Here is a 137538-nt window from a genome sequence, read left to right as displayed (position 1 = left end):
TCTAATTCCCCATCCTTATTCTCATTCCCATTGAATTTTTTAATCCGCATCTCCGTCTCATTTTCGGTTAAAGTTTCACCACCACCTCTATACCCGCCCTCGACCCCATACCAGCTCCACCCCAGCCTCGGTCCCGTCCCTAACCCCGATTAACATATATATTTTAAATAAATAAAAAACATAATTTTTCTTATTTTCATATATATACTAAATCTAATTTAGTAATAAATTATTATATGTAAAGGTATATTAGTAATTTCACACTTAATCGGTGCGGGGCGGGACGGGTTTATCCCACTCCCACCCCCGGCGGATTTTCAAAATTTACTCCTATCCTCGTTCCCGTTTACATAAAAGGGTCCCCATCCCCGCTATAAATGGGGCGGGGCGGGTCGGGACAATGCGAGGATCCGACGGAAATAAAAAATTTGCTATCCCTAGTTATGGAGCATTGAAGAAAGAATCGAACGATTTTTCAACAACACAAAAGAATCCATTGCTTTGAATGACTACTTCGATGTTCACCCACTAAAACTTGTATTTTTATTTTTCATTTTTAGACCACACATATATAGGAAAGTGATATATCTTCTTGTGGGGAGAATATTGGGTACCCCAAGGGTACCTCGTCAGCTTGTCCACCTGGTACCCCAATCCAATAAAAACATGACAACTGGCTACCTTTCCACCTCAGCTTCCTACTCAACATGCCATTAACGGAGACGGCGTCAACTTTGTTAAAAAAAAAAATTAGCGTTGACCGGATTGAGGAATCATCTTCACCATCGCCGGCCCCACCAACCAGCAGCCATCGCCGAGCACAAAGCACGTTCTCGGGTAGCCCAGAAATGTCCCTTATGATCTCGCCGAGTTGGCTCACCAACGAGTCTGAGCTAAAGACCCACAAGAATTAAAGATTTTGGAGCGATTGAGAGAGACCCAGATGCGAGAATTGCTTGAATCTGTAACACGGAGTTACGAGCCATACGCCATAGTTTTGAAGGTCAGAGCGCCGCCAGCGCCAGAGAAGATGGCGCTTCGAGCACCGGTCGATTTGGTGATAGTATTAGATGTGAGCGAAGCGTGACGGTAGAGAAATTGCAGATGATGAAACACGCGATGCGATTGATCGTGTCGTCTCTTTCATCCGCCGATCGTCTCTCCATTGTGGCTTTCTCGGCGAACTCCAAGAGGTTGTTACCACTGAAAAGAATGACGGTGAACGGCCTGTCATCGGCGCGTCGAATTGCCGACGCACTTGTGGCAGGCCAAGGCTCGAGTTTCACCGACGCGCTGAAAAAAGCAGCGAAGGTGTTAGAAGACGTTCACGACGGGCCAGTCTCTGCCGGTAAATCGGCGATGGAAAGGCGTCAATCCTCCGTCGTCTGTTCCACGCACTACTCACACCTCAAGATCCCTGTACACGCCTTTGGATTCAGCCAAGGTGACGCGTACGGCGACGCCTTCGCCAAATTATGGTCGGTTTACTGAGCGTCGTGGTGCAGGATTTCCGTCTGCAGCTCGGTTTCGCCTCCGCTCCGGCGAAGATCGCAGCGGTTATTCACACACCAGTCGGCCCCGCGCTCTCGGATCCGGTTGGATCTGGCTCGGTGAGTTATATGCCGAAGAAGATAGGTTTCATAATTTTTTTTTTTTTTAACGAAGTTAACGACGTTCTGTTAGTGGCATGTTGAGTATGAAGCTGATGTGGAAAGTTAGCCAATTGTCATGTTTTTATTGGATTGGGATACCAGGTGGAACAAGCTGACGGGGTACCCTTGGGGTACCCAATATTCTCTCCTTGTTGTGGGGCACTATAGAAACGATCGAACGATTTTTCAACACAAAAGATTCCATTGCTTTGAAGGACAATGTCTTCAATACGTCAGTATGTTGAAAGAACAAAAAAATGGTGTGCAACCACACTTTTGTGTGTGGGCGTACTGTTGCCATCTGATATAAGGCCATGGCGTAGACACCATGGCTGTTGGGATTTATATGCACTGGCATAGCAAATTCCTATCTAGATTAAAGTGACATATGTTCCTGACATATTTGAAATATTTATGATTTATATAATTGGTGAATTTAATGTATTATGTTTCGATTCACTATGAAATTGATAGTGTCCCTGTGATTACAAGATATATTTATATATATGTATGTGATGGCAATCAATGCATGATATATACATAGTAATTATAAATTGTTCATAGTCGGTAATTATGGATGGACTCATAATTAATTAAGACTTGAACTGAATCCGCGTTAGGTTGAGATATATTGCGAGAGCCGTCGTATGCAATTGCTCCCTAGCACCGTCATAGCATTTGACCTTAAGTATGAGAAAATTATAGACTCTTTTATTAATTAATAATTACTTTGATTTGTTCGGCGGATTCTTCGGAATCCTTAGACCGACACTTTGGGTAGTTATGTAATTAATAGTTAGAGGGTTATATTTTCAATATTTGCATCATTGCTACTTGTATTTATTTTGTATTGATTATGGTTGATCACAAAGTAAATTCGAAGGCCTTCGTATGTTTTTAGACAAAATGATTTATTATATATTTATTTATTAAATTATTATTTTTTGTCAAACAAATGTTTTATTGTGATCAAGCCAGAAATAATCAAAGGTACCAAAATAAATATATTAATTAAGTAGTCGGATTGATGGCATTATTTATCCGATAACTAATTATGCATAGAGGGGTCAAAGTGCAATATTTACTTAGTGGTTATTTATTATTTAATTGGAGTTCAATTAATTTCTTTTAGTGGAGTAGAAATTAATTTATGAATTAATTGAATTGGGTCCATGGACCGGGCCAATTATTAATTCATTGTAGCCAATAAAATAATAGGCCCAATGGATTCTCACTCATAGCCCGACTTGATATTGGAATCATATTAGATTTGAGACATGTGAATTAGAGATTGAGAAGGATTAGTTGTTTCCTTTTCTTTACCTTTATGTTACCTATAAATATACATGGTCTATGTATATTTTAGGGGTGATTTTTAGTAGAAGGAAAAAGGAATATATATTTTCTCTCTCTAGAAAATTAGGGTTTATGTTTACATCTAATGGAGGCTCCCACAAGCCTAGTTTTCCAAGGTCATTCATGGAGGCTTATGAGTGATTCCTAAAGGCAAAACAATTACCAAGAAGATGGAGATCCATGGAAAAGGTGTCTAGCAAAAGGGATCTACAATAAGTGAGAACGTTCACTTTAGAGGAGAGATCTAAGGTTTACTCAAACCTTGATGTAAGTATTCAATCTTTTAATTGAATGATACATCATGTTTTATTCTTGCATAAAACTTATCTCTATGTGATGAATCAAGATCTATGAATTTAAATCCCTCGAAAAGTTTTTAAAACTAGCACGTTTCCTAACAGTGGAATCAGAGCATGGTTTGATTCATTACTAGAGATCATGTTTTTATCAAAATCATCATCATGGATCCAAATTATATATATATATTGATGTATGATTTAATATATTGATACATGATGATATATGTATAATTGTGAATGGATGATGATGTGTGTTTGGGCCATGGATGAAGCTTTTAGGTTAATTGAATGTAATTTTATCTTTGGATGACTATAATTAAGGCTTTGATTTAGCCGTTTGAAAGTTCAATGATGTAATTTAATTTTTTCATTGTATTTCAAATTGTAAATATTTTTAAAGCCATGTAATATTCATCAAAGGTTGCTATGAAGATTCAAGAAGGTCCAAGAGGGTTAAATTATGCTTCAGTAATTTTCTAGAATTTTTCCAGAATTTTTCGGATTTTTTCTGGAATTTTTTGGGCTTAATTTAATTTTCTAGAATTTTTAAAATTATTTTTCTGGATTTTTGGCGTTTTTCCGGTGACCGGAAAGTTACCGACGGCGAGATCAACACTGGAAGTTAGGAGGATGATCCGGTGCAACGCGCTTCACATGCGCGTGCACCATCAGCCCTTGGATCTTCATCAGAGGCTGGAAGGTATCAAGTGTAACGCAGCTTATGAAGCCCCAATGCACCGCCAACCAATGGGCGTGTGATTCTCACGCGCCGGATCAAATCAGTTTCATCAAGCTGGCGCGTGAGGAACACGCGCCAGCATGTTTTGGTTGATCAACGCGCGTGGCAGCGCGTGAGGCGCGTGCCACGCGCCTGCTTCTCTTTCCTGCGCGTAGCAGCGCGTGAAGGCGCGTGCCACGCGCCTAAACCTATCCCTAGCGCGTGCAAGCGCGTGGGGTTGAGCTACAGCTCCTCCAGGCGCGTGCAAGCGCGTGTGGGGTCTTCCGGGCGCGTTCCAAGCGTCGTTTTGCTTCACCTAGCGCGTACCAGCTCTCTGCAGGTGTTTACAAGCCGTTGGTGGACGCCCGTACAACAAGAATAGTATTTAAATGTTAAAAGCTGAATCCATTGGTCATTTAAATTGTTTCTGTCTGTTATTTATTTATTTAACCGATGCATGGAATAATTAATTGTTTATTATTATTATTCATGCATTGGATCCATGATATTTAATTAAATGACTTGATTTATATTAATTAAATTATGAAAATTAATTGGATTTGATTACTAATTAATTTGAGAGCACTTATTAGGAAACGAAAAATTATTTTTGTAAATTATTTTTAAAGTGTGCTTCAAATTAAATATTAGTGAATCATTTAAAGTCCAAATATTTTCTAAAGTTAATTGGATTAAAATCAAGACGTTTAGCATGCATCATATCATGTATTTGAATAAAATGAAAACCCTAATTATGAATGATTAAAAAATTGAGTGGGAGCGGGGATTTTTATACATTACCCCATGGCCTTCATTATTAAAACTATTGTAATTAGATCTTCAAAAATAAGGCCCCACGCATTATTTGAAGAGTCTTAATATTACAAAAATGGTTGTCTCATAAAAATAAATATATTAAATTTTCATTGTAATTAGATCTTTAAAAATAAGGCCCAACGCATGATTTAAAGAGTCTAAATTATAATGACAAGATCTTTAATGTTTTATTTTTCATTAGAGTATTAATAATGTTATACACTCAACCTAAAATCAATAATGTTAGCTCCCCAATGGAGTGGTCTACATTATGTGATTTTAGAAAGGCTAAACATAATCGGGAATCATTTCATATAGATAGACAATGCATTGTCTTAAGAGATATGGAGATGATGGGATTTGCCCGCCAATAGCAATAATGAACTTCGCCAACCGAATAAGTTATTGGTGTATTGGTTATCCGATTTTTCATGCAGTGGTTAAGGGACCCACATACTAGTTTAATGGAAGTGCTCACCTAATAGTAGATGAATCTCAACAATAGTAATAATGAACTCCTCCAACAGGATAAGTTATTGACATATTGATTGGTTGATTTATTTTGCTACAGAGTTTAGGGACCCGCATTAATTAAAAGGGATTGTTCACCAATAATGATAATAATCTCTTGTTCAATTGAGATTTATTATATTATGTGTTAACAAACTCATTTTAATTTTAAATATGCATGACAGTATTAATAATTCACCTTGCATATTGTATGAATGTATTTATATTCAGATTAATTATGTCTAATCCAGTTTATCTGCTTGCTTACATATTCAATGTAACTGGATCTCATTAATTTGACTGAGAAAGGAGCTTAGATATTTTATTCATAACGTAAGGGTACAAAATATATTTAATACTCCTATACCTAATTCATTTACTTTAAGATACTTAATGAGATGTTTTAGTGAGATTAGATAGACAGTATGCCAAAGTACTATGTCAGACTTGAATAGCATCAAGATAGCCTAAGGAACTCCAGTATGAAATCGAATTTTGGAAAATGATTGTTTATTATTTAAAATTAGCTGGAGATCAATAGGGTTGACTTGGGTGGTAAGTTTCAAGTTGACATGATTATTGCCTTGTTACCAAACTCGTTCGACTCTGTTAGAGTGAACTAAATAAGGAATCAGTTTGAGTTCACACTCGCTGATATTCTTATAGAATTAGTAACAGATGAAGGGATAATCAAAAGTATGGACGTTCCTATCAATCTAACCTAGTCTATACCATTTTCTTCTAGGTCCAAGTGGACGGGCAAAGCAAAGAAGAAGGATGATAATAGGACTAGGCTAGCACAAAACATGAGTATCCAAAAGGTTAAAGGGAATAAGGCAGTATATGTTGAGGGCAAAGAAAACTGTTTCTTTTGTCGCTAACTAAGACACTAAAGGACAAACTGTCTAAGCAATGACGTGGCATAGGAAAATATATATTTAATCATTGAGCCATGTTATATGGTTGTATCTATTAATTCCTGATGAATAGATTCGGAGCCACTAAACATGTTTGCAATTCTTTGCAAGGATTTCAAGAATCCAGAAGCCTCGATGATATGGAATATATTTGTACTTGACCTGATGTCAAGGTTGTAGCTAAGTCAGTGGGAGTATTACATCTGAAATTAGAGAGTATGAGGATATTAGTATTAGAGAATTATCTTTATGCACAGTGGTTAGACGCAATCTCATTCTTATTTCACTTTTGGTTTATAAAAACTGTGTTGTTATTTTTTAAAACTGGTTTTATAAAATTGAATAGATATGCGATTGCTTCTGGTGCATTGAAAGATGGTTAATATACTATAATCACAAACTCTTAAGATTTGTAGGATGTAAAAACTAATGTTGCATCTTCTAGATTGAATGTTAAGAGAAAAATTGTTATTCCTGACTCATTGTATTTTTTAATGTCTATTTTTGGGTTGTAATCAATCAAAATGAGATTCAAAGATTGGTCAAAGAAGGTTAATTACCTAGTGAGGCAGAGGAGTCTAAACCAAACTTGTGAACCCTGTTTTGAATGATAGATAAATAGACATAAAGGACAATTGGAGTCGGTACACACTGACACGTGTGGTTTTATGAACATCCAAGCAAGATTACTCACGTTTTGGATAAGTTTATCTGATGCAACACAAGTCTTAAACTCTTGGTATATTCTGAGAAGGTCAAAACTGATGTGGAGCATAGATTAGGTAAACTTATCAAGACACTTCGATCTGATCGAGGATATGAGTATTTCTTGGGATAGTGCAAAGACTATATGGTCAATGAGGGTGTTGTGTACCAGTTTTCCGCAATTGACGCTCAATGGATTGAGGTGTCAAATAGGAATAACAGAATTTCCGTTTAACATGGTTAGATCTATGAACAATTATGCTACATTATCTCTTTCATTTAAGAGTTTAGCATTAATGACATTGATGCGCATTATGAACTGCATTCCATCTTAGTCTGTCTCAAGGATACCATTGAGCTGTGTTTTTGACTAAATCTTAGTTTGAATCACATGCGCATATGGGGTAGTCTTGCATATGTGCGCTTGATATAGACAAGTAAGTTGAAAACAGATCATACGCATGATAGATTTGATAGCTACTCTAAAATGTCACTAGGAATGATTATTTTATGATCTCAATGATAAAAGTTGATTGTTTACACTCACTGTTTATCTATAGGAGAATCATATTATGAATCACATACCTAGTAGCATAGTGTTAGAGAATATGGTAAGAGTACCAGATGTACCACATATGAACACACTTTGTATAGAGATTTAGAATTATAGATGAATTCCCTATTGATGCGTCAGCATCATCTAGTATACAGATTCCTTCATCGGTACATTGATGTAGTGGGAGGATAATTATCCAATCCAACATAATCATATTTTTAGGTGAGACCGTTATGGACATCCCTGTTAAACATGAGTTGGACCCAGTAAGCTACACGGAAGCGTGAACCGATATGGATACAGATCGTTTTGGCGAGTTACTATGAAATCAGAGTTGGAATCTATGTATTCTAATAAATTTTGGGATCTTGTAGATCTTTCTAGTAGGGTGATACCTATGGAAGGCAAGTTAATCTACAAAAAGATACCAGAAGATTTCTTAGTGAATAAATCATGAGTGTACAAGGGAATGTCATTATTTTTCTTAATTCTATATATTGATGACATCCTACTCATTTATAATGACGTGGAAGTTTTGTCATCAATAAAAAGGTAGTTGTTCAATTACTTTTAAATGAAGGATTTTCAAGATGTAAGCTATATTCCTAGGATCAAGTTTTTGCAAGATCAGGTTAAAAGGAAAATAGGCTTATCTTAATAATCCTACATTGATAAAGTTTTGACCAGGTTTGGTATGCATAACTCAAAGAATGAGTTCTTACTTTATTGATATGGATTGCTCTATCTAGTAATTAGTTTTCCAAGACTAGCAGAGGAGATTGAGCAAATGAGACTGGAACTATATGCTTTGGCATATGGGAGTCTCATATATGCCATAGTCTATACCAAACAGGACATCCGCTACATTGTAGGGATAGTCAGTAGATATCAGTCTAATTCTGGACTTGATAACTGGTCTGTTGTGAAAAATATCATTAAGTACCTAAGGAGAACCAATGATATCATACTCATTTATGGATGTGATGATATGGTCCTAGTCAGGTATGCTAGTTCTGATTTTCAATCAGAAGTAGATACTATGAGGTTCATGACTTAGTGTATCTTCATTTAATGGAAGGGAAATCAGTTAGTAGAATGTTAAGCAGATTTCAACTGCTGACTCAAATCTGCAGGTGGAATACATTGCAACCTTAAAGGCGGCAAAATAAGCCTATTGGTTTGATCTCACTGATTTAGAGGTTGTGGAGCATATTAGCCTGACTATCGAGCTATATTGCGATAATAGTGCAGAAGTAGTCCAAACCAATGACCCAAGGTTCCATAAATGAACAAAATACACTGATAGGAAGTATCATGTTCTACATGATATTGTCCGGCAGGAAAATGTACTTGTGGCTAGAACATTGCATTGGAACACAACTTTGTTGATCCATTAACAAAGGTGTCATCGATCAATAGTTTTGATCAACACCTGGATAAAATTGGAGTTAGATGCAATTTGAATTGGCTATGAGGGCAAGTGGGAGCTGTTGGGATTTATATGCCCTGGCATAGCAAATTCCTATCTAGATTAAAGTGACATATGTTCCTGACATATCTGAAATATTTATGATTTATATAATTGGTGAATTTAATGTATTATGTTTCGATTCACTATGAAATTGATAGTGTCCCTGTGATTACAAGAAATATTTATATATATGTATGTGATGGCAATCAATGCATGATATATACATAGTAATTATAAATTGTTCATAGTCGGTAATTATGGATGGACTCATAATTAATTAAGACTTGAACTGGATCCGCGTTAGGTTGAGATATATTGCGAGAGCCGTCGTATGCAATTGCTCCCTAGCACCGTCATAGCATTTGACCTTAAGCATGAGAAAATTATAGACTCTTTTATTAATTACTAATTACTTTGATTTGTTCGGCGGATTCTTCGGAATCCTTAGACCGACACTTTGGGTAGTTATGTAATTAATAGTTAGAGGGTTATATTTTCAATATTTGCATCATTGCTACTTGTATTTATTTTGTATTGATTATGGTTGATCACAAAGTAAATTCGAAGGCCTTCGTATGTTTTTAGACAAAATGATTTATTATATATTTATTTATTAAATTATTATTTTTTGTCAAACAAATGTTTTATTGTGATCAAGTCAGAAATAATCAAAGGTACCAAAATAAATATATTAATTAAGTAGTCGGATTGATGGCATTATTTATCCGATAACTAATTATGCATAGAGGGGTCAAAGTGCAATATTGACTTAGTGGTTATTTATTATTTAATTGGAGTTCAATTAATTTCTTTTAGTGGAGTAGAAATTAATTTATGAATTAATTGAATTGGGTCCATGGACCGGGCCAATTATTAATTCATTGTAGCCAATAAAATAATAGGCCCAATGGATTCTCACTCATAGCCCAACTTGATATTGGAATCATATTAGATTTGAGACATGTGAATTAGAGATTGAGAAGGATTAGTTGTTTCCTTTTCTTTACCTTTATGTTACCTATAAATATACATGGTTTATGTATATTTTAGGGGTGATTTTTAGTAGAAGAAAAAAGGAATATATATTTTCTCTCTCTAGAAAATTAGGGTTTATGTTCTCATCTAATGGAGGCTCCCACAAGCCTAATTTTCCAAGGTCATTCATGGAGGCTTATGAGTGATTCCTAAAGGCAAAACAATTACCAAGAAGATGGAGATTCATGGAAAAGGTGTCTAGCAAAAGGGATCTATAATAAGTGAGAACGTTCACTTTAGAGGAGAGATCTAAGGTTTACTCAAACCTTGATGTAAGTATTCAATCTTTTAATTGAATGATACATCATGTTTTATTTTTGCATAAAATTTGTCTCTATGTGATGAATCAAGATCTATGAATTTAAATCCCTCGAAAAGTTTTTAAAACTAGCACGTTTCCCAACAATGGCATCATTGACAATGACTTCTGGGAAAAGGAGAAATATAATGCATCGACTTAATAGTTCTCACATTTCATTTAGACCATGTTCTCAGTTATTGTATCGCTCACAGCCGCGATATAACGAAATCAGACAAATATAAGTGTAAATTAATCTATTCATAAATGTATATAATGATTTCGAATCCTTGAAAAAAGGTTACAAACGAGCCAATACGTCACGTATCAGTCGATACTTATAAACCATGATGTAGACCTAATAGATATATAGCTGCAGATTAGTCCTGGTGGAATTTTAGCAGAAACATGCACCATCTATTGGCAGTTATCTGAGTTTTCAGCAGCCATGATAAAAAAGAACAATACTTTCAATTATTATTATTATTGTTATATGAAAGGTAAGACATTCAATTGTTAGATTAGAAGATCACATAAATAACAAATATGAGATCAAATAATAAGAATAATAATAATAATATTTTGAAAAATAGAATTAAAGAAATTACTTAGAGACATATATTCATCTCTGTCCGGTCATCAAATTCCTTTGTCAAATCGTCTCGGAATCACTAACGTATCCCTAGGCCCTTTTATAGGGATATATGCATGTGAGGCATATGTGCTGTACTCGTAGGCCGTTTTGGAGGGGTAACCTAAGAAATTTCAAGTTATCTTTTCACCAATTGTTTTTTTTTTTTTTTTTTTTTTTTTTTTTTTTTTTTTTTTTTTTTTTTTTATGACATAAAACAAAGAACTAATAAACTTAAAAACAATTTAGTAGATTTTATAAAAGTAAATATATGTATAATTTTCATACACGTTCCAACATAGAGTACATCTTTCGGTCTTCTCTCAGATGATCACATTAAAGGGTCCAACATTCTCATGGTATATTGGTATGGTTAGCTCCACACTTTATAAGATAATTTTCCCTCTCTTTCTTTATCTAACTTTTCTCTCATTTTTCACCTTAATTTCCTTTTTAATTTTATCTCTATGGCACTAATATTATACGGTAGGTACAATTAAAATTATAACCAGAAAAAAAAAAAAAAAAAAAAAGCGCTTTAAAAGAAAATATGGGTGGCTGTGGACACCTTTAAATGGTGACCCCATGAAGATAAGGACACGAAATTATTGAATTGAAAGGCCTTGCACTTGTGCAACAAAATGAGAGAGCTATTGGTTGCGTGTTGTGGGGCCCTTTCCTGACTTTATTACTCTTGTGCCTAAGGCGGTGCTGCAACTACGCTATCAAGGTCTAAATTTTATTGTGTTGCAGCCTTTTCTTGTCCACATTGTTCTACCGTGTGTGGCTATGATATGCTTCTTATATGGATGGAGATGGAATCAAATGTTCTAGATCACTTTTAAGGTTTGACATTAACTTCGAAGGAAAATATTCAATTCATCTGTTGACGGACGGTATTTCTAGTCAGTCCTTTTTGACTCCGTTAGTTTTGCTTAGCCCATGTGCACCGTCCTCTTCAAATTTTAACCCTTTAAAAATATCACATTAACTTTTTTCAAAAAATTTAACAGTTTTCGCTCTCCAAAAACATACACTCCATCAGACTCTCCTAATTTTCGCTCTCCAAAAAAAATAATAATAAAAAATTAAAATTAAATTTTTTTTTTTTAAAAACTTTTCCTAAACGGCTATATTTTTAACGGTTATATTTGTAACAGTTATATTTAACTTTTTCTAAAAGCTTTTTGAATTTATTTTTGGCCCAAATAATTTTTTTTTTTAAGAATTACAAAATAAGGATTAAAAATAATGAATTGGAATAAGAAAATAAGAATTATAATTTAAAGCCAAAAAAAAAAAAAAAAAAAAACAAATTTTAAGGGAAAAAAAAAAAAAAACCCAATTTTTTTTTCGATAAATAGTGCCTAAACAATATATTTTTTATTTAATGAATTTTATTTTAATTTTTTTTTTCCCTAAAAGGAGCTAAAAATAACCTATTTTTAGGTTTTAAAAATATATATATATATATGTAAGGCATTGTTTGGCGCACTGTGCATAAGTGGGATAATAAGACAAAATAGTGGTAGCCCAAAACGGCGCCGTTTTGAAGCAAGAAAAAAATAATAAAAAAAAAATACAACGATCGCGGGCTGGCTCACTGATTACCGCGAGCCCTCCCGCGATCACTAATGGGCCCCATTTGTTTTAGCTAGCCCGTTGAAGGGCCTATAGTGTTTTTGCTCGTTGGATTTGGGCTACAGCTAGCCTGCTGCAGATGGCCTTATGAGTGGTGCTTCTCTCACAATTACTGACACTTTTTAGACTTTCTTTGTTGTCATGGCTGAGATCTTGACATAAGTGTTGGTTTAGTTTTGCTAACTTTTTGTTTTTGGGTTATATGTGTGCTTATTGTTTAGTTTGTGATGTTTATTCCTTGTCTGTAGATGTCGTATGACTTTGACAGTTATTTTTGCCAGGTTAATATATATATATATATATATATATATATAATGAGAGAGCTAGCTCTGATGATACATCTTATATGTAGGATTTGCATATCTATATCTATAAGTAAATAGAGCAGTGAAAGAGAAATAGAAGAACACCGAACTTGCCACGTCGTACTCATTACGCGTGAAATAATTACTTATCATCTATTGTACTTTATCTCCCCACTTTCCCTTTCTCACTCTATCTCTTTGTTTCTCTCTTGTCTCTTGATTTGGATCATATAGTTGTTCGTTTACTTCATCAATTCTTCTCACCTTTTGTAATACCCCTAATTTTAAAAAGGATAGTCTCGGCATTTTCAACATATTTATTGTATTGCCTTTTAAATTATTTTATTATCTTTATCGCATTTTTATTTAATTGGTTATTTGAAATTTGAATTAAATTGTTTTATGTGATTATTTGGTTTAATTGTTGTTTACCTATGTGTCATGTGTTTTAAATTGAATTACGTGTTTTTAATTATTTAATTGGGTTTTTAATTGGAATTAATTAGTTAAGCGGATTTAATTATTTAATTGTTTTTTTTATTTAATGCTGTGTTAAGTTACAGTTAACTTTGGGGTTGGAAATTTCACGTTTAGGTAAGCCGTAACAAAGGTAGTTTCATGGGCCGACTAGGTTTAGAATTAGGGCTCTGTCTCTGATTAAACACGGATTAGGGTTTATGTTTTACGCCTATATATATATGGTTACTCTGTATCAAGGGTGGGAAAAAAAAACCCTATTCACGTACCAAAGATACAGAGAGAGAAACAGAGAGCAGTTGTGGGGAAAACAGAGTGAGGCTTAAGAGGAAGTGTACAGAGAGGACCAAGGAGGTATTAGGAGGCTAGACAGTGTTGCAGTGATTACCGGACGTTGGGAAGACGGCGACAAGTTTTGAGTCCAAAACTACAGGCAAGTTCTTTTCTTCCTCCTTCCCGTTGGCCTGTGTTCTGTGCACCTAGACATACTCTAGGGTTCTAATGGATCAATAATTGAATTAAGCATGTTTTTATATGTCAATTTAACCTTCTCTTTGCCTTGAATGAATTCGGTGATGGTTTTTTTAAGTTCATTAGAGTAGTTGTTTTCCTAAGCATGATTTGTCTGTGGAACTTGTAGTTTTTGTTTTTGATTTCAACTGTTGTAAACACTCCATGGGGATTATATTGGACATAGTTAGGACCCTTGGGAACAGTCTAAAACTAAATAAAATGGATGAGAAGCGGCCGGCGTTGAAGAAGAAGGTCGCAGAAGTCACAGACTGACAGACGGCTCTCAGAGAGGGAGAGAGCCGACTCCATGGAAGAGGGAGCCGGCTCCCCCCTAGTGTAGAGCCGGCTCTAGGAAGTGTAGAGCCGGCTCTACCCAAGTAGAGCAGGCTCCAATAAAAATTGGAGCCGGCTCCCCTTTTGTTCATAACCTGTTCTCGCTCAGTTTGCTTCCAAAAGGTGTTTAATGCACTGTTTGAAGCTGTTGTGTGTGGGAACTGTTTAAAAAAAATATTGGGACTTGCCATAGTGATTAAGAAGTTAACTTTGGGTATTAAGAGGTCTTTTAATTGATTAAAGTTTTCCTCTAAATTAACGGAACAAACTGTATAAAATTTTATGCACATTGTACACGATTAAGGGATGGAAGAAGACTTAATTGCTCAAGCTTATTTTTGAGCTTTCCAATGGGATCTAATATGTTTATAAATTATTCTAAATACATTATAGGGTCATTGATGTATTGAAGTTGACCTATGCATGCTTTGGAGGCTAATTGTTGAAATAGTAAATACTTTCTGCAATGATATGGATTATCGTTTGGATTTTTAATTGCTAGAACATCAAATATCTTCCTGCAATTATTTGGATAATGTTTTGGAATGTAATTTACTAAATTATGATTTCTATATTGTAATTGGCACTGATATAGAGGATTATATGCACCGGTATGGGACGATGGCATACTAGGGATGGTTTAGTTTCAAAACGCTAAGACCTAACCTAATGGATTAATGGAATGGATTGAAAGATATCGAATCCTAATTGTGGCTAAGTCAGATCAACTCTAACCAAGTTAGATGACTTCCTGGATTAACGGATGGTAGTTACGTCATATCAACTGAATAAGTTGAGTGACCAACTCGTTGGTTTATTGTAGATCAGTTTAATAAATAGTTGAACTGCTTACCCTGGATTTGGACGGATTTTATATATATGTTTATGGTACCACGAGTTGAGCTTGAGTCTCAGACTTGTTGGTTAGGGTGCGTATATGCAGTGGATGCGTAGCTGGTTATAATAGGTTGAGGTGTACCCTGTTAGGTCTAAGTACTCATTCCCACCTTTGGGTGCGTATTCGCATGTTCCCTTCTATTCAGGTTGAGACCCCTATTATAAACTAGTGAATGTCCCTTAGTGTGGATATATTTATACGTATGGACTAGATAGATATTGTGAGGTGTCTACGGTGTATCTGCGTATCGGGTCACTGTATGGATTGCAGTTAGATTAGAACTTGCTCGTGGGTCTGACCCACTCTTTTATTATTCTTTTCAGGTACAGGACGGTTCCAGCCTTAGAGCTTGATCGTGCTTGTCGAGGACAGTCTCACTTTCATCTAATTACGTAGGACTTCTCTCGATGTTTCTAGTATTATCTATTTTCAGTTTCATTCTTAGTTGAACTTTTAGTTAGGGGTCCATCAGTGGATTCCCAAGTTGTAACTTTGAAGTTTTGGAGGATTGGAGTTTTAATTTTCAGTTATACACGGAGGATTTTATAATTAATGTTTCTTTCAGTTTTATTCTATCTTTATTGTTCTTTTTGTCATCTGTGTTCGTTTTAAAATACTTTAATTGTTTGATATTCCCTCGGGTTTGGGCCTGGGCTTGATCAACCCATGTCTCGGATCCGAGGGGTATCTCAGTTGGTATCAGAGCACTCCAGGTTCAGGTGTCTCTAGGACATTTCGTATTAAGACTTCCGCGTAGCGTTTTTTTTATAGAGCTCATGTTTAGGATTCGTTGAATTCTTTTACGGTTCGTTTAAACTCGTACTGATGTCTGTCTTTCTATGTTAACAGCATGGTTAACACTGGAAGAGGACAGAACATGAACAGTCGACAGAGGAGAACGGCACATAGACAGCAGGAACGTCTGCAACGTCGGCAAATGGAAGAAGAGCAGCAAATGCCAGGGTTTCAGGAGGAGCAGGAGGAAGTTCAATAGACTCAGGGTCGGGACAGAGATTCAGAGATTCCTCCACACCTCAATGACCTTGTTGCTCGGGCTATAGAGGCTGGGGTAACAGCTGCACTCCAGAACCAACCACAGGTTCAGCAGGCACCTGTACCAGCACCAGTAGTTCAGACGGATTCTTGGGGAAAGGCTAGGAGCTCTTTCACAAAGGGGAGTCCACCTGTATTCTCAGGCTCAACCGATGCGAGAGCAGCTCACCAGTGGAAACAAGACATTGAGCGTCATCTTCGTTTGGTTCAGTGCACGGAGGTTCAGAAGCAGATGCTTGCTACTTTCAAGTTAGTTGGGGATGCACTACAGTGGTGGGAGTCAGTTACCACCCCAGAGGAGAGGATGACATTGACTTATGATGAGTTCAGTGCTCGCTTTGAGGAGAAATATTTTCCCTATGCAGTCAGGGCAGCTATGAAGACCGAGTTTCTAAGTCTGCAGCAGGGAAACATGACAGTGGCAGAGTATGAGCAGCAGTTCACACGCTTGTCTCTCTTTGCACCGGAGGAGGTGGATATAGAGGAGAAGAAGCGCAACAGTTTTGTCAAGGGACTGATGTGGTCTATGAAGAGAGCAATTACAGGTAGTCCAGCCTATATTACCTATGCTCAGGTGGTAGACGCCGCGCTACAACAGTATCAGTTGACTGTGGACATCAGACAGGCTCGTGGTGAGAAGCGGGGTGATAAAGACTCTACTAATCAGTCAGCTGAAAAGGGGAACGGCAATGGTCACCGGCAGAATGACAAAGGCAAGTTCCAAGGGCAACAGCCTTGGAAAAAGCACAAGGGTGTTTCAGATGCTCACCGGAATGGGGCACCTATTCAGAGGCAACAGAATGGGGGACCACAGGCAGGACAGGGTCAGCCACAGGCTAACCGACAGAGGAGGCCATTTGGTACTTTCCAGGGTAGTTGTTACACTTGTGGAGAGTATGGTCATACCACAAGGCAGTGTCCTAAAGCAGGATAGGGACAGGGACAGAGACAGTATGTGCAGCAGGGATAGAGGGCGCCAGTGCCTCTACCAGCTCCACAGGTTCCACGGATTCAGGGACAGACACATCTGGCTTTACCGGCACCGCCGCAGACTCAGAGACAGGCACCACAGCAGTTGCATTATGGCAGGGTGTATAACCCCAAGCCACAGGATGTTCAGGCACCTCAGACTATTGAGGGTAAGTTTCCTATTCATGGTTTACCTAGACGTGTTTTATTTGATACGGGTGCTACACACTCATTTGTAGCTAGGACTTTTGTTGCTTTATCTGGGATGAGGACGAGGGTATGCACTAGACCTCAGGGTATTTCTACACCATTGGGTGATACAGCTATTATACATGAGAGTGATGGGCCTGTGACACTAGATATTGGCAGACTCGGGTTTCTAGCCAATCTACTGGTCCTGGACATGCACACTTATGATGTGATACTTGGGATGGATTGGTTGTCTCACTACCATGCCCAAGTTGATTGTTTTGATAGATCTATTATTTTTACCATACCTGGTCAGGATATGTACGTAGTAGCTATGCCACGTTCTAAAGGAGGCGGTAGCACCTATTTGTTCCATGTGGAGGAGGAAAAGGATGAGGGGATTACTGTGTCATTGGATAACATACCAATTGTACAGGATTTCCCGGATGTATTTCAGGAGATTCCAGGGTTGCCACCTAGTCGCGAGATTGATTTTGTGATAGACTTAGCTCCAGGCACTGTGCTTATTGCTAGGGCACCCTATAGAATGGCACCGGTAGAAATGAGAGAGCTGAGGGATCAAATTCAGCAGTTACTCAGCCAGGGTTTTATTCGTAGGAGTACATCACCTTGGGGAGCACCGGTTCTGTTTGTGAAGAAGAATGATGGTTCGCTTCGTCTGTGTATAGATTACAGGGAGTTAAACAAGGTTACGATTCGTAACAAGTATCCTTTGCCCAGGATTGATGACTTGTTTGATCTGTTAAGGGGAGCCACATACTTCTCCAAGATTGATCTGCGTTCTGGGTATCATCAGCTGAGGGTTAGGGAGCAGGATGTTCCTAAGACAGCGTTTCTCACGAGATATGGTTCTTATGAGTTTCGTGTTATGCCGTTTGGGACGACTAATGCACCAGCAGTGTTCATGGACTTAATGAATAGAGTCTTCCGGGCTTATTTGGATCAGTTTGTTATTGTCTTTATTGATGACATCTTGATCTATTCTCGGTCGGAGGACGATCATGCTAGACATCTTCGCATAGTCTTGCAGACGCTTCGTGAGCACCAGTTATATGCCAAGTTCGAGAAGTGTGAATTTTGGCAGCGGGAGGTGAAATTTCTGGGTCACGTGGTGTCAGAAAAGGGGATAGCAGTGGATCCGGCCAAGGTTTCAGCGGTGGTTGAGTGGGGACAGCCTACATCACCTACCGAGATTCGGAGTTTTCTCGGCCTGGCAGGATATTACAGGAGATTCATCCAAGGGTTCTCTAAGATAGCAGGACCACTCACTCATCTGACCAAGAAGGGTGTGCAGTTTGTGTGGGATGAACACTGTCAGCGAGCTTTTGATGAGCTGAAAAGGAAGCTGACTTCTGCACCAGTTCTGGCTACTCCGCAGAGCGGGATAGAGTATCTCGTTTACATGGATGCATCGTTGCAGGGTCTTGGATGTGTATTGATGCAGGAGAAGCGACCGATTTCTTATGGATCTCGGAAACTTAAGCCTCATAAGCTTAATTATCCAACACATGATTTGGAATTGGCAGCAGTAGTCTTTGCCTTGCGTATTTGGAGGCATTATCTGTTGGGTGAGTCCTTCAGATTATTCAGTGATCACAAGAGTTTGCAATACTTGTTCACTCAGCGGGAGCTGAATATGAGACAGCGCAGATGGTTGGAGTTTGTAAAAGACTATCATTTTTCTATACAGTACCATCCAGGGAAAGCGAATGTGGTGGCGGATGCACTCAGTCGCCGACCTGTTGGTAGTCTTTCTGCTCTATTCACTACTGAGTGGAATGCTTTGAAGAATGTAGATGAGTTGTCAGATGCTTTTATGGCTTGCATGGTAGTTACACCTTCCATCATTCGCAAGGTTTTACAAGCACAACTCACTGATCAGCAATATGTCGACAAGGTCATAGAGATAGCTTCCGGAGAGGTTCCATTCTACTATGTTGGGGCTGATGGAGGTTTAAGGTACAAGGGACGGCTAGTGGTACCTTATGCTGATAATTTGAGGAAGGATGTGATGACTGAGACTCATCACTCTGAGTTCTCTGTTCATCTAGGAGGCGATAAGATGTATCAAGATATGAAGCGGCAGTTTTGGTGGGCAGGTATGAAGAGGGACATTGCTCTTTTTGTTTCTCAGTGTAGTACTTGTCAGATGGTTAAGATTGATCATCAGAGGCCACCAGGAGCTCTACAGTCACTACCAATTCCGGAGTGAAAATGGGAGAGCATATCTATGGATTTTGTGGAAGGGTTGCCAAATTCTTTCAAGGGGCATAATTCCATATGGGTCATTGTGGATAGGTTGACCAAGTCAGCTCATTTCTTGCCTATTTGCACTGACTACACTTCGGAACAGTTGGCGAGGCTTTACATTTCAGAGATTGTGAAGCTACATGGCATTCCATTGTCTATTATATCGGACAGGGATTCGAGCTTTGTATCTGGATTTTGGAAGAGTTTTCAGCAGGCTTTAGGTACGGAGTTATACCTTAGTACTGCTTATCATCCTCAGACTGACGGACAGACTGAGAGGGTGAATCAGATTATGGAAGATATGCTTCGGTCGTGTGTTCTGGATTTCAAGGGCCACTGGGAGGACTATTTGCCACTTGTGGAGTTTGCTTATAACAATAGTTTCTAGAAGACTATTGGGATGGCACCTTTTGAGGCGTTATACGGTCGACCGTGTCGATCACCTGTTTGTTGGATGGAGGTTGGAGAGAATCGATTCTTAGGTCTTGAGTTCATCAAGGATACCTCTGAAAAGATTGCTCTTATTCGAGATCGCATGCGTACTGCCCAAAGTAGGCAGAAGAGCTATGCTGATCGTCGCACTCGTGCTTTGGAGTTTCAGGTTGGGGATCAGGTTCTTCTTAAAGTATCTCCTATGAAGGGTGTTATGCGCTTTGGGAAGAAAGGGAAGTTGTCTCCGCGGTTTGTCGGTCCATTCATGATTACGGATCGGGTTGGAGCTGTTGCTTATCGGTTGGCACTGCCGGATAATTTGGATCGCGTACACAACGTATTCCATGTGTCCATGTTGCGGAAATTTCTGCGCGATGAGGATCGGTATCAGCATATTGATGTTGGGGAGATTGAGTTGCAGCTGGATGCAACTTATTTGGAGCCACCATGTCGTATTGTTGACCGTCGGGATCAAATCCTTCGCAATAAGGTTATCCCTTTGGTTCGTGTGCAGTGGAGTCATCACAATGAGGCTGAGTCCACTTGGGAACGGGAGGATGTCATTCGCTCGCAGTTTTCTGAAATATTGGAAGAAGGTCAGAGCGAATTCCGAGGACGGAATTCCTTTTGTTAGGGGGGAAGAATGTGATACCCCTAATTTTAAAAAGGATAATCTCGGCATTTTCAACATATTTATTGTATTGCCTTTTAATTTATTTTATTATCTTTATCGCATTTTTATTTAATTGGTTATTTGAAATTTGAATTAAATTGTTTTATGTGATTATTTGGTTTAATTGTTGTTTACCTATGTGTCATGTGTTTTAAATTGAATTACGTGTTTTTAATTATTTAATTGGGTTTTTAATTGGAATTAATTAGTTAAGCGGATTTAATTATTTAATTGTTTTTTTTATTTAATGCTGTGTTAAGTTACAGTTAACTTTGGGGTTGGAAATTTCACGTTTAGGTTAGCCGTAACAAAGGTAGTTTCATGGGCCGACTAGGTTTAGAATTAGGGCTCTGTCTCTGATTAAACACGGATTAGGGTTTATGTTTTACACCTATATATATATGGTTACTCTGCCCTAATCCGTGTTTAATCAGAGACAGAGCCCTAATTCACGTACCAAAGATACAGAGAGAGAAACAAAGAGCAGTTGTGGGGAAAACAGAGTGAGGCTTAAGAGGAAGTGTACAGAGAGGACCAAGGAGGTATTAGGAGGCTAGACAGTGTTGCAGTGGTTATCGGACGTTGGGAAGACGGCGACAAGTTTTGAGTCCAAAACTACAGGCAAGTTCTTTTCTTCCTCCTTCCCGTTGGCCTGTGTTCTGCGCACCTAGACATACTCTAGGGTTCTAATGGATCAATAATTGAATTAAGCATGTTTTTATATGTCAATTTAACCTTCTCTTTGCCTTGAATGAATTCGGTGATGGTTTTTTTAAGTTCATTAGAGTAGTTGTTTTCCTAAGCATGATTTGTCTGTGGAACTTGTAGTTTTTGTTTTTGATTTCAACTGTTGTAAACACTCCATGGGGATTATATTGGACATAGTTAGGACCCTTGGGAACAGTCTAAAACTAAATAAAACGGATGGGAAGCGGCCGGCGTTGAAGAAGAAGGTTGCAGAAGTCACAGACGGACAGACGGCTCTTAGAGAGGGAGAGAGCCGGCTCCATGGAGGAGGGAGCCGGCTCCCCCCTAGTGTAGAGCCGGCTCTAGGAAGTGTAGAGCCGGCTCTACCCAAGTAGAGCAGGCTCCAATAAAAATTGGAGCCGGCTCCCCTTTTGTTCATAACCTGTTCTCGCTCAGTTTGCTTCCAGAAGGTGTTTAATGCACTGTTTGAAGCTGTTGTGTGTGGGAACTGTTTAAAAAAAAATATTGGGACTTGCCATAGTGATTAAGAAGTTAACTTTGGGTATTAAGAGGTCTTTTAATTGATTAAAGTTTACCTCTAAATTAACGGAACAAACTGTATAAAATTTTATGCACATTGTACATGATTAAGGGATGGAAGAAGACTTAATTGCTCAAGCTTATTTTTGAGCTTTCCAATGGGATCTAATATGTTTATAAATTGTTCTAAATACATTATAGGGTCATTGATGTATTGAAGTTGACCTATGCATGCTTTGGAGGCTAATTGTTGAAATAGTAAATACTTTCTGCAATGATATGGATTATCGTTTGGATTTTTAATTGCTAGAACATCAAATATCTTCCTGCAATTATTTGGATAATGTTTTGGAATGTAATTTACTAAATTATGATTTCTATATTATAATTGGCATTGATATGGAGGATTATATGCACCGGTATAGGACGGTGGCATACTAGGGATGATTTAGTTTCAAAACGCTAAGACATAACCTAATGGATTAATGGAATGGATTGAAAGATATCGAATCCTAATTGTGGCTAAGTCAGATCAACTGTAACCAAGTTGGATGACTTCCTGGATTAACGGATGGTAGTTACGTCATATCAACTGAATAAGTTGAGTGACCAACTCGTTGGTTTATTGTAGATCAGTTTAATAAATAGTTGAACTGCTTACCCTGGATTTGGACGGATTTTATATATATGTTTATGGTACCACGAGTTGAGCTTGAGTCTCAGACTTGTTGGTTAGGGTGCGTATATGCAGTGGATGCGTAGCTGGTTGTAATAGGTTGAGGTGTACCCTGTTAGGTCTAGGTACTCATGCCCACCTTTAGGTGCGTATTCGCATGTTGCCTTCTATTCAGGTTGAGACCCCTATTATAAACTAGTGAATGTCCCTTAGTGTGGATATATTTATACGTATGGACTAGATAGATATTGTGAGGTGTCTACGGTGTATCTGCGTATCGGGTCACTGTATGGATTGTAGTTAGATTAGAACTTGCTCGTGGGTCTGACCCATTCCTTTATTATTCTTTTCAGGTACAGGACGGTTCCAGCCTTAGAGCTTGATCGTGCTTGTCGAGGACAGTCTCACTTTCATCTGATTACGTAGGACTTCTCTCGATGTTTCTAGTATTATCTATTTTCAGTTTCATTCTTAGTTGAACTTTTAGTTAGGGGTCCATCAGTGGATTCCCAAGTTGTAACTTTGAAGTTTTGGAGGATTGGAGTTTCAATTTTCAGTTATACATGGAGGATTTTATAATTAATGTTTCTTTCAGTTTTATTCTATCTTTATTGTTCTTTTTGTCATCTGTGTTCGTTTTAAAATACTTTAATTGTTTGATATTCCCTCGGGTTTGGGCCTGGGCCTGATCAACCTGTGTCTCGGATCCGAGGGGTATCACACCTTTCCTCTCTCTCTCTCAAAATCTGAGTTTCCATAACAAGAAACATTTATTCTCGTACAAAATGAAAATATACTTGAAAAAAAAAAAAAAAAAAACACCTAACCAAGAGAAGAGAAATGGATGAATCTTCTTAAAATTTTCGGATACAAAATCCAAAATTTCCATATCTTCCGTTGCGCTCATCTTTGTAAGGTAGGTTTAACGTTGTAAATCCATATTCGTGATGAAAAGGCATTCACCCATGCTCTTACGCAACATTCTTTCATCCCAACAGCTCTGAATTGTGTCTAATGCCTTTAGAGCAGTTAGACAACTTCCCTAGCGTAGGGCACCACAAGCAAAGTCGTTCCTTCCATGAAAGCTAGCCCTTTACGGAATTAATGTTCCATCTTCAGGTACAACTGTAATCCTTTGTTTTTTTTGTACAAAAATCCTTCGCTGCTTATGTAAGCCAATTTTTATTTATTTATTTTTTTTATAATTATTTTTTTTTTGCATGTTGTTTTGGAAGAAATTTTAATGGTTTTATATTTTTAACCTTCAATTTTGAGAAAATAAAAAATAAAACCGTAATAGAACCAGAATTTAGAGAGGGAAGAGCCGAGAAGGGAAGCTAGAAAAGAGGAGAGAGAAAGGAAGAGTAATTGAGGAGAGAATAACCTGATGTGGATAAGTCACGTTAGATTCAGCCTATGATTTGGGTATTCGGTTCGATTCTTGTATCATTTACCATGTATATATAATGTGGTCCTCTACATGCAGACAGGAGTCCACGTGACAGGGCAGGCAAGGTCCAAAGGGGTTTTATAATTCGAAAGGTTATCTTAAGAAAAGAGGTGACTTGTAGGAGAACCTTTTTAATAAAAGTTGTATATCATTAGGTCATCTGCAATGGGCTCTTGATAGCCCATTTTAGGCGAGCCAATCCACTAAAGGCCCTACAGCAGCCTAGCTAAACCTGATGGGGCCCATTAGCAATTGCGAGCTGGCTCACGGTATTCAGCAAGCTGGCCTGCGATTGCTGAATTTTATTTTTATTTTTTTTTATTTTTGCGTCAAAACGACGCCGTTTTTGGTGCAGCTTTTTGTCTTATTCCAGCAGCTCCTTCCATAGGTTATTTTGTCCTCTTTTCTTAAAATAAAAAATATATTGTATAGGCACTATTTGTCAAAAATAAATTTTATTTGGGCCAAAAATAAATTAAAAAAGCTTGTTTTTTTTTGTTTTTTCTCCTAAAAATTTATTTTTTTAAAAAAAAAAATTTTTGCTTTAAATTTTAAATGTGTATCACAAATAATGCATTTGGCCATTTAAAAATATAGCCGTTACGAATATAGCCGTTTAAAAAAATAAATAAATAAAAATATTAATTAATTTTAATTTTTTATTATTATTTTTTTTGGAGAGCGAAAATTCGGAGAGTCTGATGGAGTGTATGTTTTTGAAGAGCGAAAACTATTGACGTGACTTTTAAAATTACTGACATGGCTCTTGAAAAAATTGATATGACGTTCTTAGAGTGTCAAAATTCAAATAGGCTGGTGCAGATGAGATTAGGCGATTTTTTTTTAGGCGATTTTTTTTATCAGTTTTTAGACCCCACAACACATAAATGAGAAAGTGATGTATCTTATCTTGTTGTGTGGGACACTACATGAAAGGTCATGGGATTTTTGAACCACGCACAAGGAATCAATTTGTCGAAAGGGAAAGTTCTTCGTTAGGTCAGTTGTGGGGGGCCCTAGCTTGTTGTTGCCATCCTATATAGTATGTAAGGCCTCTGCGTGGACACGATGACATCAGTGATAATGCATGGCTCACGAAAATGAAAAATGATAGCCTAAATTACTAGCCAAAAAAAAAAAAAAATTTCGCTAGTTGATGGATAACTCCATCAAAATAATTATTTGCAATATTAAAATTATATTTTTACGCGTAACTAATATGTGGTGTGACAAAAAATTTCCTATTAGAGCACTGATCAAATCATTCAAATGAAAGTTTTTTTTCTATTAGAAACCCTACATAAGAAGTAAGGATGGCAAAATGGGTCACAACCGATCAATCCATTCATATTCGTTCATTTTTTAATGATTTTAGATGAACCATATTTAAAGTTGGTCAAAAATAAGTTAGATAATTTTTAACTATTAATTTGAGGGTCAAGATGAGTTAAATATGAGTAACTATGTTCAACTCATATTTCACCCATCCCATAATAGACACACAACACAAATTTATTCTCTATTGCACTCACCCCATTTCTCTCTCTCTAAATTTGTCTCTTATCGATCAATCACATCTCTCCCTACATTTTTCTCTCTAGAAATTTCTTGTCTTTCCTTCACTTCTCCCTCTAAAAAGAGTCGATAAATATTACTGAGTTTGAGATTTTTATTATTATTATTATTCATTTATATAAATGTATATATAAATACGTATGTGTATCTTTATATTTCTGTTATAAAAAAATAGTAATACATTATTATGATACGAGTGATGCACATGAATTTTCACTGTTTAATTTGAAAATTTTCTCTTTTTGACAAATTATGTCTCTATAAAATGTCGATTATTGGGATATGTACGTACATATATTTTGACTAAATAATAATAATAATATTTATGTAAGGCGTGATCATATGCATATGGTCTCTGTTTGTTTGTATTTTGGCCCTGTCAATTGTTCAATGGCTTGGACAGGGCATTTGCTTTCGACTTGGACATTTTTAAATCATTTGTTTCTCTTCTACTTTAATACAAATTTTACCATCAGAAAGAATATATATATACATACGAGTTGAAAGTTGAAATTTCATAAAATAATATAAAAGTACAATTTTTTTAAAAAAATATTGAAGAATATATATGTGCTAAATGAATTTTGTAAACTTATTAATTACCTTCAACCCATAACAATTAAAATAATTTTTTTCCTAATTTTTAGTAAAACCAGATTGAACTAATAATAAAATGTATTTTTTTTTATTTAAAAAAAAAAGAAAGAATAAAAGGATGAAAATGGGTGGATCTTACGAGTTGACCCAACCCATATTTAACCCATTGCAAAAGGGTTGAATATGATGAACTACAACCTATTTTTAACCCCTTCATATTTTTAACCATGTTCAAACCCGACCCAACCAACCCGGTTTGCCTCCCCTAATAAGAAGACAAGCAATGACCTAATTGTATACAGATGATCATTATGAATACATCAGTACCATCACTAGCAGACGTCTATCATTATTTGAGAGCATTATCCGATGAATTCAATTATTTGAGTGGATATATTCTCTTCTTAGTACTGTACATTTGTACAAAATTAAAAATGGTGCCTGGCGCTGCTAAAGTGGGGCAGTAGGATGAATCATCCAATGCACTGTGATGAAGAATGAAGCTCCCAAGGAGCTACTAAACTAAATAATAGAGAGAGGGATTGAACTCGGGGAGAAGCGGAATTCCCTCAAGCCAAGTTCCATAGACTTTGAACGTCTAATTTTTCTCTAATTTTAATTTCATGACATTAATTTCATGCAGCTCAATATAGCATCAAAATATTTTAAAACTTACCATATAAACGATAAAAAGGTTTCATCACTTGTAATGATGAGTGTTATCAACGTCAAATGAAAGGATCGCATGTTCAAACCTCCAAATAACTCAAAATAATATCAAGATAATGACAAAATCTACCGAATAAAGTAGAAGAAGTAATACACTTAAAATGATAGATAACTAATAACGTTAATAAAGCTGTCCAGTCACATTTTAAGTCAAATAATTAAGTTTGTTGAAGGTCATGTGATGATCCTAAACGTTAAACCTCTTGTAATGATGAGTGCTATCAACGTTAAATGAAAGGATCGCATGTTCAAATCTCCAAATAACTTCAAATAATATCAAGATAATGACAAAATCTACCTAATTAAGTAGAAGAAGTAATACACTTGAAATGATAGATAACTAATAACGTTAATAAAACTGTCTAGTCACATTTTAAGTCAAATAATTAAGTTTGTTGAAGGTCATGGGATGTTCCTAAACATTAAATATCTTGTAATGGTAAGTGTTATCAACGTCAAATGAAAGGATCGCATGTTCGATCAAACCTCCAAATAATTCAAAATAATATCAAGATAATGACAAAATCTACGTAATAAAGTGGAAGAAGTAATACACTTAAAATGATAGGTAACTAATAACGTTAATAAAGCTGTCCAGTCACATTTTAAGTCAAATAATTAAGTTTGTTGAAGGTCATGTGATGTTCCTAAACATTAAACCTCTTGTAATGATGAGTGTTATCAACGTCAAATCAAAGGATCGCATGTTCAAACCTCCAAATAACTCCAAATAATATCAAGATAATGACAAAATTTACCTAATTAAGTAGAAGAAGTAGTACACTTGAAATGATAGATAACTAATAACGTTAATAAAACTGTCTAGTCACATTTTAAGTCAAATAATTAAGTTTGTTGAAGGTCATGTGATGTTCCTAAACATTAAATCTCTTGTAATGATAAGTGTTATCAACGTCAAATGAAAGGATCGCATGTTCAAACCTCCAAATAACTCAAAATAATATCAAGATAATGTCAAAATCTACCTAATAAAGTAGAAGAAGTAATACACTTAAAATGATAGATAACTAATTAATAACGTTAATAAAGCTGTCTAGTCACATTTTAAGTCAAATAATTAAGTTTGTTGAAGGTCATGTGATGTTCCTAAACATTAAACCTCTTGTAATGATGAGTGTTATCAGCGTCAATTGAAAGGATTGCATGTTCAAACCTCAAAATAACTCCAAATAATATCAAGATAATGACAAAATCTACCTAACTAAGTAGAATAAGTAATACACTTGAAATGATAGATAACTAATAACGTTAATAAAACTGTCTAGTCACATTTTAAATCAAATAATTAAGTTTGTTGAAGGTCATGGGATGTTCCTAAATACTAAATATCTTGTAATGATAAGTGTTGTCAATGTCAAATGAAAGGATCGCATGTTCAAACCTCCAAATAACTCAAAATAATTTCAAGATAATGACAAAAATCTACCTAATAAAGTAGAAAAAGTAATACACTTAAAATGATTGATAACTAATAACGTTAATAGAGCTGTTCAATCACATTTTAAGTCAAATAATTAAGTTTGTTGAAGGTCGTGTGATGTTCCTAAACATTAAACACTTAAAATGATTGATAACTAATAACGTTAATAGAGCTGTTCAATCACATTTTAAGTCAAATAATTAAGTTTGTTGAAGGTCGTGTGATGTTCCTAAACATTAAACACATGTAAGATAGAAGTCAATTGTAAGAGTTCCAAGGAAGAATGTTAAGCAGTGCAGTCACCATCAAAATACTCTTGCGACCTTTTTTTTTTTTAATAGTAGTTGAATGAGAAGTTTTTAAAAAAGATACTCTTGCTCCTTTACTTGCGTATTCGCACACGATACACGTGCAAATAAGATCTTGATCAATATCATAATAATATTTCAAATGAACACTTCCAAACGCGTAAAGCATGTGACATGTGCCAAACTATTCTAAAAATTTTATAAATAAACGCTAAGATTGACTAAACTATATATATTTATGGTGAAAAATTCGTTGGTTGATTTTCTATTTGCATGTACAGGTAGTATAGCAATAATATTCCAAATAAAACTCCCAAACGCATAAAGTATGTTACGCATGTAACATGTACGAAACTATCCTAAAATTTTTATAAATAAAACGCTACGTTTGATTAAACTATCTCTTTGGTGAAAACTCATGATTTTGTTTCTATATACATGTGCAGATAGCACTGCTAACAGTGAGAAAACTTTACTAAGAACCACTGTGCCATTATTCTAGTTGGTAAAACTTCTTCTCCCTCAAAAATGCGAATCACATAATAGGCGTGCGTCTTTGAATCATAGTCATGAAATTTCAAGGAGGTCAACTTGATACAAGTGGAGACTGAAATAAAAAATTAGTAATCCTTTTAATGCTTTATAGTATTAATTAGTCAGAATTTAAAAGAAGATAGAAAAGAGATAATTACAAGTTTAAAAGAACAAGAAAAGAGTGCTGGAAAAGAGAAGTTATTGAAGTAGGATTTACTTCCAAATTCTACTTTAAGAAATGGAGTTTTTACTAGTTGTGCCCTAGAGAGAGGTATGCGTCTCTTTTTCGTGTAGTTTGGTGGTTTGTTGGTTAATAAAATTAGTTCAGGAAAGAAAAAAAAAAATAAAGAAAAAAAGTGGAATGTACTCAATTAATAAAATGTGTACTCTAAATTTAATACATATTTTTTGGGTCCGGTAAAATAACTTGTACAAATTCCTGCAAGTCAGAGAAATATAATGGTGTTGACTTCAATAGTTAGCGGAAGAGTTGTCCTATGATTCCTATCTCAAGATAAATTAGGTTGAAAGTAGAACGCAAATATTTGCTTGGTTCAGTTTTTTTAGAACAACTTTTAACTAATTGATAATTAAAAATTAAAAAACTGTATAAAAATTTGCTTGTCGGACAGTTTTTTATTAATGTTTTTTGAACATTTAGTTAAGGAAAAGACTGTTTTTATAAAACTATATTTTATAGTTTTCTGAATTATTCGGTGTCAAATCTATCTCAAGGGCGCGCTCTCCCCATGCAACGGCTTGGATCCCGGTTTTGGTTGATTTAATTGTTTTATATTTTGTTGTTGTGGGGAAACTACAGTAAGGTTTGGTTTGAAGACAAGGTCTACAATAATAGTTCAGTACCACTGTGTTGAAAGGACAAAAGCACCAATGTGACCTAAATGGTGCGCACCACGTTTGTGTGGGGACCTTTCAGCAACCTGTTTGGCCAGGTTTAATGGTTGGTCCAGTCGTATTGAGATGGGATTGTTTGTTCCTTGTTAGGATGGTTGTGTCCATTAGCTCGCTGTATCGTCTGTAGTGTTCTTGTTGGTTGGGTAGATGCCGTATGGCTTTTCTTATTGTCAGGACCAAAAAAAAAAAAAAAAAAAAAGCAGACACCATGAAAGCAGTGGCAACCAACCACCTGCACCATCAATTGGTTGCTAACCTTTAATATGGTGTCGGTGTCCCGGTGTTCAGATCCTTACAATCAGCATCACAGAGGATTCGAACTCTTTAATATGAGTTTCATGAAAAGTGACACGATGATGAACACCAATAATGTTACTAATAAATATGTCGACTAAAAAAAAAAAATCAAATATGCTAGTTCGGGGGTAATGGTACTCTTAGATCCCATGCTCTTGCTTAAAACTTGGAAGATGTCTTTCCTATTTCAGGAATTTTTTTTTTTTTTTTGGAATGAGACAAGCACAAACACAATCACATAAGCACACAAAGAATGCAAGATTTTGTACGTTTAATCAGTGTGTCTAATCCATCTACGAGAAGGTAGTCAACAATCCACTATAAAATGAATTGCAAGGTGTTAAAAAATGAGGAATTACTTCCCAGAAATAATTAAATCCTATATTTGCCCCCCGAAAAAAAAAAAAAAAGAGGAGGAATTATAGGCCAGTGCAAGATCTCTCGAATCATTCAAATCACTACTCTTCTGCCTCTGATCATACAGATGGACTCCAGTCTCCATTATTTGAGAGGATAATCAGATGAACCCAATAATTTGAGTGGAGCTGCTGCTTAGTACTGTACATCAGTACTTGTTAAAACCGGTGCCATACATTGGCAAAGTTTAACAGCATATGAATCATCCAATGCACTGTGATGAAGAATGAAGCTCCCAATGAGCTAATAAACTAAATGGTGGAGAAAGAGGGATTGAACTCTGAGAGAAGCAAAATTACTTCAAGCTATGTTCAATAGAATTTGAACAACTCATTATTATTATTTTTATTATTTTTATTTTTTTTCAATTTCAATTTCAGGGAACCAAATCCATGCTGCCCAACATAGCATCCAAATATTTTGATGGCTTTCTATTGGGTAACAAAGTTTTTATCTCCTGCATTTGATAAAGGTTTTCAACAAACAGATAAGTCAAATGAAAGGATGTTCAAACCTCCAAATAAAATCAAGATAATGACAGAATCTACCTAATTAAGTAGTAAAAGTAATATATATATTTCATACTTCAGATTAAATTTTAAGCCGTCTTCAAAGAATACCAGTTGCAGCCACATACATCTGAACACCTCTTCTTTCTTTCCTTCTCTCGTTTTTTTTTTTTCCTTTAGCTAAAGAGACATTTAAACACCTGATCAAACATCTAGTTTAGAGTAAGCATCGTAAGTCAGCAAGGCAATCAAGCACAAGGTCAACTGTGTCAATAAAGCTGTTTAGAATAAAACAATAAATTAATAATAGGTAAACCTAGAAGTAGAATAAGTTTGTTGAAGCTCGTGAAGTTCCCAAACATTAAACAGGTGAGATAATTAAAGGCATTTGTAAGAGTTCAAGGAAGAATGATAACTATTTAAACAATGAGGAATTATGGAAAAACACGACTAAGGCACAGAAATGAAAAGAAACCACAAACAACAAGGGCTAAATGCGCTTCTCCTATATCACCTACTTGCGCAATGCAAAATTATAATTGATTACATATTCAAAATGCCAAATAGGAAGAACAAAAATGACAATATCGCATGCAAAACTACAATGTTAAGTAGGCAGTCACCATCAAAAAACTCTTCCTACAATAATACATACCCACACAAAACACACGAAAATAGAATCTTGACAAAGGCTAATAGTATCCCAAATGAACAGTCCCAATTAAATGTGTAAAGCATGTGAGTTTTGTATCTAAAAGTACTGAAGAACTTCACCAAGTATTTATTCTATATATAAGGTTCTACGTCTGGGTACATTTCTAAGTCACCAACCTCCACACAAAACATCTCAGCAGTTCACAACTTGGAAACATTGTCAATGGCACTCCCTCATTTCATGTCTATTTCTACCAACATTCCTACAAACATCGACCCACAAACCGGCAACACCAGACTCCCTCACACTGCAACTATGCCTACCACCCAGAAATGGAACATGTCCCAAGCCCTCACCTTGAATTCTAACCCCTCAACACAACAAAACCTTAAAACTGAATACGCCAACTTTACAGTTGAGTGCTGCATGTGAAATTTGAGTTCTAGTTTCTTGATTTCTTGTATATGTTTCAACAGCTGACACTAACACTTTCGCAGGATGAGCTTCACATCAAACATGCAAAAAAACTGAACGAAGTTAAGCATTCATTCAGCAAAGTAGGAGAAGATCCATTAGAAGGTTTGGCCATGATTGATGCCGTCCAGCGCCTAGGCATTGACTACCACTTCCACGAGAAGATTGATGAAGTCCTACAAAGGCATTATACTAAAATTAACACTCATACTTGTGTAGATAACTACGACGACCTTTATGAGGTTTCACTTCGTTTCAGACTACTGAGACAAGAAGGTTACTATGTGACTGCAGGTGAAGTATTTTCTTTTCCTGTTACCCAAATTTGATTATGATTTTTGAGTTATCAACCAACAATTTGGGCTTCGATCGAACAGGTGTGTTTAACAAATTCAAGGGCAAGGACGGGATGTTCAAAGAAAAACTGAAACAAGACATCAAGGGATTGATGGGTTTATATGAGGCCTCGCAGCTAAGAATAGAACAGGAAGATGTACTTGATGATGCTGCAAACTTTAGCAGCCACATTCTTTCTTCATGGGTGAAACATCTTGATCATCATCATCAAGGTAGAAATATTATTAGGAGTACATTAACGAATCCCTATCACAAGAGCTTGGCAAGGTTCATGGTGAAAAACTTTATCAAAGATTTCAATGGCATTAATGGTCAGGGAAATGTCCTGCAAGAACTGGCAGAAATGGATTTCAAGTTGGTTCAATCCATACACCAACGGGAAATCCTTCAAGTTTCCCAGTGAGTCTGTATTACGACTTAGGACTTAGTTTTGTTGTTATATCATTGAGATTTACGTCTCTCTAAGTTGTTATATATTTGAGATTTATGTCTCTCTAATGTGCATCTTTGTCAACTTAGATGGTGGGACAACCTAGGCTTGGCAAAGGAGTTAAAGTTTGCCAGAGACCAACCACTTAAATGGCACATGTGGTCCATGGCCATCCTCACAAATTCCAGCTTCTCGGAACAAAGGAGCGAGCTCACAAAACCCATTTCTCTAATTTACATAATAGATGACATATTTGATGTTCATGGAACGCTCGATGAACTCACTCTCTTCACCGAAGCTGTCAACAGGTATGCGTCAAGGAAAGAGTTTTTATGATGTTTTAAAAAATTCTTACATATTTGTTAGCTAGATCTATGGATCGCTTCTTATTAACAATTTGTGTGTGAACATAATAATTGTATGATTTACGTACATGCAGATGGGACATTGCTGCTCTTGAGCATCTCCCTGACTGCATGAAGATAAGCTTCAAGGCTCTTTATGACACCACTAACGAAATTGGCTACAAGATCTACAAAAAGCATGGAAGAAACCCCACAGAATCCCTACGAAAGGCGGTGTGTTAATAATCCTGCAATCTGAATAAATGCTACAATTATGTATCAGCTAACATAACAATATTATATGAATGTTGCAGTGGGCCACTTTGTGCAATGCATTTCTAGTAGAAGCAAAATGGTTTGCTTCTGGACACTCACCCAAGGCAGAGGAGTACTTGAAGAATGGGGTTGTTAGTTCAGGGGTGCATGTGGTTCTAGTCCACGTCTTCTTTCTCTTGGGTCATGGCTTAACCAATGAAAGTGCAAATCTTGTAAATGATATTCCAGAGCTTATGCATTCTGTGGCAACAATTCTTCGTCTTTGGGATGACTTGGGAAGTGCCAAGGTAATCATGTAGTATTTCACTAGCTACCACACAAGTTTTTGGGGATACAAAATTTTGTCTAATTTATTACTAGGCAACTTAGAAAGGTCAATAATGTCTTCCTAAGTTATTACTTCTTAGCATTATTCAACTACCAAAAGGCTGAGAAAGGTATACTTTGACGCGCAATTATTCTGTTATCCACCAGTGATTGCTGTTGGTGGGTACCATCAAAAGTGATGGCTCAATTGCCATGGGTCCTGCTGGTCTTTCAAGGAAAAGTTTGATATAGACGCTATATACCCTACAGATTTCCAATAAAGAAGTGAGAAAAGAGAATATATATATATATATATTCTAACCTATATAATAATTGGGTCGCTTAGAGATGCTTCAGTCTAGTTCACTATTCAAATGCTCGTTTTAATTTACTCCTAATCTCGAATTGGATAAACTTGTAGGATGAGAATCAAGAAGGGCATGATGGGTCATATGTAGAGTACTACATGAAGGAACACCAAGGCTGTTCGGTTGAACTTGCACAGCAACATGTTCATAACATGATTTCGGATGCTTGGAAACGCCTCAACAAGGAGTGCCTCCATCCAAATACGTTTCCAGCATCTTTCAAGATTGCTACTTTAAATGTTGCAAGGATGGTTCCTTTGATGTACAGTTATGATAACAATCATCACCTTACAGACCTTGAGGAACAAGTCAAGCAAATGCTCTATGGCTCTGTTTCCTTATAAATCTCCTAAGATATCAAAAAGAATAATGTTTGACGTTTAGAGTCAGATGTAGAATCAGCTTTTTCCTGCAAACAGTACTACAGCTCTTGTAATATATAACCCTTTTTTCTTATTTATGGTCATACTAGTAAAATTCATGTACTTTATAGTTTTATAATTTGAAGATGTGATATTAATGGAAAGTGAGAGTCTATTTTTCTCCCCAAAACTAAGGTTGTGAAACCTCCATTATAAACTAAGAATCATAGATTCATAGTCATGAGATTCCAAGCTGGGTCAGCTTGATACAAGTAGAAGCTTTAGAATTAGGAGGCCTTTTAATGCTTTACATGTTAATTAGTCAGAATTTAAAAGAAGAAGAAAATATAATAACAAGAAAAAGAAAAAAAGAAAAAAAAAAGGGGGGGGGGGGGGGGGGGGAGTACATGCCATCAAAGTACTCTTTGTACATTATTACATATCCGCACACGACACACACGCACAAATAAAATCTTGACCAATACTGCAATAATATTCCAAATGAACACTCCCAAACGCGTAAAGCATGTACGAAACAATCCTAAAAAATTTATGAAAAGACCGCTAAGTTTGATTAAATTTGGTGAAAAACTCGTGGGTTTTGTTTCTATATGCATGTGCAGATAGTACTGGTGACGGTGTGAAAAACTCATGGGTTTTGATACTTCTGATTAAATTTTATGGCATGTTCAGAGAATACCAGTTGGAGCCAAATATTATCTAAACACCTCTTCTTTCTTTATGTATGTTCTTTTTCTTTTTCTTTTTTCCCCCCTTTTGCTACAAAGACATTTAAACAGCTGATCAAACAAACTAGTTTAGAGTATGCCTCAAAAGTCAGCAAGACAATCAAGCACGAGGATAACTGCGTCAATTAAGATGTCCAGTCACATTTTGAAGGTTTTAGAATCAAATAATAAATTAAAAATGGGTAAACATAGAAGTAGAATAAGTTTGTAGAAGCTCAAGTGATGTTCCTAAAAATTAAACACTTGTGATTAAAGTCATTTGTAAGAGTTCAAGGAAGAATGATAATGATTTAAAGAATGAGAAATTTTGGAAAAGCAAAAGTAAGAAGCCACAAATTACAAGGGCTAAAAGTGCTTATCCTATTTCACCTACTTGAATAATGAAAAACAATATTAATTAGGAAAAACAAAAATGACAATACCACATAAAAAAATCACAATGTTAGACCACATCTACACAACAATGAATGTAAAAATGCATTCTATGTTTATTTAATTGAAAGTGCCACTCCAAGTAGGGACAAAATATCAAATTTTATGCTCCAAATTGCATTCATAAGCTCAGCAACAATATCAAAGTATAAGTAAGATCAAACAAGAACAGAGAATGAGTAAGACTGCTCTTTTGTATCTGCTGGCACTTTTAGTTTGTAATTTGACTTCCCTAACTCCAAAAGCTCTTTTGCTTCGTCAAGCTTTTTTTTCTTTTTTTCTGACTCTTTAGCCAGTCCATCTACCACACACTGCAGTTTTGCCGATTTAACAAGAAAACGCTGATGAAAGGCCTCCTTGCACAACTCAAGAGCAAAATCAAAATCACCCTCGTCGCAAGCAAGGAATAAAAGCATCGTGATTGTTGCCCGATCAGGGGCACAATCATTTTTTGCTATTTCGCAGTACCACCTCTTAGCTTCTTCCAAATTCTTACTAACCCAAAATCCTTTAATCAGAGCATTAAAGCTATAAATATCTGGTTTCACTCCCTTCCTCCTCATTTCTTCGAACACCTCAACAGCTTCAGAAATTCTATTATCAGCAACCAACCCACGCAACTTTGGATTGTAACTTCTCGCATTGGGAACAACATTCTTTTCTTCCATTTGTGCCAATACCTTCTCAGTATCAGAAATCCGATTATTCCTACAAAATGCATCCAAAAGCGTATTGAATGTGATCAAATCAGGCCCAATCCCATTCTTCTCCATCTCTTCTATCACAGAACGCGCAGCATCAAACGAGCCCATCTGGCAAAAAGCTTTAACAACCGTGTTATACGAAACGGTGTCCGGCTGAATCGACAACTTCTCCGGCAACTCACGAAAAAGCTGGCCAATCTTATCGAAATTTTTCGAATTGACATAAGCTCCGAGGAGGGCATTGAACGACACGACTGTGCGGTCGCATTTCAAGTGCGGCATTTCGTCGAACAACTTGTGGGCATGCTCGAACATGCCGTACTTCCCATACAGAGACATTATTCGTACAGTGAAGCGCTCATTGGTGATATTCTTGTACCTTTTTTGGTGCTCGAGGATGTCTTCGATGTAAGACAACTTTCCAGCATTGAAGAGGCGGCGTACGGTGGCTTTGTAGCTGGAGGCGCGGTTGCGGAAGTGCTCGGAGTCGGACGACTTCTTGAAATTCTCGACGATGTCTAAGAGATTTTTGGTCTTCGGAGTTTTGGGTAAGGGATTCTTGGTCTTCGGAGTTTTTGGCAAGGAGGAGGTGCTGGTTGTGGCGGGGAAGAGTCCGTTAAGACGGCGGTAGACGGAAGAAGACATTGCCTTTTTTCTTTTTTCCGAATTCTGGAAGGGAAATGTAGGGTACAGTACAAATTTAGAATTACAGTGAATTTATAAGGAAAGTACGATAAAAACTTGGTTGCACCGACTGTTCGTATAATAGTTGGCGGGTGTAATTAAATTTTTCTCAAAAAAAAATTTCAAAAATCATTTTAAATTATTGTTTTTATTTTTAACCGAGATAATCGACTTTTAAAAATTAAACAAGTTTTAACCCTTTATAATTTGTTTTTATATATGTTGTCAATTTATTAAATATGAATTGTCAATCTTGATTTTCTCTAAATGTTTTAGTTTGTTCTCTAAAATTGTAATATTATTTCTCCAATTAAAAACATTTGATTAATTTTCTTAGATTTCTTTTTTCTTTAAAATATACTAATAATTTTGCTCTTAGAATTATAAAAATCTAATTTAGAACAAACAATTAAATATGTTAAAATAGTTTTTTAAAAAAAAAAATTGTATAAAAATCCAGTTCCTAGATAGAAGTTATAATTTAAAACGTCAATTCTAATTTGAGGAGTAAATTTTTAAAGGTATGACTTGGTGGTGGTTTGTGTATATGCACCGCTTACCTAATTGAATTATGGGTAAAGTGCAATAAACCCCCCTCAATTATACCTTAAGTGCAAATAACCCCCCTCAATTACAAATAACCCCCCTCAACTATGGTATTGGTGCAGTCTTAGGACAGAGAAGGTTTTTCCAGTCATCTCCTATCACCGGAAATTGGAAAAGTCTATTTTACCCCTCTCATAAAAAGGATGCCACTTCACAATAAAAATGCCACCGTTTCCTTCAGCTACTTAAATGAAATTCTTCATTTTCTTTCTTTCTTTTTAACGAGAAATTATTGCCCAACTCCTCCAATTTAATCTTCTGATCCTCAACACCATCACCATCGAGAGAATTATTTGCGCAATCGAGAGAAGAAAGTAGAGATCGAGAAGAGTTACCTTAGTCAGGTAACGAGTAATTGTGAGTATCCAAAACAGCAGAACCGCAATTGCCTGAACCCTGCGATGATGCAGGCCCAGAAATTTGGTTGTTGCGAATTTCAGAGTCGGGTGAGGGGTAATCCAAAACCCTAGCAGCGGCGACGGCGGCATTCAAGCACTTATTGTCGGATTCATGCAAAGATTCGCGATTGAATCCACCGGATTCCGGTGATGGAACGTTCAAGAACCTAGAAACATCGGAGCAGTGATCCTGAGACAAACTTGACGACTGAGAATTAGAAAGATTGAAGGTGGGATCGGCAGAAATTGGATGGCCAGGATTGAGGGTAGCGGAGTGATTATTGGAACCCTAGGAAAGGCGTGGCCAGAAAGGGTGGAGATATCCGGCTGTGACCTGGTATATCCCATGGACGGCGATCGTCCTCCATAGCTTGCTGGGTCGCTACAGTAGCGACCCCATCCTCCAACATGTAGCAACCCAAAGGTCGCTACCATCCACGGCGAGAACCAGGTCACAAAAACGACCTGGTCATATTCTTTCACGGTGACACAAAAATCACTATGGTGTTCCGATCAAGGCTGTCGCCGAAGTTCATGGTGTAGACGTCGTTCTCAGTTTGGTGTAGAGATGAAGCTCTGCCTTTTGGTCTTCAATGGAGATAGAGAAGAGAGAGAAAATTGGGTGAAGAGGAATTACGGATAAGGGTTAAATGGTCATTTAATTTAAATATGGTACTCAGGGACTCAATTTAATAACCAAAAAATTTGCCGGTGGTCGGATTGGGTAAATTGCCACCAAACCCCCAAGTTGAGGGGGGGTAAATGCAACTTTAGAAATTCAAGGGGGTTTTGTGCTCATTGGGGTATAATTGAAGGGGGTTTGTTGCACTTTACCCTTGAATTATGATATTCAAGGAGACTTAGTTTGGTTTATTAATAAAATTGAACGAATTGTTATGTACAGTGGGACTAATTTGATTTATTTTTGAATGAATTAGTTAATCGAATTATGTAATTCAGGAAGACTAATTTGATTACATTGCGATATTCAAGGCGACTAATTTGATTTATTTATCAAAGTGAATTAATTACAAATAGTTGTTTTTCATTTCGAATACTAATAACAAGGCATATAACCTATTTACGAGAGGTGGATGATAGGGTGATTTTGGGTAAGATTTGCAGTGGGTTGCTGTAACGGGTGAACACATATTTATTTATTCAAAAGTTTAAGCTATTAAGTAATGTTGCATAATCACTTATTGTATCCGTTCACTTTTTCATCTAAATCTGTCTTGAAAAGCTCCCCTTGTTACGTACAGAGATAAGTGATGCAATTTTTTTTTCTTTTCTTTTAGAAGTTAAAGCAATTACTCACACACCTTACTTCTACCCAGGTTCGAACTCTGACCTCCCTTTTTGGAAAGGAAGGGGTGATCATAAGATGGACTCCATTATTTGAGTGGATTTGCTTCTTAGTACAAAACAAAACAGATAGGTCTAACGAAGGGATGTTCAAACTTCCAAATGAAATGAAGGTAATGACAGCATCTACCTAATTAAGTAGCAGAAGAAATATAAAAGATCAAACAAGAACAGAGAATCGGTAGCAACTACTCTTTTGGGTCTGTTGGCACTTTTAGTTCGTAAGCTGACTTTCCTAACTCCACAAGCTCTTTCGCTTCTTCAAGCTTTGACTCTTTAGCCAATCCATCTACCACAAGTTGCATTTTTACCGGATCGAAAAGGATTCGCTGCTGAATGGCCTCCTTGCACAACTCAAGAGCAAAATCAAAATCACCCTCGACGCAAGCAAGGGGTAAATGCATGGTAAGTGTTGCTCGACCAGGTGCACAATCATTTTTTGCTATTTGCACGTACCATTTCTTAGCTTCTTCCAAATTCTTATCATTACAAAATCCTTTAATCAAAGCATTAAAACTATAAGTATTCTGGTTTCACACCCTTCCTCCCCATTTCTTCAATCACCTCAACAGCTTCCGAAATTCTATAATCAGCAACCAATCCACGCAACTTTGGATTGCAACTTCTGGCATCCAGAACCACATTCTTATCTTTCATCAATGCCCACAACTTCTCAGCATCAGAAAGCCCATTATTCCGGTAAAATGCGTCCAAAAGCGTATTGAATGTGATCAAATTAGCCCCAATCCCATTCTTCTCCATCTCCTCCATCATCAAGCGAACCCATATGGCAAAAAAGCTTTAATAATATGCAACCCTGTCCGGCTGAATCGACAATTTCTTCGGCAACTCACGGAAAATCTCGCGAATCTTATCAAATTTCTTCGAATTGACACAGGCCGCAAGCAGGGCATTGAATGATATGACCGTTCGGTCGCAGTTCAAGTGTGGCATTTCGTCGAACAACTTGCGGGCATTCTCAAACATGCCGTACTTTCCATACAGAGAGACGAGTCGTACAGTGAAGCGCTCCTTGGTGAGATATCCTTGTACCTTTTTTGGTGCTTGAGGATGTCTTCGATGTACGACAACGTTCCGGACTTGGCTAGGTGGCGGACGGTGGTTTCGTAGGCGATGTAGCTGCTGCGGAAGCGCTCGGAGTCGGAGGACTTCTTGAATTTCTCGACAATGTCTGAGAAATTTTTGGTCTCTGGGGTTTTGAGTAACGAAGAGGTGCAGGTTTTGGGTAAGGAGGAGAAGGAGGCGGTGGTTTTGGGTATTTTGGCAGGGAAGAGTTCGTACAACGGCGGTAGAGGGAAGAAGACATTTTCGAAAGCAAATGTGCTACTACAAATTGAGGTTCACAGTGAATAATACACCAAATTTGTTGCAAATTATATAGTTTTTGCTTTTTAATTTTGCAAGATCAAAGATGGTAGACTTTTAAATATTATAAATAGAGAAAATTACCAACAAGTCTTATCTTTTGCTTTTAATGACTAATAAGTCTTACGGAGTATTAATTTTAAAAAAATTATTAAGTCTTATCTTTTGATAAACATATTGTCAATTTATTAAATATTTAATGTTAATCTTGATTTTCTCTAAATGGTTTAGTTTGTTCTCCAAAATGGTAATATTATTTTTCAAATGAAAAGCATTTGAATAATTTTCTTATATTTCTTTTTTCTTTAAAATATACTAGTTATTTGGCTGTTAAAATTATAAGAATCTATCTTAGAAAAAGCTTAAACATGTTTAAATAGTTAAAAAAAAACAAATTACTCCTAAAAAAAAAGTTAAAAAAATGAGAGTTTTAAGTTTAAAATGACCTTATTCAAAATACTTCTGAAGTCATAAGAATGTTTTAATGTATAAAGTTAGAAACTTTAATAAAAAAATGATAGTTTTGAGTTTAAAATGACCATATTCAAAATACATTTGAAGTCATGTTTAAATAGTTAAACAAAGGTAAATTAGTTTTAAAACCAATTCTTACAAAAATAAATAATAATTCAAAATGTCATTGTTAATTTAAGAAGCATGTAAATGAAAATTTGAGAGGGTCGCAAGCTACGTGGAACAAATATTCAAAAGTAGGACTTAGTAGTAGTTTGAGCCTCACATTGGAACATTAGTGTGTGTGGAGTGTGTGCATAGAAATATTTTAATGTTTATGTTATATTTATGTCATTGTATTACTAATTAATCAATTAAATAAATATTGATACGTAGAGATAAAATGTACTAAATAAAATTTTTTTTTCTTATGTGACAAAATTTAAATTTTTTATAACAACAATGACTTGGTATAACGGGAGAAACTTTTCTCGTACCTGTGTTGCTTAGATAACCATAAAACTTTTTTACTTCTATTGAAAAAATAAAAAATAAAAAAAAAAATAAATATTGATTTTTAGTTAGGTGATCCACATATAGGCCTATATGGCCAGTCTGGGCCATTTATAAGGCCTGATTAAATTTGGGCTGGCTTGTGTGAAAATTTGTAATTCAATTACTAGAAGTACAAGAAGTATTTCTGCCCTAACAGCTTCAGCTTTCCTCACTTATCTGTACTTTCCACTCAACAAAACTATCGCAGAAACATGCAAACAAACTAGAAATTTGTACTTGGCTTCTTCAGCCTAATGCACTATGTGCCTTTCATTAACGATCGAGATTCAATGCACATGCACCATAACTTACATGTATGGCAACAATTGAACTGAATCTGTCATGATAGAAATGAGCTTCCCAACCAACTCGGATCATCTCCTGTGCACTGAACGGTCTAGTGCACATGATATAGTGGGGCCCACTCTCTCTCAAGAGTGATCTCCACCGTCGCTAAATGCATTGGAGAGGATTCAAATTTCCTTCCAACACCAAACGAAAAATATATAAAAAAAGGTGTGATTATTACAAGAATTGTAAGGATGCCCAACAAACTATAACAAGAAGATTCCCAGCCAATGAAATGTTACTCTTGTGAGGAGCTGTTTTATAACCAAATCAAGTCCATAAACTTCGAATAGTGCAGAAGCCTCTCTTCTAACTAAGCTGCATTCCTGTGACCAAATTACCCCCATCTCCCTCCCTCTCTCTCTCTCTCTCTCTCATCAACAATAACCATTAATCTGCACAATATGGAGTCCCTGGACTTCTCTTTGGATGATTTAAGCATAGGTGAAGAAAGAAACAGTGAGAGAAATATAAATTGGAGGGGGCAGGTTGGTGATGACACTGTAGTATATAAATCCAAGAACCTCTTAGCTGAGAGGAGGCGGCGCCACAAACTCAAAGCTAGACTCCTTGAGCTGCGCGGATTAGTCCCAAACATCACAAATGCAATTACCCGAAAACCAATTATACATTAATTCTCCAAGATTTTGCTTTTCAGTCAATAATAATATCATATGCTGCTATTCATTAGTTTCTAACTTTGAAGTATTTCTTGTGTGGTTTTAGATGAACAGAGCAACCATTATTGTGGACGCAATAACTTACATTCAGAAGCTGCAGAAGGATGTGAGAGATCTTGGCGACCAACTTCTTGAAATGGAGGCGATCCTCGAGGAGGAATCAAAAGCCTGGAAAACTGAAGGAATTGGTGCTGCAGAAGAGATGAAGAAATGGGGGATAAAGGTTACCTTGTTTTTAATTAATTCATACAATTTACATTCACACACACACACACACACACAATTCTAGTCTTTAAACATATATGTCTCATGATTTAGTTAATTTGTTCATTGCAAATAGAAATTTTTTTTTTTTTTTTTTTTTTTTTTTTTTTTTTTTTTTTTTTCAGACAGAGATTACAGTAAATCACATTGATGCCGATAACCTTTGGATGAAGATAATCCTCGAGAAGAAAAGAGGTGCATGCACTAAATTGATGGAGGCCATGAGTGTTGTTGGCTTTGAATTCACTGACACCAGTGTTACCACCTCGAAAGGAGCATACCTCATCACTTCCTGCTTGGTGGTAAGATGGAAAGAACAAACATTTGGCATTACTTTTCTACTTTCTAGTAATACTTTATAGGAATGATACAATATATGTCCTCTATACCACCACACACACACACAAAAACCCTCACTTTTGAATGGAAGTACAGCAAGAACTATACTTTTTCCTGTTCAAGTAGACCAAAATTGTACCATCACATTCTTGTTCCCATGCACTCTTTTAACTTCCCAAATTAAAAGAAGTCTTTTTAACTATCAAGTTTTAGATATTAATAATAATACTTGATTGAAAAGTTTTCTAGAAGCTGAAAATTAGAATTATGATTTCAGGGAATTCGCGGTAGAATGCTAGCAGCTGATCAGGTCAGAGAGTTGTTGATGGATATCATTAGAAGCATATAAGGCAACCGGAAGAGAAAGGGATTGATCATCGACCAGTTTACAACAATTTTAAGAATATGGTGTTTGATTTTAATAATTGACTTAATTTGCTATTTATGATTTACATCTGGAATATTGCTATTAGTCTAGGTATTTAGAGGCTGCAATTGAATTATTGACTATATTTGTCTGTAGATGCCATTATATTTAAAAGATGCAGGATATGCAATTTACTGATACTGATATACAGTTTTTAAGAAAGCAATGCATGATATAGTTCATATACCATCTTTGGCTGAAGTTCAAGATTGATAATTCTCTAGGAGTATATTCCCCTTGCTCTGTTACTCATGTAAACACAATGCTGTCCGCTTTAGCCCTCTAGCTCGGATGATATGATCTCTCTTCCCAAAGGGGAGGCTAAGAGTTTGTGCTCCATTAGGGGCATATTGTGAGTAATGGGTGCATGTTTGCTTTAAGTCTTTAACTTTCCCGGGAAAACAAAGGACAGAAAAAAAGAAAGAAAGAAAAAGAAGGCAGTATGATGTCATATGATAGATACAAAGACAAGGATTCACCCACCTTTGGTCTGCTTAAAGCTTGAAAATAACAAGTCTCTGGGCCCAGCGGTGCTATTCATAATGTTGCTATAGAAGCATAGCCTGATATTACATACATTAATACAAATTATACAACTGGATCAAGAAATCTAACCAAACAATTAACTAGTCCAAATTGTGTTGCTAGTACACCTATAGATTGGTGTATCTTTTTCTTGCCTTCAACTTGGCCCAACTGTCTACTCCTTTAACCTTTTGTTTTCTGTTTTTCACTTTTCTTGTGCTCCTCGCAAAGTGTTTTAAGTAAATGAATCGTGTAATATTGACGTTAAGAATAAAAGCAACTTTATTTAGTCTACGTTAAAGCATAGATTAGTACAAATTAAAGGCTAATACTTGCTAGAGTATAGGATAGAACAGTGATTGCTTTGTCATTCACTGAGTAGACATTGGATTTGTACCCTTTTGCTCTCATTGTCACAAATTTCTACCAACAAAACAAAGAATTTCATTAGATGCACTGAATATCATATGATCATTTTAACTAGGGGCAAATGATATTTCTGGGCTCAATATGGAGTTCATATAAAGATTTAATTGCTCAAATTATGCAGGGCAATGTATCGAAAAATGCTTTGTTTTATAGTATTAAACACGAAGGAGCATTTTCGAGTGATCATCATCGATTTTTGTATGCTTTTCTTAGTCATTGTCATCAAGCTAATCCTTATACAGTTGTTCGATATTCTAATGCAGCTCAGTATATAGTCATATTTAGATCAATCACTAGACTTGCAAAGATTTAAACAATATGTGAAGCAATTGCTTTATTAACTAATCAGTCAGGCTTTTACCTGCAAACAGAGGCTCAAATAACACAAACACTAATTATCTAGATACATAAACAAGCAATTTGCTAGCAAGGTCAATTATTATAATCTTCAAAAATCAAGAAATGCTGCAGCAATGAACTCTCTTCACTCTTAACCTGCCCAATCAAAGGTTCTTCCTGGTAGTGTCTTTCATAACCATAGCTAACATCACCATAGTTACTTCCCCTCCCATTTCTCCATTCACCATTCGAGTATGCACCTCCGAAAACATAATCTGCAGCACCATTCCACAGGCTTTCCTTTCTTTCTCCATCTCCAATTTCTCGACTACCATACCTCTTCCGGTCCTCCCAATATAAACAAGGCCAGTAGCCAAATAAACTCTCACAAAGGTCCAAGGCATCCGAGCCGTACCCATATGGAGCTTGAGGCACTTGATTATCATATCCACATCCATAACAATTATCTTCACTTCTCCTATTTCCAACCCCATAATCATAGCCAGACCAAGGATAATTGTCATCACAAACATACCCCTCTTTTTCTTCACTCAATTTTGAGTCCAAAATCTTCTCATTTTGACCTTCATCACCATTGTCAAGGCCACCAAAGGCCTTGTGCTCTTCTTCAATACCCGTGCTTGGTTTGCTTCCATTAGGAGGCTTCGCCAAGACCTCACCGGCATCATTTTTACCATTAAGGCCATTAGCCTCTGGTTTGCTTCCATTAGGAGGCTTCGCCAAGACCTCACCGGTATCATTTTTACCATTAAGGCCATTAGCCTCTGGTTTGCTTCCATTAGGAGGCTTTGCCAAGACCTCACCGGAATCTTTTTTGCCGTTAAGGCCATTAGCCCCTAAAGCTGAACGAGGATAACATATTTCATCCGAGTGAGGAAGGGATTTCCCATAAGTTAGAGCAATATCATAACCACCATCATAAGGGGTAGGATCATATTCCTCATAATCAGTGTCAACGCGCTCCAAAGTAGAGTTAGAGACAAGGTATTGTGTTTGAGAATAAAAATAACTAGTGGCGCTAGGAGTTGGGTTATATTCCAAGAATTTGGGTTCACTGAAATTGTAGGCACAATAATTATTAACATGTGATTGAGTTTGAAAAGGATCATAAGCACCACGATGATGATCAATTGGTTCATATTCAATGAATTTGGAATCACTAAATTCATAATCAGAGTAAGAGATTGAGCTTGGAGTTGGATTATACTCGAGAAATTTGGGCTCACTGAAATTGTAGGTACAATAATTAACTTGTGATTGAGTTAGAAAAGGATCATAAACACCATGATGATGATCAGTTGGTTCATGCTCAATGAATTTGGAATCACTAAAATCATAGTCATTGTAGGATATTGAGTCTAGAATTGGAACAATATCATAACCATTATTAGTATTATAAGGGGTACAATGGTACTCACCTGCATCACCATAGTAAGAGTTGGAGCCATAGAAAGCCATTAGACGTCAATCAAATCTTCACAAGTCTCTGAAGAAGAACAAGTTTTTGGTTAGAGATGTTTGGTAGGTAAGAAAATTATTTGATAAACAGAAAAACAGACAACCGGATATGACCCAATCGTATTATTCTTTTAATAATGACACCACAACCACTTGATTCTTATCCAACTGGGAAAAGGTTCATATATCACTTTAGTGATGAAGATTAGAGAGAAAAACGTGGAAGAATTAGTTGGAGTGATGTAACTTTCAGAATTTGTTGTTAGAAAGTAAAATTTCTGCAAAAGTAATAAAAAAAGACAAGGTGTGTGGGCCTTTGGCTCATAGTCTATGAGGGGACGAATTGTCACACCCACACCCACACCCACATAATTGAAGACAGTCTACTTTTTCAAGTACTTAATAAGTTGTAGAAGTTTATTTTAATCTCTCCTTTCTCATTAATTCCAAATGGGTTAAAAAAGGAGGGTTATTGAAAAAGAATCCTAAGAAGCTTTAATTAAATCTTTGTATCAATAATTATGTATGTTTATCTTGTATCTGAATCTTTTATTATTACAGTTGGACTCTCGTTCACCGCAATACAACACTCGTACGTGTTGTCATGCACAAGATCCGAACTCGTTATCTAATGATAATTTAAGAGCAACTATGGAAAAGAAGTGAAACTGGAGATCATATGAGAAAATTGGGTATTTTGATCATGTGGTTGCCCATGTTTTTGGCTACCTAGGTGCTAGATCTCAGTTGGGTATCTCTATTTTAGAGAATATACCCTCTTAGCCTAGTTGGAGCCTCTGATTGTAATACTTTTGATTGATTTAAAATATTTCAGTCCTTTGCTTAGGAAAAAAGGAAGAAAAAATTGTCAGTTTATTACTGTTGCTAGTGGACTCTCATGTGATGTCTAATCGACTGGACCATTTCAATACTTAAATCCAACACCCAGTGTTTGGTAGGAAAATGTCATTCACTATTTACCAAAAGTCTACAAGGGAAGTAAAATATATCTATCACTCTACTCAATTTTTTTATTTTTTACTATTTATCTGTAGTCTTTGAACTGGTAAAGTGATCATATATATATATATTACTTACATCCGAGCTGGTTCAAACTCCTCTCTCCTTTTCGAGTTATAATATCGACTAATTGGTTTAACATCTGCAGTTTTTATCATTCTAAATCAACCCAACTTTGTAAACTAATTGAGCAGACCGATTTGAAATTGTATGCACTACTATGATTATTGACATCTAATTGAAATCTAAGAAAGAGCTTAGTCCATTGAAATCAAATTACCTTACCATTTAAAAAAGTGCCAGGTACTTTTAGCCTGTCTGTAAACATGGACCAGTTTGACGTTATATGTTGTCCATGGCATTAAATAATATGGCTGTAGTTCTGAATTTCTGCAATAATTGGACAACAAATGAACTACTGCCTATTACTGATCCAGGAAAAATAAATAAATAAAATAAAATCTAAACTATTTGATCCCACTCTCACTCAAATTCAAAGCCCAAACTATAGAATTTTAACCCCGCTCACAAATAAAACCCAATTCTATTATGACTCACATTCAAAGCCCAGACAAAACCCAGAGGCACAAACTAGTGAACTCCTTACCCCAGTGATCGGATGCAATTAAAGAAATTAATTCTTAATGGGGATTAATGAGAGAGATCACTTATGTAGAGTGAGAAAGTAGGTAAGGATTACAAGCAACATTGCTACATCACCTTTAATTTTTTTTTTTATTAAGTAAATTAACCATTAGTTCTCTTTAATCACTGCTTTATTGAGAATGTCATATCAGACACCAATATTTATAATATATTCTGTCTTATTTATTTAAATAAAGATATATTGTCTGTCAGACTGTCACAAAACACGAAACTCATTGTTGATTATCTCATTAAAATAACAAAAAAAAACTTATCTCTTTATTTTCTTGAACGATTTGAGTTCAATTGAAAATATTACAGTAACAGATGGTCGCATGGATTTGAGGTCCTACTGTGACACGTAAGGAAGAAATGTGAGATCTTGTAAAACCAGCTCCGATTAATGTAGAATCGTGTGTGTTTAGACTATAGGTCATAACGAAATGAACTAATTACAGGTTTGGTAGTGTGATTCGACTAATACATGTGCTGGAGCCCATATTTATAGTTCTAGGTAGAAATGGCAATTTGCTCCGCGGGACAAGTACTCACCCCACGCCGTGCCCGGTTATAGCAATTTTGGGGGCCATTTTTAACTTATCTGAGGGTGCAGATTTTTATTAATGAAAACCCGTGAGGGTTCGGGTTCGGGTTCGGGTTCGGAACCGGGGCCGGGGCCAGGGCCAGGGCTGGGGCGGGGGAGATTGTCCCACCCATTTAGGTAGGTAAATTATTAAATTATTTTTATTTTATTAATATATATAACTAGGTCTAGAAACTCTAGATCACATTCACTTAATTTCTCAACCGTTGTATTGAGTGACAAAGCCCTAAGAACGCATATATCCTTAAATTTTATGTTAAATTATTGATTTCTCATGTTTTATGAATTTTTTTCAAAAAGTTATATAATTGTATTAAGGAATATAAATTAAAAAGGAGTAGAAGTTCTGAAACTAAACATGGTAGAGCAGGTGTCCACGGGGCTAAAAAAGTTAAACGGGGGCGGGGATGGGTGGAAAGGCCCCCGTTTAGGCAATTTTGGGTCCCGACAGGGCATGAGTAGGTATGGACGGAAGTTTCTAATCGGTTGTGGAGACAAGGGCTAGGGCGGGTATGTATGTACACCCATCCAAAACTGCCTCCGTTACTATCGATCCCTAGTCCTAGGTTTTCCGAGCACTACCCAAAGCTCCTCGAAGGGACCTAGTCCTTGCTGAGTGTCTAGGGCCATAGGTAATGATTTTTAAGGGACAAATCACTCTTTTGACATCAAGAATATATTTAATGTGCCTAGTACACTGTGCATCGGGTCATAACAACTATTCATATATGCGTGTGTTGTGCACGTGCTCGCGCATGCATGACACAAACGACAGTAATGTGCCCAGTGCACGATATACCGGGCACATTGAACATCTTTTCCTTCCGGTCACGCTTTTGGTGGGGTAGCGTGCTAATTAGTTTTAAATGCAAATACTAAATGCATTGAGCTGGGCAACATGAACGGAATCTTTAGCAGAGCATCATTAATGGTGCATATTGTAATATGCTAGGGTTTTATTTTAGAATCATAGTGTAGCTCTCATCCGACGTGACTTTAGGATTTATCTTGGATTTAAAACTTTATATTATTTTTAGGTTTGATGAGCATGGATGATTTAAGAGTCCGTTTACTTTTATCTTCTTAAATCATGTGGGTGCTAGCAGGAGCTATCCACATTTGTCATTTTCCATTTTTATAAGCCCAAAGCTTCAAAGCATAAAGAAAAGGTAAAAGACAGCGAATAGATAAGCACAAGGACACACAACAATACATCAGATAAGCAATAATCTTTGATCGTTACTTTATTCGATCGTCCATAAATGATACAGGAAACTTTGGATGGCCAAGCGAATTGGGGGGCATAAAGGTAATAAGTAAGGTGTAGTGATGATCGGTCTTGCTCAGTTTTACACCAAAATATGCAAAACCCTCCTCAGTTATCAATCAGTGGAACCATCTTGATGGATTCAACTTCTCAAATGACGGGTAGCAGCCTCTCATCGCCGGCAACAACCGATTGCAACAACACATCACTGTCAGTATATATGAAGATGTGTTTATGGCCATATAAATATATGTTGCTGTATACAAAATTTACAAAGTAGAAAAATATATAGATATATTGCACAAAATCTAATTTAAGACCTCCACAACAACGAAAGTGTTTGATATATTGTCCTTATTTTCATTGTAATCATTCCATAATCAATTTGGAGAGTCATTTTTATTGTTCAATCTTTTTGTTCTTATATTTCTATTAGTAGTGGCGGAGCTGATAGCAATTATCATCATCAAATGCTACAAGGGGATATGAATTCAAGATTGAATTATAATCAAACAGCGATAGATGATCCAATTCGCAACTCACAAAACTCTCCATTTGACAAGCCGATCAATCCCTCTAAATTCTCTCTCTTGTTGGAGCCTTCAATGCCGAAAACAGAAAAACCTCCTTCAATGCCGAAAAGAGAGAAACCCAACCTCACTGCAAAGGTAAATTAATATGGTGATTCGATCGTAGTATATAATAAAGTTCATATATAATATATAGCTATATGGCTAGGGTTTTTTGACTGAATTTTTCAACATGTTCAATTTTTTCCAGCGTGCTGTTCAATACTCGAGTAGAGTGGTCAGCGAACCGGCACTTAAAAGACCACAGATCGAAAATCCATCACCATTTCCAACTTTGAAGGTCGATCAAACTTTCAACATGAGCCTCAAGTTTTTTCCTTGTAATAGATATTATCTTTTGTTTGAAGAAATGGACTAGAACTTCTAGCTTTGTTGTCAGGTCCCAAAAGTGAAGCTAGGAGACCGAATTACTGCTCTCCAGCAATTGGTTTCACCGTTTGGAAGGGTGAGAACTGAAATCAGAAAATTATATAAAATTCTATTTGTTTTCTAAAAAAATCAACCAAAAAAACAGTTTGTTTGATTGGTTTTTATATTTATCTGAAAACACAGCTAGTTCACAAGTAGCAACTATTTTTAAAAAATTGAACCAAATATATTTTAAAATTTTTAATTTCCTTCCACTTTATGCCAAGAGAACTTTCCTTTGTCAGCTCTTTGAACTTGGGTTAATTTCAACAATTTAATTGTTTCTGCAGACTGATACTGCATCGGTTCTCTCGGAAACTATAGCTTACATCAAGTTTCTCCATGAACATGTCCATGTATGTTCCATTGTCATTTTCTTGCTACAACATTTCACACCTGAACACTAAAAATGAAACCCTAAAGTAGAAATCAGATTTATATATTATCAAAGTTAAAGTGGCTTATATGTGTGCTTCAGCTTTTAAGTACTCCATATACGAGAAGTGGAGCTCCCATTCAACACCAACAGGTACAAATTTTAAATTTTTTTTTTTTTTTCTTTTTTTCTCTCCAGGCAATGGTTCTTTTCTTGATTCAATATGCTAAATTTCAACCACAAGAAGGATATATAAGTATTCTTCATATACGTATAGATTTACATACGTGTTGAATAATTTAATTAACTCATCCTGCAGACTGCTGATAAATTGAAGCTCAACTCAGAAGCGCCTAAACAAGACTTGAGAAGCAGAGGACTTTGCCTCGTGCCAATATCGAGCACTTTCCGACCAATGCTCCCACCAGTTGTTAGCAAGACAACAGCTGATTTCTTGACACCTGCGTTTGGAGGAACAATCAGGTAGAGAAGAGAAATTGAGAAAAGCTGAAGTACTTTAATTTTCTCTTAAAAGTAGTACAATTAATATAAATCACACACAAATTAATTGGCTGTGATCATTTGAGTTTAGAAACAACAGAATTTTAGAAAGCTTGGAATGCACATTGCTGTGTTGTACAAATGTTGAACAAAAGCAACACAAAGAAAAGGAAATTAAAGAGAAAGAAAAATGATTGACCCTGGAAAGAGGAAATGATTTTGGCTACAAAAGAAATTTAATTGGTAAATTAGTTTAATGCGCATTATTTAAGTTTTCAAATTTACTAAAGTTTTCATTCTATTTTGGGCTTTGAAGAATGCAAATGGGCTCTTCAAGCACAAATGCTGCCATGCTAGAAAACCTGAGATGTAGGCCGCAGACATGCAATTGTGGATTGAAAACCGCGATAAAAATCACAGAATCTGAAGACGACTACGACAACAACAAAGGAAAATTGCATTATGGTTGTCCAAACCAACGATGCATTTACTCGAATTGGTGCAAATCCACACCTCTCGACGAAATTGCATCCACATCCTCAACAACCCAGCAAACAGCTAACCAAACTCAAAACAAGGCTAAGGGGCAAATATTGGTTGAGTTGGACATGTTTTCTAAGTTGAGGTCACAAAATGCGTATTTTAGTGAAAGGCTTCAGGCGTTTAAAGCAGCTCATAGACTAATGAAGATGGCTGTCTTTGCTACAATGGTGCTATACACTCTTGCTATTATTGCAAGTGTAACAGGTTTGATTGCTAAGTGATGCACTGTAATAATGGTTTTGGAGCATTTGGCTTTATCAATGATACTCCCTCCGTCCCAATGTAAGTGTCATTTATGGGGAGTAGTAATTTTTAAGAGCCTGAAAAATTATAATATTGTCCTTTTAAGTTTAAAATATTGAAGTTTGAAATTTAAACTCAAATGACATTTTTGAAATGATGTAAAATATATTGTTTAAAAAAAAAAAATGGATACTTATTTTGGAACAAATAAAAAAAAATGATACTTATTTTGGGACAGAAGGAGTATATATATATATATATTGGTACTTGCTGTGTAATGCTATCAATGTACTAAGTATTTTTATGGTTGTTTTTGAACTTTTAATGTAATGCTATCAATGTAGTTTGTTTCGTTGACTACAGTAACCCTGTTCCATATATCCTAAAACTATGCATTTTTTATCAATGAAATTGTTCTCCGTGATCTATTGTTGACTGTAGTTTGACTATAAATTGCTTATCAATGAAATGCAATTGCATTTTTTGCACAAATCCCAAAATTAGGTCCCAAAACTTGACTTATTATGGTCCTTTAAGTATTCATCCCACATTAATTACACTGAGTTTCCTGGTCAGAAGAGTTGTCGATTTATTAAAGGTGTGAAACGGCAATTATGCCTTTTGTACTTTTTTTTGTTTTTAATGAAAGATATTTGTTTTTTTAAACTTTTAAAGGGTAAAATTGAATTTTAAATAAATTTGAAGCTTTACATAAGCCGACGGATGAATGTATGATATAGGAGGTCAATGTTACTCTGTACAGAACCAAAAAAAAAAAAAAAAAAAAATATATATATATATATATAGATGGTCGATGTAATTTATTCTAATTTAATAAGATTTAACCCAAATAAATAAAGCCCGTTAAACTAGTTACTCACATTCATTGCCCAATCCAAACACCTAAATTTAGTTTCAACTCTTCGCAAATACTCCCTCCGAGTCTCTATTTAGTTGTCCAACTCGTAAAATGTGAATTACAATTTATGAGCTGAGCAACTAAATGGAGACTCGGAGGGAGTAAAACCCAACACCCAAAGCCTATATATATTCCATATAAAAGTATGAACCTCCTAATCATTTCTCTCTCTTTTTTTGGTCCAATTAAGAAACAAGCCCAAGCAAGCAACAGTGGCCCAATGAAGAAACAAGCCCAAAACCTTTGCAGTGTATCTCTACTCTGCGGTGCATTGAAACGGTTATGATGAACCAATCAGGTGAGATTCGCAAGTTAATTCGCACTTTAAATTTGAAATTGAAAAAATTTAGTTACCTCGCCAAACATAAAGTCAAATGGACCCCTTAATTAAAATTTCTTTAACAGTTTCGGAATTATTAAATTATAGGCAGTTGCATAAAATCACAAAAGCAAATCATCTTGACCTTTCCTCGCTCAACCTAAAAGAGCTATAGCCACATATATCATAATATTAATATCTTGTGGAATCTAACCTAGCCCAAAAATCCAAGGATAATGCAGCTTTTGTGTTGGGTAGACTTCTGATTTTGTATAATTTAGAAGATGTGGTCAAATACATATTGACATAGCTTTTGATGTTTATGAATAGATTATCTTCTTTTAGATCTAATTATTGACCTTTTTAGCATTAGTAACCACATAATTGTGTCAACAAGTTGTTTACTTAATTCACTAGAGCAGTTTAACCTCCCGTGTGAGTGTTTTGGAATGTAGTTCTTGGAGGTAAAGCAACATTAATTGACTCCCACTTGATAAGACCTTAATTATATCATATTTGTTTGACTTAAAATGGTTGTTCCAATGTCAAGATTATACTATAGTTCATTCATATTTAATTGCTATAATCTTTCAAATGTTATACATAAGACAAAAGAAATGTATAGAATTTTTTTGTAGCTCACTGTTGGCAGCCGTCATTGTGGGATTTGGGATCAGATGTATGTATTTTTACCCTTTAGAAAGGGCAATTTGTATTATTTGAATACTTGACCTCCAAATCACAATGGAGGAATATTACTGTTGTGTCAAAACTTGCTATTACACGAACGAATTCTCAATGAAAATCTTTGTTTCGTCATTTGTCATTTGTGTGCCGTGTGCCGGGTATTTGTCGAAGTCATGATTAAACTCGAAAAGTAACTCTGGCAAAAGTTAGACTGCATACATTTAATTTTTTCGATTAATGGTTAAACCTTCGTGTCACTGAGTGATGAAAAATTATGAGACTTGAGGACAAACTGATATCGCTAAGATTCGAATGATGGACAAAACATGTGTGGACATAGAAATTGGAGTATGTAGCAATAATGACAACAAAGAAAAGAAAAAGAGAGGGTAGGTCCAACCCATCGCTCAACTCCATCATGCCAGCACGGAACCTAAAACTTTACCACTCCATAAACATGTATATATATATATATATATTGGTATAGCCTCCTTCAGTCGACCATTGTTTTTCCATGTCGTTTGATCAATTAGAAGACAATTGACCCATCTCAAAGTTGTTCATTTTTTATGTAATGGAGATGTCATGGTCTTCATGCATGACCCACATGACCTAACTTCATTAAATTCAATATCTGGTGATTAAATACAGATTTAACCCATATTATTTATTTTACAGCGGTCACAGTTTGCCATCGAGTTGAAATAATAAATTAATATTGTATAGACAAAAAAATAATAATATTATTAAGAGAAATTGATTGATAATTAAATTTCATTTTAGATTAGTAAGAAATGAAAAAGGGTCAACGTGAGTCCAAATGGAAATGTAAGTCAATCTAAAGAACTAGAGAGAAGGGCAAAAGGGAAACATATTCTAATTTCACATAAGGGACGATTATAGAAGCTGCAAAATAACCTATAGTTCTGTCTTTAATTATTACCTTATTGAAGTGTGCAATATCCACAAATTATGTACTTAAAAAATAATTTGAAGTACGAAAATCAAATAATTCAAAGTTATATGAATAAAAGTTGACGTCATCATAATATCATTAATATTCTTAATATGCTAATAACAACTATTATTTACATAAAATTAATCAAATTTATTGATAATTCAAAATTATATGAGTAAAAATTGACGTCATCATAATATCATTAATATTCTTAACATGCTAATAACAACTACTATTTACATAAAATTAATCAAATTTGTGAAGTTGTTTAAATTCTTTATCATTAATCTATAAAATATATAATGTGTATCACCATTTACTATCATCAAATCGTGTGTTGATTGTCCCATTAATTTATATATATATATATATATATGTTATAAAAATAAAACCAAACTTACCTGTCTATTAGTTATCCATTTAAAAGATTATATATTTAATTATTACTTTATTGAAGCTGTCCACAATTCATAAAATATATATATATATATATATATATATATATGATGTGTATCACGGCTCACTATCTTCAAACCATGGGTTAACTGTCCCATTTAAAAATAAAATAAAATAAATAAACATTGAAAACCCAAACTTATCTATCTACTAGTTATCGATTGAAACGATTATTGGTTGTGTTGCATGAATAAGGTCCTAATGTGATAAACGCAACCAGTTTCTATTCATGTATGGGCAAGTGTGTTGAAAAGTGAAAATAATTAATTTTAGGTAATCATATATTGATTTATTTATTTATTTATTTATTTATTACCAATAATTAATTTTAATGTGCATAAAGTGATTCAATTCAAGTTTGAATGGACGTAACTGTGGAATATAAATTTGTCTTTAGGCAAATTTAGTTGTCAAAACAACTCCAATCGAATTATAAATTTTTAATTCAAATTTTCAAAATTTAAAATCGAAAGCGGAATTGAAGAAGTAATCGCGTTTATACGTCGATACACTCTGTAATGATAAAAACAATGGCTTGGGAAGGTATGTCAGTGTGAGAGGACACTTGGGTGATTCAACAATAAGCTTAGGAGAATTTTTTCATTATGTCTAATTTGAACCGATTCAGCAAAACTTGAACCGGTTTAACTTTTAAAGGCAAATGTTCAAGTCTGACCAACTTGAACCGATTCAGCCCACCTAAAGGGATCAAGGCACTTGCGAAGTGTTATTGATCTACCATCAATCATTTTATAAGATTCAAGGAGTAAGTCTGAACTCTAAAGTTGTTGGACGGAAGGTCGCAAAGATAAGAGTGTTCAGCAAGTTGGGTCTTGGTAGAGTGAAGGGATGTGAGCCTAAGTCAAAGTTCGATGTACTTTGCTTCATACATAGTGGATCTTTTACGCTAGGGATGGTACAAAAATTCTCAACCCTTTTCAATTGGTTTCCTCATTAAAATCTTGGTGTCATCTCTCTAACTTTGCTTTACTTTTCAATATTTATTTTTGTGATTGTGCATGAATGTTTAATTGATCATATTTGTGGGTAAATTAATCAATCACAAAAATTAGACAAATTAATCTATTCACCTCATCTAGGTCATTTAGAGAGTTAATTACAATTTAATCAACTGTTCATTTCCGCACCACATAACTCACAATAACAAGTCATGAGTCAAGATCTTGTACTAGCGATCTTTTACTATAGTGTTTTTTAATATATTAAAATTGTGTTTTTATACATTTATTTTATATTTCAACATAATTTTAGTACGTATAACAAATGTGTTGAAAGATACTTTAACGTTTTATATTATCTAGGAAGAGATTGTTGGTACTTATATATTTGTGAACATTTTCTAATTGTATAACATATTTTGAAAATCATAAATACGGAATTTAATCATTGTGAGTGTGAATTATTTATATGAAATATAAAATCACCTATGATTCATACGAAATTTTTTCTCTCTTATTTCTGAATTCGAAATGCGACAGGGAAGTTGTGCAGTAAAAGAATTTTAGATGTAGATATATGAATTTATGAACTATGATATACATTACGCGTACTTATAGTTCATATTTCACTAATTAAGTCAGAGAGCTAGATGTTGGTGTTTGAATTCCAAAATTTAAAGATGACAAGAAAATGGTGGTGTCACATCCTAATTTATAACATTCCTGAATTGGGAAATTTGAGTTTTTCTATTATTACTTTATTAGTTAACATGACCTGAAACACGCTTGCCGCGTTCGCGAAACACATGGACCATAGCAACTTGGCTTGTCTAATGGAAAGACTTGGTCTCAGATGGTCAACCCATCACTCCACTCAAGCATGTCTGCTACTAATTAACACGCTTAAACCCACAAATAATTACCTTAACCTTCATAATTAGTGTTATATGGTGTTTAAGAACAAATATGTTTTGGTTGTTAAGGGTGGTTAAGAGTATACTGTAATAGACTTAATACTATTATAAAAATACAAGTTGGGTGGTGAGAGATAGAGAAAAGGAAATGAAATATATATATATATATATATATATATATATATATATATATATAAGTGGGCTAAAGAGAGGAGACATTTATGTGTAATGTTGATAGCTAGTGTGGTGCTTGATAAATATTATATACCAAAGTTTAACTCGGATTTAACTTCATGAGTTACTATGGTACGAGAGTATTTATTCATATTGAATTCTTTGTACCGTGTGCCTTTTTAATCATTATAGTGAAATTCCTGCAATTCGTGAATGTAATCTTAATTTTGGGTGGATCAAGTAAAAATCTGTATGTTCTTGTTGTGTGTGATTGATCTGTGTTTCTTTATTTTCTGTTTAATTTCGCAACATATGTTTGGGTGATTGAGTAGTTATATTATAATTAAGGTTAATTGCAAATGACACATCCTGAAATTTGACCTATTAACAGCCATATATAAGTTAGTATGTTTTTTTAACAATGACACTCCCTTGTCAGATATGAATCCAAACACAGCCTAAACTAGAGTAAAATGCCTTATTGTCCTTCACTAAAAAATTCATTTTCCATTTAAAAAATCAACTCTTTTAATTGATAAAACTATTCTTTAGCAATTTTTAAATCGTGTGACTTTTACACGTGTCCACCAGCTTCACCTCTGCTAAGGCCCTAACCCTTTTATCTCTCATCAACTCTGCAACACCAGTCACCAACGTGTGAAACCGCCACTTAAGAGTAATCGAAGCAAATGGTCGATCTAATTGGTATTGAAAACAAGCAATAAGGCGCTGACGATGAGGAGATTGTGATATGGGTGCCTTTGTTAACTTTATCAAATTTGAGTGTCATTGTTTAAAAAGAGACTAACTTATATATGACTGTTAATAGGGTAAACCTTAAAGGATGTGAGTGCAATTAACTCTTATAATTATCTTCTTAAATTTTTGTTACTAACATTCTTAAATAGATTTTTTTTTTTCATAAAAAAAATACTAGAAATTAGTGGTTGGGGGGTAAAAATATGATACAAGGTTTAAACACGGACTCCCCAAAAGCATGACATGAGCAAGATTAGACAACTAAACTTACACCTGCACATCCTTAAACAAGATTAGTGTGTGTGGTAGAGGTCAAAAGGCATGACATGAGCCTTGAGAGACGAAAAGTGATAATTATTTGAAGAATGAACATTCCACGAGCATAAGAAGGTGTGTAGAAAAACCATGGAGTTGATGGCTATGAGTTTGACCTTATTCGTTTTGCATTATGAGCCGTGAAACGCACAGTCCTGATTAATGTAGCATTATTTTTTTTTTTTTTGGGGATATTAGAAACTGATTCGAGTGCCTTAATCTTTATGTAGCGGCATTCAAAATAACGTTGCTAATTTATTGAGTTAACTATTACTACTACTATTTACATAATATTATTTTACTTTCAGAAATATTATTTTTTTAAAGGTGAAGCCAAGTATACTTAGCAAGCAATCGATACTTTCAGAAAAATTGATACCTAATAATTTTAAGTAATTAATACCTCATTGAAAGGGGAAAAGAAAAAAAAAATGTGAAAATTATTACTGTATATAAAAAGCTATAGAACTTCATAACAAAAGAAGAAATAAATATTGATTATATATTTATATATAAAAGGACATATATGGATTGAAATTAATTGTTTCATAATTTTTTTTTGGAATAATCTTGGGTGTTTGGGCCGCTTGCGCGCATCTCAACTAATCACACTAGGAGGCCCTGAAATTAAAGATTGAATAATCCTCCAGTGGCCCTGCGAAAACTCGAACTGGTGTCCATTGGGAAGCAAATCCAAAATCTGACCAAAAAATTGTTTCATAATTTCTTAGAAAAATATGAGTACTAATTATATACGTATTGATTTATTTATTTTTTCAAATGGGTTCATTTAGAATTACGTATTAAGGTGTTGCGTGTTTTTTTTTTAATTAAGGTTTCTTTATACTTTGGTGGGGGTAGGTGCCTAAATTTAAGTATTTTTGTGTTTTAGAATTTATCATTCATAATATACTTGTAAGTTAAGAAAAAGACGAAAAGAATGTGAAGTTATTGCAAATGTTACATGTGTGCCAAATCGATCAATGGGTGAACTCACAAGTATTGAGTTTGCAAATCGACTACACAAATAGTTTTATTCTTAATATAATGGTAAAATGGTAAAAAAATAATTATAAATTTATTAAAGGTTTGAGAATACGTAGTTTTGATAGATCATAATTTGATATATAAGTAAAAAATTAAACAAAATTAATTAATTATTTATATGTTAAATTTTAATTATGTTGGATCGCATAATTCACAACATATGTAAAAGTAAAAGGGTAATTTGTACTCACAACTCCTCAAGTTTGTAGTAAAGACAAACAAATATAATTTAGGAAGAATGTGATACAATTGCCCCTCAAGTTTACATGCTTGAACAATACTACCCCTAACCATAATAAGAGTACGTAATTAAAAGATCATTTTTTACATTAAATATCACTTTCAAGTAATCACACACAAATTAATATTTTTATTTTTTACTATTTATTGAAATATTACTCAAACAACATGTCACCTAAGGTGATATTTATTGTTTAAAAAATACTTAAGTTGTAAATAAATGTTTTTAACTTAAATCTGGAAGGTGTAATTACAATTTACCCGAAATAAAATAAAAATTGGAGTGCTAAATATCATGATTATCCTTGAACAAAATTAATGATGCAAGGGTTGTTGTGTGTGTGTGTGTGTGTCTGTCTGTGTGAATACGGATAAGTATGGAGAATGAGATGTCATGATCCGGATTTTGACTATTTTAAGGTAGGTCCCAGGCTCTTCCACGCCTGCTTGCCGCCAGGACCCCACATTTTGACTCACTGAGGCTAAACACCCGGTCATAAGCATGACCTCTCTCTCTCTCTCTCTCTCTCTCTCTCTCTCTCTCTCTATATATATATATATATATATATTATATATTGTATACACACTACAGTAGTATAGGTCTATAGGCGCAACTGGCGGCCTAACGAGTCACCTTGGATTGCCGGTTTATAAACTTATAATATTGAAAAATGAAGCTTATTTATAATTTATAAACATGCCTGATAAAGCAGGGAAATTAACAAATAAAAAATAAAATAGTAGACTTGTGGTCCCTCAAACCTAATTAAGGTTCAAAATGCAGTTTGTCGCTTTGTGAATTGTGCCGCTACTACATGTTGATTTTTTTATTACGGAGTCCATATAACCCATAATGCAGTTTGGTTCCTCAAACAAAATACTATAATCTTTTTAAAACTTTACATGAGTAATGATACTTAACTTATTTCTCAAATTGATTTGTTTAGCATAAAGGATTTATCCATAGAATGTCATTTGTGCCCCCCAAAAATCATAAACCGACAAATTCGTCTAAAAATTAAGTTTAAGAATAATTTTTTTATTTTATAAAATGGATCAAACGGAACTCGATCTTTAAATCATGTACTAAAATGTTCAAACCTTTTTGAAATAATAACCGACGAATTTGTCTAAGAAATAAGTTTAAGAATAATTTTCTTACTAAAATGTTCAAACATTTTTTAAATAATAACCGACAAATTCATCTAAGAAATAAGTTTAAGAATAATTTTCTTATCTTTTAAAATGGATCAAATTGGTATGGACTGAGCTCGATCTTTAAATCATATACCAAAATGTTCAAACCTTTTTGAAATAAGGTAAGCTGTAGGTCTTGAACTCTCGATCCATGGTCTATGAATCAAAATGCACCACTCCATATATTTTAAGAAAATCCTTTACGTATTAACATGGATCAATTTAGAAATTTATGTGAGGAGGCTGCCCTAAACAATAAGATAAAAATATTGTGGGAGGAAGGCAATATTGAAGTTTTTTTTTTTTAATTCAATAGGGACGATATTTATTTATTTATAGGTATTTAATACAAAAAAAGGCGGTGGGTATTTATTTATTTATTTATTTTGTTAGGGGGGCAATTGTCTACACTGGCTTCCAAATAGGAGAAATTATTAAATAATTTTGGATTATTGATACTTGGTAAATCAGTTAAATACAGAATCTCGGATTGAGAAAATAGCCCACAAGAATGTACTAATATATTACAAATAGGCCCGTGCCAGCATGTTGAAATAACTAGCAAAGTATGAGTGAGATCGAAAAGTGAACTGGCATAGAAAGTACGTCGTTGGGCATTCTTTGAGAATCCGTCAACACTTAAAAATGCAGCTGTATCTTAACTATGTAAATGCATTTTTAAAAATCGTGATTACAAAAACCTCCTACCACATGTTTTGAAAACCATAAGTACGAAAAGTGTGCATGAGCAGAGGGCGAGTAATGAGTCTGATGACTTATGATTTTTGAGTCATTTGTCACAAATTAAGGAAGCGAACACAAACTCGTAAAAGACAAGTAAGAGGTCGTGAACTTGAAAAAAAAAAAAAAAAAAAAATTTAATCAATGTTGTAACAAAATGAAACTCATGTAAGTTTAGGGGGACTGAAATAGCACCTTAAATTTGAAATTGAAATCGCATTTGATCTGAAATTTTGTCTCCCATTCTAGACAATTCAGTTGATCACATAATCAACAACAAATTTGACAACTTTGGATTCGCAATCCTTTACTCCATTAAAGTACTAGCTTATCCTAAGCACGAATTCTTTTAACAATTAATTTTGATACCTTTATACCGTACCACGACCAGCTTGTAATTAGACGCTAACTCCACAACCACAATCCACTCTTCTACATAAATATATATATTTAATCCGTGGAATTAAAATAATCAAAGGTCTGGTTTAAAAGAATAAAGAATTTCAGCCTTTATATTTTACGAGCTAAAGCTATATTTATTATTCGACCGTGGGGTGCCCAAATTGGACGCTTTCATCATATCATATACCTTTTGTCAATGAGGAATAGAAGTTTTCAAATTATAACTATATAAATAATTAATAAAGTAGGAGATAATTAAAAATTAGATTAAAATAAAGAAAATATTCGATTCAGAATGCCTTCTTTTTTTTTTTCTTTTTTTTTTTTTTGTCTTTTTCTTTTTTGATTTTCTTTATTGATGTGTAAATCAATCGATCAAAACACTCTTTTGTTTGTTTAATCATCCTCTCTTGGAAAAGTCAACGATATTCCAGTAGTTTCCACCCTCTGCACTAAAAAACGTTTTCCACAGACACACTCACATAGATTATATATATATAACACCAAAGTGTGCAATTCACTTGAAACCAAACAAGATCATAGAAAACCCAAAGCTACAGAGAAGAAAGAGCTTATCAACATATAAGCACTAGCTAGGACACACCTAACATGTACACTTCATCATACAAGCAATCTTTGGCCATGGCAGATCAATTCCAAGCTGGGATTTGTGGCGAAAACTGGTGGAATTCGTCGAAAAGCACGTATGGATCATCGCTTTGTTCGCCTTCCATCAATGATATGGGAAGCTTCGGATGGCCAAGTGAGTTGGTGGACATAAAGGCAAGGTCTTGTGACGAGTCTTGCTCAGTTTCTGGTGAGTCCATGATTGTCCAAGGCATGCAAAAACCTCAGCAGCCCGACTCCGATTCAACTTGGCAAATGATGGTTACAACTGATTGCAACAAAGGTTCACTGTGAGTATATATGAAGCTGTGTTTGTATATAGCCATATTAATATTTTTTTGTATAAAAAATTACAATATAGAAAAATAATACACATCTAATTTAATTCATGCAATTATTGTTTTCTAGACCTTCACAACAGCTACAGAATCTGAACTATTGTGCTTACTTTCATTGTAATTATTCTATAAAAAAAAGAAGTCAAATTGATCAATTATTTTGATTGTTGAAGCTTTTGTTCTTATCTTTTTATTTGTAGTGGAAGAGCTGAGAGCAACTATCATTATCCAGTGCTACAAGAAGATATGAATTCGAGATTGAATTATAAACAAGCAGAGATGGATTGTCCTCAAATCGAAAAGGAGTGGAGTCCAAGCAACTTAGGCCAAGATTCGTCGATTGATGCTTTCAAACCGATGAATCAATTAGGGTTTTCCCTAGATGAGTCATGTTTGAACAGTGTCACTAGCTCCGGTAACTGCACCCCGGCTTGCCAAGGCATAGCTACCGGCTTTTCAACGTGTTCAGCTTCATATAGCACTTCAAAATTGCTGCAAACTCTATTTGATATCGAGCCTCAACCACAAAAATCTCAATTTGACAAGCCATCAATGAACATTCCATCTCTACCAAATTACCGGCCAAACTTAAGTAGTTTTTCTCCTTCTTTGCCTAAATTATCTACCTTGTTGAACCCTTCCATGTCAAAACTAGAACCTACAAATCATTTTCTCTTCAACAATAACACACCCTTATACAAATCACAGTTTCTCGCGTCCACGTTTGAAGAGAAGCCCAAGTGTCCCAACCTCACTGCAAAGGTAAATATGATTATTAATTCATATGGCATAATAAATTTGACATATATATAGCTACATGGCTAGGGTTTCTAAACTGTGTTATTGAATATGTTAAAACTTGTTTCAGCCTGGTTGTAAGGATGATGTTCAATTCTCGAGCTCAGTGGTGAAGAATGGCAGCAGTGAACCGGCACTTAAAAGACAAAGGTTTGATACCCCATCACCATTGCCGACTTTTAAGGTACCATAGATTCGATCAAATTAACTTTTAACACCAGCCTCTACTTTTTTCTTTGTAATAATAAATATTATCTTTTGTTCAAAGACATGGATGAGAACTTCTAGCTTTGTTATCAGGTCCGAAAAGAAAAGCTAGGGGACCGAGTCACTGCCCTCCAGCAATTGGTTTCGCCTTTTGGAAAGGTAAATTTTTGGATTTTTCTTATACTTTTTCCAAGATTACTTTTTCTTAATTAACTTGGGTTAATTTCACCATTTAATTGTTTCAGACTGATACTGCATCGGTTCTCCATGAAGCTATCTTGTATATCAAGTTTCTCCATGATCAAGTCCGTGTATGTTCCATTATCGATCATCTTCTTGCGACAACTTTTGAAATTGAAATTATTTACTGAAAAAATTTTTAAAAACTTTTGATATTGAAGTGATGCACTAAAATAGAAACCAAATTATATTATCAAAGTTAATTATAATTTGTTTTTATACGTTTGCAGGTTTTAAGTACTCCATATATGAAAAATGGACCTCCCATTCAGCACCAACAGGTACAAATTAAGTTGTCTTAATTTTATTCAATCTGCTGTATAATTACTACAAGAAGGATATAAAAGTGTACCTAACCCACATATAAAGATTTATTTTATTTGATGTAACACACACATAAAGATGATTTATACATATCTATTGTTGGAATAATGTGAATATTTTGGCTGATAATCCTGCAGACTGGCGATAATTTGAAGATTGACTCAGAAGGGCCAAACCAAGAGCTAAGAAGCCTCGGACTTTGCCTCGTGCCAATATCGAGCACTTTTCCAGTTGTTAGCGAGACCACTGCTGATTTCTGGACCCCCACATTTTGATGAACATTAGGTAAGAGCTAGAGGAGATGGAGAAGCTAAAGAAGTACTTCAATCTTCCCGGCCTGCAACTAATGCAAAATAAATGTCTGACAAATTGGCTATATATGATAATTCAAGTTTGGAAAGAAAACAACAATTGAAAGCTTGGAAGGCACATTTGTGGTGTTGTGCAAGTCTTGAACAAAAGCAAGACAAAGGAAAAGGAAGAAAGAGAAAAAGAAAAAGGGGCGACCGACCCTTCAAGGAAGGACAAGCAATGTTTGGCCAGATGCAGGCAAATTATGTAGCCTAGAAAAGATGTTTAGGTAACATTTGTAGGATAATAATGTGCAGTGATAATTAATCTATATCTATATATATATATATATAGTTAGAGATGGATTAGGAACAAGTGCTAAATTTAGTGGAAAAGTTTGGGTTAGTAGGGCATATGTTGGTAGTTGAGCTAAATTTAGCAGAAAGATGGTGATATGTTAAGGGAGTTTTGTTCCTGATTCTATATGTATGTAGGGTTGGCACCAGTTCTTATTTTATGAGAAAGAGATTAACATGAGAAAAAGGAGTAGAGATAAAAAGATCATTATTATTGAATTCAAGAACAGAAAAGAGTGAGTTTGTGGAGCTCATTTGATTGGGGTATCTAACTTTTGATTTATTTATCTGTTTGGGTGTGTTAGTGGAAGCCAGAGGCCTGCTCATTGTTCATACTTTTAGGATTTCCATTATTTGAAGTGCCTTTTTTTTTTTTTTTTTCCGTCATCCTATAAGTTAGATATTCACACGCATTTCATTTTTGATGGAAACTTAAACCATCGATCTTTTACTTTATATTCACGAAGTATCATTGGAATGTAGTCCTAAAAGAGCTAGAATTTCTTGTATGTATGTGACCAATATTGTTTGAAGTTTGAACCATGAGACATGGAATGTACATATTAAGCAGCAGCTGTTACAAAAAGAAAGAAAAAACAAAATACAGATTGAGCAGCAGCCATAAGAAAAGATAAATAAAAACCAATCCCTTTCTCAATATCTTAATTTAAAAGATAACCATAAAAAATAAAAATAAAAAATAAAAATAAAATAAAATAAAAATTACGAGTATTGCAATCTCATTCGTAATTTGCAATGTCACAATTTTTTTATTTTTTATTTATTTTTTATTTTTTTGTATCTGATAAATGATAAATTGTATAATAAAGAATCAAAAGAATGAACAGGGGGGATTAAGGCTCACAAAACAGCAGAAAGCAGGCCATAAAAAAATAGAGCCTTGAGCCAAACAAAAGAAGGTCCAATAAGGCTACATCAAAGCCCAACCAAAGTATCTATTCCAGGAAATAGGTGCAGGATCCTTGAATGGATTCTCCTTTGACCATGGTTGATCAGGGAACTGGCCTTAGCTGTAGCACCCAGGCATGACACGAGAGAGAAATTTTTACATGGCTTAGGACTAATATAGTGACACAATTGCGTACATGGCTACAAGCGATTAGTCGATTTGATGAGCTCGGCCTAATCGTTAGAAATTATTATATGATTCCGGGACCATTCGTCTTAGCCAATCACCATATGACAACATTAGCAAAAACTGATTAAGGTTTACACATCCTTGACGCATTTACTAATGTGTCACATATTCATTGGCCGAACCACGTAACAATTTCTCAGTAACCATTCTCCTTGGTGATTCCTCATTGGGATCTAAAAAATTTGGGCCAACTCTGGGTCCATGAAGTGTCACATAGAGGCCCATTTGGTAGCCAAAAATCAAACTATCAAGGAGGGATAATTCACCACCATGGCCTATAGATTCATGGAATGCTTGATAAGAGGGCGTGAATATATGTCTATGTTCAAAACCTTCAAATTTGAGATACATGACATTCCAAGAAACCTTAGCCCTTAAAGTTGAATGAATATCATATATTAAAATAATAGGGTCACTGAATGATCTGACGGTTGTTTTTGTCCATCTCATCTACACGTGATAAGTATAACTAATCACGTTAAATTCGATATTAATTCGGAGATTCTTTTTCGATTCCCTACCGTTACTCATATTTAATTTCCTACTTTTTCTAAAGCATGGTTTATAAAAAGGAAAAGCAAATTGGAATTATTGATGATGTTAGTAAAGGTTATTATTATTATTATTATTATTATTGTTGTTGTTGTTGTTATTATTATATAACGATCTTTACTTTATTACGAGACTTTGTTATTATATAATTTGTTGTTTAATCAATAGTGAACTATGCAGTTCTTTTCTACAAATGAGAAGAGCCGAGCCTTGACTAGACCGAGCTCGAGCCCGGCCTTGGCTCGTGAATATTTTGCCAAGATTGGACTCGGCCCGAGCTCGCTTTGCCAAAACACATACAATCTCGTCTTGTATCAAGAGATCACATACAATCTCGTCTTCTATCAAGAGATTCATACATGGACAAAGTTCAGATATATCAAATCTCTAATTCATATGTATAAACACATATTCATGTCTGTATAAACAAAATCCATGAATATATAATTGTAAATATGTATATATTATATATGCCATCTTGGAGGTTCATCCATTGTTCTCCTTCGGTATCTATCATGATCGTACTCCATCTTCTCATAAATCACAGGGCTGAAGTTGTAGCGTGCATCAACTACACTGGAAGAAGAGGGAAGATAGAAGAGAGAAGATAGATGGGGAACTTCATGAAAAGAGATGATAGGAGGGGATGAAGTCTTGCCGCACAGATATGAAGATGAGATAAGAATATGGCTGAAAGGTGGGGGGCATTTGTGTGGAGAGATTTTAGGGTTTTCTAATTCAACCTCGGCTTATAAGTTGGACTTTGTAATCAAAAGAGTTCTTTTATTTATTTTTGAGTAAAGTGCACTAAACCCCCTGAACTATGACCCCAATTACAAGAAACCCCCTTAAAGTAAGCAAAACCTCCTAAACTATCAATTTCTTGCACTCAGTGCCCAACTGTGAAGCAGCCGTTAACGGAAAATTGAAGTTACCTTTTAGCCGCTTAATTGAACGACGTCGTCTAAATCGATTTTTTTTTATCAGATAATGATGTGGCATTGTAATCTCTAGGACTAATAAAGAAGTGACACGTACCCACCTAACCTTATCAATAACATCGGTTATATCAAATGGGCGCCGAACGTATCATTCTCTTGCGCCAAAAAGTCCCAAGTGCTTAACAATATGCCAAACAAGTCATATATACACTGTTGACTTTTCTCAAAATTCCGGTGATCTTCCATCCCTCTTGCTTCCAATTTTTCTCTCTCAACCCTAATTGTTGGGTGTGTACTAGCTCGTGAAGAGATTGCCTAGCATCGACGAACTTGGCTTGCAGTTGAAATTGTGTTATGAACGTTTTTCTTCATCGACGACCATTTCTGGACTGTCGGCGAGGAGTTGTTGTCATCACCGTGCCTTCGTTGCGAACCAGTGTGCAGATCAAAAATTTACAGAGATCGACTGTGCTGTGTAGCCCACCGACGACCTCTCCGTTTGCTGACGTCGGTGGCTGTCGTGTGTATTCGCCATTGTGACTGATTTTGTGATTGGTGGCTTCGTTTGAAACTGAGTGTAACTGAGAGATTTGCAGGGGCTTCACCGTCATCCCTTGGCTGTTAATTGATTTGTGATGGTCTCGATTCTCCATTCTGGATCTCGGATCTTTGTTTTTTATTTTTTTTTGTTGTCGGCAGCAGATTGTGTTCCTCGTCGGTGCTGGCAGTGAAGAAGAGCGGTGTTTGGCTACGGATGTGGAGCTATTCCAACCTTGGTTTACTAAAACCAGGTTTGCAGAGATCTAGTTCAACCCAGTTCTGTAGACCGAAGAGCGATGTTTGGCTACGGATGTGAAGCTATCCCAATGTCGATTTACTAAAGCCGGTTTTCAGAGATCCGGTTCTGAATTGACTCGTATTATTGGATCCGATCAAAACTTCGCTTTTTTAATTCCTGATGGCCATACTAAAGTTATAAGGTTTTATATCTTTCACTCAATAGCATAAATAGCTACCTCATTCCTAGATTAACACTCTAATTATCAATGATAAGAAAATGGGTTTATGAAATTACTCCCCAAAATCCTATATTTTTATGATTTTCAATTTTTCAGCCTATTAAAGGGTTTCCTGTTTCTAATGAATATAAAAGGTTTGTATATATATAATAATGGTGAATATAATGGCCTCAACGGTCATAAGGGTATATATGGTATTTTGTATTTTTACCAAGGCACGTGAGTCACGTGCCATCACTGAAGGTTAATTATAAGACGGTTAACTAATGGATTTCTATTTTTTGCAACAAATAGGAAAGTCTAGGGGGTTAAGTGTATTCATTAAAGTTCAGGAGGGTTTTTAGGGAGAGAGAAAAAAGTACAGGGGGGTTTAGTGCACTTTACCCTTTATTTTTTTTATTGCATGGGCTTGACATTTTGATATGGGCTTAACAATAAACACTAATGGGTATCATTTATTTGGGCCGATTATAAATTAAATAAAATATTTTGCTAAACAAGCTTGTTCACGAGCTTACCGAGCCGAGCCTAATAGTATTCAAGCTTGGCTCGTTTACTAAACAAGCTTGAAAATTGAGCTAATGTCACGGGCCTAGAGATTTGGCGCAACGGCATGGCCCGTGCGGCACCAAGGAGTTGCTTCAGCTCGCACAAGCGCCCTGGTCAGCGACTATGACCTACCCTCCCAAGGATACATGCTGACTAGCCGGTTTCAACTTGCCTTGGTCTCATCAAGGGAACGGCTCTAGCTCCCGACCAGTTTGTGCAGGGATGGCCAACTCCCTTCTTCATAGTCAAGTCCATGTGTAACACCCCCACATTTTCCACGCATAAGTTGATCAGGCTTATACACGAAAAACGAGGGATATCAAAAACAATTGGCAATATACAAGCATGGAATACAAAATGATGGAAATAAAAGAATTTAGACAGAAAAGAAACATTAAATAATACAACATCCATCCATCCTTTATTTAATACAGTACTTCATTACAACTTGGAAATCCTACGTCAGGGATCCCTAAATATAACCCTGAGAGTTCAACGTCAAAAGTAAATAAAAACTGAAACTGAAGTATTACATAAAACTTCTACCCTGCACTGGATCGTAAGAGTAGATGAGTTCGGATGATGGTCCCACACTGCTAACCTCAGCCTTGAAACGAATACTGACCGTATCCTGAAATAATAACAATGGTGGGTCAACCCCACGAGCAAGTCCTCTCTACTATGACCCAAATCAGAGAATCAAATAAATTAATCATTATGAATCGGATGAGTACTATATCTGTATACATCCTACGGAAACTATCCGATGTATAACATGGCCTCAACCAGAATAGACGGTGATCACTTAGACTCACACTAGGTGGTTAAGTGTCGCCTTTCCCTACCCGGGAAATCAGCTATTATACATGGTGCATGGTACTGACAACACAGACTATAACGAACTACACGGTGATAACACCTCGCAAAGTACTGATGAATATACTGAGCATATAAATTAGGCAACACATGCCAACAATATTAAGAAATATACCGAGTATGTCAATTAGGCAACACATGCCAATAATATTAAACCACATACCCCGACAGCCACACATCTGTCTATCGCAACGAATGCATAAGGTATAAATGAGTCTAAACTTATTAGTCAGCTCACATGGTTCTATATGGCAACACATCCATATAATATAAATGCGACATAATAAACAGTCCATTTATTCCCTGAAATGCACACAGCATAATAATCATGGTTTATATACGATTAACAGTATAAATATTCCATAATATATAATGGGTTATTTATATGAATAAAACCAAGCACTAATTAATTTAACATTAATGGTTATTACAGTTTACTAAAATAATACCATTTATAGTCGTTAAATCAATTACATATGTTTACTAGCGATTCGCACTTTAACTGATACAATTAATATTTAGAAATATTAATCGGACAATTATAATAATTAACGAGAAATAAAATAATAATATAATGTCCCGTTAATTCCAAAATGCCAACCCGAGGCCCCAAAATGTATAGTGAAGGTCCTGGTAATGACAAAACAGTCCCTAGGGGTATTCTGGACTTTTCCAGCAGCCGCAGAGGCCCTTCACGCGCCCCCACGCGCCTCCCAGAGCTCCCCGCACGCGCCGCCAAGCTTTCCCACTCTCCCACGCGCCTCCACGCGCGTCTGGCATCAGCCACGCGCGCGCACGCGCTCCCACGCGCGCGTTGATGGCTTCCTGCTGACGTGGCGTCCTCCGGTTGGTTGGCTGCATCAGCTTTCCTACATGCGCGCCACACCGGATCAATCCACCTTCATCTCCTCCATCCAACGTTCACGGATCCGGGTGTACCGCGGTAACATGGACCGCGGTGCACCGGATCAATCGCTGCTATTTAATGGTCCAGATGCGCGCGCATACCCTCCTATGGTGCGCCGCATCACACCGGATCACTCCGGTCGTCTCCCCCATTGCCGGCGACCGGAAAACTCGCCGGAAGGTCGCCGGAAATTGCAGAAAATGCCCGGAAAAATCTAGAAAATTCTAGAAAAATCCCTAAAGTCTTATTTAATTATTTTTAGCCATTATTAATTTCATAGAACATTAAATAAATATATACCATCCTATATAATTAAAATTCCATTAATTTAATAAAATAAAATTAATAATTTATTAACCTCCAAACCTTGGCTCTATGCATAAAAATAAGCTAAACAATTAATTTATTAATTCAAAGGGGAAAAGTAGATAATAACTTGTCTTTTTGGATTTAAAATAAATCCGCCGGTCTGCGCGTAATCGGGTAAAATCGCCTACACCGGTCCAAGCTTCTTTCTCTCTCTCTTTTCCTTTCACTCTTATAAAATAGCTCTCTAGAATTTATACTTTGCTTCTAACTCCCTTTCTTTTCTTCTAAGGTAAGCTAGTTAATTTATATACAAAATATATAATATAAATATTACAAATATCTAATTTTTTCATCAACTAACCATCCTCCCAACCATAAGGCTTCAATTCCACCCATAAACATTGATGCAATCCTATCCTAATCTCTAATTTCATCATGACATTGGTTTAATACTATTATTATTATTATTATAACTATTATTATTATTATAACTAATATTATTATTAATAAACTTTTATTATTATTATTATTATATTATTATTATTATTATTATTAAACTAATATAATTATTATTATTGTTATTTACAAAATAATATATTATATCATCATAATACTTTATAACACAAATATAATATTCTAATTAACTAATATTGCTTAATTAAACATAATCAACAAATAAAATTAATTATAATAATACATGCACAATTAAATGAATAAATTTACTATTTTAACATACACAATTAATTTACATGCACCATTAAATGAACTTAATATAACAATGAAGCATGCACAATAATAGGTACAGGAATCCACACATAATTGAATTTAAATACACTAAACTCTTTAATTAATTACGGGGTATTACATTCTCCCCCCCTAATAAAGGAATTTCGTCCCCGAAATTCACTACATACCTGTATTAAAAAGTTCTGGATACTTGGCACGGATAATATCTTCCCGTTCCCAAGTAGACTCTGTAGCACTATGATGACTCCACTGTACACGTACTAATGGAATAGTCTTCGTGCGCAGTATCTGATTCCTACGATCGAGAATACAGTAAGGTTGTTCCAAATAGGTTGCATCGGGTTGCAACTCAATCTCACCCACATCAATGTGTTGGTATCGATCTTCATCCCGTAGAAATTTTCGCAGCATAGATACATGAAAAACATTATGTACTCTATGAAGATTATCTGGTAGAGCCAGACGATAAGCTACTGCCCCAATCCGATCTGTAATCATAAAAGGACCCACAAAACAAGGCGATAACTTACCCTTTGACCCAAACCGCATTACTCCCTTCATAGGAGAAACCTTAAGCAAAACCTGATCACCAACCTTAAACTCCAAAGCACGAGTTCGACGGTCAGCATAACTTTTCTGTCTGCTTTGAGCTGTACGCATCCGATCCCTAATGATAGCGATCTTTTCTGACGTGTCCTTAATAAATTCAGGACCCAGAAAGCTGTTCTCACCAACTCCAAGCCAACAGACAGGAGACCTACACGGTCTGCCGTACAAAGCCTCAAATGGTGTCATACCAATAGTTTTCTGATAACTATTGTTATAAGCAAACTCTGAAAGCGGCAAATATTCCTCCCAATTGCCCTTAAAATCAAGAACACATGCCCGCAACATGTCTTCTAAAATCTGATTAACTCGCTCAGTCTGTCCATCTGTTTGAGGATGATAAGCAGTGCTAAGATAAAGTTCTGTACCCAAAGCCTGCTGAAAGCTCCTCCAAAATCCCGATACAAACTTCGGATCTCTATCTGATACGATGGACAATGGTACTCCATGAAGTTTCACCATTTCTGCAATATACAGCTTAGCATACTGTTCTGACGTAAAGTTTGAACGAACAGGCAGAAAGTGAGCGGACTTGGTCAATCTATCAACAATGACCCAAATAGAGTTGTGATTATGCTGTGAAGTAGGTAATCCCTCTATAAAGTCCATGGAAATACTTTCCCATTTCCACTCTGGTATGGGAAGTGGCTGTAACGATCCTGGCGGTCTCTGATGATCAATCTTAATCATCTGACAGGTGCTATATTTAGAGACAAAGATAGCTATATCTCTTTTCATGCCGGCCCACCAAAACTGGCGTTTCATGTCCTGATACATCTTGTCTCCCCCTGGATGTACAGAGAACTGAGAAGTGTGTGTCTCTCTCATCACAACATTTCTCAAATTGTCAGCTGAAGGCACAATTAAACGTCCCTTGTACCTCAATCCTCCATCAGTCCCTATAGAATAAAAAGGAACATCTCCGGAGGCTAACTCCGAAACCAAATCAATACACTGTTGATCTGAGAGTTGCGCTTGAATGACCTGATGAATGATAGAAGGAGTTACTACCACACATGCCATAAAAGCGTCTGCTAACTCATCAACAGTCTTCAAAGCATCCCACTCTGTTGCAAACAAAGCTGAAAGGCTGACATAGGGTCGGCGGCTGAGTGCGTCTGCTACAACATTCGCTTTCCCTGGATGATACTGAATAGAGAAATGATAGTCTTTCACGAACTCCAACCATCTGCGCTGTCTCATATTCAGTTCCCTCTGTGTGAACAAATACTGTAGACTCTTATGATCGCTAAACAATCGAAAAGTCTCCCCCAAAAGATAATGCCTCCAAATACGCAAGGCAAAAACCACTGCTGCGAGCTCTAGATCGTGAGTCGGGTAATTAAGCTCATGAGGCTTAAGCTTCCTAGACCCATAAGAAACTGGTCGCTCTTCTTGCATCAACACACAACCCAAACCCTTCAGAGAAGCGTCGGTAAATACTAAATACTCGATTCCACTCTGAGGTGTGGCTAAGACAGGTGCAGAAGTTAACTTGCTCTTCAATTCAGCAAAAGCAGTCTGACAAGAATCATCCCATACAAATGGTACATTCTTCTTAGTCAGATGAGTAAGTGGACCCGCAATTTTGGAAAATCCCTGGATGAACCTGCGATAATACCTCGCCAATCCCAGAAAACTGCGAATCTCTGTCGGTGAGGTAGGCTGTCCCCACTCCATAACGGCCGCAACCTTGGCTGGATCTACTGCTAACCCTTCTTCTGACACTACATGTCCCAGAAATTTGACCTCTTTCTGCCAAAATTCACACTTCTCAAACTTCGCAAACAACTGATGTTCTCGAAGTGTCTGCAATACTGTGCGTAAATGTCTGGCATGGTCCTTCTCCGACTTAGAGTAAACCAGAATATCATCAATGAAAACAATGACAAACTGATCTAAGTATTCTCTGAATACTCTATTCATCAAGTCCATAAAGACAGCTGGAGCGTTCGTTAAACCGAAAGGCATAACACGAAACTCATAAGATCCGTACCTCGTGAGAAATGCTGTCTTTGGAACATCTTGTTCTCTGACTCGTAGCTGATGATAACCAGACCTCAAATCGATCTTTGAGAAGTAAGTAGCTCCCTTCAACTGATCAAACAGGTCATCAATTCTGGGCAACGGGTACTTGTTGCGAATAGTGACCTTGTTCAGTTCTCTGTAATCAATACAAAAACGAAGAGATCCATCCTTCTTCTTTACAAACAGTACTGGTGCTCCCCATGGTGAAGTACTCCTACGAATAAATCCCTGGCTGAGCAGCTGCTGAATTTGATCCTTCAACTCTCGCATCTCTACTGGTGCCATTCTGTACGGCGCCTTAGCAATAGGCGTAGTGCCTGGAGCTAAATCAATAACGAAGTCTATCTCTCGACTCGGTGGCAAGCCTGGAATTTCCTGGAATACATCCTGGAATTCCTGTACTACCGGGATGCTGTCAAGAGATACCGCAGTCGCTTCCTGTGAGTCCTCCTCAAGAACGAATAAATAAGTGCTAGGCCCTCTATCAGGTTGTGGTACAACAAGAAGATACATCTCCTGTCCTGGTATAGAAAATACAATAGACTTTTCGTAACAGTTAACCTGAGCATGGTACTGAGATAACCAGTCCATCCCAAGTATAACATCATACGAATGCATATCTAACACTAACAAATTTGCAAGAAATCGAAGTCGGCCCATATCTATAAAGATATCACCGCTACACTCTCGTAAAACTGCGCCAACTCCCAATGGTGTATAAATATTAAGAGGTTGGTCACATAACTGAGTTGTCATACCAGATAAGATAATAAAAGATCTAGACACAAAAGAATGTGATGCACCAGTGTCAAACAGTATACGAGCAGTTCTACCATGTATAGAAAACATACCCTCAATAGCCTGAGGAGCCTGCGCATTATGTGGCATGAAGTTATAAACTCTGCCATGATGCAACTGCTGTGGAGGTTGTCCCGGAGGAAATGGTGGTGCTGGAAGTGCCGGAAAATTCTGAACTTGCCCACGTGGCATCGGTGGGGCCGGTAGAGGTAACGGCTGATTAGGTCTCGGCTGCCCATACTGTCCCTGCTTAGCTTTGGGACACATCTTGGCCGGATGCCCAATCTCTCTACAGTGATAACAACGTCCCGTAAAAGGACCTGCCTGCCTTCTCTGTTGATTTCCCGACCACTGTTCCTGTCCGATTTGAGGTACCCCACCTTGTCTACCCTGATTAGGGACTCCATCCCTCTGCACATCTGGGTTTCCTTTGTTTTTCTTCCAAGGTTGATGTCCTTGGAATCTGCCCCGATCATTGGACCTGGCACCACTGCTGCTTCCTTTCTCCACTGTCTGGTAGTCTCGGTTAGTCCGCTTATCTCCCTTGGACTTCCGGTAATCACTCCTCATCTGGCAGTGCTGTAAGGCGGCATTAACCACCTGGATATAAGTCGTATATGCAGGACTACCTATGATCACCACTTTAATCGGCCATATCAACCCCTTCACAAAGCGGTCTCGCTTCTTTTCTTCCGTATTGACCTCCTCTGGTGCGAATAATGACAAATTAATGAACTTCTGTTCATACTCAGCCACAGTCATATCCTCCTGTTGCAGATCCAGAAATTCAGTCTTCATCGCTGATCTTACTGACATAGGAAAATACTTGTCGTCAAAGCGAGTCTGAAATTCAGCATACGTCAATCTGGTCCTCTCATCGACAGTAGTAATAGACTCCCACCACTGCAATGCATTGCCTATCAGCATAAACGTAGCCAGCATCTGTTTCTGCACTTCGGTACAGATTACCATCCGAAGATGACGCTCGCTCTCCTGTTTCCACTGATATGCTAACAGGACATCTGTGGACCCCGCAAACGTTGGTGGATTTCCCCGGATGAACGAGTGATGAACTTTGTCCCATGACATTGGCTGTGCCACTGGTTCAGGAACAGGTACTATCGGAGGAGGTTGCTGGTTTCGTAGAGCAGATGTTACTCCTGCTGCTACAGCTCGTGCAATGATATCAGCAACTTGAGGAGAAAATTCCTGATTCTCATTTTGAGTTGGGGAAATACTGCGATGCTGGTTCGCATTCCTTGTCCCACGCCGAGACATCCTTCTTTTAAATTCAGAAAAAATCTAACGTCAGTACATTATAATGGACCGACTAAAAGAATACAAAGAACCCTAATATTTAGGCTCTAATTATCAGAATACACAACGCGGAAGTATAGTAATCACAGATCCCTAAGACACTCGAACCTGGAATGCTCTGATACCAACTGTAACACCCCCACATTTTTCACGCATAAGTTGATCAGGCTTATACACGAAAAACGAGGGATATCAAAAACAATTGGCAATATACAAGCATGGAATACAAAATGATGGAAATAAAAGAATTTAGACAGAAAAGAAACATTAAATAATACAACATCCATCCATCCTTTATTTAATACAGTACTTCATTACAACTTGGAAATCCTACGTCAGGGATCCCTAAATATAACCCTGAGAGTTCAACGTCAAAAGTAAATAAAAACTGAAACTGAAGTATTACATAAAACTTCTACCCTGCACTGGATCGTAAGAGTAGATGAGTTCGGATGATGGTCCCACACTGCTAACCTCAGCCTTGAAACGGATACTGACCGTATCCTGAAATAACAACAATGGTGGGTCAACCCCATGAGCAAGTCCTCTCTACTATGACCCAAATCAGAGAATCAAATAAATTAATCATTATGAATCGGATGAGTACTATATCTGTATACATCCTACGGGAACTATCCGATGTATAACATGACCTCAACCAGAATAGATGGTGATCACTTAGACTCACACTAGGTGGTTAAGTGTCGCCTTTCCCTACCCGGGAAATCAGCTATTATACATGGTGCACGGTACTGACAACACAGACTATAACGAACTACACGGTGATAACACCTCGCAAAGTACTGATGAATATACTGAGCATATAAATTAGGCAACACATGCCAACAATATTAAGAAATATACCGAGTATGTCAATTAGGCAACACATGCCAATAATATTAAACCACATACCCCGACAGCCACACATCTGTCTATCGCAACGAATGCATAAGGTATAAATGAGTCTAAACTTATTAGTCAACTCACATGGTTCTATATGGCAACACATCCATATAATATAAATGCTACATAATAAACAGTCCATTTATTCCCTGAAATGCACACAGCATAATAATCATGGTTTATATACGATTAACAGTATAAATATTCCATAATATATAATGGGTTATTTATATGAATAAAACCAAGCACTAATTAATTTAACATTAATGGTTATTACAGTTTACTAAAATAATACCATTTATAGTCGTTAAATCAATTACATATGTTTACTAGCGATTCGCACTTTAACTGATACAATTAATATTTAGAAATATTAATCGGACAATTATAATAATTAACGAGAAATAAAATAATAATATAATGTCCCGTTAATTCCAAAATGCCAACCCGAGGCCCCAAAATGTATAGTGAAGGTCCTGGTAATGACAAAACAGTCCCTAGGGGTATTCTGGACTTTTCCAGCAGCCGCAGAGGCCCTTCACGCGCCCCCACGCGCCTCCCAGAGCTCCCCGCACGCGCCGCCAAGCTTTCCCACTCTCCCACGCGCCTCCACGCGCGTCTGGCATCAGCCACGCGCGCGCACGCGCTCCCACGCGCGCGTTGATGGCTTCCTGCTGACGTGGCGTCCTCCGGTTGGTTGGCTGCATCAGCTTTCCTACATGCGCGCCACACCGGATCAATCCACCTACATCTCCTCCATCCAACGTTCACGGATCCGGGTGTACCGCGGTAACATGGACCGCGGTGCACCGGATCAATCGCTGCTATTTAATGGTCCAGATGCGCGCGCATACCCTCTTATGGTGCGCCGCATCACACCGGATCACTCCGGTCGTCTCCCCCATTGCCGGCGACCGGAAAACTCGCCGGAAGGTCGCCGGAAATTGCAGAAAATGCCCGGAAAATCTAGAAAATTCTAGAAAAATCCCTAAAGTCTTATTTAATTATTTTTAGCCATTATTAATTTCATAGGACATTAAATAAATATATATCATCCTATATAATTAAAATTCCATTAATTTAATAAAATAAAATAAATAATTTATTAACCTCCAAACCTTGGCTCTATGCATAAAAATAAGCTAAACAATTAATTTATTAATTCAAAGGGGAAAAGTAGATAATAACTTGCCTTTTTGGATTTAAAATAAATCCGCCGGTTTGCGCGTAGTCGGGTAAAATCGCCTATACCGGTCCAAGCTTCTTTCTCTCTCTCTTTTCCTTTCACTCTTATAAAATAGCTCTCTAGAATTTATACTTTGCTTCTAACTTCCTTTCTTTTCTTCTAAGGTAAGCTAGTTAATTTATATACAAAATATATAATATAAATATTACAAATATCTAATTTTTTCATCAACTAACCATCCTCCCAACCATAAGGCTTCAATTCCACCCATAAACATTGATGCAATCCTATCCTAATCTCTAATTTCATCATGACATTGGTTTAATACTATTATTATTATTATTATAACTATTATTATTATTATAACTAATATTATTATTAATAAACTTTTATTATTATTATTATTATATTATTATTATTATTATTATTAAACTAATATAATTATTATTATTGTTATTTACAAAATAATATATTATATCATCATAATACTTTGTAACACAAATATAATATTCTAATTAACTAATATTGCTTAATTAAACATAATCAACAAATAAAATTAATTATAATAATATATGCACAATTAAATGAATAAATTTACTATTTTAACATACACAATTAATTTACATGCACCATTAAATGAACTTAATATAACAATGAAGCATGCACAATAATAGGTACAGGAATCCACACATAATTGAATTTAAATACACTAAACTCTTTAATTAATTACGGGGTATTACACCATGACTAGCGACAAGCACCTCGAACTGAACCAAGTCGACCTGCCTGAACTCTGAAAAGGTACCATCTTGTGATCCTGCACACCCCTTCCCTGGAACAATTCCCAGTCAATGAATGTTCTTAGCCAACCAGTATGCGTGTCTTCTATACTCATGGCGTCGTTAGGAATCGGAACGTGACATTCTCCCCCACCCAAATCCTGCAACGCCCTCATCGCAGTGCGGCGCTGACTCCGCTACGTCCAACAGTCCAAAGTCTCTTTCCTCCAAGTGGTATGCTCGCCTGCCCATCATCGCTTCCTTGTACAACCCCTGGCTGCACTCGCCCAATGATAGGGTTTCGGGCTAAAGGGACGCCCACTTCTTCGGGACACAACCTCATGTTATGCCGCCTCCGCGACACCCCGAGCAAACAAGGGCCCTCCGGCTGACTTGATACCCGCCATTCACAACGGTTTGCACACCTCTTGAACTTGTAAGAACTTTGGTGCGCGTGGCCCTTGTAATACCCCTAATTTTAAAAGGATAGTCTCGGTATTTATTTATTTGTTTTAATTATATTTTTAATTATTTAATTGATTATTTGACTAATTGTTTATTTGTTTAATTGAATTAGGTATTACTTGATTATTTGATTATGTGTTTATGTATTATTTGTATTTAATAATGTGTTAATTATTTAATTAGATTACGTATTTAAATGGTATTTTGATTAATTATAAATTAAATATTTTCGTTTCTTTTATTATTTTATTTTATTTTTCTTTTATGGTTATGGTTAGTGGTAATTGGCCAAACAATTGGGTCCCATGGACTACTTGGATAGGAGGTTGGATGTGTATGGATTATTACCCGTGAATAGTTGTGTATGTATATATATAGATATATATTATATACATATATAAAAAGGAAAGTAATTTATTAATTACTTTTATGGTAACTTGGGTAGTAATATTTAATCTAATGTATATATTTTATATTTAAATAATAAAAATATACATAGATTTGATATGTGTTATGTTTCAAGTTACTGTATAATATTATGGTAACTTAAGTATTATTGGATAATCTATTAATAAATAATGGAATGTTTATAATTTATTTATTTAATAAACATATACATAAATTATACAAGTAACATATTTTACTTACTTTTTTAATATATATAAAAGGGAAAGTAATTTATTAATTACTTTTATGGTAACTTGGGTAGTAATATTTAATCTGATGTATATGTTTTATATTTAAATAATAAAAATATACATAGATTTGATACGTGTTATATTTTAAGTTACTTTATAATATTATGATAACTTAAGTATTATTGGATAATCCATTAATAAATAATGGGATGTGTATAATTTATTTATTTAATAAAGATATACATAAATTATATACGTAACATATTTTACTTACCTTTTTAATATATATATATATTTTTAAGTTGACTTGGATTGGGAAACGGGTTAGGGTTATTTTATTTAGCCTATAAATACATAGCTACAGGTTGTAAAAGGGGGTTAGAAATATTCACGTGATATATTCTAGAGAGAGAGAGTTAGAGAAGGAAGAAAGGAGGATAAAAACTCTGTAGAGAGAAGATCAAGGAAGAAGAAGTTTAACTTTCGATTCGAAAGTTTAAGGCAAGTTCTTCTTCTATCTCTTTCCCTTTGATTCGTGTTTCTATGCATGCCTAGGAAATTCCAGGATTTATTAAACACATAAAATTAAATAATTATGCATGTTTAATTGGATTAGAACATAGGTCTTATGAAATTGGTTCATATCTGCTCTTGTGTTATGAATTGATAAATGCATGATTTTGATTTGATTTCCGGTGTGAATTTTTATATGTTTACATTATGTATTTTTTCATATCTGTGGAATGATGGAACGTAGAAACATGCCTAGGATTCCTGAACATTAAATAGGAACTAGGTTTGGGTTTAAATAAATTTAAATAGACTCAATCATAATGATGCTTGCTATTTGAATGTTTTAAACGAACGAATGAATTTAATCTTTTAATATGTTTAAGCAATTGAGATTAAATGTGTATGATGAATTGGATACGGAGAATACTTATTTGACGGTATAATAAAATATCATCATGTATAAGATTCAGTTTGTGTAGGACATATGATATAGGAAGCTTAAATAAATAATAAGTCATTTCTATTTTGTGATAACTTGATATCATATTATCATAGTTATTTCTGGATTATTTGATGTATTTCCTTAATCGTTACATCAATTGTTATATTATGTGGTTTAATGCACCGGTATGGGACGGTGGCATTCTAGGGACGGATTAACTTATCAGTTAAGTCCTACCTATTTTATATAAGGGAATGGATTAACTAAAATGTTAAGTCCTACTTATATTCAAGTCAGGTCAGCTTAACAAGTTGAATGACTTATGGAGGATTAATTTATTATATAAGGGAATGGATTAACTAAAATGTTAAGTCCTACTTATATTTAAGTCAGGTCAGCTGAACAAGTTGAATGACTTATGGAGGATTAATTTATACTGGATAGGATGGTTACTAAATTATATATATATATATAACTATGGTGCCATGATATGAGCTTGAGTCTCAGGATCAGTGGTTAGGGTGCGTATATTGCCAGGGATGTGTAGCTAGATATAGTGTAGTTGTGTACCCTGGTAGGTCTAGGTACTCATGCCCACTATATGTGCGTTTTGCGTGTTGCCTACTATTCAGGTTGAGACAACCCTATAGTCTAGTGAGGTTCCTTTAGTGTGTGTATGTGTGTATATATATATATATATATATATATATATATATACGGACTACTAGTTACTGTTGGATTGACTAGGATGTATACGTGTATCGGATCTCTGCTTGGACTGTAGTAGAGTAGAACTTGTTTGTGGGCCTGACCTACCATTATTTTTCAGGTGTTCGTCAGGAGTAGAGGTTATTAGTGCTGAGCGAGGATCAATCTACTTCATTCTTCCGATGCTACATAGGAGTTCCTTTATGATTCAGTTTCCTGATTTTGACAGTTATTGCTGTCATTTGTTTAGTTTGGATTTTCTAGGGGTCTACACAGTATGGATTCCCGAGTTGTATTTTGGAGGATCAGTTGTATCAGAAGAGTTTATTAACTAATGGAAATATATTATGAGGTTTATTATTAGATTATCATTTTAGTTTCTTGTCAGCATTTTATTTATTCTTCTTTATTCTTTTGTACTCTGTGTTCGTTTATCATCAATTTGTTTTGATATCCTTGGGTATTCGGGCGTGGACCTGGCCAACCCGCATTCGAAAATTCGAGGGTATCATAGCCCTCCAGCCATCCGATGCGCGCGGCCCTCCGGCTTCAATGGGCGCATCTTCATGGGGAGATGGAGGCTCTCCTCCAACAGCATTGATTGCCCACCAACGTTTTAGTGCACCCACTTCATTCTCAAGACCCCTGGATCGACAAGGGGGCACACCTCTGTGCTTTTCCCCAAGTCCTGCTTTGATACCATTTGTCACGGGCCTAGAGATTTGGCACAGCGGCACGGCCCGTGCGGCACCAAGGCGTTGCTTCAGCTCGTGCAAGCGCCCTGCTCAGCCAACACGACCTGCCCTTCCAAGGATACATGCTAACTGGTTTCGACCTGCTTTGGTCTCATTAGGGGAACCGCTCCAGCCCTCGACCAATTTGTGCAGGGATGGCCAACTCCCTTCTTCATAATCAAGTCCACAACTAGCGACAAGCAACTCGAACTGAACCGAGTCGACCTGCCTGAACTCTGAAGAGGTACCATCTTGTGGTCCTGCACGCCCCTTCCCCGGAACCATTCCCATTCAATGAATGTTCTTAGCCAACCAGCATGCGTGTCTTCTATACTCATGGTGTCGTTAGGAATTGGAACGTGACATTAAGTTCGGTTCATTTAACTCACGAACGAGTCCGAATCGAGCTTTTAACGAGTCAAGCCCGATCTGTTCATGAACAGCTCAGTCCTACTTCCACTTCCACTTCCACCTCAAAATGAAGTTTTCTTTATGCATATTTGAATCTGATGTTCTAAGCCTTTAAGGAACCAAAGGTATCCTTCAAATGTGATTGATGTTCCAATTACAAATAGATATAAAATTTGTAAAAGATAGTAATTCTTTTCAATTCACTCAACGATCGGCTGCTGTTGAGAGTTAAATTCATCATTCATCACATACATACATTCCATTATCATCATATCACATCAATTACCATTTGGCTCTTAATTTGTTTCAGGCGTGTTTGAGTCTTTCGACTTAAAGGGTTAGATAGCTAAACTACCCTTGATACTGACCGAATTTGGAATCTTTCGACTCAAGGGGTTGGATAGCTGAACTATTTTTGACATTAACCAAATCTGGAATCGATTATTGTTGAATTAGACAACTGTTGGAAGGTAAGGATGACCCTTTCCCTTCAGGTTCTTCGACGCCTCAATGAAGAGGATTTTAAAAAAATAAGAATAAAATAGATAAAGGGAGCAACAGTATTTGCACAAGCGTTCATCAATCCCAAAAAACTTATAAAATAACAATGAAAGGAACACTTAAGTACGGCATCGATCTTATTTCATAAGTACTAATCTTATGTAAGAGTACAAGAGTTTGATTCTAATATGAAAGTCAAGAATGAAATTCTAGGGAAAATATAAATATGAAAGTCAAGTATGAAATTCTATATGTGGTTCTGGACCTTTTGCACCAGTACCAGTTACTATCGGTAGTTGTTGAGACTTCTTTTCAAATTCAAATACTCCTTTCGTCCCATAAAAAGTATCACTTTTGAGGAACCGTGACTCTCACAAATTAAACTGTCACGGTTCCTTAAAAGTGACATTTTTTTAGAGACGTAGGTAGTACTATATTTGAATTCAAACCACTTTTGTCTTTTGTTAGAAGCTAATCCATAGCTACTTCAAAGGCGCATGTTCTTGTAATTAGCATGCGAAACCCAATATATGGAACTCAATCCTTCAATGACAGGGCATTCTCCTCTTGCATCTTGCCAAGTGGACAAATTAATAAACCATCATATATAAAATTAAATTCCACTGATAGAATTTAATTTGGAATAATCCTCTGTTGCTACAACTAATTGTAACAAAACTAATCATCCAATCAATTCACACCAGGTGGTTGAATCAAACCTTTTTCAAATCAATTAATGCCAAGTGGTTGAATATTTTTAGGATGCAAACAATTACACAATTATATATAGAGATAACAATTATATACATATAAGCACGATACAATATTTTACACGATCTTCCAAAGTTTTGATCAGTCCTAGCAAACAGTGATGTCCTCAGCATTACCTGTATCCTCTTAAAAAAAAAAGAAAAAAAAAAAGAAAGGGTAAATTACAATGACACTCCTTGAAATTTTCCATAATGATAGCCATATACAAGTTGGCATATTTTTGTACAAAGACCCGTACTCGATCCTCATGTTTGCCCTCTTTGACAAAGACATACCTTAAGTGCTCATGTAATAAAATAACCTAAATACCCTTTGATTTGTGAATAAACACTTTGAATAGTAAAATTACCAAAATAACCTTTTTATCTCAAACACTTACCCACAAAGCGGGGGACACCACCACTGTGACGGCCCTGGTTTTTCAAGTCAGTGCGTCCTATGATGAACCGAAGGTCGATCTGATAACGGATTCAGATGCGGAAGCAAAAAATAAGACAACGGTCTCCCAAGGCACAACACACCTTTAAGACACTTTGATGACCTTACATGAGGTCGTGGAACTCAATGAGAACTGATGCGGAAACAAAAGATCGGAAAAAAAAATAAAAATAATAATAAGCCCCAGGGCAAAATAGTCAACTTACATGGAAGCAACGTCCTTGGGAATGTACATCATTCCTAAGACACATACGTGACTTTCCATGAAGTCACGGAACTCAAAGAAAACAAAGCAGAAACGAATTAAAACGAAAACCGGACAAATTTAGCCCCAAGGGCAAAATGGTAATTTTTTTAAAATATAAATTCGGGTGCTACCGAGTACACCGCTGGAAAAACAATGAAAAATTAATCAAGAAGGACTCAAGAATCGCATGATTCAGAGTCCGGACGAAGGAGAAACGACAAAACAAAGAAAAACGGACATATAAAGCAAAAGGGTAAATTGGTAATTATCCAGAAAGATCCAGGTGCAACCGAGTACACCGTTGGATAGACGACAAAAAAAATAATAAGATTCAAAAAAAGAATCACCCCATTCGAAGTCCAGACGAGGGAGAAAAACCTAAAAGAAGAAATGATGTCGCGGCGGCCCGACGAAGGGCCATGACAGCTACTGTTTCTGTCAATCCACTGCGGCTGCAACTGAGAGCAAAAATGGGCATCAAAACGGACTTTTTTTTGGAAAAACTCAAAGAAGAAACCACCCTTAAAATCAAGTTTTATACCTAGCAGTGCAGACGAAAACAAAAGAAATCCCACTATGAAATGCCCAGAATGCCCCAAGAAAATCAAGTCAAGATGGTTAAAATCTTTCCGAGCTGCTGCCAAAGGAAAATAAATAGGGTTTCGGGAGGTTTTTAAATTGCCTAAATTGAAAATGTAATCTTAAAATACACCCACAAGACCCTTGAAAGTATCGGATCGGTCAACACATTTATCAAAAAAAAAAGTCGATGAATATTATCAAGTACTAAAATCTCAAGTTTTAAAGAAAATGACATAAACCAGAAAAATGAACTTTGTGCGGGATTTTCGGGACCAAGACGATATTTTCTGGAAAAGTACGAAGAAGAAACCCTCCATAAAATCACATTTTCTAAGTGACCATGTCAAGGCTAGAATTTATTTTTTTTAAAAAAATTTCCAAAATGCCCTTAAACCAGATTGTGAAGAAAAGTGTCAAAATAAATCCATAGAGTACTCATTTTGTAAAATATGACTCTAAGCTCAACAACGATCATGCACGCAAACATAATTAGCCTAAATACACGTGTCGCAATGGCCCATGGCTTCCTAGCATATCATATACAAAATACGACCTATCAACGCCAAAAATCTCATGAAATTCCATAAGCAACTATGAATTTAAATTAGCATACACATCAAATAAATGTCTTTGGCCCTTGGCCTCATTACATACACGTCCAATGAGTGACAAAAGGTACACTTAAGTGCACATTACATAACTTGAACAATAAATACATGTTTTGACATAATAAAACAAAATAAAGCATAATATGCTAACAAGTGCATATTAATAAAGCAAAAATGCTCCATGATAGTCAAGTACGCTTAGGGATGTTTTGCATCCCAAAACAACGTTTCTTTACCTGAAAAATAACTCAATAACTTTATGGTGAGTAAATAAGTTACTCATAGGGAATGAGCATGCATAGACCTAACTTTTTACAAAGTTATCATGAAACAATTCAAAAGGGTCATGCCACCTAACATCGATGTCAAAAGTGAAACTCAGGGAACATCCTAAGCTACCTTAAAACATTTCTAGCATAAACCATAATATTTATGCGAGTAAACAACATAGGAGCATATAGTGCAACGTAACGAGATATAGGAATCCAAAGTTATCACACTGTAACCTAGAATGCGATAACAACCGAAACGATTCATGCCACCTAGAATCTAAGTCAAAAGGCTTACATAAGATCATTCCTGAGTCATATCAACATGAAGCCACATGAATCACGATATCTATGAAATTGAACAAGGTTGGGATATTTCACACAACACGACAAGATTTAAATTTTTGAGAAATACTACTTGAAATTTAAAGAGTGAAATCAAGGATAAAGCATGATGTCTATGTAATTTAAAAAAGGTTGGATCATTCCATATAACATGAAAAAATTTTAATCTTCAAGAAATGCAACATTTGAAATTTAAAGAGTGAAATCAAAGCAAATCACAATATCTATGCAATTAGACAAGATTGAAATATTTTATATAACACGAAAAGTTTTAAATCTTTAAGGAATACAACGCTAGAAATTTAAAGAGTGAAATCCAAGATGAAGCATAAAGTCTATGCAATGAAACAAGGTTGGAATATTCCATATAACACGAAAATGTTTTAAATCTTCAAGGAATACAACACTTCAAATTTAAAGAGTGAAATCAAAGATGAAGCATAAAATCTATGCAATGAAACAAGGTTGGAATATTCCATATGACACGAAAATGTTTTAAATCTTCAAGGAATAACACTTGAAATTTAAAGAGTGAAATAAAACAATGTGGATACTCGGATATCGCTTGGATTAAAACCGTATTCTCGGGATTACTTTAGGACTACTAACCCATGGGTACCTTCCCCTAGTGCGCACTATAATGTAGGGAGCTCTCTATCTCCCGTACTAGAACCAAGTCCTAGCCATGTCAAGTCTTGATTGATATCGCCAAGTTTTCAAAATCAACAAGTTGTGCAAGTCAAGATAGTATAAAGATACAAGTAATACAATAAACCACATTCCATGCACAACCAAGATTTTGGAACACACAAGTCATGCCCTAAGTCTTCAACCATAATGGCATGTGAAACATCAAGAAATCATAGTATGCATCTACATAGATTACAAACTAGGATATATAACACATATAATCTATTGATGTAAATATACCACTAGTATAAGACACATGATTTAATTATTTGTCTAGCTATACATGAATAATTCTTACAATAATATATGTGAATGTCCATTTCATGGTGATTGCAAATATCACATCAATTTTACAAAGTGAGCAAGTTATAAACATGTGAAATTTAATTAACATAAAAATGATTAAATTACTAATTTTCAATAGTTGTCAAAAAATTCTCAAAATAATATATGTGAATGTCCATTCCATGGTGATTGCAAATATCACATCAATTTTATAAAGTGAGCAAGATATAAAAATGTAGAATTTAATTAACATAAAAATAATTAAATTACTAATTTTCAATAGTTGCCCAAAAATTCCCAAAATATTATATAGCAAGGGTTATACCAAGATTATCACATATTTCATGTCAAAAGTAAATGTGCAAGCTATAATATATTATTAATTTCTCAAATTAATAAATAAACATGCATATAACTTATACTTCACTACAAAAGTGATTAAGCTACTTAGATAATAGACATAGTACATCTTTTACCTTACTAGAGAAAAGTATCTCTAGAATCCAAGGCTAGCAAGCTCCAAATGATCTACCCTTCAATGATTATGTAGAGGAGGATGAGAGAAACAAAAAGTATTCCCAAGGGTAAGGCTAAATATAAGTGGAAGGACCTTAAAAATCAATGTCAAAGCATAGGTTTCTAAGGTCCTTTAATGGAGTCAAGAGAGGGTTTCAAAGAAAGGTAGGGAAGATGAAGGAAATAAAGTGTTCCTCCACTCACTATGTGGTCTTACACCAAAGTCAACACACACAATAATGATCAATTACATAAAAACCACCCTTTAATGTTTTAAATTTCAAAGTGACCCAAAAATATTTGCAAGTAGGTCCCTCCTCTAAATATCTTGCAAACTTAATTGCAAAATGGTCCGTAAGACAAAAATAATTACTTTAAGTAATTACACAAAAACCTCCCAAAAGAAATAAAAATTCAAAAGAAATGTGCATCCACATCCCTAAGGAAGAAGGTGCACTAATGACATGCATTTCCAAGAAAGTAAAAATACACATGTCAATGAAATCATGTATCATGAGTGCATGCAAAAGTGGAAGCAAAACCGAACACGAAAAGTGAGGTTACGCGAAAGAAAGCACTAACTGGAAAAGAAATAATTAAATAAAATCATAAAATAAAATAAGAAAACAAAGTGTGGAAAAATGTGAGGAGATGTCACGGCCCTCACGAAACAACACAAGACATCCACAAGGAAGAGCGTCGAGATCATTCCCGATCACTCAAAACGACACAAAGGGCTAAAACCCGAACTTCGCAAGAAAACTTTAACGGAAAAAAAAAGAAAAAAAAAATATTTTGAAAAAGTGGAGAAAAGGAAAGGAAGAAAAATGACTGGGTCATTATAACTACCACCATCACCACCTACTTGGAGATGATGGTATTGTTTGCATGCGCAATCAAATTGAATATAAAACAAACAAACAGTATGTTGGGACTAAAAGATCATGCACACAGATGATATATATATATATATATTCCTAAGTACATCTCCCTCCATACGATGAATCAAGAAAGAAAGACTCCATTCTCCAGTAGCAAAGGAAAAAAGGAGAAAAACAAGAAAGATCACAAAAAAACAATCAAACAATTGAACCAAGATCAGCAAGTCTAAACTCATAGATGAATTGACCTATTCAAATTAATGTAACACCTTGTGTTTATGTGCAAGAATTCACCTTATTCTATTTAAGAATTCCCTAACACCTTGTGGGGACAAGGATAATTCTCCAAAGTATTGAACACGGTACTTCAATGGTTGAAGATGATCGTCACACGCATTTAACTAAAGCAGCGGTGATTTGTCTACACCAGACTACCTTGACCTTAGACCTTTATTTTGTTTTTTAGCATTTAGTGTATTTTCTCATAGCTGACTAGCCTCAGTTGAAGTAAATTCTTGCAATTAGGAGTACTGGAACTTGGGTGGACCTTATAACCCAAGGAACCCAAGTCTCGCCTAAAATTTCTCAGAGCATTGGTAAGCTAGTAGAGATCCTGAGATTAGATGGGATTTGGGTAAAAATTCTACTAACCCAAATAACTCGAGTAATTTGAAAAAAAAAAAAAAAAAAAAAAAAAAAATGCCCCAGCACTCATATGATATTTTGATTTGGTCTATAACCATTTTGCTAGATATCATTCAAGCCAAAATGACAATTTAAAAACAAAGAAATAGTTTAAGAGAATAAAAAAATAAAAAAAAAATGCCCTATGACTATTGACACTTTGATTTGGTTGGAAAAAATGGGTATTAAAATGGTTTTATAAAGCTTTGTTGCCCTTTTTTTTTTATTTTTATTTTTTTTAAAGGATAACAAAACCTCCTCATCATAACTAATATGTCTCCCTGCAACCCCAAATCCCTCAATTTCTTTTCTTTTATCAGAACATGCAATTTTCCTGTGTTAGCTTTTCCTTTTCTTTTGTTTTTTTTTTTTTTTCAACCAAACTGGGCGTAAAGCCATGGTCATACCAGCCTCAATTATTGATCGGATTGGATTGTCGTCACTCCTCACTTGGACCCCACATGTGATTGTGACACTGCTTACATTTCAACATAGAGGTTACAAATTAAATAAAAAAGGTAAATGAAGAATATAGAAAAGTTTTTTTTAAAAAAAAAAAAAAAAATCTTCCCATTATAAACATGGGTGAACTGCATTAAATCTCTCTTTTTTATTTGTGTTTTGCACTAAATTCCTTATTTTATTAGGAGTATTGGAACTTGGGTGGACCTTATAACCCGAGGAACCCAAGTCTCGCCTAAAATTTCTCAGAGCATTGGTAAGGTAGTAGAGATCTTGAGATTAGATGGGATTTGGGTAAAAATTTTACTATCCCAAACAACTCTGAGTAATTTGAAATATATATATATACAGGGGCGGAGCTAGGATTCTAAAGTGGGGAGGGCTAAAGATAAAAAAAAAAATTCAAAATGAACACAATAATTCTTATGACAAATATATGTTATATATATTTAAAAAAAAAAAAAGAAAAAAAAAAAAAAAAAAACAATGATGTTCTCATATATTAAATCAAGTACATCATAGATGGATACAAAAACATAAATAGCATTCTCTTAAGTAACCTACTAAAGATGAATCTAAGTTATTGAAGATGAACCCTTCGATCTTTAAGAGAGTCAAATTCATTAACTACTGAATCTATATCAATATCTTCAGTAAGTTCTCTTTCAATGTTGAGAATCATGCAATCTGCAAGAAATTCATCGGCCATCTTGTTGTGAAGTTTAGTTTTGACACGCTTCATTACCGAAAAAGCTCGTTCTGTTGTTGCTGTAGAAACAGGAAGAGTCAATATGAGACGAATCAATCTATAAATTAGATAATAAGTTTATCTCTTTCTTGTTTCAGCTAGCATTTTGCATAAATCAGAAATGGTGGACAAATTCTGAAAACTTGGATGATGGAGTACATCAATCTTATAATGCTCCAACTGGCTTCTCAAAGCACGCATCTCATCTTGAAAATCCTTAGGATAAAATTTCCCTACAAGATCGTTAATATCATCAACTTTAAATGATTTATAAGCAACTTTAGGATCCAAAGCTATGCCAAGAATAAGGAGTTCCGCTGTACTTTCAGAGAATCTTTGATTTAACTTCATCAATTGAAAATCTATAGCAGCATTGAAAATATCAACTTGATAGTGATGATTAAATGTAATACTATCATTTTGTTGACAAGAGCGACCTGTACCCACCATATAAGAAGCACTCATATCAGGTACTACAATGTCAACTCTTTACAAAATGATTCCACATTTTGAAAGAAAGCATGCCACCCATTTTCTCTCAAATTTTGAAGGAGTGCATTCGTACTTGAAACAAGGTTCATAGCATTTACAATGTCTTGAGTTTTTCGTTGCAATGCTTGACAAAGTATATCAGTAATTCCCATCATCTCACGCAACAAATGCAAGATAAATACAAATTCAAATGATAGCATTGCAAGATAAACACCTTTTGCTTCCCCACGTATAGAATTAGTTGGTCCATTCTTTGAAATATTTTCAATAATTATACGAGATGGACCAAATAAGTCTATCAAGCTACTAATAGAACCAAAATGAGAACTCCATCGAGTGGCACCTGCTCGTTGCAAAGTCTTAATCTGATTAGCTCCTTTACCACTCTGAAGTTCACCAGTAGCTAACTTATTAGCGGATAAAATCACTTTACTTGATTATAACTCGCTATGACGCTTAGGAGAAGTACTGACAAGATTGACAATAGAATTCAACTTGGAAAAGAATAGCCATATATCTTACACATCTTTGGATGCAGCAACTAATGCTAGTTGTAGTTGGTGAGCACAACAATGTACATAATATGCATATGGACATTTTTTAAGAAACAATGCTTATAATCCATTCCATGCCCCACCCATATTGCTCGCTCCATCATACCCTTGGCCTCGCATGCTATCAACTTGGAGATCATAAAGAGCAAGAACATTTGATATTTCTTTTTTAAGAGTTAAGGCAGTGGTGTCTTTAACGCCTACAACTCCAAAAAATCGTTCTCTAAGCAAACCATTCTTATCAACAAATCTCAATACAAAGGCCATTTGCTCCGTATTAGACAAATCTTGTGCTTCATCAACCAAAATACAAAATTTTGCATCCCCAACTTCTTCACGAATCTTACGTTTCACCCTATTGCCAAGAATATATATGTAAAACCTCTTTTTGAACCATTGACGAGAGGTAATTTGCATTTTTTGGTGCATTCTCTAAGACAACTTCAGCAACTTTGTCATTTAACTTTGCTGAATGCTTTATGAATTTAATAAAGTTGTCACGATTCAAAGATTCAACGGATTCATCATGACCTCTAAATGCACATGTTTGGAATGCAAGCCACCGAACACTTTCAATTGTAGTCTTTAGGCGTAATCGATTCTTTTCTACCACATCTCTAGATAATACATTTAACACTCTGTCAATATGTTGTAAAGGATTCATTAAAGCATCTGAAGCTCTTACGGCACACAAGTGAAATGAATTAGGACCTCCCATATGTTGCAAAAGAGCACACCTAGATCCATCATTAACCCTTTTCCAACTATTAAACCCCTTGACAGTAAAAGCAAGACGAGATGGTGGATTAGTTTCAAAGAGAAAACATGGCAAACAATATACTTTATTTTTCTTAGGAGAATACTCAATCCAAGTGAATTTTTTATACCAACTACTTTGAAATCGACGAGATTGAGTTCTATCTTGAGTGGAAGGAAACACAGGGAGTTTTGGTTGATAAGGTTCCCTTAAGATATAATTTCGTCGAAGCTCATCACGTTCATTAACGGGGTGTTTCCATATTTGAAGACGCAAACCAGGATCTCGTATAAAAGACATATCATCAACCTCTGTTTGCTAAACTCTTGGAATTTTTTAAGGAGGCTCTTGTTGCTGCTCATTAGAGTTTGTAGTCTGAGGACGGGTACTCGTACTCGTAGAAGCTGTCCCAATTTCCGATTTATCTTCTTTCTGTTTATAAAAGGAAAACAAATTTTTCATCTTGAGGGTGGAAAATTCCTACTGTGTAGTGCTTCAACAAACAAAAATAAAGGGCACACCTAATGGCCTATCACCTATAGAGCTGGAGCAGGAAGAAGAAAAAAAAAAAAATTTATTGAGGTCTGTATATTGTCAAAGAAATGAAAAACTTTTATTGAAATTTATTTCAACTCACTCTAACTCACACACATACAAAACAAACAAATGTATGCAAATATATCATATTTTTATATTATTTTCTCATAATTTGTCTCTAATTCACATAAGTTCATAACTCACTGTTTTTTATTGTTAGGCTATGTTTCTGTTTAATACCACCATCAATAAACATTCACCTTATGAGTTATGGCTTTGTGATCTTCTATAATCATCTATGTGTTCGGGTGCACCAAATTGGGTTTTGAAATTGGAACATAAGATCATGCTAATTGCTACAGCTAATAGACACCTGGTTTGAAATTGGAACATAAGATTATGCTACAGCCAATAGACAAAGTAGATATGTGTTCGGGTGCACCAAACAGGGCTCATGTATAAACTAATAAAAGCCTAAGTTTCAATTCTCCCAAAAAAAAAAAAAAAAAAATCCCAAATTTAAAGTAACTGAAACAGTGAAACCCTAGATTGAAGTATGCAAATCTTTCTCTCTCTCTCTCTCTCTATATATATATATATATTAATATGTATCTATTTTTATATTTGAAAGATAGATTTAATATGCACAATTTGTCAATTTCATATACAAATTCATATATATATATATATATATATATATATATATATATATAAAATCTAAATTTGAGCACTTACAACTTACAAGATCATGGCCCATGTTTTCCATTCTAATCTGAGTCTTTAAGTAATCAAGTCTTCAATCTTCTGGTGACTTTGGTCCAATTCCGAAGCTCAAGTGGCTGGGTGATTCATGGGATTTAATCATTTAGTGTTTCAGTCTTCTGTATTCAAACCCTTGTGGCCTTGTATAGTTGTATGATTTGTATCAGTGAACTCATTCATGTAGCAGAAGTATGCGCTGAATACTTCAAGTCTTGAATAGTTAGGTCGATAAGGGCTAGTGCCTAGTGGGCTGGGCCATGGATTGGGAAAGTTGGGCTAATAGGTAATAGTACTAGTAAATTTTTTTTTTTTTTTTTGGACCTAGGCTGTAGCCCAGGTTAGCCCATAGGTGGCTCCACCCATGTATATATATATATATATATATAAACATGCCCCAGCAATCATGTGATATTTTAATTTGGTCTATAACCATTTTGCTAGATATCATTCAAGCCAAAATGACAATTTAAAAACAAAAAATAGTTTAAGAGAATTAAAAAAAAAAAAAAAAATGCCCTATGACTATTGACATTTTGATTTGGTTGGACCAAATGGGCATTTTGCTAGATATCATTCAAGCCAAAATGACAATTTAAAAACAAAGAAATAGTTTAAGAGAATTAAAAAAAAAAATAAAAAAAAAAATGCCCTATGACCATTGACATTTTGATTTGGTTGGACAAAATGGGTATTAAAATGGCAGTTCAAACCACCCCCACCCCCCTCTTAACTAATGTGTCTCCCTGCAACCCCAAATCCCTCCATTTCTTTTCTTTTCTTTTATCAGAACATGGAATTTTCCTGTGTTAGCTTTTCTTTTCTTTTTTCAACCAAACTGGGCGTAAAGTCATGGTCATAGCAGCCTCAATTATTGATCGGACTGGATTGTCGTCAATCCTCACTTGGACCACCCCCACCATATGTGATTGTGACACTGCTTACTTTTCAGCATAGAGGTTAGAAATTAAATAAGAAAGGAAAATGAAGAATATAGAAAAGATTTTTTTTCTAGAAAAAAAATCTTTGCATTATAAACAAAGGTGAACTGCATTAAATCTCCCTTCTTTTATTTGTGTTTTGCACTAAATCCCTAATTTTATTTTTTTGCCCAAAAAGCTTAGCTAAAAGGGACTTGTTTGGACATTAAGTTTTTTTCATATATTTTGGAGACAAAAATACCCTTGTATATACCCCACGTATATATCTACTTCATTGCCACTCCTAAACACATCTCCTCCATCAAGCAACATGTACTCTTCTCATTGTTCAGCTTCTTTTGTTTGCCCATATATATATATATATATATATATATATATATATATATATATATATATTATGTACAATTATAATATTATATATAATATATACCATTAAATATTATTTATACTATATTTGCATTTTCAATCAACCTTCAAACCTACATGAATATGAGTCTTTTTTTGAAATTTACCTACTATTTATTTATTTATTTATTTATTTTTGAGAATTATATTGTGTATTCATTTATTTAATTTTTATTAATTTTCATTTTATACAGATTTGTTAAATGGAGTCCTCTTCTACCAAAATGGGAATAATGCCTGAATGTTTTTTCCTTTTTTTTTTTTATTTTTTTTTTATCAAAATAATTTTTCTTATAAGATATTCTTATATTATAAGCTGCTAACTCACAAGTTATTCCTTTCATATGACTATTGTGGACTTGACAAGTATTGTGACATTATTCTGGAACTATTTAGCCTATGCTTTTATAGACTAAACTATTTTCTATTTAATAAAAGCTTGCATTCAACACCTTTTTTTAAAAAAAAAAAAGAAAAAAAGTCAAATAAACTGTTAAAATATTATGCAGAAAAACAATAATAAAAAAAATAAACTCACAGATGAATTGACCTATACAAATTAATGTAACACCTTGTGTTTATGTACAAGAATTCACCTTATTCTGTTTAAGAATTCCCTAACCCCCTAATAAATTAAAAAAAAATAAAAATAAATAAAGGATAATTCTCCAACGTATTGAACACGGTGCTTCAATGGTTGAAGTCTCGAAGATGACCGCCACACGCATGTAGTTAAAGCTGCGGTGATTTGTCTAAGCAAGACGACCTTGACCTTAGAATTTTATTTTTTTAAAACGTGACCTTGTCCCCACAAATATTATCAACGATCCTCTAATTTAAAACTTTCACCTGCCCAACAAAAACTTGGGAGAGAAAATCATTGAAAAATGTTTGTCGTCTTGTTTTTGTTGCTAATTTCATTTCTTGTTATCCGATTCTGCACTTCCAATATTGACACCATATTCTTGAACCAGTCCATCAGAGACAGTCATGTAGACAGATTAGTCTCTAGCGGAAAAAGCTTCCCGCCAGGGTTCTTCAGTCCCCGCAATTCCCACAAACGATACATCGGAATTTGGTACAATAAAATTTCAGAAAAAACTGTAGTTTGGGTTGCAAATAGAGACAATCCGATCAATGACACCTCTGGGATTCTCTCCATCGACAAAACAGGAAACCTCGTTATACACAATGGAAATGATAGCATCCCCTTCTGGTCCACAAATGTCTCCGTGGCAGCTCCGGCAAACCCTTGTTCAGCTCAACTGTTGGATTCAGGAAATTTGATTTTGCTTCACAAAAGTGTTGTTGCATGGCAAGGCTTTGATCACCCCACAGATTCTATGCTTCCTTTAATGAAAATTGGGGTAGACCGGAGGACCGGTCTGAACCGGTTCCTAACAGCTTGGAAGTCACCTGATGACCCGGGAGCCGGAGAGTATATGTTCAAAATGGACCTCAATGGGTCCCCACAATTGTTCTTGTCTAAGGGTTCGGTTCGATTATGGCGAAACGGACCGTGGAATGGGGTTAAGTGGAGTGGCATTCCACTGCAAACACCAAATTTGGTGTTCCGCACCACTTATGTTGATAATGATGATGAGGTTTTCATAATTGGTAGCAATGAATCGGTTCTATCGAGATTCGTCATGAATGAGTCTGGAACCGTTGAAGTACTTAATTGGCTCGAGGGAGACTGCAGATGGGTTGGGTATTGGTCAGCCCCTAAGGATCGGTGTGACCCTTTTGGTCCTTATGGTACGTGTGGTTTGTTCCGTAATTGTAACCCACCCAGTGATGGGAAGTTCGAATGTACGTGTCTACCAGGTTTCGAACCCAAGGTTGCAAGTGACTGGTCCTTGTGGGATGCGTCAGGTGGGTGCGTGAGGAAACGCGGGGGAGACACGTGTCAAAATGGAGAGGGTTTCATGCCGTTGACACATTCTAACATTCCTTATGCAACAATGACACGTGAATATAAGTTCAAGTTTGAAAGAGTGCGAGCAGGTGTGCTTGAAAGATTGTTCTTGTAGTGGTTACACGAGTGCAGACATAAGAGGAGGAGGGAGCGGGTGTGTCACTTGGCACGGTCAATTGATAGATACAAGAGTGTTTTCAGATGGGGGCCAAGATATATACATTCGTGTTGATGCAGTTGAATTAGGTATGTATTTAATCTTTTCATGCTCATACATTTGTGATTCTTCATTTAGGATTGTTGATTTTAAGTGATTTGGAATCGATAGATAATTAAATTGAACTTAAATTCAGTTATTAAATAAGTACGCTAAGTTGGATTTTGTTTGCTGAGTCACTTATAAATTCTCAGGAAAATATAATAAAATTAAAAAATATTTTTACTTATTCGATTAGAGCTAAAATGCTCAAAATTAAATGGTCACTTGAACTTAATTTGAAGTTTTGAAGTAATGAAAAATATTATTTCTTATTTCAAAATGAGTGTCTCTTTTGGAGAATTGTGACTCTCAAAAATTGAAGAGTCACGGTTCATAAAAAAGACACTCTTTTCGGGACGGAACACATATAATGCAGACCTCAATAATGAAAGAATAAGTCAACTCGTTTCAACTCAATGAATGCATCCCTAACGTGGCATATGAGGTAGAGTAGACAAATTGTTCGACCAAAAACAAAAATGCGAAAAATGAAAAAGAAAAAATGATATTTATATTTTAATGATAGTTTTTGTATGATATAATTGATGGAACAAATTATAAGAAAATGATATTTATATTTTAATGATAGTTTTTGTATGATGTAATTGATGGAACAAATTATAAAAAATAACAGTATTTTAAAATTATTAGAGAAGAGGAGCACATAAATAACAATATGCATTAAATAAATATTATTAGAGCAGAGGATCACATAAATAACAGTATGCGTTAAATAATATTATGAGGGCAGAGGAGCACATAAATACAAGCGTGGGTTAAATAATAATTTTTAAAAATAACAAAATTAATAATTTTATGAAGATAGTTGAAGTGTCTCAATCAAAAACATAAAAATGACAGCACTGTCTTCATGATTGAATTAAACTAAATTTGACAAGTTATATGTTTATAGATTAGCACTCTCTGTAAACCTTTGTATGCATTTATTTCCATTCAATATAAAATGTATTTTTGAAAAGTACTGTAATATTTTAAATTCAAAAACATATATCAATTATTAATGTATTTAACTGTTGAAAATGTTATAAAATTGGAATTCCGAGAACTCCCATAATTTCGTTACGTGAAGATTGATTAGAATTCGAATTTCATTGTCAAAAACATGAAATTCCAAATTTCCTTCCAGTAACTTGTTCAATTGTTATTCATGTCAAAACGCAGAAAATTAATAAATTTAAAGCTATTTTATGAGATTTAATATATATACACACACACACACAAGATGAATTCAAGAATCTTCAATGGGGTGAATTAATGTTTCTTTTTAGTTTCTTGTTTCCAGCTCAATATTCCAAGTCAAAAGGCAATCACGGCAAGAAGGTGACGGTGGCCATTCCGGTAGTGTCTGTTATTGTAGTGTTATTTCTCACAATTTTCTTGGCATGTTGGTTTGTGATGAAGAAAAGGAAAGGTAAACAGATTAATTATTTGTGGTAACAGATAAAAGATAAAAGATTAGTTATTCTTCCAATTCAGTTTACAATTGTTTTACCATAAAGGCCATATTTACTTTAAACAATTTACAATAAGTTCTGCTTATTTTTGGCTTGGACTAGCATTATTAATTGTGACAACCTAAAATTCAAAAATCATAATAACTAAGGGTCTATTTGGAAATGAAGAAAATGTTCAGAGATTGTAGAAAAATATGGAATTAAACAAAGGGAAAAATCGATACAATAGTAAAGAAAAAGTGAAAAACATATATTATTCCTACTTTTAGATTTGGGCATTTTTCTGAAGCCCGTGCTACAAACATACCAACAAAATCTGTAGTGGAGTTATACTTTTTCACTCTTCAAAGTAAATGATGGAAGGTTCAAGTCCTTAAAAGGTAATGCCTATATGTGACTTTCTTATAAAAAAAAAAACCAAAAAAAAAAAACAATAATTCAGCCTTGTTTGTGGTTTTGACCGATTTGGCATGATCTTCATTATACTTTTACTATTTAATTCATTAACAGGAAAAATAGTAATGGCAAAGTTGTCATTTAGTGAAAATGAGCTTGCTGAAAGTGAAACAAGTACAGATTTACCATTCTTTGATCTAAGCACCATTGTAGCTGCCACAGACAATTTCTCTTCTGCTAACAAGCTTGGACGAGGTGGTTTTGGCACAGTTTATAAGGTACGTAATTAGTAGTTAATTATCTCAAAATTGAGTAGCTTAATCCAATTGTGTTTAAAGTAAAGCAAAGTTAACTTTATGTTCATAGAGGGTGAGAATAAACTTGCACAAATTGCCATTTTCTGAAAAATAATTTAATCAATTTCAGGGTCGGCTACATAATGGCCAAGAGATAGCTGTGAAAAGACTATCAAAAAATTCGGGACAAGGGATAAGGGAATTTAAGAATGAAGTTACTCTGATTGCAAAACTCCAGCACAGGAATCTTGTGAAACTTTTAGGATGCTGCATTCAACAAGAGGAGAACATGTTAATCTATGAATACTTGCCAAACAAAAGCTTGGACTCATTTATCTTTGGTACATATGTGTTTTTTCTACAACTTTCATTTGCTTCATCTTTTTCATTATAGTTCTTGCATTATCAATGAGAAATATGTTTTATACATTAATTTGGCAATTTATGATGAATGATTTGGCAATTTTTAATTTCTTGGAATTAGATGAAGCTAAAAGGTCAACGATGGGCTGGAAAAACTGTTTGATATTATTTTAGGAATTGCTCAAGGAATGTTATAGCTTCATCAAGATTCGAGATTACGAATCATCCACAGGGATCTAAAAGTCAGTAATATTTTACTAGATGCAGCAATGAATCAAAAAATATCAGATTTTGGAATAGCTAGAATTTTTGGAGGGGAACAAATTGAAGCAAATACAAATAGAGTGGTTGGAACATAGTAAGAAGTACATGCATTCATGCTATGAAGAGAGAGATTTACAAAGTAAAATATTTAAGTAGACTAACAAAATTTTCATATGTTATTTTTGCAGTGGTTATATGTCACCCGAGTATGCAATGGAAGGATTATTTTCAATAAAATCTGATGTTTTCAGTTTTGGGGTTGTAGTGCTGGAGATCATTTGTGGCAGGAAAAACAGCAGTTATTATCAAGACAAGTATCTAAATTTGATTGGACATGTAAGTAAAATGCATGTCATAGTTTTTAGAATGACAAATAATATTATTGATGATTATGCTTAAACTGTTTCAGGTTTGGGACCTTTGGGGAAAAGGAGAAGCCTTGGACATGGTTGATTCATCATCGCTACTTGAGTCATATCGAACTCATCAAGTTCAGAGATGCATTCACATTGCGCTTTTGTGTGTGCAAGAACATGCCAACGATCGGCCAACCATGCCAACAGTTGTTCTGATGTTGTGCAATGAAACTTCTCTTCTTCCGCCTAAACAGCCTGCATTTATTTCAAGATCATCTAATTGTGGTCCGAACTCATCATCAGCTAATGTTGGAGTTTGTTCCATAAACGATATTATAGTTACTATGGTTGAGGGCCGGTAAAAGCTTCGGTCTATTTGAGTCTTTAACTCTCAAATTCTAGGTCAAATTTTGAGACCCGTAGAGAGAGTAGAAAGCGGCAAAAAAAAAAAATTTAGCTATCAAAAATTATACCTTAGTCTGCCATTCCTATTAGTACTCTGCTGACTAACATTATCCTTTGGAGGTAGCTCAATATTTCGGAAATGTTGTGTTGTGGTATTATTTTGTTTTTTTGTATTACTTTAATCCAAGCATTTAGTGTATTTTCTCATAGCTGACTAGCCTCGGTTGAAGTAAATTCTTGCAAGTAGGAGTACTGGAACTTGGGCGGGCCTTATAACCCGAGGAATCCAAAAAAAAAAAACATGCCCCAGCACTCATATGATATTTTGATTTGGTCTATAACCATTTTGCTAAATATCATTCAAGCCAAAATGACAATTTAAAAACAAAGAAATAGTTAAAGATAATAAAAGCAAAAAAAATAAAAATAAAAAAATGCCCTAAGACTCTTTACATTTTGATTTGGTTGTACAAAATTGGTATTAAAAAGATTTTATAAAGCTTTGTAGCCCTTTCTTTTCATTTTTTCTCATTTTTAAATGGATAACAAAACCTTCTCATCATTACTAATATGTGTCTCCCTGCAACCCCAAATCCCTCCATTTCTTTTCCAGCATTAGCTTTTCTTTTCTTTTCTTTGCAACCAAACTGGGCGTAAAGTCATGGTCATAGCAGCCTCAATTATTGATCGGACTGGATTGTCGTTGCTCCTCACTTGGACCACCCCACCATATGTGATTGTGACACTGCTTACATTTCGGCATAGTAAGAAAGGAAAATGACAAAGATAGAAAATATATATATTTTTGGATTAATTTCATTGACATTTCCTCAAGTTTAACCAAATATCATATTGCAAATATTTGTTCTGTCTTTCACTCCCACCCCACCCATCACATGCATGCCTCTGACATCGTGTAAAATGACTTAAATACCCTTTGACTTTGTTAAAGGAGTATTTTGACCTTAAAATTAAATTAAAGGACTAAACTACCCCTAAATGATTTGTAAATTTACAATTAAGATCCCAGACAAAAAAGATCTAATAATGTTTTCCACGTCATTTAATATATGGGTACTTATGTAATATTAGAATTCTAACTTCTCCGCCTTGACTCTTCATCATCGTTTCCTCTACGCTATTCCATTCCTAGATGAGAAACAGAACAACCGTGCCGAGACTAGCTGATCTGCCGCCGGCGACTGAGAGAGCTTCGATTATGGGTTGCCAACGTCAACTATGTGATTTATTCGCGGGAATACCACCAACTGACAGTAATCCATAGGGTTTTAGTGGCGGTGGTTTTGGGGTGGGAATGGTGTCTGTGGCAACACAGGTGGTGGTGTCAATGGTGGTTTCTTCTCTGAAATTCACATTTTGTGGTGGTGACTCCTCCGATTGTGGTGGTCGTGCCTTTAATTTTGCCGGTGGTGGTTTTGGTTGTGGAATTGGTGGTGTTTCATTCCGCCATGAGAATTACCACAGTTGAGAATTGACTGTGCTATTTCGCCGGAGATGGCTGAAATTGTTTATCTGTTGATGAATAAATAGAGAGAGATAGTTGTGATTCAGTTGTCGTGGTTCAACATCCAAAATATTTATTGTGGTGGTGGTGGTTTTGGAGTGAGGATGGTAGTGGTGACTCGGTAATGCGAGGTGAGGGGCTGAGGAGGTTGCTAAAGCTGTCATTGAATTGTTTCTCATTAATGTAGCTATTGATAGGGGCAGACTGACAATGAATGAGCATATATGTACATCATGTTCACTTGGAATTTTCCATTGACTCACCGGAGACTAGGCCGTCCACCATCATCTTCGCCGGTTGGGTCACTACGCATAGCCCAGATGTGAAAACCAAAATAATAATGAGAATATGAAAGAGGTGTCTTGAAAGAGAGATGGTTTTGGTATAGGATGACGAAGAAGCCGGATAGCTTTTGTTGGTATGGGTTGTGGTGGCACATAGTGTAATAATAAGGGGTTTAATGGTAAAATGATATTAGAGAATAAATGAGATTAAAAAATTAGGGACAAAATTGTCCTTTACATATTTTTAACGGAATCTGTTAGGAAAAAGTAAAAATGGACCTACATAATAATTATTTTTGAAAGATATTTAAGGGTGAAAAATAGCCAAACCTAAGAGGGTGCCAATGAAATTTATCCTATATTTTTTTAAATCATGCATAATGAACAAGGTGGAATTGCATTAAATCTCCCTTTTTTATTTGTGCTTTGCACTAAATCCCCTAATTTTATTTTTTTTTTAATTTTTTTTTTTTTTTGGCCAAAGAACTTAGCTAAAAGGGACTTATTTGGACATTGAGTTTTCTCATATATATATATATATATATATATATATATATATATATTTGGAGACGAAAATACCCCTGTATATACCATATATATTTACTTCATTGTCACTTCTAAGTCCTAACTACGTATCCTCCACCATTACAGCATATTATTTATACTATATTTGCATTTCCAATCAACCTTCAGCACATGATTATGAGTACATGATTATGAGTCTTTTTTTGAAATTTACCTGTTATTTATTTATTTTTTTAAAAAATTATATTGTGCATTCATTTATTTAATTTTTATTTTATAGATATTTGTTAAATGGATTTATCTTCCACCAAAAAGGGAACAATGCCTACGTGTTTTTCTTCTTTTTTTTTCTCTCTTTTTTTTTTTTCAAAATAATTTTTTCTTAAAAGATATTCTTATATTATAAGCTGCTAATTTACAATCTATTCCTTTCATGCGACTATTGTGGACTTGACAAGTATTGTGACATTATTTTTGAACTGTTTAGCTCATGCTTTTATGGACCAAACTATTTTCTATTTAATAAAAGACTGGATTCAAAACCTTTTTCTTTTTATCTTAAAGAAAAAAAAGTCTAATAAACTATTAAAATATTATGCTTAAAAACAATAATAAAAAAATAAAATTATCAAGACTGGTCGATAAAGCTGATTTTTAAATAAGCTAATGAATATTTTATTCAATTTTAATTGCGGAATTTTAGCGCAATTAAAATTCAATCTACTGTGTGTTCCCTTTCGGCATCTTGTGATAATTGCGGAATTTTTTGGGCAAAATAATAGAGGGGGGTTTGGTGCAAAATTTTGAAGTTGCCCACCCTATGAAATATGTAACGTGCGTAATATATGGACCACGAATATCATAGATATTTTCCCAACCGGCTTAGACGACAATTCTTCTTATCTTTCAAACTATACCATCGAACACACGGCCAATCCAGCTTCAAATAAATATGTAAAATTGACAGAACTACTGATAAATGGGGTATTATTCTGTGTCACATAACATTATCCCATGGATCGTGTAATTTAATTTAAACTTTTGCCGGCCCAACCAAAACTTAGGAGAGAAAATCATCGAAAAATGTATGGTGTCCTGTTTTTTTTGCTAATTTCATTTCTTGTCACCCGATTCTGCACTTCGATTGACACTATATCCTTGAACCAGTCCATTAGGGACAGCCATGGAGACATATTAGTCTCTAGCGGAGAATTCTTCGCGCTCGGGTTCTTCAGTCCTCGCAATTCTAGCAAAAGATACATCGGAATTTGGTATTACAAAGTTCCAGAACAAACAATAGTTTGGGTTGCAAGCAGAGATAATCCGATCAATGCCACCTCTGGAGTTCTCTCCATCGACAAAACCGGGAACCTCGTCATACATGGTGGAGACGATAGTGTCCCCCTCTGGTCAACCGATGTCTCGGTGGCAGCTCCCGCGAACACTTGTTCAGCTCAACTGTTGGATTCAGGAAATTTGGTTTTGCTTCAGGGTGCTGCCAAAAGGAATGTTGCATGGCAGGGCTTTGATTACCCTACAGATAATATGCTTCCTTTCATGAAAATTGGGGTGGACTGGAGGACTGGTTTGAACCGGTTCATAACGGCTTGGAAGTCACCTGATGACCCGGGTGCCATAGAGTGTTCCGACAAGATGGACCTTAGTGGGTCCCCACAATTGTTCTTGTCCAGGGGTTTGGTTTGGTTATATCGATCAGGTCCATGGAATGGGCTTAAATGGAGTGGTGTTCCGCGGACAGCATATAAATTCATCTTCAACACCAGTTACGTTGACAATCATGATGAGGTCTTCATAGTTTATGGCTTACTTAATGTTTCGATTTTCACGAGATTGGTCGTGAGAGAGTTGGGTATTTGCGGAAAAGCTTACATGGCTCAAGGGAGAACGTATATGGGACAGGAACTGGTCAGTCCTGAAGAACTGATGCGAATCTTATGGTACATGTGGTTCATATGGTAACTGTAACCCACGTGATGATGGGGAGTTCAAATGCACATGCTTACCTGGTTTTGAGCCCAAGGTTGCACATGACTGGTCCTGTTGCACATGACTGGTCCTTGATGGACGCGTCAAGTGGGTGTGTGAGGAAACGTAGGGTACACGTGTGTGAAAATGGAGTGGGAGTTGTTCGGATGACAAGTGCTAGCATTCCCTACTCATCGGTGACACGTGTGAATATGAGTTTGAGCTTGAAAGACTGTGAGGAGGTGTGCTTGAAGAATTGTTCTTATAATGGTTACACGAGTGGCTGATATAAGTGGAGAAGGGAGTGGGAGTGGGTGTGTTACTTGGCAACGCACCGGTGTGTTACTTGGCATGGTGCGTTGGTGGATACAAGAGTGTTTTAAAATTGAGGCTAGGATATATACACGTGTTAATGCAGTTGAAGTAGGTATGCATTTAATCTTTCATACTCATGTATTTGCAATCCTTCATTTTAGTCAAACTTGTTTCAGCTCAATTAATTTGCACCCTAACGGTTCATGATTTGACGAGGTTGGCTAGACAAATAGTTTGATAATTTAAATTTTTCTTAATGATAGTTTCTTTATAATATGATTGATGGAACAAATTACGAGTATAAAAATTATGTACTAGTATATAATATAATTTTTACGCAAATTCTTATTTGTACAAGCCCATAATTCTAGTACCTTACTCCAACATTCTCATAATAACAGTCTAATAATGGTGCTTGGATCGTTGTGATGATTCTCCAGCTAGATGTTTACTTTTTCGGAGTCTAGGAAGCACGGACACAAATACCGATACGAGTTATACAAACACGATGATACAAATCACTCTCTCTATATATAGCATATGGACACCACAAGAATTTGTTAAAAATATTATTATAAAAAATAACTTTTTTTTTTTCAAAATTTTGATAAAAACATACACATTGAGGGGATGTCTCCACTTTTCTTTTTCTTTTTATTCTTTCTCTTATTCGATTTTTTTCTCTTTTTATTCTTCTTCTTGCTTTTTCTCTAATTGATTTGGCTTTTATTTTGAAATGAGAATTAAGAACAAAGCTATGCAAACCTGAATAAAATCATTTTTTTTCCCCAGAAAATAAATATACCATTATTGTTGAGATTTTAAGCTTAATTTTTATGCTTACATTTTTATCCCATTTGATTTTAAATTTTGATATAAGCTCCATGGTTTATTTATTTATTTTTTTTCATATTAAAAAAAAATCACTATTTGACCATGCTGTATCATGTGTCGTGTCCTTGCGTATCTGCACTATATCTTGTATCTGTCACAAAAAAAATAATCATTTTAAAATGCGGATATTTTTACCCGTACCCAACATGTGTCTGGTCGTATCCCCAGCTTGTCCAATATTGTCAAGGCACCTCTGACGGAGTATCCTTACTTCCTAGCTGTTGTGCTCAATGTCCTTTTGTTTATATTTTAGAAAAATTACGCATAAATAGAGTTAGGTAGAGTTAGAAGTCCTAAATAATAAAGTAGTCTATTTTAAAAGTTTATATTTTTATATGATTGAATTAAGCAAAATAATTACAAATGTATCAAGAATTATTGTTTCCTTTGAATTTTAAAAAAAAGATTTTCTTTTTTTCTAGTTGATATTATTGCTTGGAGGGCTTTTGAGATCGGCCTCAAAAATCTAAAATTGCAGAGCACTAGCTCTTCTTGATTTGTAGCTCAAGATTCTGAAATATGACATAATAAAAGTCTCTTATTTATCAAACATTTCTAAAATAAAGACAAACGTGTTTGTGTCAAATTTCTTGCCTTGCACAACTTAGTTAATGTTCTATATTTCTGCAAAGGAGTTCTTCAAATCAATTGTTTTACTCACAATGCACTATTCAGTTTTTTAAGTTCTCATTATCAACTATTTAATTCGTATTTTCCGGTTCAAATTGGTTCTCAACTATTTATTTTGGTATTATATGATTTTAATAAGCATATTTTGGTATTTTGATTAAGAACTTGGAAGTCATCTTAGACCTTAACAATAATTTTTTATGTATCTATAATTATTTTGCTTTATTCAATCAAAATGAAAAATAAACTTTTAATATGGATAATTTTGTTATTTAGGATTCCTAACTTTAGCTACTTATGTGTAATTTTTTCTATTTTTTACATTATATAATTTACTGTAAATTTACCTCTCTAGAAATAAAATGATATAAAATAGGATTCCTAACTCTACCTATGTGCGTTCCTTAGTTCGTTTAGAGTGTTTTTTTTTTTTTTTTTTTTTCCTTCACTTTTGTGATACCAAAAGTGATAATTTTTGTATTAAATCTCTAACCATTACTTCTTTCCAGCTCAATATTCCAAGTTGAAAGGCAATAATGGCAAGAAGGCGACGGTGGCCATTCTGGTACTGTCTGTTGTTGTTGGGTCATTTCTCACAATCTTCTTAGCATATTGGTTTGAGATGAAGAAGAGGAAAGGTAAACAGATTAATTATTCTTCCTATATATTATATGTGATGTTTTCAATTTTCAGCATTTTTCTTGAACTTCCGTTGATGCAAGGGTATTTTCGTGATTTCACGTTTTGCGTACGGGATTGTGGTTGGGGCCAATTGCATTTTGTGCATTTTAATTTATATGATTATGTGGTATTTACTTAGTGGTGCATGTATTTTAATGTGTGGTGCAAATTGAGACAAAAGATAAAGAGAAAAGAAATAAAATTTGTGGGACCCTTCACTATAGTTAAAGTGGTCTAGAGACCACAATTCTGCCTTCTCATTTCTCTCTCCCGTAGCTTCCTTCTCTCTCTCATTTTCCTTTCTTTCTTCTTTCCATTTGAGAAGCAAACTTTGGATCTTGATTTCTCCTTCAATCTTTAGAGATTTGAGTGTCGTTTGAGGCAAAACGGAGGGCACGACGAGCTTTACACGTTCATACCGACAATTCCAGCTTTGAGTCTCCCTAGGGAATTCGAAATTAGGAACCCATTTTAAGGGTTTTGCATCAACTTGAGGTAGGGGCTTCCTAATCCGCATATTCTTGCACTTTTGTGAGTCAAATTACTTGAATTGTGACTTAACATGCTTATTTGTGCTAATTGTATTTTGAAATGATTTAATTGTGTATATGTGGTTATGTGAGGACATGTATTAAATGTGTTATGTGGAAAGCATGCTTATATGATGAATTTCTATGCTTATTATGTTGTTTATATGCTATATATGATGGATAAAGGCATGCTTCGTTGTGTCATGTGAGAATCCTTTATTATTAGAGCATTAAAAGTATGAGACATGCATGTAAGTTTTTGGGTTTCATGATGGGTAATGTTTTGGATAAAGTAAAAAGGGAATTTATGGGAGAAAATTGTTTTGAATCAGTTTTGAGAAAACTCGGTCGCCGCGGGGGTACCAAGGGTCAGGGACACTAGCCAATCCTTCTTTCGTGTCGCTGCGGGGTCACCAAAGGGCGGGTTATATTAACAGTTTGAAAGTGATGATTTTAAATGTGAAAAAAAATGGGGAGCGACATTGGCATGCATTGCATCCCCATTGCATCATATTATTTATGTTGAGATTGGAAACCATGTTGTAAATTTCCCGACATTGTATGATCCCGTTTTCCATGGTTCTATTCTTTGTTTTGGATTCACGGGGACTCAAGAGGTGCGTCTTAGGCGCCACTTACTGAGCAAATTGTTTACCCCACCATATTTAAATTCTTTTCAGGTCATGGCAAGGAGTTGGCGGGTGGTAGTCCACCTCATGCTTGAGAGCACCTAGGAAGCATTTTGGATGTATTTTTGTAGAGCTTGACTTATTTTGTAAAGATGTGTTACTTTTGCAACATGTAAAATATTAGGATTTATCATGTACATGGCTAGTGGGGTAATGTAATTGAGTGTACCAACATTTAATCCTTTTGTGTATTTAAGTGACGTGTGGCAAATTATGTTAACAACGTGGTTGTTGTTATTATATTAAGTGTTAAAATGTATTTAAATTTGTACGTGAGTGTTATGGTGTGGGTGGTTAATTACCAAATGTTAGTGTATATTAGTTCTCATTGGACAGTGGGGAGTTGAGTGGGGAATTACTAGAACCAGTCGACGTATAGTTCCATACGTCAACTGAATAACCTGAACCAGTCGATGTGTAGCATCCCACACGTTGACCGGTATCCTGTCAGTGAGTTTTTTCACTGTACACGTTCCAAACCAATCGTCGTGTAGCTTCCCACACGTCGACCGGTATCCTAGCAGTGAGCTATGTCACTATTCATAAACCAGTTAACGTGTAATGAGCACACGTCCACCGGTTATTCCACCTATAAAAATTTTCTTTGATTTCCCTAATTACACTTTAGCACCCAATTGATGTTGCGAGTAATTATTTTATGACCCAATAAAATTCAATAATTATATTTTAACCACATAAAAGACTATATTACCCAGGAACCTTATCTTAATTATTTTATATTACGAGTAATTGACCATTATACCCTTAGAGTCTTAAACCAATGGAATTGTGACAAATGACCATTTCGTTCTTGATGGACTTTAATATATTAATTTAACGTGAAAGAACCGTATAATCCTTGGATGATTTTGGGTTGGGTGAGGACCCGATTAATGATTCGGATCTAGTGGATCTGGGTCGTTATAGAATGGTATCAGAGCCTTGGTTCGAAAACCTATAGGACGACGGGTAGAGGCCTACATAGAGTTGCATGGGAAGTTGTTTGCGTTGTTTACGTGACTACTTGCTACGTGTTTTATTTCTTGAACAAGCATGCTTAACTGCTTATGTGCTTATGTGCTTAAATGTTACATTAAAATGTTTCTTGCATAGTTGTGCATGCTAAGTGATGGTACCTTATCATTTTATGTTGAGTCGTCCACGGTGGACTTTAGCATCATGTTTTTGAACTGTTTTCTCGTTTTATAGTACGATGTCACAGCATGAGGAAACCAGGGAAGTTGGCCTTAGGCCGACTAGGGGTGATGTTGGCGAGAGCTCCAGCTCTAATCCGGATGAGCTAAATGATGATGACACACTTCTTAGGGACTTGATTCCCCCAAGATTTATCCCCACAAGGAGGAAAAATGTTGAAGCACCCGTAGAAGTGGGTAAAGGTTCTATGGCACTGGAGTTGAATTGTTTGTTGCAAAGTGCCGTGAGGGCAATGATTGCGGCTCAATCGCAGTCGGCACCACAACCTACAGTTCAAGTTGAGGAGACGCCAGCTCAGAAGCGTCTTAAGATCATTAAGGGGTTCTCTCAATTGATGCCAGTCATGTTTGAGGGTGGTGCGGATCCAATGGTAGCAGAAGACTACATGGATCAAGTTAAGACTCAGTTGACCTCCATGGATATGACAGAGGATCACTTGAAGATCATCCTAGCAACTTACAAGTTTGCTAAAGATGTTAAGCTCTGGTGGAAGTCAGTTATAAGTCGGTATAAGGTGGAAGAAATGAGTTGGGACAAGTTTAAGGAATTGTTTTATGAAAAGTACTTTCTGATTTCTAAAAGATGGGAGCTAAAAGATCAGTTTCTGGGCCTTATCCAAGGCAACATGTCAGTGGCAGAGTATGAGAACAAATACACTTTACTTTCTCGCTTCGTTCCGGAAATGGTAAAGGATGAAGTCGACAAGACTCAGAAGTTTGTTTCCGATCTTAATGAAAGAATAAAGCCGTTGATAATGGCACAATTTATCAAGGTTTATTCTGAAGCAGTGGAAAGGGCTTTAATGCTGGAGGCTGACATTAAAGATAAGGACGAGAAAAGAGAGCAGTGGAAGCAAAAGAGGGGTGCAGGGCTATCATCAGAAGGATTTTCTTGGAAGAAGAACAAGGGTGGTTCGTTTCAGTTTCAGGGGCAGCAATCTGCACGATTTGCTCCTACCACTCCTATGCCAGTTGGATCTGACAAGAGTGGAGTTGTTTGTCTTCAGTGTCAGCAGCTAGGGCATTACAAGTCCAGTTGCCCTATGAGATCATCTTCAGTTTCTTCAGCTCCAAAGGCTCGTTGTGGGTGTGGCCAGCAGGGTCACTTGCTTCGAGATTGTCTGAGTCAGGGAGTAGGTACTGGCAGTGGCAGAGGATCATGAGAGAGACCGTCACAGTCGGCTATAGTGCAGTCAGGGTTCAGACCGCCACCACCACAGCCTGCTATGTCTTCTCAGGGTTCACGACCTGTTAGGAGGGATGCCCCTACTGTGTCGGTGCAGCAATCCAGTATTCAGGGTGGCAGTTCTCAGGCACAAGTACAGCAAGGCCGTGTCTTTGCACTTGCATTGGCTGATGCATCTTCTGGAGCGTCAGTTCTTTGAGGTATCTTTCCAGTGTTTGGTTCTTGGGCTCGCATTCTTTTTGACTTTGGTGCATCTCATTCCTTCATTTCATCATCATTTGCACTTGCATTGGAGTTAGAGGTTAGTTTCATGGATGAGGCGTTGTGTGTTGATACACCAGTTGGGGTTTCAGTGTCTTTGAATCGAGTTGTGCGGAATTGTTCCATTGTGATCGTTGGACGGACTTTTGTGTTTGACCTTATCTTTCTGGAGATGACTAGTTTTGATGTCATTCTCGGGATGGATTGGTTTGCTTTCTTTCGTGCCACAATCGACTGTTACAGAGGAAGAGTCACAGTTCGCACTCCTGAGGGAGACTGTTTCTTTTTCGTGGGGGATCGGAGTGATTCCCAACCTTCATCATTGTATAGACTTCGAGAACGAAGTCGTGGAGACTATTTCTTGGCTAGTCTTCTAGCTGAAGAAGATGATGTTGTAGGAGAAGACTATCCAGAGGTAGTTCGTGATTTTCTGGATGTGTTTCCGGAGGATTTGACAGAGTTACCTCTACACCGAGAAGTGGAGTTTACGATTGATTTGATGCCCGGTACCACACCAATTTCTGTGGCACCGTATTGTATGGCACCCATTGAATTGGAAGAGTTGAAGAAGCAGTTTGATGATTTGAAGATGAAAGGTTTCATCCGACCAAGTGTGTCGCTGTGGGGCGCACCAGTCTTGTTTGCTAAGAAGAAAGATGGTTCTTTGAGGTTGTGCATTGATTACCAAAAATTGAATCACGCCACCATCAAGAACAAGTATCATTTGCCAAGGATAGACGATTTGTTTGACCAGTTGAGGGGAGCTAGTTGTTTCTCGAAGATTGACTTAAGGTCAGGCTATTATCAGTTACGGGTTAGGGATGAGGATATCCCAAAAATAGCGTTCCGTATACGATATGAACACTATGAGTTCCTTGTTATGCCTTTTGGCTTGACTAATGCGCCAGCGGCATTCATGGACTTGATGAACCGCGTCTTTTATGATTACTTGGATCAGTTTGTGGTAGTTTTCGTGGACGACATTCTTGTGTACTCACGGACTCGAGAGGAGCACGAGATCCATTTGAGTACTGTTCTACAGATTTTATGAGAACACCAATTGTATGCCAAATATGAGAAGTGCGAGTTTTAGCTACAAGACGTGAAGTTTTTGGGACACGTTGTTTCGGAAGATGGAGTGTCGGTTGATCCATCAAAGGTTGATACTGTCTTGAATTGGGAGCAACCTAAGAATGTGTTTGAGATCCGGAGTTTTCTTGGTTTAGCGGGTTATTATCAGAGATTTGTGAAAGATTTCTCTCGTTTGGCAGCTTCTATGACCCGTTTGACCCTAAAAGGAATCAAGTTTGTGTGGAATGAAGCCTATGAGTCATCTTTTGGTGATACCTGAGCGTAGCTTGGGTTATGTGATCTATTGTGATGCTTCACGTGATGGGTTGGGATGCGTGTTGATGCAGGATGGTAGAGTAGTGGCTTATGGGTTTCGACAGTTAAAGACTCATGAGTACAACTACCCTACTCATAATCTGAAGTTAACGGCAGTTGTGTTTGCACTGAAGTATTGGAGATACTATTTATATGGTGAGAGATTCAAGGTATTCTCGGATTACAAGAGTCTCAAGTACCTTTTCTCCCCAAAGGACTTGAATAACAGACAGAGAAGATGGGTTGAGTTCTTGGAAGATTACAATTTTGATCTGCAGTATCATCCGGGTAAGGCAAATGTAGTAGCGGATGCCTTGAGTCGGAAATCTCGTGGAACTTTGGCTGGATTAGCTATTCGAAAATGGAAGATGCTTAATGATCTGGCGGAGATGGGATTGTATTGTGTTGACGACGATGGTTGCGGTGAATCGGAATTTTTGTTTAGTCTTGTGGCTCAGCCTACTCTTGTTGTGCAAGTGATTGAGTCACAGAGATAGGATTCTGATTTGGACGCCATTCACACTTTAATCTCCAGTGGTGAGACAGTGAAAGATTGGACCTTGCATGCAAATGGGGGTCTACGGTTTAGGGGTTTGTTAGTGGTTCCCACAGTTTGTCGTAAGGACATCTTACGGGAGTTTCACACTTCCCGCTTTGCAGTTCATCTAGGTGGTACCAAGATGTATCACAATTTGAGGCGTCAGTATTGGTGAAACGAGATGAAAAAGGATGTTGCACAATTTGTGGCAAAGTGCCTTACCTGTCAATAGGTGAAGGCCGAGCATCAGAAACCAGCTGGGTTGTTGCAACCATTGCCTGTAGCGCAGTGGAAATAGGAACATATTGCTATGAATTTTGTGATAGGCCTTCCAAGGTCACGGAGAGACAATGAGGCCGTATGGGTTATCATTGATAGACTAACCAAGACGGCTCACTTTTTGCCTATCAAAGCAACAGATGATGCAGAGGCACTTGGTAATCTTTATGTAAAGGAGATTGTAAGGTTACATGGAGTCCCAGTAACCATTGTCTCAAATAAGGATGCCAAGTTCACTTCGAAGTTCTAGGAAGGACTTCAAGTAGCGTTTGACTCAGCGTTGGACCTTACTACGGCATTCCATCCACAGACGGACGGCCAGTCGGAACGTACCATCCAGATTTTGGAGGATATGCTTCGGGCATGTGTACTTGACTTGGGTGGTAGTTGGGAAGATTATCTACCGCTTATTGAGTTTGCCTACAACAACAGTTATCAGACGAGCATCGAGATGGCTCCATTTGAGGCGTTGTACAGCAGACCTTGTAGGTTTCCAGTTTGTTGGATGGAGGTGGGCGAGACAGCCGCCTTAGGACCTGACATTGTACTCGAGACCACCGAGAAGATTAAATTGATCCGACAGAGATTGCTCACAGCTCAGAGCTGATAGAAGAGCTATACAGATAGACGGCGACGATCGTTAACTTTTGAGGTGGGAGACCATGTTTTTTTGCGGGTTTCTCCATGGAAATGATTGATGAGATTTGGAAAAAGTGGCAAGTTGTCGCCACGGTTCATTGGACCATTTGAGATTTTGGACCGCGTGGGAGAGGTGGCCTATAGACTTGCATTGCCACCACAGATGGACAGGGTTCACAATGTTTTTCATGTGTCGATACTGCGAAAGTATGAACCAGATCCATCTCACATTTTGGATTGGGTTGATGTAGATGTCGATGAAGATGTCTCCTATAAAGAGGGACCAGTGCAGATCCTTGACACACGACAAAAGGTGTTAAGGGGTAAGATAATATCGCTAGTGAAAGTTCTTTGGCGACACCATGGAGTCGAGGAAGCTACTTGGGAGGTTGAGCAAGAGGTTCGCTCCAAGTATCCGATGTTGTTTTCTTCCTCAGGTATGGCCTAATTTCGGAGACGAAATCCTTTTAAGTTGGGGAGATTATGATGTTTCTAATTTTCAACATTTTTCTTTTCCGGACTTCCGTTGATGCAAAGGTATTTTTGTGATTTCACGTTTTGCGTACGGGATTGTGGTTGGGTCCAATTGCATTTTGTGCATTTTAATTTATATGATCATGTGGTGTTTACTTAGTGGTGCATGTATTTTAATGTGTGGTGCAAATTGAGACAAAAGATAAAGAGAAAAGAAATAAAATTTGTGGGACCCTTCACTATAGTTAAAGTGGTCTAGAGACCACAATTCTGCCTTCTCATTTCTCTCTCCTTTAGCTTCATTCTCTCTCTCATTTTCCTTCATTTCATTTGAGAAACAAACTTTGGATCTTGATTTCTCCTTCAATCTTTGAAGATTTTGAATGTCGTTTGAGGCAAAATGGAGAGCACGACGAGCTCTACACGTTCATACCAACAATTCCAACTTTGAGCCTCCCTAGGGAATTCGAAATTAGGGACCCATTTTAAGGGTTTTGCATCAACTTGAGATAGGGGCTTCCTAATCCGCATATTCTTGCACTTTTGTGAGTCAAATTACTTGAATTGTGACTTAGCATGCTTATTTGTGCTAATTGTAGTTTGAAATGATTTAATTGTGTATATATGGTTATGTGAGGACATGTATTAAATGTGTTATGTGGAAAGCATGCTTATATGATGAATTTATATGCTTATTATGTTGTTTATATGCTATATATGATGGATGAAGGCATGCTTTGTTGTGTCATGTGAGAATCCTTTATTATTAAAGCATTAAAAGTATGAGACATGCATGTAAGTCATTGGGTTTCATGATGGGTAATGTTTTGGATAAAGTAAAAAGGGGATTTCCGGGAGAAAATTGTTTTGAATCGGTTTTGAGAAAACCCGGTTGCCGAGGGGGTACCAAAGGGCCGGAGTGTTAATATAGCCTAGAGGGAACTAGGGTGTCACCCTAGCGTGATTGAGCTAGCTGGGCCCCATTAAGACGCCGCGAGGGTACCAAGGGTCAGGGACACTAGCCAATCATTTTCTCGTGTCGCTGCGGGGTCACCAAAGGGCGGGTTATATTAACAGTTTGAAAGTGATGATTTTAAATGTGAAAAAAAAATGAGGAGCGACATCGGCATGCATTGCATCCCCATTGCATTATATTATTTATGTTGAGATTGGAAACCATGTTGTAAATTTCCCGACATTGTATGACCCCATTTTCCATGGTTCTATTCTTTGTTTTGGATTCACAGGGACTTAAGAGGTGCGTCTTAGGCGCCACTTACTGAGCAAATTGCTCACCCCACCATATTTAAATTCTTTTTAGGTCACGGCAAGGAGTTGGCGGATGATAATCCACCTCATGCTTGAGAGCACCTAGGAAGCATTTTGGATGTATTTTTGTAGAGCTTGACTTATTTTGTAACGATGTGTTACTTTTGCAACATGTAAAATATTGGGATTTATCATGTATATGGCCAGTGGGGTAATGTAATTGAGTGTACCAACATTTAATCCTTCTGTGTATTTAAGTGACATGTGGCAAATTATGTTAACAATGTGGTTTTTGTTATTATAGTAAGTGTTAAAATGTATTTAAATTTGTATGTGAGTGTTATGGCGTGGGTGGTTAATTATCAATTGTTGGTGTATATTAGTTCTCATTGGACAGTGGGGAGTTGAGTGAGGAATTACAAGAACCATTCGACGTATAGTTCCATACGTCGACTGAATAACCTGAACCAGTCGACGTGTAGCATCCCACACGTCGACCGGTATCCTGTCAAGTCTTTTCACTGTACATGTTCCAAACCAGTCGACGTGTAGCTTCCCACACGTCGACCGGTATCCTAGCAGTGAGCTATGTCACTATTCATAACCCAAACCAGTTATCGTGTAATGAGCACACGTCGACTGGTTCTTCCACCTATAAAAATTTTCTTTGGTTTCCCTAATTACACTTTGACACTCAATTGATGTTGCGAGTAATTATTTTATGACCCAATAAAATTTAATAATTATATTTTAACCACATAAAAGACTATATTAACTAGGAACCTTATCTTAATTATTTTATATTGCGAGTTATTGACCATTATACCCTTGGAGTCTTAAACCAATGGAATTGTGACAAATGACCGTTTCGTCCTTGATGGACTTTAATATATTAATTTAACGTGAAAGAACCGTATAACCCTTGGATGATTTTGAGTCGGGTCAGGACTTGATTAATGATTCGGATCCAGTGGATCTGGGTCGTTACATTATATATACAATTATAATATTATATATAATATATACCATTAAATATTAGTTATACTATATTTGCATTTTCAATCAACCTTCAAACCCACATGAATATGAGTCGTCTTTGAAATTTACCTGCTATTATTATTATTATTGAGATATTGTGCATTTATTTATTTAATTTTTATTAAATTTTATTTTATATAGATTTGTTAAATGGAATCATCTTCTACAAAACAGGAATAATGCCTAAATGTTTTTTTTTTTTTTTTTTTTTTAAATTAGTTTTTTCTAATAAGATATTCTTATATTATAAGCTGTTAACTTACAATTTATTCCTTTCATGTGACTATTGTGGACTTGACAAGTATTGTGACATTATTCTGGAATTGTTTAGCCATACTTTTATAGACTAAACGATTTTCTATTTAATAAAAGCCTGCATTCAAAACCTTTTTCTTTTTCTTTTTCTCTAAGAAAAAAAGTCAAATAAACTGTTAAAATATTATGCAGAAAAACAATAATTAAAAAAAAAAAAAAAAATTATCAAGACTGATTGATAAAGCAGATTTTTAAATAACCTAAGGAATATTTTAGTAATTTCTATTTCAGATCTCCTTCGGCATCTTGTGATTGAGGGATTTTTTGGGCAAAATAATAGAAAGGGGGTTTGGTGCAAAATCCAAATAGAAAGGAAGCTTTTCATGTCGTTCACCCTATGAAATAGGTAACATGCATATATATATCTATATGTGAACCACGAATATCATAGATATTTTTCCAGCCGCCTTAGACGACAATTCTTCTTATCTTTCAAACTATAGCTTCTAACACACGGCCAATCCAGCTTCTAATAAATATGTAAAATTGACAGAACTATAGATAAATGAGGTATTATGTCACAAAACATTATCGATTGATCGTCTAATTTTATTTAAACTTTCACCATCCTAACCAAAACTTAGGAGAGAAAATCATCCAAACATGTATGGTGTCCTGTTTTTGTTGCTAATTCCATTTCTTGATCTCACTCGATTCTGCACTTCCACTGACACCATATCCCTAAACCAATCTATCAGAGACAACCATGGAGACAAATTAGTCTCTAGCGGAGAATTCTTCACGCTTGGGTTCTTCAGTCCCGGCAATTCCAACAAACGATACATCGGAATTTGGTACAATAAAGTTCAAGAACAAACTATTGTTTGGGTTGCAAATAGAGAGAATCCGATCAATGACACCTCCGGAGTTCTCTCCATTGATAAAACTGGAAACCTGGTTATACATAATGGAAATGATAGCTTCCCCCTCTGGTCGACGAATGTCTCGGTGGCAGCTCCTGCCAGCACTTGTTCAGCTCAACTTTTGGATTCAGGGAATTTGGTTTTGCTTCAGGGCGACGATGGCAAAGCATGGCAAGGCTTTGATTATCCAACAGATACTATGCTTCCTTCCATGAAAATCGGGATGAACCGGAGGACAGGTCTGAACCGGTTCCTAACAGCCTGGAAGTCACCTGATGACCCGGGAATTGGAGAGTGTTCTTACAAGATGGACCTTAGTGGGTCCCCACAAATGTTCTTGTCCAAGGGTTCTGTTCGATTATGGCGAACCGGTCCATGGAATGGGTTTAAATGGAGTGGTGTTCCGAAGATGCCATCTAATTTCATCTTTAATTTCAGTTTTATTGACAATCATGATGAGGTCTACGCCCTTCACACTTTACTTAATACCTCAATTTTCTCAAGATTGGTCGTGAACGAGTCCGGTATTGTGCAAAGGCTTACGTGGTTCGAGGGAGACTGTAGATGGGTCGAGTTCTGGTCGGCACCCAAGGATCGGTGCGATTCTTATGATACATGTGGTTCATATGGTAATTGTAACCTAAGTGACGACGAGAAGTTCAAATGTACATGCTTACCTGGTTTTGAGCCCAAGGTGGCACTTGATTGGTCCTTGAGGGATGCGTCAGGCGGGTGCGTGAGGAAGCGCGAGGGACAAGTTTGTGGAAATGGAGAGGGGTTTGTGCCGATGACACATTCTAGCATTCCCTACACATCGGTGACACGTGTGAATATGAGTTTGAGCTTGAAAGAGTGCAAGGAGGTGTGCTTAAAGAATTGTTCTTGTACTGGTTACACGAGTGCAAACATAAGCGGAGGTGGGAGTGGGTGTGTCACTTGGCATGGTGAATTGATGGATACAAGAGTGTTTTCAAATGGGGGTCAAGATATATACATTCGAGTTGATGCAGTTGAATTAGGTATGCAATCAATCTTTCCATGCTCATATTATTTGCTATTCTTCAATTAAGATAAGGTTAAAATAATAAAAATCCACTTATACTATCTTAAAACAATCATATAAACCTTCACATTTGAAAAAAAAAAAAAAACCTACTTAAAAATTTCATTAATTTTAAAAAATCTATCATATCACCCCATTCCATTTATTTAGATATTGGACTTGATTTGGGGGTTTAAAAAGGCAGGGGTTACAAGGGCATCCTTGTCATATATTATTTTAAAAGTTGGCATATGATAGGCATGTGTTAGTGTCCGGTTACCATTTGACGGCAAACAAAAGGTTGAGGGTGATATGATAGATTTTTAAAAAGTAATGAAGTTTTTAGATATTTTTCTTAGTACATAGGATTATAAGGTTATATGACTAATTGTGAATAGTATAAGAGGGATTTATGATTTTAAATATGGAAGTCAATTTTGTCATTTCATATGTCAGTTAACAATTTGTTAGTATAAGAGGTTATCTGACTGTTTTAGAATAGTAATAGTTGATTTTAAATGAATTGGAACCTATTTCTAATTAAATTGAACTTAAAATTCATTAGTATGTTTGCACCATGATCAAGTAGTTAGAGTTTATTTATTTATTATTATTTAAAATAAATAAAATTCTTTTGTAATATCAACAGGGATAGTTTCTGTATAAAATCCCTAATGATTTCTTCTTTGCAGCTCAATATTCCAAGTCAAAAGGCAATCATGGCAAGAAGTTGAATGTGGCCATTATGGTAGTGTCAGTCGCTGTAGTATCATTTCTCATAATCTTCTTGGCATATTGGTTTGTAATGAAGAAGAGTAAAGGTAAACAGATTATTCTTCTTTGCAGCTCGGTACTGTGTAAAACGCAACAAACATACCATCAAGAGCTACAACCCATTGTTACTTTCTCACTTTCCAAAATAAAAAGTCCAATGTTCAAGACAATTAAGGGCCAATGCCTATGTGTGACTTTCTTGGCAGTACAAAATAAAATAAAATATACTTGAGCCACTTGATTGTGTTTTTGACCGATTTGGCAACGAAAACATGAAACAGAAATCGTTGCTTAATAGGCCCCAGATCGTTTCATAGCTGGATCACTCAGTCCCTTCATTACGAATATTGAGCCTGATATATTTACTGTATAATTCATTGACAGGAAAAAGGGGAATGGGAAACTTGTCATTTAGCGAAAATGAGCTTGTTGAAAGTGAAACAAGTACAGATTTACCATTCTTTGATCTGAGCACCATTGTAGCTGCCACAGACAATTTCTCTTCTGCTAACAGGCTTGGACAAGGTGGTTTTGGCACAGTTTATAAGGTACATAATAGTTGTCTCAAAATTGCGTAGCTAGCTTCATCCAATTGTGTTTGAAGTAAAGCAAATTTAACTTTATGTTCAAGGTACGATTGGCTTCAATAGGCTGAGAGTAAACTTGTACAAAATTGCCATTATCAGAAAATTAATTTAATCAATTTCAGGGCCGGCTACATAATGGACAAGAAATAGCTGTGAAAAGACTATCAAAAAATTCGGGGCAAGGGATAAAGGAATTTAAGAATGAAGTTATGCTGATTGCGAAACTCCAGCACAGGAATCTCGTTAAACTTGTAGGATGCTGCATTCAACAAGAGGAGAAAATGTTAATCTATGAATACTTGCCAAACAAAAGCTTGGACTCGTTTATCTTTGGTACATATGTGTTTTTTCTACAACTTTCATTTGGCTCATCTTTTAGGATGCTACATTCAACAAGAGGAGAAAATGTTAATCTATATATATATGTACTTTTCAGAGTTTTTTACACATTAATTTGGCAATTTATGATGAATGATTTGACAATTTTTAATTTCATGGAATCAGATGAAGCTAAAAGGTCATCAATGGGCTGGGAAAAACTGTTTGATATCATTTTAGGAATTGCTCGAGGAATGTTATATCTTCATCAAGATTCAAGATTACGAATTATCCACAGGGATCTAAAAGCCAGCAATGTTTTACTAGATGCTGCAATGAACCCAAAAATATCAGATTTTGGAATGGCTAGAATTTTTGGAGGGGACCAAATTGAAGCAAATACCAATAGAGTGGTTGGAACATAGTAAGTAGTACATGCATTTATGTGATGAAGAGGAAGATTTACAGAATAAAACATAAGTAAAATTTTCATATGTTATGTCTGCAGTGGTTATATGTCACCCGAGTATGCAATGGAAGGATTATTTTCAATAAAATCTGATGTTTTCAGTTTTGGGGTCGTAGTATTAGAGATCATTTGTGGCAGGAAGAACAGCAGTTATAATCAAGAGAACTTTCAGAATCTAATTGGACATGTAAGTAAAATGCAAGTCATAGATTTTAGATAATAACATACAATATTGTTGCTTAATTGTTGGCCTTCAGATTTTGTTTTGAACTGTTTCAGGTTTGGGACCTTTGGGGAAAAGGAGAATCCTTGGACATAGCTGATTCATCGTTAGGTGAGTCATATCAAACTCATCAAGTTCTAAGATGCATTCACATTGCGCTTTTGTGTGTGCAAGAACACGCCACTGATCGGCCAACCATGTCAGCAGTTGTTGTTATGTTGTGCAATGAAACTTCTCTTCCTCTACCTAGACAGCCTGCATTTATTTCTAGAAGACCCAATAATGGTCCAGACTCATCATCGGCTGATGTTGGAGCTTGTTCCATAAATGATATTACAGATACTATGGTTGAGGGTCGCTGAAAGCTTCAACTTTCACGTATTGTACCTTAGTCTGCCATTACTAGTAGTACCATACATGCTGACTAACATTATATTTCCCTATGACTTTTGGACGTTAGCTCAATATCTCGAAATGTTGTGTTGTGGTATTATTTTGTTTATTAGTAACAATTTCATACAAGCATTTAGTGTATATTTTCACAGCTGACTAGCCTCATACAAGCTAAAGTAAATTCCTGCAATTAGGGGTGGAACTAGGGTGGGCCTTATAACCCGAGCAACCCATGTCTTGCCTGAAAGGGATTTGGGTAAAGATTTTACTAACCCGATCAACCCTAGTAATTTGAAACAAGAAAAAATTATAACATATATATTTTTATGACATTATTCATACAACATATTGTTGGGCTCCTAAAAACTGTGGTCCTTTCCAAATGCGCAAAGGAGCATGAATGTCGGGCTTTCCAGGAACTATTGTCGTTCTAAAGTGAATATCCGAACAATTATCCAGTAGGAGATTGCAAGAATCAGACGATTGTATGAAGGACTGGAATTACCACATTCGGAGGTTCTTTTTGCCTTGGAAAAGAACTTCTGGACTGATCTATGGCTAGTGGAAAGGAAAATGGTATTGAAAGTGCAGGACTTCAAAGTAAGGCGTTAGAAAGTAAGAAAAATAACTGCAGGACTTAAATTAAACATATTGAAGGTGCATTACATGAATATAAAGATACATGAATGTAAAGAAATTGAAGTGCTGTTGGGCTGTGTGATTTGAACAGGATTTTCAAACTAACTCTAAGTGCTTTATTTATAGAGCTTTCCGTGCATGCAACAACTTGATATGGCAACTCCAACGATTTTCACGTGGCCAGAATTTGGACTGCCAAGTGCCCCATGATCTCTTGGTAGTTGTAACTTCTTCCTTCCATCTTCTCCCTCCTCTGTCGCAAACTTCAGCCATGTTCTCTTTTAGTCTTCTATGAACTTGTGTTGTAGATAGTTTTAAAGTGAATTCCCACTTGTCCTCTTTATCAATTGACAGATGTTCCGCGTCTCTGTTCTTCTTCCTCATGTTGTCGACTTCTTTCCTTAATTTCAGACATGATTTTATCAGCTTTAGCCTTGTCATCCATGATCCTTGATAAATTCCCTCGGTTAGTGGTTGTTCCCCTATGAAATTCCACCACTTTCAACCGATATATTCTTGTTTGGCCAAGTGTCCCATGATTTCTAGTAATCTTCCCCTTTTGTAGAACCTTCCTTTCATGGCGTCGTGGTCTCTGATTTTCATTAACTTCCTTATCGTGGGTAATATTTCATATATATATAATTATATATAATTGCCCACGTCTGGTAACTTCCCTTCCTTCAGACTTTCCTGTTTGGTCTTGGCTTTTATGGCGTCATGGCCCTAGGATTTTAGGATTTCTTCAACGTGGGTTGTATTTCAGTGTATATATATATATCCAGAAATATACATGCCTTTCTAAACCGTTACCCACTTCCCTCTTCTTCAGCAAACACAGTTGACTTAATGAAATAAATGTTGAAGCCTCATAAAAATAGGAGAGAATTCAGACCCACGTTCTCCTTCTTTTGACTTGGTCAACTTCAGTGCTAAGAAGCCTCGGACTTTGCCTCGTGCCAATATCGAGCACTTTCCCAGTTGTTAGCGAGACCATTGCTGATTTCTGGACCCCACGTTTTGATGAACGTACATTAAGAGCTAGAGGAGATGGAGAAGCTAAAGAAGTACTTCAATCTTCCCGGCCTGAAACTATATGATAATTCAAGTTTGGAAAGAAAACGACAATTGAAAGCTTGGAAGGCACATTTGTGGTTTTGTGCAAGTCTTGAACAAAAGCAAGACAAAGGAAAAGGAAGAAAGAGAAAAGGAAAAAGGGGCGACCGACCCTTCGTGGAAGGACAAGCAATGTTTGGCCAGATGGAGGCAAATTATGTAGCCTAGAAAAGATGCTTAGGTAACATTTATAGGATAACAATGTGCAGTGATAATTAATCTATTTCTATATATATATATATATAGTTAGAGATGCATTAGGAACAAGTGCTAAATTTAGTGGAAAAGTTTGGGTTAGTAGGGCATATGTTGGTAGTTGAGCTAAATTTAGCAGAAAGATGGTGATATGTCAAGGGAGTTTTGTTCCTGATTCTATATGTATGTAGGGTTGGCACCAGTTCTTATTTTATGAGAAAGAGATTAACATGAGAAAAAGGAGTAGAGATAAAAAGATCATTATTATTGAATTCAAGAACAGGAAAGAGTGAGTGTTTGTGGGGCTCATTTGATTGGGGTATCTAACTTTTGATTTATTTATCTGTTTGGGTGTGTTAGTGGAAGCCAGAGGCCTGCTCATTGTTCATACTTATAGGATTTCCATTATTTGAAGTGCCCTTTTTTTTCGTCATCCTATAAGCTAGATATTCACACACATTTCATTTTTTATGAAAACTTAAACCATCGATCTTTTACTTTATATTCACGAAGTATCATTGGAATGTAGTCCTAAAAGAGCTAGAATTTCTTGTATGTATATGACCAATATTGTTTGAAGTTTGAACCATGAGACATGGAATGTACATATTAAGCAGCAGCTGTTACTAAAAGAAAGAAAAAACAAAATACACATTGAGCAGCAGCCATAAGAAAAGATAAATAAAAACCAATCCCTTTCTCAATATCTTAATTTAAAAGATAACTATAAAATAATAATAATAATAATAAAAATAAAATAAAATTATGAGTATTGCAATCTCATTCGTAATTTACAATGTCACAAATTTTTTTTTTTTTTTTTTGTTATCTGATAAATGATAAATTGTATAATAAAGAATCAAAAGAATGAACAGGGGGGATTAAGGCTCACAAAACAGCAGAAAGCAGGCGAAAAAAAAAATAAAGCCTTGAGCCCAAACAAAAGAAGGCCCAATAAGGATACATCAAAGCCCAACCAAAGTATCTATTCCAGGAAATAGGTGCAGGAACCTTGAATGGATTCTCCTTTGACCTTGGTTGATCAGGGAACTGGCCTTAGCTTTAGCACCCAGGCATGACACGAGAGAGAAATTTTTATATGGCTCCGGACTATATAGTGACACAATTGCGTATATGGCTACAAGCGATTTGCCGATTTGATGAGTTTGGCCTAATCGTTAGAAATTATTACATGATCTCGGGACCATTCGTCCTGACCAATCACCATATGACATCAGCAAAAACTTAACTTACACATACTTGACGCACTTACTGATGTGTCATATGGTGATTGGCGGAACCACATAATAATTTTTCACTAACCGTTCTCCTTGGTGGTTCCTCATTTGGATCTAAAAAATCTGGGCCAACTCTGGGTCCATGAACTGTCACATAGAGGCCCATTTGGTAGCCAAAAATCAAACTATCAAGGAGGTTAGTTCACCACCATGGGCAGCTCGCTAGTACAAGCCCTCCTCTCCAAACGAGAGGTCGAATGTTCAAGTCTCAGGTAAAAGTGTGTGTTTATATATTTCATTACTCGAGTGGATGTTTAACCCTACAAAAACTAATTTATTTAATAAATAACCCTACAAAAACAAAATTATAGTAGTTCTTTCCTCCATTTGGTCAACAATGGTACAACTACAATTCTGTTGGAACTTTTCATTACGAAAAAATCAATATGTAAACATAAAGCGAAGATTAGGTTTAACACAGCATGAAATGCTAAAATTTTTATTATTTGAAACCTTTTTTCTGACTTTTGAGGGACTGATAGGTATTGTACCATAACTTCAAGCATGGCTATCGGTACCTATTGCTCTTGAGTATTTCATGGAATTTAATTTCCTACTTTTTCTAAAGTATATATGGTTTATAAAAAGGAAAGCAAATTGGCATTATTGATGATGTTAGTAAAGGTAAATATTATTATTATTATTATATAACGATCTTTACTTTATTACAAGACTTTGTTATTATTTAATTTATTGATTAATCAATTGTGGATTCTGCAGTTCTCTTCTACAAGAAGCTTAGTTCCACCTCAAAATGAAGGTTTTTTTATTTTTTATTTTTATTTATTTATTATTATTATTATTATTATTATTGTTTTTGCATATTTGAATCTGATGTTCTAAAGCCTTTAAGGAACCAAAGGTATCCTTCAAAGGTGATTGATGTTCCAATTCAGATTTCCCATTAGTAAGAATGGCAAAGCTACGAGGTCAGAGAGAAGTTGATGGCACTTATAAAAAAAAAAAAAAATGGTTCCTACCTGTGCAGACATTTTTTGAAAATTGCGTGTGCACTCACAGTGTGAAGTAGATGGTATTTGCAGAGAGTGGTTGGGTCCTGATTGCTTCTATCACAGCCAATTTTCTGTCCAAAATGACCTACTCACTACTCAGTGGTGAATGTTGATTATTCATCTTTTATAGATTACTTTTATAAATTACTTATCAAATTACAAATAGATATAAAATTTGTTAAAGATAGTACGAAATAATTATTTTCAATTCATTCCACGGTCTATTGCTATTGAGAGTTAAATTCATGCTTCATCACACATATACATTCCATTATCATCATATCACATCAATTACTGTTTGACTCTTAATTTATTTTGGGCGTATATGAGTCTTTCGGCTCAAGGGGTTGGATAGCTAAATCATCCTTGACACTGATCGAATCTGAAATTGATTATTGGTGAATCAGGCGACTGTTTCAGGTTTTTTGGCGCCTCAATGAAGAGGATTTTAAAAAAATAAGGACTGGAATAGATGAAGAACCAACACTATCTGTACAAGCATTCATTAATCTTAAAAAAACTTAAAAAATAATAATGGAAGGAACACTTAAGTACTGGCATTCATCTTATTTTATAAGTACAAATCTTATACTAGGGTACAAGAGTTTGATTTTAATTCTAACACCAGACTACTCCTACATATAGAAGTAAATTGTAGGGAAAATACATACATGAAAGACAACTTAGACAAGTATGAAATTCTGGGACTGGAATCCTCTGCTGTAAACGGGTCGTGAGTCCAACGGACAAAGGAACCACATTAAAAAAAAAAAAAAAATAGAAAGTAAAAAAGAAAAAGGAAAAAGGGAAAAGGGAAAATAAAATATCCTTTCTGCTGCATCCCTACCAAAAAAAAAAAACAAATAGAAAAAAAAGAAAAAGAAAACAAACTATAGAGCCTCCCTCCCTCGTCACCGTACGCCATCTCCCTCTCTCGTCACGGTGTATCTCAAAATATCATACTGTGTATTGGGTTTTTCAGGCAATAATTTGTCCCTGTGTTGCGGCTGTATTTTTAGATACTCACCATTTCTTTCTCTCTTTTCCTCTTCATAAACCCTAACTCTCTCTCTAAAAATCACACTTATTTCTGCCCAGTATATCATTATACTGGAAAAGACAAATCATTTAGAATCAACAATGCAACATATAAATTTTGTATGCTGATTTTTCCTTTTTAATTTTCACGCTATTTTGGAAAGAAAACTCGGTTCTTCCGTATAAACCTCTTTTTTGTTGTCGAGAAGGCAGATGATAAGGATAGGAAACCAAATTTTGGGTTATTCTAATCTAAATTTAATTTCCTCCCATATATCAATTTACAATGTATAATAAAATAAAGCAAATATAGATAATTGATAATCCATAAAGTAAATTAATATGTGGAATATGAATAATTTATATTTAACTAAGACAACTTTATATTATATATATGACCAACGATCATTCACAAATCATGAGGACTCCATTTAGATTCTCATTTATTTATTTATTTATTTTTATTTCAAGATATATATATATATATATATATATATATATATATATATATATATATATATATATTAGTTGTCATACGTTTATCATTGTTATGTTTCATGTAATTGTAGTGACAAAACTCATGTAACTTGAGTGTAGTGAGAATTAGAGAAATTAGGTAATTAACAATTAGCACTTGTACTTGCGAAGATTTGTCCTAATATCATAGAACTAGGGATTAAATAAAACTAAAATTGGAATTAAACTTCAGTTTGATGGCTAGTAAAACATGTGAAGAGAAAACAAAATCAAAATCTCAATCAATTGGAATTTCATTGTTTAATACCTTCCAGAATTAACATATCTTAATTCACGCTTCTGGCTTGAATTGAGTGAAGTTATTTAGTTACCCAATCGACATTAGAATGAAATTTGTAATCCCTATTCCCCTCCATTTTCTTGACAAACAAACATAGTAAAAGTATTCAGTTATAGATTAGTCTAAATTATTAAAGAACGCAACACATAACTTAAAAAAAAAAAAAAAAAACTCGTACCTTCACTAAAAATGAAGTTCCATAAATTTCTAATTGGCTCGATTATTCCCGTCAAATTCAAATATTGGAAAAGGCAAATCATTTAGAAAAAAAATTTCTAACATATAAATTTTGTATGTTGATTTTTCCTTTGTAATTTTCACGCTATTTCGGAAAGAAAACTCGGTTCTTCCATATAAACCTCTTTTTTGTTATTGAGAAGGTAGAGGAAAATGATAGGAAACCAAAATTTGGGGCAAGTCTTTTGTATAAAATGTTGTTTTATCAAAAGAGATACTTCTTCTTTTGTTCTTCTATTGGGGTAAGTCTTTTGTATAAAATGTTGTTTTATCAATTATTCAGGCATTTGTTATTGATGTTGCTTTGTACGTGTGTAGTCATCAATTTTAAAGGCTCATGAGCTTGTTGCTAGTACGCGGAAAGGTTTCTTGAAAGATGTATGGAGAATAGCTTGATGTTGTTTAAATTAAATGAAGATGAAATTTTAAAATGTAGATAGGTATGTATGATTCATTTAACTATTCATGTTTCATTTCATTTTCCGTGTTCTATTTTTTATATTTATAATTATGATGTGTTCCAGTTCTTTTTCCCTATGTCAAATGACAACCATTGGCTCATCTACGTTGTTGATATTGACAAATTAACAATTTATTACCTGGACTCCCTTGGCAACAAGATTAGAAGAAAATATGCTTACTTATTGGTAATGAGGTTTTAATGAACTTTTGATTAGAAGTTTCAATGTGTTTTTTTATGTTAGTTTTGAAGTTTCAATGTTATTAACTAACGTGTATGAATATCATTTATAATTGCAGAAGGAATTCATGGAAGTTTTATTTAACAAAAAATTCAGAAAATTCAAAAATGTTGATGTGAAAGTCCCAAAACAATCCGATGGGTATAAGTTTGTTTTTAATTTTTTTTTTTTAAAGAAAATTAACTAATTTTATTACGAATTTTTTTATTATGTTAAAATATTATTTAAAAGGTCTCAGTTTGTCATAAAATTTTTGTCCATGTTATTGAATATTAAGGATAGTTGTGGAGTATTCATGATGAGGTACATGCAACTTTTTAATGGCAAATTGGAGCTCAAGTTCGACACAGTATGTTAAAAAATTTCATATCCGTAGTGGCTTCATCTTATAAATTTCAAAATCCATATGTCTAAATGTAATTCGGTGTGGTTGCTCTTGTTTGCAGGTAGACCCAAATGAAATGAGATGCAAGCTTGGATTGGAGCTACTTTTAGATAAAGATAACAAACACATTCAAAAGTTGAGGGATATTATGCAAAAGATATGTAAATGATTTTTCAAATAAGGAAGTGTTGCAACGTGTACATTTGATTATCCATTGGTTTTATCTGGTTGACTTATAAGTTCATTTTTTTAATTTGATTGAATTAAGCAAATTAATTAGAAATACATCAAGAAATATTGTTTCCTTTGTTTATAAGTGAATTAAACAAAGTTCATCTTTTGATTGATTTGTTCCCTTTGCTTTATATTCTTCAAAGAAAAAAAAAATTATCAACCTCAAAATTAACAAAGTTAATCTTTTTATTGATTTGTTCAGTGGTGAATGCATCATATTGCATTCTTGTCTACATAAGAATGAAACTTGTTAAATATTTCATCAAACTAAAGCAGATGCCAGTATGATTAGATTTGTACACACACCATTTTTGATTAAAAGAATTGTATTTGATCTGAAGTTATGAAATTGCTTTTTGAACAAGAATTTAATTCTATATGTTATATATATAGGATAAGGATCTTCTCCAAGAAAAGAGAGATCATGCACACTCACCAACCATTGATATGACATTATTACCAGTGTTGACAATAAGATTAAAAAGGTTGAAAATAAGATTTAAGGTGTTCACAACAAGAATAAAAAGTGTTGAGAACAAGATTAAAAGTGTTAAGAATAAGATTTAAGGTGTTGAGAATAAGATTAAATGGTATTGAGAATAAGATTAAAAAGTGTTGAGTTAGAGATTAAAAGTGTTGAAATAAGATTAAAAAGTATTGATATAGAGATTAAAAAGTGTTGAGAATAAGATTAAAAAGTGTTGAGCTAAAAATTAAAAAGTGTTGAGAACATGATTAAAAGTGTTGAGAATAAGATTAAAAAGTATTAAGAATAAGATTAAAAGTTGTTGAGAACAATATTAAAAAGTATTGAGAACAAGATTAAAAAGTGTTGAGAAAAATATTAAAAAGTATTGAGCACAAGATTAAAAGTGTTGAGAAAAAGTTGTTGAGAACAACATTAAAAAGTGTTGAGAACAAGATTAAAAAGTGTTAAGAAAAAGATTAAAAAGTGTTGAGAATAAGATTAAAAGTGTAGAGAATAAGATTAAAAGTTGTTGAGAATAACATTAAAAAGTGTTGAGAACAAGATTAAAAAGTGTTGAGAAAAAGATTAAAAGTGCTGAGAATAAGATTAAAAGTGTTGAGAATAAGATTAAACAATGTTGAAAAAAAGATGAAAAAATGTTGAGTTAGTGATTAAAAAGTGTTGAGAATAAGATTAAAAGTATTGAGAATAAGATTAAAAATTGTTGAAAACAACATTAAAAAGTGTTGAGAATAAGATTTAAAAGTGTTGAGAAAAGATTAAAAGTATTGAGAATAGGATTAAAAGTTATTGAGAACAAGATTAAAAGTGTTGAAAATAAGATTTAAGATGTTGAGAACAAGATTAAAAAGTATTGAGAATAAGATTAAATGTATTGAAAATAAGATTAAAAGGTGTTGAGTTAGAGATTAAAAAGTGTTGAGAACAAGATTTAAGGTGTTGAAAATAAGATTAAAAGTGTTGAGGATAAGATTTAAGGTGTTGAGAATAAGAATTAAAAAGTTTTGAGTTAGAGATTAAAAAGTATTCAGAACAAGATTAAAAGTGTTGAGAATAAATTAAAAGTTGTTGAGAACAAAATTAAAAAGTGTTGAGAACAAAATTAAAAGTGTCGAGAACAAGATTTAAATTGTTGAGAATAAGAATTAAAAAGTTTTGAGGTAGAAATTAAAAAGTGTTAAGAACAAGATTATAAGTGTTGAGAATAAGATTAAAAGTTGTTGAGAACAAGATTAAAAAGTGTTGAGAACGAGATTAAAAGTATTGAGAACAAGATTTAAATTGTTGAGAAAAAAGATTAAAAAGTGTTGAGAACAAGATTAAAAAGTGTGAAAAATAGGATTAAAAAGTGTTGAGAACAGGATAAAAAGGTGTTGAGAATAAGATTAAAAGGTGTTGAGTTATAGATTAAAAAGTGTTGAGTTAGATATTAAAAAGTGTTGAGAATAAGATCATAAGGTGTTGAGAATAAGATTAAAAAGTGTTGAGTTAGAGATTAAAAAGTGTTGAGAAAAAGATTAAAAGTGTTGAGAATAATATTAAAAGTTGTTGAGAACAAGATTAAAAAGTGTTGAGAATAAGATTAAAAGTTATTAAGAACAATATTAAAAAGTGTTGAAAACACGATTAAAAATATTGAGAACAAGATTAAAAAGTTGTTGAGAACAAAATTAAAAGTGTTGAGAACAAGATTAAAAGTGTTGAAAATAATATTAAAAGGTTTTGAGCTAGAGATTAAAAGTTGTTGAAAAAAGATTAAAAAATGTTGAGAATAAGATTAAAAGTATTGAGAATAAAATTTAAAGTGTTGAGAATAAGATTAGAAGGTGTTGAGAATAAGATTAAATGGTGTTGAGTGAGAGATTAAAAAGTGTTGAAAAACAAGATTAAAAAGTGTTGAGAATAAGATTAAAACGTATTGAGTTAGAGATTAAAAAGTGTTAAAAAATAAGATTAAAAAGTGTTAAGAATAAGATCAATGGTGTTGAAAATAAGATTAAATTAAAGGTGTTGATAAAAAGATTAAAAAGTGTGAAGAACAAAATTAAAAAGTGTTGAGAAAAAGATTTAAAGTGTTGAGAAAAAGATTAAAAAGTGTTGAAAACAAGATCAAATGTGTTGAGAGTAATATTAGATTAAAGGTGTTGATAAAACGATTAAAAAGTGTTGAGAAGAAGATTAAATGTGTTGAGAAAAAAAGATTAAAGGTGTTGAGAAAAAAGATTAAAAAATGTTAAGAACAAGATCAAAGGTGTTGAGAAAAAAGACTAAAAAGTGTTACGAATAACATTAAAAGGTGTTGAGAATTAGATTAAAATGTGTTGAGTTAGAGATTAAAAAATGTTGAGTTAAAGATTAAAAGTGTTGAGAATAAGATTTAAGGTTTTGAGAATAAGATTATAAGTTGTTGAGAACAAAATTAAAAGGTGTTGAGGTAGAGATTAAAAAGTGTTGATAACAAAATTAAAAGGTGTTGAATAATATTAAGAGGTGTTGAGTTAGAGATTAAAAAGTGTTAAGAAAAAAGATTTAAGGTGTTGAGAATAAGATTAAAAGGTGTTGAGAATAATATTAAATGGTCTTGAGTTAGAGATTAAAAAGTGTTGAGAATAAGATTAAAAAGTGTTGAGTTATAGATTAAAAAGTGTTGAGAAAAAGATTAAAAAGTGTTGAGAATAAGATGAAAGGTGTTGAGAATAAAATTAAATTAAAGATGTTGATAAAAAAGATTAAAAAGTGTGAAGAACAAGATTAAAAAGTGTTGAGAATAAGATTTAAAGTGTTGAGAAAAAGATTAAAAAGTGTTGAGAATAAGATCAAATTTATTGAGAGTAATATTAAATTAAAGGTGTTGATAAAACGATTAAAAAATGTTGGGAACAAGATTAAATGTGTTAGAGAAAAAAAGATTAAAGATATTGAGAAAAAAGATTAAAAAATGTTGAGAACAAGATTAAAGGTGTTGAAAAAAATATTAAAAAGTGTTGAGAACAAGATTAAAATGTGTTGAGAATAAAATTAAAAAGTGTTGAGCTAGAGATTAAAAAGTGTTGAGTTAGAGATTAAAAGTGTTGAGAATAATATTTAAGGTGTTGGGAATAAGATTATAAGGTATTGAGAACAAGATTAAAAGGTGTTCAGTTAGAGATTAAAAAGTGTGGATAACAAGATTAAAAGGTATATTAGACAATTAATTGTATGTATATGGCTTTATGAATTTTAAATTTCTCACATATATTAAGACTTGCCAAAACTGCCTTGATTACTCTTTACAATGGGCAGAGATTCCATCAAAAGTAACACATTCAAATGAACTAAAAACTAAAAATTCATCACATTAAAATGTGCTTCCATACAATATCAATATTCAGTTACATCAGTTAGTTCCCATTCTATCAAAAGTAACACATTCAAATGAACTAAAAACTGAAAATTCATCACATTGAAATTTTGCAACCATTAACAGTAATGAGTGTAATACTAAGAAAATGAGGAGAACAACAGCAGGTCATCCAATAGAAGTCCAAGCACAGATTTTAATTCCAAAACGTCCAATCAATGAAGGAATGATCTCAAAAACCTGCAAATCAATACAGAAAATTAAATAAATTTTCTTAACATAAATCAGAAATACAGATTAAAAAAAAATCCTTTGAGCAAAAATAGTCATGAAGCAAAAATCTTTTATTGTTTTAGAGCTTATCCCAATGGTGAAGTTGTAGGTAAATAGATATTATATTTTTAGTATCCCTAGAATTAGAAATACAAATGTCGGTAGCAACAAGTGATCCAGTCCCATTTCAACAGTTTCAATATATGGGACACTTGCTGAAGCAATGTGATAGAATTGGTTGTTAGCATTCTTTGCCTAAGATGAAAAAAATAAAGTAAAAATTATGACAGATAATTCTTTATAAAAATGAAGAGAGAGCATTTTTATTTCACTTACCCACTGTACCATCTACTTCATCTACAAAATTATGGAGGGGTGAGCAAAGGCCTGCCAGATATAAAAACAACGCCATATATGTCTTCTCAACTACAACTTCAAGAGTTTAGATCAAAGGGTTGCATTTAAAAAAAAAACACAATAAATAAAAATAAAATATGTATTACCATCAATAAATAGCCAATTATGATTATTATAAGATAACAAAGTGTCTTAGAGAATGCATGAAACCTCTTGTTTACATGTCTATTTGTTTGTGTGTCTGTTTATTGTTTACAAAAACACACATATATAAAGAAATCTCAGACTTTCATTACACTATCCCAAGTAAAATACAACAAAGGGGTTTATGGCCTCCTTCACCTAATGGACTATTCATTTGAAAATTGGAGAAAAAAAAAAAAAGAAAAAAAGAAAAAAAAAAAGCACAAATGATAAGAACTATCTTACCATTAAAATTCAAATCATGACAGTCAAATCCTAAAACCATTAGGATACCAAAACTTTGTTTCAATTCAAAGCCCTTTCAGGTCATAATTAATAATTCAATCAAAAAATTCAATTGTGTTCTTAAATGATACGATACAATTACAATTTTTAAATGCTAGCTAAAAATTTAAATAACTTGCCTTGACTATATTGTTAGCCATAATCAAACTTTGAATTCTTTTCAGCTATAGAACCCCACTTCATCAACTACCTTTTGTTAAAGGTGTTCA

General features: G+C 35.3%; 9 protein-coding genes and 1 pseudogene across 16 annotated transcripts; 7 read left to right on the top strand and 3 right to left on the bottom strand.

The window, feature by feature from the left end:
• The first annotated feature begins 32128 nt into the window (after window positions 1-32128).
• Window positions 32129-35088, top strand: LOC132307246 ((3S,6E)-nerolidol synthase 1-like). Its single transcript, XM_059804960.1, has 7 exons — window positions 32129-32462; window positions 32546-32816; window positions 32900-33278; window positions 33399-33617; window positions 33749-33887; window positions 33968-34216; window positions 34657-35088. Exons 1-7 carry the CDS (start codon window positions 32271-32273, stop codon window positions 34945-34947), a joined length of 1740 nt encoding a protein of 579 aa, XP_059660943.1. The 5' UTR covers window positions 32129-32270; the 3' UTR covers window positions 34948-35088.
• Window positions 35089-36304: 1216 nt separating this feature from the next.
• LOC132277918 (small ribosomal subunit protein mS78 (rPPR3a)-like) lies at window positions 36305-37495 on the bottom strand. The gene has a single exon (XM_059779761.1). The coding sequence runs from the start codon at window positions 37493-37495 to the stop codon at window positions 36305-36307; it is 1191 nt and encodes a 396-aa protein (XP_059635744.1).
• Window positions 37496-42795: 5300 nt separating this feature from the next.
• Window positions 42796-44327, top strand: LOC132277910 (transcription factor DYT1-like). Its single transcript, XM_059779753.1, has 4 exons — window positions 42796-43250; window positions 43372-43599; window positions 43715-43891; window positions 44206-44327. The coding sequence occupies exons 1-4, from the start codon at window positions 43050-43052 to the stop codon at window positions 44275-44277; spliced, it is 678 nt and encodes a 225-aa protein (XP_059635736.1). The 5' UTR covers window positions 42796-43049; the 3' UTR covers window positions 44278-44327.
• A 1286-nt stretch (window positions 44328-45613) lies between these two features.
• On the bottom strand, window positions 45614-47284 carry LOC132307236 (uncharacterized). Its single transcript, XM_059804949.1, has one exon. The coding sequence runs from the start codon at window positions 47125-47127 to the stop codon at window positions 45742-45744; it is 1386 nt and encodes a 461-aa protein (XP_059660932.1). The 5' UTR covers window positions 47128-47284; the 3' UTR covers window positions 45614-45741.
• Window positions 47285-50556: 3272 nt separating this feature from the next.
• On the top strand, window positions 50557-53686 carry LOC132307224 (transcription factor bHLH112-like). Of its 2 annotated transcripts, none has more exons than XM_059804935.1 (8): window positions 50557-50873; window positions 51103-51331; window positions 51444-51533; window positions 51633-51698; window positions 51952-52017; window positions 52140-52190; window positions 52357-52520; window positions 52855-53686. In XM_059804935.1, the coding sequence occupies exons 1-8, from the start codon at window positions 50758-50760 to the stop codon at window positions 53300-53302; spliced, it is 1230 nt and encodes a 409-aa protein (XP_059660918.1). In that variant the 5' UTR covers window positions 50557-50757; the 3' UTR covers window positions 53303-53686. The 2 variants fall into 2 exon arrangements, with proteins under 2 accessions (XP_059660918.1, XP_059660911.1); XM_059804928.1 differs by having other exon boundaries at window positions 50559-50873; window positions 51100-51331.
• A 10147-nt stretch (window positions 53687-63833) lies between these two features.
• Window positions 63834-66846, top strand: LOC132307211 (transcription factor bHLH112-like). 2 transcript variants are annotated; one of them, XM_059804917.1, is made up of 7 exons: window positions 63834-64328; window positions 64577-65138; window positions 65245-65358; window positions 65475-65540; window positions 65627-65686; window positions 65852-65902; window positions 66083-66846. In XM_059804917.1, the coding sequence occupies exons 1-7, from the start codon at window positions 64021-64023 to the stop codon at window positions 66218-66220; spliced, it is 1299 nt and encodes a 432-aa protein (XP_059660900.1). In that variant the 5' UTR covers window positions 63834-64020; the 3' UTR covers window positions 66221-66846. The 2 variants fall into 2 exon arrangements, with proteins under 2 accessions (XP_059660900.1, XP_059660891.1); XM_059804908.1 differs by having other exon boundaries at window positions 63836-64328; window positions 65627-65692.
• Window positions 66847-93038: 26192 nt separating this feature from the next.
• Window positions 93039-94669, bottom strand: LOC132277901 (uncharacterized). Its single transcript, XM_059779743.1, has 4 exons — window positions 94336-94669; window positions 93772-94101; window positions 93350-93643; window positions 93039-93226 (listed from the first exon to the last, which is right to left on the bottom strand). Exons 1-4 carry the CDS (start codon window positions 94667-94669, stop codon window positions 93039-93041), a joined length of 1146 nt encoding a protein of 381 aa, XP_059635726.1.
• A 3746-nt stretch (window positions 94670-98415) lies between these two features.
• Window positions 98416-103818, top strand: LOC132307202 (G-type lectin S-receptor-like serine/threonine-protein kinase At1g11410; annotated as a pseudogene).
• A 2816-nt stretch (window positions 103819-106634) lies between these two features.
• On the top strand, window positions 106635-120360 carry LOC132307185 (uncharacterized). Of its 3 annotated transcripts, none has more exons than XR_009482189.1 (3): window positions 106635-108130; window positions 110052-110180; window positions 111434-111696. XR_009482189.1 is itself a non-coding variant. In XM_059804885.1 (3 exons), the coding sequence occupies exons 1-3, from the start codon at window positions 107971-107973 to the stop codon at window positions 118782-118784; spliced, it is 333 nt and encodes a 110-aa protein (XP_059660868.1). In that variant the 5' UTR covers window positions 107746-107970; the 3' UTR covers window positions 118785-120360. The 3 variants fall into 3 exon arrangements, 2 of the variants coding, with proteins under 2 accessions (XP_059660868.1, XP_059660859.1); XM_059804885.1 differs by lacking the exon at window positions 111434-111696 and adding an exon at window positions 118741-120360 and having other exon boundaries at window positions 107746-108130; XM_059804876.1 differs by lacking the exon at window positions 111434-111696 and adding an exon at window positions 112652-118734 and having other exon boundaries at window positions 107746-108130.
• A 170-nt stretch (window positions 120361-120530) lies between these two features.
• Window positions 120531-124851, top strand: LOC132307158 (G-type lectin S-receptor-like serine/threonine-protein kinase At1g11410). 4 transcript variants are annotated; one of them, XM_059804851.1, is made up of 7 exons: window positions 120531-121923; window positions 122639-122767; window positions 123105-123268; window positions 123430-123640; window positions 123812-124049; window positions 124197-124281; window positions 124374-124851. In XM_059804851.1, the coding sequence occupies exons 1-7, from the start codon at window positions 120645-120647 to the stop codon at window positions 124677-124679; spliced, it is 2412 nt and encodes an 803-aa protein (XP_059660834.1). In that variant the 5' UTR covers window positions 120531-120644; the 3' UTR covers window positions 124680-124851. The 4 variants fall into 4 exon arrangements, with proteins under 4 accessions (XP_059660834.1, XP_059660826.1, XP_059660849.1 ...); XM_059804843.1 differs by having other exon boundaries at window positions 124134-124281; XM_059804866.1 differs by having other exon boundaries at window positions 124352-124464.
• The last annotated feature ends 12687 nt before the right edge of the window (window positions 124852-137538 follow it).

The sequence above is a fragment of the Cornus florida genome, unplaced genomic scaffold (genome assembly GCF_030987335.1).
Source record: "Cornus florida cultivar Cherokee Brave unplaced genomic scaffold, ASM3098733v1 CherokeeBrave_3.0.0_Hap2_Chr01, whole genome shotgun sequence".
NCBI lineage: Eukaryota > Viridiplantae > Streptophyta > Magnoliopsida > Cornales > Cornaceae > Cornus > Cornus florida.
Note: the sequence above shows the minus strand (reverse complement) of the source record. Positions and strands in the feature narration are given on the sequence as shown.

Bases quoted from the DNA above. Each gene is read 5' to 3' on its own strand.
- LOC132277918 (XM_059779761.1), bottom strand. From the start codon at position 37,495: ATGTCTTCTTCCGTCTACCGCCGTCTTAACGGACTCTTCCCCGCCACA.
- LOC132277901 (XM_059779743.1), bottom strand. From the start codon at position 94,669: ATGCAAATTACCTCTCGTCAATGGTTCAAAAAGAGGTTTTACATATAT. The intron at 94,102-94,335 runs GTGGGGCATGGA...CTAATAAGTTAG, and splicing joins TGATGGAGCGAGCAATATGG to CTACTGGTGAACTTCAGAGT. The intron at 93,644-93,771 runs GTACGAATGCAC...TGGTGGGTACAG, and splicing joins TGCTATGAACCTTGTTTCAA to GTCGCTCTTGTCAACAAAAT.
- LOC132307246 (XM_059804960.1), top strand. From the start codon at position 32,271: ATGGCACTCCCTCATTTCATGTCTATTTCTACCAACATTCCTACAAAC. The intron at 32,817-32,899 runs GTGAAGTATTTT...TCGATCGAACAG, and splicing joins AGGTTACTATGTGACTGCAG to GTGTGTTTAACAAATTCAAG. The intron at 33,618-33,748 runs GTATGCGTCAAG...ACGTACATGCAG, and splicing joins TTCACCGAAGCTGTCAACAG to ATGGGACATTGCTGCTCTTG.
- LOC132277910 (XM_059779753.1), top strand. From the start codon at position 43,050: ATGGAGTCCCTGGACTTCTCTTTGGATGATTTAAGCATAGGTGAAGAA. The intron at 43,600-43,714 runs CACACACAATTC...TTTTTTTTTCAG, and splicing joins TACATTCACACACACACACA to ACAGAGATTACAGTAAATCA. The intron at 43,892-44,205 runs GTAAGATGGAAA...TTATGATTTCAG, and splicing joins TCATCACTTCCTGCTTGGTG to GGAATTCGCGGTAGAATGCT.
- LOC132307185 (XM_059804876.1), top strand. From the start codon at position 112,656: ATGTCACAGCATGAGGAAACCAGGGAAGTTGGCCTTAGGCCGACTAGG.
- LOC132307224 (XM_059804928.1), top strand. From the start codon at position 50,758: ATGCAAAACCCTCCTCAGTTATCAATCAGTGGAACCATCTTGATGGAT. The intron at 50,874-51,099 runs GTCAGTATATAT...TATTTCTATTAG, and splicing joins GATTGCAACAACACATCACT to TAGTGGCGGAGCTGATAGCA. The intron at 51,534-51,632 runs GTCGATCAAACT...CTTTGTTGTCAG, and splicing joins CACCATTTCCAACTTTGAAG to GTCCCAAAAGTGAAGCTAGG.
- LOC132307211 (XM_059804908.1), top strand. From the start codon at position 64,021: ATGTACACTTCATCATACAAGCAATCTTTGGCCATGGCAGATCAATTC. The intron at 64,329-64,576 runs GTGAGTATATAT...TTTTATTTGTAG, and splicing joins GATTGCAACAAAGGTTCACT to TGGAAGAGCTGAGAGCAACT. The intron at 65,359-65,474 runs GTACCATAGATT...CTTTGTTATCAG, and splicing joins CACCATTGCCGACTTTTAAG to GTCCGAAAAGAAAAGCTAGG.
- LOC132307236 (XM_059804949.1), bottom strand. From the start codon at position 47,127: ATGGCTTTCTATGGCTCCAACTCTTACTATGGTGATGCAGGTGAGTAC.
- LOC132307158 (XM_059804843.1), top strand. From the start codon at position 120,645: ATGTATGGTGTCCTGTTTTTGTTGCTAATTCCATTTCTTGATCTCACT. The intron at 121,924-122,638 runs GTATGCAATCAA...TCTTCTTTGCAG, and splicing joins AGTTGATGCAGTTGAATTAG to CTCAATATTCCAAGTCAAAA. The intron at 123,641-123,811 runs GTACATATGTGT...TCATGGAATCAG, and splicing joins CTTGGACTCGTTTATCTTTG to ATGAAGCTAAAAGGTCATCA.